Here is a 144,179-nt window from a genome sequence, read left to right as displayed (position 1 = left end):
CCAGAACCAGTGGAGAAAGGCATCCACTACCTCAGTCCTTGGCAGGATGAAGCACTCTGGGCACAAAGCCCCCTCCAGAACCAGTGGAGACTATTATCCACTTGAGAGACTGTGGCTTTGCACTCCCTAGGATAAAGCAGTGGGCAAACCACCCACTGAAAAGACTTGAGAGACTGTTGCTTTGCACTCCCCAGGATAAAGCAGTGGGCAAACCACCCACTGAAAAGACTTGAGAGACTGTGGCTTTGCACTACCCAGGATAAAGCATCGGGCAAACCACCCACTGTAAAGACTTGAGAGACTCTGGCTTTACACTCCCCAGGACCAATCAGTGGCCAAACCACCCACTGAAAAGACTTGAGAGACTGTGGCTTTGCACTCCCTAGGATAAAGCAGTGGGCAAACCACCCACTGGAGAGACTTGAGAGACTGTGGCTTTGCACTTCCCAGGATAAAACAGTGGGCAAAGCACCCACTGGAGAGACTTGAGAGACTGTGGCTTTGCACTTCCCAGGATAAAACAGTGGGCAAACCACCCACTGGAGAGACTTGAGAGACTGTGGCTTTGCACTCCCCAGGATACATCAATGGGCATGGAGCCCCCTCGTGGAGCAGTGGCGTTGTGCGTTCATCAGGCTGAGGTGCCCCTCCTCCCCCTGAGGTGCCTGTCTATTTTCTATGTAATGCCCCTCCAGTGTTCTCTCCGTTTGGAGTCAGGTATCTAGGCCTCGCCCATGCATTTTGGGCCCAGTGGTCCACGAACAATGATTGGTGCACTATCCGGACTTGTGTAGTTGGTGTACATAATTGTATATACTGCATTTTGAGTTTTGACTGATGGATTTTTTTTTATTACAATCGTTCAAATCATTTCCTTTTGTCCTTGCGTTATTGGAGGGGGGTGGGGGGTGTATGTGTAATGTTGCAGCATGTGTTTATGTGTATGTTGTTGTGGGTGAGGGTGGGGTGGGGGTGTTGCGTGTGTGTGTCACTCTCTTTTCCCTCCCCCCTCTCCTGTGTTGTAGGTGCAGTACTCACCATGGTCGTTGTCGCCGTCGTTGGAGCTCCTGATAGAGGAGCAGGAAAACCATCGCCGGCAGGATCTGCAGTTCGGGCTCCATGGCGTCCTGGTTCCTCGTGGGGTGTCGAGAGGTGAGTGTTTTCCCTTCTGTGTACTGTTTCTGCCGTGTTTTTATTTGCGTTGGTTCCACCCCGGAAAAGGTGGAGGATAGCCGTGTTGTGATAGGATGGGCAGTACATTTTATTCCGCCTGTCTGTTGGCGGTGTCTGGCGCGCTGTTTGTTTGTACCGCCGTAGCGGTCGGAGTGTTAAAGTGTTAAAGTGGCTGTCTATGTTGGCGGTTTCATAATCCCATTTTTTTTCGCTGGCCTGCTTGCGGTATTACCGCCGCTTTAACACCGACCGCCAGGGTTGTAATGAGGGCCAAAATGACCATCTCTACATCTGTACTGGCATAACTGTGGTAGTCCTAAAGCTAATACATGGCAATGGCACAGTCTTCATCAACGTAAGGAAAGATAGGTTTTGCTGCTCTTGATAAATTTCATAGAGCATTAATGATGCATACCAGTGGTACACATAGGACACCATGCAAAAGTGTAACATTTGAGAAATCATATTGTTCTAAAAACATGTACATGGCTGGTGGGAAAGAGAAACTACAAATGACTCATTGAATCAGGTTCTGCTACAATTCTGATTTCTCGCCTTTTCTAGCCATTTGATATCAATGGAAGTGGTGTCAAAAAGGATTACAGACACACTAGGTTCATTAGAATGTGAATGCTGGTGTGTTTGGCAGTCGTAAATCTCAATCACAAAGGTTGCAAGTAGATGCGGCTTGGGGGCGAGGTGTGGCTGGGGTCCCTGTACAGGTGGGCACACTGCTGATTGACGTATCTTGGGGACAGAGGTGTTGGTACGCTGGGTGGGTGCTGTGGTGTGGGATACTGAAGGGGTAGGCTTTGTGGTGGTCTGTGAGTGGGCTTGGGTGACCGGCTGTCCAGTAGTCCCTGATGGGCCAAGTAGGTCCTCCAGATCCAGAAGTCCAGAGTTAGTCATTACTGGGGGCATCTTCTGTCGTGGCACCTCCTCTCCACTGACATTGGCTGGGGAACCTGTGGGGATGTAAGTAATGTATTATGCTTCCTGTGTATGACATATTGTACATCCCTGGCTTCCCCTCTATCATTGCCCTTCCACCTTTTGCTTGTGTATGGTGATGCATTGTGGGATTGTTAGTTTCCCTATGCTGTGCATGCTTTTGTGATGGGTGTCGATGCAGGGCTAGGAGGGTTGTCCATGCATTGGTATTGCATGTAGGGCTTGGCATTGGGGTTAGTGAGATGTGTAGGTGCAGTGTGTGGGTTAGAGTGGAGTGATGAGGGTGAGGGTGTGGGTGTGAGATGGCATGCAGGTTTTGGGGGGGGGTGTGATGATTAATAAATGTTGACTTACCAGTGTCCAGTCCTCCGGCTACTCCAGCGAGTCCCTCAGGATGCAGTAATACCTTGACTTGCTCCTCCCTTGCTGTGAGCTGTTGGGGAGGAGGGGAGGGCCACCGCCAGTCCCTTGTATGGCGAGCTGGTGCCTTGCTGCTAAGAAACGTATCTTCCCCCGTAGGTAGTTCCACTTCTTCCTGATGTCGTCCCTTGTTCTTGGGTGCTGTCGTACGGCATTCACCCTGTCCACGATTCTCCGTCATAGCTGTATCTTTCTGGCAATGGATCTCTGCTGTACCTGTGCTCCAAAGAGCTGTGGCTCTACCCTGACAATTTCCTCCACCATGACCCTTAACTCCTCCTCACTGAAACGGGGGTGCCTTTGTGGTGCCAGGGGTAATGTGGGGTGTGTGATGTGGAGTGCGTGAGAGGTGTATGGGTGTAAGTGGTGTTTGTGTCTAGTTGTCTCTGTGTTCTTCTTCTCAGTCTCCTGGTGGCAATTGGTGCTGGCAAACGGTTGTGGGTAATGTGTGTGTTTTATAGTGGTATGGGTGTGTGGGTGTAGTGTGTGTATGGGTGTCAGGTGTGTGTATTTGGTATTGGCCAATGAAGTGTTGTTTTATATGTGGGTGTCCATTCTGTGCATGGCGGTATGTATCGCCAATGGTTTACCGCCGTTGAATGTCTGCTGTGGTGATTCGTGGCTCATAATGTGGTGGGTGTTGTTGTGTTGGCATAACGGAATGGGTTTTGGGACTTCCACTTTAATACTAGCCTTTGGTCTGGTGGATTTGTGCATGTGTCTGTGTGTTATCATATGTTGAACGGATATCCGCCACCACGGCGGTATGTTGGCGACCGTCAGCGTGGCTGTAAGCAGGATTTACCGCCAATGTCATAATGAGGGCCATAGTGTGATTGTGTATGGAGGTGAGTGACCCATTCCTAACAACACTTAAGGTGGTGAATAATTAGTCATGGGTCTAATATTTATATGGGTTGTGTAATTCTCCTCCGTTTATTCTTATTTTCCTATGCTTTTTCGAACAGCCCCGGCCTCAGATTGGGATCTTGAGGATATATGCACTTATCAATGCAGGCTTTCATACTGCTGCATTTTGGAATGTTTGGTTTATCCAATTCTGAGGCAGGTCTCTTTTCCACAATGCTAAACAGGATCTCTAAAATATCCTCACAACATCTGTAAAGACCTTGTCTTCCAGTTTGTTATGTGCGGTCACTGTTGGACTTGGTCCACTGGTCGCTCCAGAACAGTCAGGACTGTGCAGAAAATCTTTGACCAAAGCTGAACAAGTCCAGACAGTGTGCATGAAGTTCACTATTGCGGACTGACAACATAAGCCTTCTGCCATGACCCCTTCTGAAAAGGCCACAGTCTCTCAGGAGTTAGTTATATCTTATGAAGGTATTTAACTTGTATGTTTGAGGCTTCACGCAGGGCCATAAGTGTAAACATCTGTTCTTCATCTTCTAAAGGACATATATCTGATTCCCATGCCTTGCCTAATGTATTAAAATTCACATGTGATTTAATCACTGGGGTTTTGTATATATGAGAAACCTTCTCTGCCAAGGGAAGAGGGGACATCACCAGTTCGCCTCCATCTTACCAAACTTAGGTACCTCTTCAATATTGGATGTGTATGATGTCAATGAATGTCTGAATTGGAGGTATCTGTTGAACTAGGTTTTCAACAACCTGTGTTACTCCTCAATTCCTGAGAATGTCCAACCCTGGACACATAAAAGTATCATTTTTAATCAAGTGATTCTCCTCATCCTTGCAAGTGGCAACAACATCCATGTCTGTATCTCAACAGATTTCATCAAGTAGGGAGGGGGATTGTGTTTTCAGAACAGACTGTCTCCTCTCTTCCTGTGAGGTGAACCCCTAGGTATTTATTGCTATGCCTGTTACCCCCAAAGCCCTCTCTCCTCTACCCAAGCCCCACAGACATCAGGATAAGATAGTGGATGTTCAGTTGTTTTAGTACAGTTACCCCAATACCTGAATAGTGACAAAAGTTGACTAATGTTTGTATCACTGCCGGACCAGGTGTTTTTGGGTTGCCCATGTTTATTAGAAAATTGTCCGCATTCAGCAATATATGGTCTTCCAGGTTCTCTGACCATCTAATGCCAAGAACTTGGTCAGACTGACAAATTCTGTGGCCCACTGGTTCTAATGCCTTAGCAAAAAGTAAAAGGGACGGGGGCATACCTATGCCACCCTTCCTCCAACTGAATCAAGTCTGAAAAGGAGTTTCCTACCCTTACTGTGGCCTAGTCCTGTGTAAAGTGATTGAGTTTAAGCTATGAAATGAGGGCTGAGACCTACATGTTTCATTCATTCAAAACGGCATTCCCAAAATATGCTGTCAAATGCCTTTTCTAGATCTAGACAGAGCAAAGCAGCAAGTCCTTTGAGCTGATGGCTCATTGCCAGTATGATAAAGGCTTGTATGTTGTGTTTATTATTAATATACATAATTTATTAGGCACATAGCTACTAAGAGGTTTCCAAGCACTTAGCAACATTATGATGGATTGAAGTACTCCAGGCACCCCAGAAGAAGGGGCAATGATAGACCAGGTAGTTGAAACAGCCAATTTTTTAAAAGTTTCTGAAATGCAAGAAGACAATCACATTCTCTCAATGTTGCAGGCAAATCATTCCGGAGTTTTGGCCCCAGATAAGAAAATGCATGGCCTTCTTGGTGGGATTTCCTAATTCTAGGAATTACAGCCAGCTTCTTATGGGTAGACCGCAGCTGGCATTTAGGGGAATATCGAGAGACCAATGATCTCAAGTAAATAGGTCTGGTGTTATATAGGCATTTGTGCATATAGCACAATCCCTTAAATTGCACCCACTGTTCAAATGGGCAGCCAGTGAAGGGACCTTAACAAACTGTCAGTAGTAGAAAACAGAGGGAAGAAGCAAAAGGTGTGCAGCAGCATTTTTCACAATTTGAAGACCTTCAAGTAATGATTTTGCCACCCCCCGATATAGGATATTCCCATAGTCCAGCCTGGAAATAAATAAGGCTTGAACTACAGTATACTGCATATGAAAAAGGTGTGAGGCCACAGTTCTCCACAACATCTGCCAAAGGTCTCACATATAAATAAAAAATCAGGGGACTCCAAATGGAGCTCTGAGGAACAACTAATGTTAAAAAATTAAATTTTGACCTATGTTGGTTAGTATTCATCTGAAAGGTGCGATCATCCAGGAAGGATTTAATCCAGGCTAACGCAGTATCCTATTTTTCCATTCCCTTTAGTGTTTGTGGGGGAACATATTGTGGTTGACAGTATTGAATGCTACACTGAGATCTAATAAAAGCAGTGCAGCAGCACTGCCTTCATCCAGTTGATGCCTCAGATACTCCATAGCCCCCAGAAGTGCCAATTCACTGCTGTAACCTGCTCGGAATCCTGATTGTGATGGATGGAATAAGTCATTCAGTTCTATGGCCCTCATTACCAGTGTGGCTGTATTACGACCACCATACTTGAGGTGGTGGCATGGACTGCCGCGGATGTGGCGATTTGACCACCACATAACAACCCTATCGGTCCAACCGCCAGCTTGGCCAGGATCTTGGATCCCAGCAGTCTGGTGGTGGCAGAGATCCTCATACACTAGGGCTTCCCTGTGGATTATGACCTCATTCTCAGCCAGCCTTTTCATGGCGGTAACACCACCAGGAAAAGGCTGGCGGAGAATAGGTGCAGGGGACCACAGGGGCCTCCTGCACTGACCATGCACTTGGCATGGGCAGTGCAGGGGCCCCCCTGCCCAGCACATTCGCAGTGTTCACTGTCTGCCTTGCAGACAGTGAACATTGCGAGGGTGCTGGTGCTCCCTGCTGGCTACAGCATTGCCGTAGGCTCGATTACGAGCTGAAGACAATGCTGTAGCCTGTTTCCCTGTAGGCCAGTGGGTGGAAACTTAAGTTTCTGCCCACCAACCTAGCCGGAAACTCTTAATGATTGAGGCGGGGAGGATCAACCGCCATTAAAAAGGCTGGCGGAGAACAACTGCAGGTAAGCTGCAGGGGGGCCTCTGCACAGCCCTTACCTTGGTTTCCACCGGTCAGCCCAGTGGTAAAGTCGTAATGGGGCTGGTGGTGAGATTACCAACACGGCGGCGGCCACCGTGTCGGAGTTTGGCAAACAGGTGTTTCCGTCCGCCTAACTCCTATTCACCCCCCTAGTCATCAAATATTATTAGCAAGAATAAACATTATAGCAAAACCCTTCAACTAATTGCTGAGTCACCTGTTATAGAAAGGATAGGGATTGGCAACTATGGAAGATAGAGGGATGGAAAGTCAGAACAGCTAGACCACTAACCACCATGGGGTGGGCCTTCCTAGAGTTCAGGGTCTCTTTTGTAAGGCAATGGCAGAGAGCTTATTTAACACAATCAGAGAATCGTCTCTGTGCCTGGCAACATCTCATGGTTGCACTGGCTTTCCACTTCTGAGAGTGTGTAAAAACTTAGCCTCCTCACGCTTTTTTGTTCTCCTTTTTGCATTCCCCCTTGCCCGTGTGATTTGCCTATGATCTTCTGTTTGTTTCTTATGTTCATCTGTTCTGTTTGTGATCATTGTGCTGGACCCTGCTCTGTGGTGTCCCAGAGATTAGCACTGATATCCTGGTTGACTCTTGGCCGCACCAGTTGCAGAGCACATCTTCTGCATCTTCCCCTGAGGCGTCTAACTTACCCTTTGGAAGTGAACACCCATCCAGTCTGGGTTTTACATTTGCCATTCTACTACTGCAAGAGCTCCGGTGTGTCTTCCTCCTTCCCCCTTTTTATCCAGCTGTCTCTGTTCAGTTGCGTGAGCTGTCAGCACCTGGTCAGGATTGGCAACAAGTCCATGCTGCAAACTACAAGCCTGAAACAAATGAAAAAAACATGTTTTGGCTCTAAATGAACCCCTCGGCTTCTGAACGTCTGCCCAAGTTTCCTTTGCTTATTATCAAGCTTGTCCTTGTCTCCCTTACCTCTGAAGATTTCTTTCAAAATTAAGTTAATAGTGCTGTAGCATTTTTTTTATTTGATTCTACATTTAAAATAAATATAGAAAATAATTTACTTTAATATGTAACATACAAATATTTTGACTTTTTTTGTTTTACGTTACTTTACTTTACGCACGCCTTTATTTGGCTAAAAGCCATAAAAGGGAATACAATCAAGCAATACAAAAAGCACATTATTCCAGCAACAATTAATATTCACTTAAATACTAAAATCAGACTGTCTGGATAATGGCCAATGTTAGTCCTAAAAGCAATAAATAACAATCAATTACAATATCACATTTTTATAAAACCCTTAAAATTTGCCTCCCGTGCCATCAGGCACTTATTTGCTTAACTAGGGGAGGACTATTTAATCAATTAAGTAAAAATAAATAAATAACTGGATCTAAAAGCTAGTTCCATAAGTGTCAAATGACAATTCTAAAAAACTTTAAAAACCTCCCAATAACTACGGTCCTTGTGCTAGGGGGCAAAATAATTTTATAATTCATGTTCTTCCCAAGCATTATCAATATCCCCTGGGCTAAATATATCCTTAGCTAAATGTATAACCAGAGTCCATTGGATTACAGAAGACGGCTCCCATTTATCATTTTGGGGACCGTAAATTAACTGTGGGGGTTTTGTCTGAGTTAAAGCGCCTAGAGCCTCAGGCCCGCCTTGTCTCTGATAAATGAAATTGCTAGTAAAAACCGGCTTAAACCAAAAACAACATATGGTATAGTACTAGATCTCAAGAATCTAGCTGCTTCATTATAATTCCTGATTCCAACGTTCCTGCAAATAGGTCGAATCCATTTCCTCCTTGGTTTATCATAAGCTTTGCAGTTTAAAAGTACATGATCCGTCGTTTCAGAAGTCTCCATATTACACAGCCCACAAGTCGCCTCATGTCTTCTCCCACTCAAGGGGCCCCATTTAGAAGTAAAAGCCCTAACCTGGAGAGTCCCATATCGGAACTTCATAAATAAAACTTTTGCTCGCCTAGGTTGGATAGTATCTATCCATTCCTCAGCTCTCGGTAATGGTTTTATATCCAGGAAACTTAAGGTTAGTCTACCTAGATCCTTGCTGTAGAGAGGGCTGTTTAGGGTGAAGTCCCAAAATACTTGTTTTAGTCGAATCTTAGATTGTGTTGTGAGTGTATGCGGTTCTTCCCAATACAATTTCAGCCCTAGATTGTAAAAGCATTGCCTTATATAGTGGAGCCACGGAAGGGAGATGGCCTTGTCCAAGTCCATGATCTCGATTAGTGCTTGCCTATATTGGATCAATTCAGGGGTTGTCTAAAGTCTACACCAGTAAAGCAAGGGCCTCAGGGCTGCCAATTTACCTATTTGTTTCATGTTAATATCATAGGTTAGAGGAATCAGTGGAGTAGATGGAGGGAGACCCAGTACCCCCCTCATAAAATTATTTTCCTGGGTAACCAGTGGGGTTAGATTTGTAAATCCCCAGAGTTCGGCACCATATAAAGCAGCAGCCTGTGCTTTGCACCTATAGATCTCAAATACTGGTGAAACAATGCTAGATCTTGAACATTTGTAATTTTTACTAATCGCCATGGAACTATGAACTAAGGAGATAGCAGCTTTATTGACGTGCGGTGCCCATGACAACTTGGCATCAAGCAGTATCCCTAGATAGTTGAAGTTTTTTACTCGTTCCAATGCCTGCCCTCTAATCCGAATGTTTCTCTTGAGTGCTTTATGGGGGTTAACAGTCAGGTATTTGGTCTTGATTGTATTTATTTCTAATCCCTTCAAACTGCAATACTCACTAAATTTATCTAATAGGGTTTGCAAGCCCATGGGAGTTTGAGATAATAAGATAGTATCATCTGAAAAAAGGAGGGCAGGAACTGGATCACCGTTCAATCTTGGCGAGTCATGATTACTTTGTTTCAAATGTTTAACCAGGTCATTAATATATAATGAGAAAAGGGTTGGGGCAAGCACACAACCCTGTCTCACCCACCTCTTGATAGGTATTGGGTTTGTCAACTCTTCCTTTGGACCCCACCAAACCTTTGGAAATGTATTTTCATGTAACCTCTCTGCGGCATCTAACCGCATGCCCTGTTTCCCTAGTGCTGCCCATAAGGAGTCTCTTGGCACCAAATCAAAGGCAGCACGCAGATCCACAAACGCGATATAGAGGTGACCCTTCCTTATTCTAGTATATTTCCACATTATTGTCAATAGCCTAAAGGCCTGATCGACTGTACTCGTCTGCTGTCTAAAGCCTGCTTGATATATAGTCAATATGCTGTTTTCTTCTATCCAGCTACTAATTCTATTCAGCAACTGTCTAGCATAAATTTTGTGCATGACATCTATGAGGCTGATTGGTCTATAGTTCCCTGGGTCTTCCCTGGATCCTTTTTTGTAGACTGGGATTATTTCAGCCCCTTTCCATGTCTCAGGCACTAGACCTCCCCTTGCTATAACGTTACTTAAAAGATTTATATAAAGTGCCCAAATTGCTATACTATGTTTAAACATATCCCCCGGGATCTTATCCAAACCGGGGGCTTTTCCTGGCTTGATTGCTTTAATGGCATTCACCGTCTCCTCCAGACTAAATTGTAACTCGGGTAAGATGCCCCAAGTAGCTAGGGTTTTATGTTTTGAGGGATAGAAATCAAGGCTGGGGGGATCAGAGTAAAGGTGTGTAAAATAGTTAACCCATGTTTTGGGATCTATATGATGATCTGTATTAAATATCCCCACTTTGCTGCCATGGGTAACTATTTTCCAGAAGATCCTAGCGTCATTCTTTTTGCTAGTTGTTTTTTTTGCTTTAAAGCCTCTATCAGTACTCTTTTCCTCTCCCTGCATTTGATAGTGTACCATGGACTACTTGGGGTGGTTTGCACCTTCTCCTTTTTATGCTTATGCTGTAACTGTTTGGTCAGGAAGGGTCTTAGTGCAGTACTCATTGACTGATGTATGGCCGTAATAGGGATATCAATAGATTTATTTTTTGCATAAGGCTCCAAGAGATCAGAAAATGTATTGTAAATATTTGTCATAGTGTCCAAATTGCCTAGTATTGCTGGCCATTTTACAACCCTTCTATTGTTACTGATGGTGGGTTGTAACTCCACCTTATCATGTTCTATATATTCCAAATCCAAATTCAGAAGGTGGGCCCTGAGTTCAATTATTAGCGGGAAGTGATCGCTTTCCCTTCTTTTATCTATTTTAAAAGTCACTAATCTTCCCCATGTACTTATACTATGCAAAATGTAGTCTATTTTCGAGGTTGAGTTGCCTCTCTGGAAAGTATCCAAATTAAGGCCTCCTTCACCCACTCTGCCATTACACGCCCTCAGTCCGTGCTTTAATGTAAGGCCCATAAGTTGCAGGGCGGCCACTGTGCCCGGAACAGTTTTTTCTATTGTTAGATAAGGAATTGCTCTCATTCGATCTTCTTCTTCTGCTAAATGTTCTAATCCAATTATAGGTTCATAATTACAATTAAGGTCACCCCCTATCATAATTGTCTCTCCTACTGGAATCTTTTTAAGCAGGTCATCTAATAGAGTTATTTCAGGAGACTCCAAATTTGTCCTTCTAGGCCTTATATATACATTGAACAAGTGGGATGTTATCTTATTTTTTTCCCCAATACCAACCATAAAATATCCTCTGACTCTGTGACTTGCATACGTATCTCGACATTTAATGAAATTTTCACCCATGCAACCAACCCCCCAGACGGTCTCCCTCTGGCAGCTGAAGTTGCACTAATAAAAAAGGTTTTATATCCTAATTTATACGGCGGATCTTTAAGCCAAGTCTCTTGAAAGAGACAGACATAATATTGATCAATATAGTCCTGCCATTCAGGGTCTATAAGCTTATTTTTTAAGCCTGCTACATTCCAGGAGATCATAGTGATTGGTCCCCTTCCGTTTAGGGTCGTGACATTAGAAGTAGGGCTCAGATATGCTGTTGAATCTTTCCTACGGGGCGATGACTCCACTACACTCCCTGCCCCTGTAGCATGAAGATCATTCCCTTCATGGGGCTCACCTACTGTTGGGTCCCCATTTGGTCCCACTTGTACCTGATCTAGCTGGATTAGTCAATCTACTCTTTCAAGATTGGAATCTCCATTTCTCTTTTGCAGTCCCTCATTGTCATTATACTTAGGCCTCTGGACTAGGGGTTTGATAATGAATGGATCCGGGCTAAACCTCACAGCATTAATTTTGGGGGCGGGGGTTCTCTGTTCCATGTCAATCAGGCCTCTGATTAATCTTCCATCCTTAAATGTTAGTGCAATAACGTCCTGTTGCCCCATCTCTCCTGGCATTCTTTCTCCCCCCCTAATATCTGAACGAATTATGGATAGACAGTGTCTTTTGGCCCTGATCCAGTGTATAAGCTTATTCTTTAAGGAATCCTCGTCTTCTCTGCTATTTAGGGACAGTTTTGGAACATTTATCAGATAAACAACATTGGTCCTAATAGGATACCTATCCCCCTCAGAATGACGATTCCATGTGGTGCAACGGATACGATCATTAAATGCTTGGGGATAGGGGTTCAGAGTAGGTTCCACATTTCCTTTTTGTAGCCCTTTTACCAAGCGGGGTTCTCTTTGTGGATTCCCTGTTTCTTGGCATAGAACACTAGCATTACTTCTAGGGTAGTTGCGTGATCCAATATTTTCCCCATTTACCCCTCTCATACATCCCTGTGGTTGATGTAAAATCTTAGCTATAGCTGGGGTAGGGTTGGGGTCAATATTAAAATTTTGAGGACGTGTGGATCTACCTTATGGATGAAATGATGTAAGGGGGGTCTCCTTTCTGCTCTGAGCTCTATGGGTACCCCTACCCCCCTCCTTTTCCACAATATCTGATAAGGTTCTTACTTCAAGTTTCAATTCCCTAACTTCCTGTATTAATCCAGTGAGTAGGTCATAAAGATCTGCTATAGTTCTTGTTTTGTGTTTTAAATGATTCACTGGTTCTAGATTGGGTGGAGATGTCCTCTCTCTAGCTAACTGTACAATTGGGATAGTTGGGTATAGCTCATCCACAGATTCCCCCTCTTGTACATTCTGTACTTTATTACTATCGAGTTCTGCCAAGACTGCATATTTATTGTAGCACACAACTTCACACTCCTGCATATGACCCTTCTTCCTAATACTATCTATAGTGCATGGGTGTATGGTTCGAGTTGTAGCATCCTTAGGGCTGCCAGTCCTAATATCGGTCGGTACCTCCCCCTCTTGCTGGCTAACAATCTCTATCAGTTTATCTTCCTCTGATACGACTTTCTTCGTGTAATAGGAGGTAATCTTTTTATCAGGACCTTCCCGGATAGTGGCCCTATTACATAGTAGTGACTCTACCTCCTCGATAAGATCATCAATTTCAGCTATAGTGCAGTTCTCACCCGCATTCCTAAGTTTTTTTATAGATTTCTCCTTCCCCCTTGGGGGTTCTGATGCCTTACGTTTTCCCATATCTTCAGCCACCTATATAATGCTTCGGCTCTAATGGAACCAGTCCACAATATGTATTTATAAGAGAGATTAAAAGAAGGTCTAGTGGGGGTAAACCTAGATAATAAGTATTAACTTCTCGTATGGCAAACGTTAGATATAAATTTTGCACTCATAGATACAAGCAGACCTCTTGCAGACCCGGCCCAGCCCCACTCCAAAATCTAACAAGTAATGATGAAAGCGTTACACCAATAAAGGGAGACTTCCGTCCTAAGGCCCTCTATAAAAAGACCTTTTTTAGGAGTAATTGTCGGCACAGTACCTTCAGGCAGCCATATGCGTGTGAGTTGCCTAATCCGAACGTCTTTAAATGGATGTCAGGGGGGTGGCCCTGCCCTGCCTCTTCCTGGCAATGACGGGCAAGGACGGGCCCGCCCTTGGCCCGGGCTTTGCCCGGGCGCGTCCCGCGCGGCGGGAGCGCTGTTTTGAATTTAAAGGGCTCCTGCCCTGGACACGCCTCCCGGCACCTCCGATGCGCTTCCCGCGGCGGCGGGAGCGCTGTTTTGAATTTAAAGGGCTCCTGCCCTGGACACACCTCCCGGCACCTCCGATGCGCTTTTTTTTTTTAGTTTTCCTTATAAACTATTATACGGAGACCGCTCAGTCTGCGTGGTAAAGTATGGGGGAAAAAATACAACTAAAAAATAAATGAAAAAAATATTTTATGTTAAACATTAATATAAACGATTTTATATATTTACTTTAAAAGTATAAAAGAATTAAAAAAATAGCTCTATTAACTTAATTTTGAAATAAATCTTGAATTATTGGAAAATAATATTTACATTTATTTTTCTGAAGTTTAAAAATAAATTCTCACCCAAAGAAAAAACATTTTTATTATGTAGAAATAATTATTAAAAGTGATATGTAGAATTAATTAAAATAATTCAGTTATATATTAATAACAGTGTTATTGTTTGCAATTACAGTTGTTTGTTGATTGTTGCAATTATTTTTAAATTCAAAATAAAGTATTAAAGTAACTAAATAATGAATATTTACTATGTCTATATATGTATACTTTTTTTATAACCAAATTGTATTGATTTTTCTAGTTCTGAAAACTGTGTATACACATCGAGCTCCGACATTATCAATATCAAAAAGTGTATAGCATGCTTAATACACAGTCCACTATTGGTTCACCAACATTAAGGTGGTCATTCTGAGTTTTGCAGTAACTGAGCCGCCAATCCGGTGGCGGTCTTGTGACCGCCAACAGGGTGGCGGTGCAGACCGCCAATAACGAGTAAGGCGGTGAACCCAACGCAACACAGACAACCCACTGCCAGCACCGCCAGCGCCGACAAGCAGCATTCGGCGGCAGAAGCCAACTTCATGCAGGCAGAAGCCAATGTCCTGCCCTCCATATTCTGAGAAACCACTCCGCCAGGATATCCTGTGCGGCATTGCTGCCATGAAAAACCTGGCGGAAACAGAAAGTACAAAAGAAAATACCCACCTCCAGTCACAGAGACTCTTCTGCGGCCACCATGGCAAACAAACTGCTAGTTTTCCCAGCAATGTATCTCGCCATACACCTTCAGGACCACCGACAACGACAACCAACATACAAGGAAATCCACACATGCAGCCCTATACACATGGACGCACACAACACCCCATACAATCACACAAGCAAGCAGTCACACACATCAGAATATCCCCATGGCCCAAACCATCTACCCAGCGCATGCAACAACACAGACACAATCCACACACAGACCTCACACACCTATGCACACAGATGTCACACCACCATTTAGAAGGAAACCAGGACAAGCATCTCATCTTGCCAACCACAGCAATGTAGGCAGTTGTATTCAACAACAAAATAAATAAACTATATACAAAATGTGCCAATGGCAAGTCCAATGTCGACAACTGCAGGACACATTGTCCATCAAACATGGGCCCAACTTGACTCCTTACTGAAAATAGGCCTCCACGTCATAGGGGCAGCAATGGGACAGGCAGGCACCTCAGTGGTGTGTGGGTAATGGGGGAGGCTTGGATAAGGAAGGGGCACATTTCGGTTTGGGCTTGGGAGTGGTGACTTTGGCACTAGGAGGGCTGGAATCCTTGCTGGGTGAAGGAGCAGGGGAAACACCAGAGGGGGCACCCAAGGAATGGGAGGTGAATGGGCCTGAGAGGGGCATGGGGACACGCTGTTTACGGGGAAGACAGGGTGGGAGAGGAGTAGGGACGAGGTCAAGGGCAGCAAGGGAAACTTTCTTAGGTACACGGGGTGGTCACATGATTGAGGGTTGGAGTGGAGGTAGAGGGAGTGCTTGTCTGACTGTGTGCTGTACGTGGATGCTGGTGTGTGCAGTGTCTGAGTGTGTGTGGTGGCTGAATGTTGGGTGGGTGAGTGGGTACCTATGCATTTTTGGGGAGGACAGGGGCAGAGATGCAGGGAGAGGGAATGGGAGACATGAGTGAATGTTGTGGTGTGTGCAAGTGAGGTGGACGTGCTGCAGGGGACAGAGATGGTAGTCGTGGTGAGTGCGGATGTGGTGTGTGGGGTGTGTGTCTGTGAGTCTGCTGTTGTGGTGATTGAGGGTATGACAGGAGTGGTAGTACGACCAGTGTGATGATGCAGTGCTGGCAGGTGTGAGTGGAGCTGTGACTACAAGGGAGGAGGTGGTGGGGGAAGTGTTTGTTGTTGTGTCTGCAGATGTGTGTTGTACGTGTGCATGCCTGTGTGAACGTTTGTGATGCCTATGACTGTCTTTGCGCACCTTGTCTGTTGTAGTGGGTGTATGCTGGTCTGTAAGTGTGCTTTGGACGGGTGTAGTGAGAGGGGTTGTGGATTGGGAACAGGTAGCTGGAGGGGGGAAGGAAGAAGAGCCCTGGTCGTTGGCTGCTGTCAACGAGCAGAGCTGACCGGGGCAGGGGCAGAGGTGCCTTGCATGACTGGTCTCTTCGGCTTCGCTGGTGTCCGCCTCCTGGGTCCCGTGAGCTGCTGCATCCACACTCAACAGTGCCCTTCCTCCGTCGCCAGATGATGCTAATGCACACATAGACAGAGGAGGAGGGAGAAAAGGAGGGTGGGAGAAACAAAGGGAGGAAATGATGAGAACCCACACATCCACTTCACATACAAACAATGCAGATAACAGTCCCTGCCTGCGAAACAAGAGACCATTTAGCAATGGTTTCCAAATAAAGTCATGCAAGCGATGTCCAAACTCATCTCAACCCTGCAGCCTAAACACCTGAATGAAGACAACTAAATGCTTATCAACTGCCAAAATGACTAAACCAAAAATCCAGCCCTGGAACATACCCCAACACGTCATCCATTAAAGGATGATACAAATCTTAGCATAGAGGGACTGAAGACACTAACTGACAGGAATGTGTGAAGTACACGTGGTACAGAGGTCCATTGATGTAGGAAGTGAAGCAATTTAAATCTTCACATAACATGCCTGTCATTACCCATATACAGTGCCAATATTACCACTTTGTGCGACTACAGTACATGCAGAGATGGAGGATGCACCTAGTGGCATGATAGCATACTTGAGAGACCCATACCTACAGGTGAACGTGTGTCACAGTACCACCACTTCCTATCCTGCATGGCTCAACATAGCGACCGTCACACACTCCTACTTGATGGGTGTGACAACCAGGACTGTACATTCCCCAAATCACATCTGACTACGTTGTTGCCAAGTCCAAGGATGGTGACAGTGCACAACTATGCAGTAGTCACCTGACAGACAACACTTACCCCCTTATGGCTGCTATGCTGCTTTCAAGTGCCCATCCCACTGAGGGTACACCACCGCCAGTATGCGGGCCATTAGGGGGGTCAGGGTCCGACGTGCACCCCTCCCACGTTAGGAGGCCGTCCCCTGCTGGGCTTCTGCAGTCTTCCAGGCCCAGCATTGCAGGACCTCCCACCGCTTCCTGCAGTGGGTGCTCCACCGGCAATTGACCCCCACGGCCCGCACTTCCTTGGCGATGGCTCGCCATAATCCTTTCTTCTGGTGGGCGCTGACCTGCATGGGAAACATTGAGAAAAGGGGCGACATGATGTAAATAATACCAATACAACAGTAATCTTTGGCGACACACAACAAACATGGACCATGCACACTGCCAATATCCCACACGGATCATGTGCATGCTACACACCTGATCAATCATGACATGTCAATGTGCACATGCATACATCGTCATACATCACCCAACATGTCCGACAGAGGACGTTGTACTGACCTGTTGCCCTGGAGCACTGTGCAACCGCCCATACAGGGGTAGGACCCCTTCCACCAGTTTCTCTAGTTCCTCCATTGAGAAGGTTGGGGCCCTTTGCCCTGCAATTTGTGCCATCGTTGCTCCAAGAGACCGGACACAGCAACACACAAAGTGGAGGTCTTTCTTGCCCGAATGCCAGGAGTCAAGTGAGCTGGCCCACACAAAATGGCGGTTTCAATCGCAGCGGTCATGACAGTCACCACCAGCGGTGATCGTCATTTGTCCTAGTTTCCCATAAACATCAATGTTAACCAATGAGGAGTTGTACGGCAGTTCAGACCGCCCTCTGCCATGACGACTTCCGCTGGCGGAACAAAGTCACTTCCAGCTGTCCAATGCATGCCGGACATGCGGATGCCATATTAGTCTGTGACATTACTCTCCTGAATTCACACAGCATAACCACCTGCATGTCGGTCACAAATACATACTTTAGGTCACACATTGTGGATATTGACACATGGAGTGCGTGTCTGGTGGCATTACCACACCTGTCACAACATTTGTCAGCATATATGACCAGTATAGTGGAACACATGTACGTGTACATGTCCTATATATGTCCATTCCCACAGGAATTATGTGCCATCGTCTGGTTAGGAGTGGAGGGTGGAGTAATGTGTATTCCCACAACATGACAGGCAACTTGCATGAATAAAACCTCATGACTGTTGTGTGTCATACTTGGTAACCTACATTGTGGGAGGTTCACAGAGTGTTGTCTGTGTCCCCGCATAGATATCGCCACAATGGAGTGATGAGGAATGCACCAATTTACCGGCACCACATCATCATGATCTATCAACTAAACCGTTTGTGCATCCAGAAACTGGTTGCTCAGTTGAAGCCAGACCTCCTGTCGGGTTTGAGGAATCCCCATGCCATTCCTCCAACAGTCCAGGTGTTGTCAGTCCTGCATTTCCTGATGAGTGGCTCTTTTTAGGTCACAGTGGGACTGGCTGCAGGGTTTTCACAGCCCCAGTTCTATAAGGTGTTGCAGGATGCGCTGGATGCCCTACTCAAGCATGTGCACAGGTACATTAGGTTCCTACTACCTCCAGAATTTCCCACTGTAAAAGCAGCCTTCTACAATATATCAAATGTCCCACATGTAATTGGGACCATTGATGGGACTCACATTGCCTTGGTACCTCCGAGGATCAATGAACAGGTGTACAGAAACCGGAAGAGTACATATTCCCTCAATGTACAAGTTGTGTGTCTTGCAGACGAATACATTACACATGTGAACGTTAAATTCCCTGCATCAGTACATGATTCCTACATCCTCAGGAACAGCAGTGTCCCTGCAGTGATGTCACAGCTACGGGGAAAAAGGGCCTGGCTCATAGGTATGTGTACTGCTCTCCATGTCAGACGTTTTTACCCCTCATAACACAGTCAGCACTCCGCCTAGAATTGTTACCTATGGTCATGTTCCCTTTTCCACACAGGTGACTCCGTATACCCCAACCTGCTCTGGCTCCTGACACCTGTGAGACATCCAACTACATTAGGGGAGAACAGGTACAATGAGGCACATGGCCTGACGAGGCGCGCGATTGAGCGGACCTTCGGTCTCTTGAAAGCAAGATGTTGTTGTCTTCATGTGTCTGGTGGTGCCCTACAGTACAAACCAGGAAAAGTCTGCATCATTGTTGCATGCTGCATGCTCCATAATTTGGCCCTCAGAAGACACATTCCACTGTTGGAGGAGGGGGACATTAATGCTGGAGCAGTGTTTGTGACTGGTGACTCTGATGCTGAGAGGGAGACTGACGAGGATGTGGCACATGACAACAGGACTGACATGATTCGTCACTACTTTCATTGATGTACAGGTATGTCTGCATTGCATATCATCTGCACATGGGAGATGTTTGCTGAAACCAATCTGTAGCCAGTATTTGCATGCATCATGATGTGTGAGGGGACTAGAGCCTTACATGTTGGTTAACAACCTTGAAGGGTGGGTGACTTATCATGAGAGGTAGTGGAAATGCACAGCTGCTAAGTACATGTGTGAAATGCTGGTGCCATTGTGATACAACCTTATAGTTGTCCTAAAGGTTTAGGGTCCTCAGTCTGCCTGTGTGGGTATATGTTAGGGAGACTTATCAGTCTTGTCCTGCTGCATAGGCATGTCAAGCTGCATTGTCATCTGCTGTGTGGCAAGTACATGTTCCTGACTACTCAGGGAGCTGTACAATAGAAGATGTTACCTATGTTACATCTTTCCTGTCCCACACGTGTGTGAATGCCTAGCTGCTGGGACACTCATCCTGTGCTTGTATGCAACTGCTATTGATGTATGATTGTGGATTACAATCCTTACAACATTGTACCTCATTTCATTTATTTTCCCCTTTTCAGGTGACATCTCTGTTTGCAATCTGCTTGTTGAGTTGCCAGTTGGCATAGTTGACAGTGGGTGTTACAATAATATGGATGTACTTATACACCTGCTGGAGTATGCCACTAAATCTGTAACGTTGACGTTATTGTTGTGTAGACATGTGTATTGTTGTTCTGTAACAAAATTGCCAATACAAACAATGAAGAGACATGCACCATGACTTGTGATAGTTGGTGTTTATTAAGTGTTGACTATCACAGTTCTGAGGAGTGGGGTAATGCTCTAGGTGATGATAAGAGTGGGTGGTACAGCTGTTTGGTTCACAGGTCCTTTATGCATTTGCCTCGGAAAGATGAGACGTTGGTATTCAACAGCCAACAGGGTTTAACAGTAGCATACAAGGGTGACAGTTCAGAAGAGGGATCACTTCCTGGTGGGGGGATTGGTCTTGGCCTGAGGACCTGCAGGATGTCTGGATGGGTGATCTCTTTTGCAGGTGTTCCTCAGCTACAGGGGTAGGGGTGCTAATGGCCTGTGGGTACTCCTGCTGGGCCTCCATTCCAGTAGCAGGTGCTGATGTTGAGGGCAGTGGTGTTGACTGACAACTAGATGGGCCTGCTGGTGGGTGGAGAATGTCCGCAGGATGTTATTGAGTTCCTTGAACTCCCCTAATAGAGAGGCCATGGTGGCATTGTGTGACTGCCACTGCTGCCTGGCCTCCTGGTGGTATTCCCCCTGCAGCCTTTGGTGTCCTGCAAGGTTGTATCTGGCCCATCTTGTCCTTGGTTTTCTGGTAGGCTTACAGGACTCTGGAGACGGTCTCCTGGCCAGTTGTATGCTATACCTGCCTTGTCCCTGGGCCCACGATTGGCCTCCTACTGGCCCTTGCCCCCGGTGCCTGTGCCCCTGGTACAGTGTGCCCCCTCCGGCTGACACCAGGACCGTAATTGTCTTGGGTTTGCACTGTTGACCCCTGCCCATGTCCTGTGCGGCACACTGATGATTGATGTGACCTTGGGACACAGGTACGAGAAGATGGGCTCTGCTGTGCATGGGCTGCCACAGGGAGGTGGTTTGAGTTGTGGGCAGTGTGAGGCTGGTGGTGGTGAACTGACCACTCATGCCTGATGGTCCAGATTCGTAGTGTGCATCTCGAATTCCAGGGGAGTCCTCCCCTATTGGACCTGTTTCCAGGCCTGGGCTTTCTGTCACTGGGCTCCTCTGCTGTGTGTCAGTACTTTGGAGACCTTGGTAATGAGAGGTATTGTGTCAGATGATGGCATTGTAGCAGTGACACACATGGTTGTATGCCGTCATTAACTGTATTTGCAGGGCAGTAATGGCATTTACAGTTACCAGTCCACAGCTTGTGTTACCGTCAGTGGAAAGTTGCAATGGGCCTATTTTGGAGTACATTTAATATTTGTCTTGCTACTGTCATTGCCATGTACTGATGTGCATTCCTACTACATATTGGTGACGGGGAGTGACATGGTTTAACGTGCAATTGCAGAGATGTGATCTGGATGTAGCAGTCAGGCAGGGGTAGGGAGTGTTGCATTGAGGTAGTTGTGGTACTTGCTGCTGTGTGAGGCATACATGCACTGGGTTGAGTTGTGAGGGAATGGTGTCAGTGGGGAGCTGTGGCATGCAAGGGTGGGTACAGGGTCCATGGTGGGTTTGTGCACGTTAGGTTGATGTGAGGGGGTGAAAGGGTGGTGGGGGTACATTCTGTGCATGGGGACATGTTGGCCGGTGAGTACAGCAGACTTACCAGTGTCCAGTCCAGTAGCTATTTCCGTCAGCCCTTCCAGGTGTAGTATGGCCAGGACCATCTCCTCCCACTGTACCATTTCTGAGGGAGGTGGTGGGGATCCTCCACCAGTCCTCATGATGGCTACTTGATGACTGGAAGCCATGGCCTGTACCTTCCCCCTAAGGTCATTCCACCTCTTCCTTATGTCCTCCCTTGTGCGTGGATGGTTCCCCACTGCATTCACCCTGTTGACTATCCTCTTCCATAAGTCGTTCTTCCAGGCTATGGATGTCTGCTGGACCAGTGCTCCAAACAGTCGCAGCTCTACTTTAACAATTTCTTCTACCATTACGATGAGCTCCTCTTCTATGAATTTGTTTTTTTTGTGGTGCCATGGTGGTTGTGTTGTGGGTGGAGGTGTATGGCGTGCAGGGATTCTGGGTGTGCTGTTTGTAGTTGTGAATTTGTGTAGTGGTATGTGCATGTGCTCTGTGATGTTTGTGTGCAGTGGTGTGTTGTGTGATGCGTGCCCAGTATGATGGTGCCTGTGGTATCTAGGTGCAGTGCCTCCTTTCAGTGTGCTCTTCTCTTGCTCTGTCACAGTTTATAGTTGCAGTGGGTTCTGGGTATGTGTGGGGATGTGTTTTGTAGTGCTGTGGACAGGTGTGTATGTGTCTCAGGTGTTGGGTATTGGTGTTGTCCAATCTAGTGCAGTGTTAATGTGGTGGTGCCTTTTTTTTCACACTGCGTTTTTGGGATCCGCGATGCTGATTTGTCACTTGTTATTTGGCGGGAAGTATATTCTTGGTGTGGCGGTGGTTGTGGTGCAGCCGCATCCTTCACACCTCGTTTGGGCCGACTGTGTGTTTTTTTCATTCTATTTTTGGCTTTGTTGTGTGGGTTACTCGTAATGCAGCGGTCTCCACTCCGCCATCGCTGGCGGTGTTTCGGCGGCCGTTTGCACGGCGGTCTTTAGTAATGACCGCCAAACACTGAATGACCATCTAAGTGTTACATTACAATAGAACTCCATGGTAGGTCCACCACTTCCCCCACATTTTATCATGCTTTTCCGGGCAGCATCGGGCCGCATAAATTGTTTTTTTCTTGGTGTGCGCACCAGTCCACCCCCGCCCTCCATGCCGCCAACGATGGACTTCTGGGTTGCCGCCACATGCGGGCAGTGTCCTTTTTGGCTATGAGGCAAGCAACCCCTACAAATGTCCGGTTTGCACAGGGCCACCCAATTACTCCAGAAGAAATGCAACTTTGGGATTCAAGTCTATAGAACCACCCCAGGACCTCCGCTAGTTCACTGGTGATCCCCTCCCAGAAGGACCGTGGCTGAGGCCAGATCACATGAAAGAAGTCTCCTTCAGGGTGACCACACCTGACACATGTGGACAGCACCTCAGTGGATATTCTTGAGAGTCTTGCTGGGGTTAAATAGTTTGCATGTAGATAGTTAAACTGTATCATCCGCAGCCTGGCTGAGATGGCTAATTCCCTGGGGGCCAGTGCCACCTCTGGCCAGTCGGCATCATCCAGCTCACCAACCCAGTGTATCCACTTCTGTCACAGGTGGTCAAACCCATCAGGGGCGTTTATAAGTAGGGACTTGTAAATTTGGGAAACTGCTTTCTTCCCAGCCAATAATTTCGACTCAAGGGGGTTAGGTTCAGGAAGTTTGGTGTCTAAGGGAATGTGGGCCCCCAAAGTGTGGCGCAGCTGTAGGTAGCGAAAGAACTGTGTCTTGTGCAATCTGTATTGTTCCTGCAAAGCCTTAAATGACAGAATGCTACCCCTGTGTACACGTCCCCCAGGTAGGAGATCCCTATGGAGTTCCAACACTGAGACCCTTTAAGTGCGGTAAGATGGTGCAGCCATGTCCTATGCCTTAGAAGGGTCATTTGAGTAAAGTACCGGTCCTATTTTATTAATCTGAGGGCCGCCCTCCAGCTACTCAGGTGCATGAAGCTGTCAGGACTGGAATCCTACCTCCATAGAGCATACCCAACAGGCCGTCAAAGCCCTCCTCGTGGATCTCAAGCAGGTACGCTGGTTGTCCAAACCTCCCGCAAACCAGCCATTTATAAGTACCATCTGAGCTGCTAAGTAATAGATATATAGGTCCAGTATCCCCAGCCCTCCATCACATGGTGACTTCTGAGCAGTATTAAACGCCACTTTGTCTTGCCCTCCATTCCATATGATGTTAGTAAATTGGGACGCAAGTGCACAGAACCACGCTCTTGGTATCAGATAGGGGCAGTTTGCTAGGGCATACAAGTATTGGGGGAGCTACATCATTTTGAGGAAGCCAGTGGGGTTTAAGGGGAGGTCTGTCCGGTGTTGCAGGTCCCTCTCCCAAGTGTGTTGAGAGGCCCCTAAAGTTTAACACCCATTCTAATTCAGGCAGAAGAGAGATGTGGTTCCCTAGGTACTTATACGCATTCCTCCGCACTGAAAATTGGGGGCACCAATGTCGACCCTCTGCATCCCCCCTTGCCTCCACCAGTGAAGACTTTTTAGTGTTGACTAGCATCCCGGATACCTCCCCAAACCTCGTCAACAGTTCCACACAACTAGGGCTCGACGAAGGCAGATCTCCCAGAAACACGAGGACATCATCAGCGTACAATGGCACTCTATCCTCTACACCATCCCCTCATCTCCAGGCCCACGCCAGAGGGTCACTCCACAACAGGCATGACGGGGTTCAATAGCCAGCGCGAACAACAGCGGGGACAGGAGGCACCCTTGATGCGTTCCCAGACAGATAGGAAATGTGGGGAAGAGTTCCGTTCACCCAAACCTAGGCTGTAGGGTGCTGATATAGGATGCGGATCATACAGAGAATCACTTGCCCCAGCCCCATACATAGTAGGATTACCTCCATATACTCCTATGAGATCGTGTTGAATGCCTTGCAAAAATCGATAAGAAGCAGGGCCAGAGGAGCAGTGGACTGTGAGCCCTGGGATAAGGCCACCTGAACTCGATGGATGCAGTGCCGCGTACTCCTGCCTGGCATGAAGCCACACTGATCTGGATGAATAAGGTGGGCCAGAATACGGGTGAGACATGTTGCCAATATTTTGGCATATATTTTTATGTCAGCAGGGGAATTGGCCGATCTGTTGCGCATTGGTCAGGGGGAAGCCTCTCCTTTAACAGGACCACAATTGTAGTGCAATCTAATTCAGGGAGAAAAGCTCCCTTCAACAGAACTTCTGCATAAAAGTTCAAAAGATAAGGCACCAACAGTGATCAGAAGCTTTTGTAGTACTAATTGGGTACCTGTCCGGGCCCGCCCTCTGCCCCCCGTTGAGCTGAGATATTGCAGCATCTACTTCTTTTGCCGTCAATGGTTGGTCTAGGTAAGATGCAAAGGCCTGGGCAATTTCTCCATTGCCACTTGGGTGGTTCCCTCCCTATCGTCACTTAGTGCTCCAGTGAGGCACCCAGCGTCCGCCGAGCTGGCACCCTCCTCCGGCTACTCCGGTGCATCAAACGTTAAGCCCTGGCCGGTTCAGGTTTCACGTCATCTGCCGCCCATGGGTGGACCTCCCGTGCACCTCCGATGGCCGCAGCAGGTTCTCCCCATCACCAGGTTTCTCTCCCGCCGGTGTTGGTTGGTGGGGACGGTCCGCTGTCAGGCAGGATCGAATATCAGATCAGAGGAGCGGGAGCTCCTTCAAAATGCGGCCGCCATGATGGCTCACTTGGCCACGAACGATGTCTATATATTTTTAACATTATATGTATTTTATATTTTTAACTATTTTAAATAATTTAATGGGTCATTATTTCCTATGGATTTTATTTAAATTTCCTACCAGCATTATATTCTGTAGGAGGGTGTTGCAGCACCAGTGGTTGGCCATGTGTGATGCTGGTCTTACTACTGTACACTCAGATTTTGTGAATAACAAAAAGTAGTAATTTTAGTCAAAAGTGTAAAGTACTGAAAAGTGTAATTTTGTGAAGCAAGCCCTAGGATTACACGCAAGTAATATTTTCTTTTTTTTTCTATGCAGTAGAGTCAGACTCTTAAGGGCCAAATTATGAATTTTTTTGTTGGACGGCCAGAACTCCAATATGGCGTTGGGGAGGCGGCTGCCATGCCGGCAGCCTCCCCACTGCCATATTACAATGTTTCTGCTGGGCTGGCTGGCAGAAACAGCGCAACGGCATTGGCTTCGGCACTCAGAGAGAGCAGAGGCCAATGTCATCGCACACAGCACACTCAGAATGGGCACTGTCTGTCATTGCAGGCAGTGCACATTCTGAGTGTGCTGATGGGGGGCCCCTGCACTGCCCACAGCATGGTCATGGGCAGTGCAGGGGCCCCCTGGTGGCCCTAACTCTGCCATTCCGGCAGCCTTTTCATGACGGGAGCCTGGCATGTAAAGGCTGTTGGAAAGCAAAGTCGTAATCAGCACGGCAGTGCCGTACTCAGCACCGCCGTTGCTAACCACGACTTTCACCACCACAAACTCGTTGGGATCTCTGATACTGGCGGTGGTTGCGGTGTGCTGGCAGTCCTACTGCAACCACAGGTACAGCGGTCCATGGGCCGCCATAGTTATAATCAGGCCTTAAGTAACTAAATTTTTACTTATAACATGTTTCAAAGTTCTCTGACCTGTGAGATTTCAAGTATTCAGCTTCTCTCATCAACTTCAGTCTAAGTTCAGTTTACCCAGCATGTCTTTTTAGTCAGGTTTTAGATGACACCATGCCTTTGGAAACACTAGCTGAAGCAGATATCCAAGAGAATCTCTGGCACACCTCTCCCTCTCTGTCGCCTCAAACACTTTTTGTAGCTTTCCATTTGATTTTCAAATGCTTGTTGATCTCTAGAATCTTTGGAAGGCAATGACTTGTGTCCGCACCAATACCTTTCTACATTTCCATTTATCTCATGCTCTAACACTTTTTCAGTTGTATTTTGCTCTTTACATTTGACATCCAATATCCTTCTTTAACTTGATAGTACAATACCATGGTATAATTCAGCACCATATACAGTGGACATATATATATTAATTAATTATGGTAATATATTTCAAACCCTTCTGTCATCTACAGCCGTAGCAAGGAATTAGATGACACACTCCAGCACACCATTCCTGGGAAGAGAACCCCTTGGAAATCATCTTCACTGGCATCAGCAGTTCCACTTTCTCCCTTGACCTCACCATCCTGGAGAAATGTATTTCAGGTATCAAAGGAATTGCCGAAGGTGCAAAGGGATACCAATCTCACCTCACAACAGGAGTCAGGTAAGGGTAGAGTGCTATTACCTTTCTTTTCCAGTAGGAGAGCAAAATCTCAGCCTTTGCAAGCATTGAAGAGAACGTAATTGGAGTGAAGTATACAGAAACAACATTGTTTGCTTTCTATCTTGTGTGATGTTAAATCTCTTTCCCTGATGGTTGATGGTATGTCCTGGCTTTTTATATTTATAGATATTAAAATATCATTGATTGCTGTTATTTTTTGTAGCCTATGGGTTTGTTGTTTGTATGAATTGTTATGTTATGTTAACAATATTTGTAAAACGCATGGTTTCCCCAACAACAGGGCTTCCCAGCGCATCTCCATTTATTTAGGGTATCACACAACAGAAATTTAACAGAGGTTGAAATACATTGTAAGAACCAGGAAAAACAACTGGATTGCAAATAGCTGCGTTTTGAGCTGTTTCCTACAGCTGCATGTTCCTTAGGTCTGAGGGCAGACTATTCCAAAGGGCCAAGGCCAGGGCCCAAAAGGAGCAGCCTCCTAATCTCTTTTAAACTGTGGATTAACCACCAGGTCTAAGCCGGCTGAGTGAAGAGTTCCTGTGGGTAAATAAGGTTGCATAAGTCCAGAGAGAATAGGGCTCCTAATGAATTCATGATCTTATGCATTGTATTTAAGTCTAAACTGTATGAGGTTCTCAGTGGGCAGCCAATGGAGTTCCTTAAGGAGCCCAGGGATGGAACAAAATTTAGGGAGAGAAAACAATAATCTGGCAATAGCACTTTGGACCGACTGTAGCCTCATAATAACCGATTTCTTGGCATCTAGGTGAAAGATGTTAAACTAATCCAGGTTTGACAGGATTAGAGACTGAATAAGGAACTGCCAAATTTGAGGTTGAAAAAACACAATAAATAGTTTGAGTACTCTCATAATACTAAAGAAAGTGCCCACAAATGTTCTAACTTGGGTCAAATATTTTATGGATGATTTAGTTTTATCCAGTGACCAGTGGTCTCCCCAGTTCTGGGTATGCTTCTTAAACAAAAGACTTTATTTGAGATAAGCTTTAACCAGTTTTTTCCATCCAGCTGGCCACTGTGAACTTGCGTTCCTGGAAGTTGTCTATGTCTGTAGTTGCATACGCAAAGAGAGTAACAATAAGTTGCATATCATCCGCGTATGAAAACAGGGAGACTCCAAACAGCTTCACAACCTCTGCCATTGGTCTGACATAAATATTAACAAGAGTGTGACTCAGCATGAGCCCTGTGGAAGAGAAGGGCGGGGAAATTACTTGAAAATAACAGTCACTAAGGAAGGAGGGAAACCATGTCAAGGCCTTGCCTCGTATCCCTAAGTCATGGAGGCTTTGGAGAAGCACCTTATGCAATACAGTGTCTAAGGCAGCATTCAGGTCTAAGATTATTATAAAGAGACTGTGAATCATCAATATATTATGTGGTATAGCTCCAGTTCAGTTTACTTCACAATGCTGTTTGCACGAGGGAGAGTATGAAACACAGGTATGTCTGTGGTGTGGTGCATAGCTTAGGTTAGTCATGAAGTATTTCCTATATTGAAAAGAAAGGTAATTATTCCATAGTTGATAAAGCCCTTTTAATTGAGTTTTGAAAAAGCTTATGTGAAGAAATTAAAGGACCACATATTTGTAGGATGATGAAATCGAACCAATAAATGTAGATATTTGGATAACACTTCATCAATTTCCACAGGCTGTATGCTGACTGCCTATTCCTTCACACATTGGGCACAATTTTCAAAGGCATTTGCAAATGCAGTTACTGAAACTTACTAGTGCAGATCCAGTTTGCTTATTGCCACATAATGGTAAAATATTACACCTGTTTTAATCCTGTTGATGAAGGAAGTGTGCGCTCCACAGCGCTGATAGTCTCGATAGTTAAGGAACACATACAAACATGAAAAGTTATGGGAAACAGTCTGAAACGTTGTGGCTGATTTAAATCCTGGTGGATAGCCCATTATTCTTCTAGTAAGTGATACAATGAGGCAATTGCCCACTAACCCTCATGACCAGGGTGATACATGCAATAATAATAGAGGTCAGTGCAAGGGGAAAGTAGCCTAGACTTCCACGGTGTATGAACAACTTAATGAAATCTCTCTGTGTCATAAATGTAAAACAAACGAGATTTATTAACTACAACCTCTAGATCTCAGCCATTACTGGTCCTTTTCTCTTCACTGGAACATAGGTGCTTCCACTGCTATCATCCCTGTCCTGATGATGACCCCGTCCTGACTTACCTGCATCAGGGGTCGAAATGTCGACACATCTCAAAAGTGTGGATGAGAAAAGCATAAGAGATATTTTGTGACATACCAGGGCTTCCTGGATTGTAGGAGCCACTGGAAGTCGATAATTTTTATACAACCACGCGCTACTTGTACATATCACCGTCACTCACTTGCACCTTAGCACTTTCACTGTTTGTTTAGGAGCACCTACCTTTGCTTATGAATAATACGATAATTTATTATTAGAATGTATATGTTAGCACAAGATACAAATGGAGAAAACGTTTGAAATTATTAATAAATCTCGTTTGTTTTACATTTATGACACAGAGAGATTTCATTAAGCTGTTCATACACCGTAGAAGTCTAGGCTACTTTCCCCTTGCACTGACCATTATTCTTCTAGGACAACGGAGTAAATAACTCTATTGTTCTGGTGGAGGTACCACCTGCAGATTTCTAAATGACCGGCAAGTTGGCGGTCATTTACAAAACATTGCCAAGAACTGGCGTGACGGTAGTTTCTGTCAATGCCTTTCTCTGTTTGGTGCATGGGCTCAGTCATCATGACAGAGCTCTGCACCAGACTGTTTTCTTGTTTGGTTTTTTTTCAAACATTTTTTGGGGGAAAATAAGTATGATAATGCACCATCTCAATAAGAGTTCTTTCTATTCGATGGCAAGGAGCGCATGTAGCAGTTTTTACTGCCTCTTACCGCCAGTCAAAACTGACCTGTAATTCTGCTCATTTAAAATAGGTGGGTGGAATTAGAGATCTACCCTGACGGCCCTTACTCTTCAGGGCTGATGAGGGATTTATTCACAGCAGAGACAGAGTAGTCTCTGCCATGATTAAATATTTGGTCCGCCTGCATCTAAATCGGGTGGGTGGACCATTATCTTGGCAGTATAGATACTCCATGGCAACAGCGACAGAGCATCTATACCGCCAAGATATAAATCGGACCCCTTACTCTTGACAAGCCCAGAAAGAAATCCATTTCCATGTTGTTAATCGACTGGGAGCGATGTATGTCGGGTTTTAGGACCGTTCCACTTGGAGACCGACGATCCGATGACAGCTGCCGCCATTCGTGCTCTGCTGGCTTGGAATTGAGCTGGTCTGCAGTACAGAACACGAGCAGCATCCTTTGAGCTGTTTTGTGGCAGCAGGAACCCCACACGGCCACTTTTGCAACACCTGCCTGCCCATAAACGTGTGGCCTGCATTGTCACCTGGCAGACCCGGAGTGGGCCAGTGATTCCCAGCTGCCCCAAAAACACAGCCGGCAGCCTAGGAGATGAGCAGATGGATTGAATCGACTCCTTACAGACTTTCCTATTTGAGAGGTGCCTGAATGGGGAGGGCTGGCTGTCTTACACCTGCCTAGATCTGTGAGGCCTTGACTGGGAGTAGTCAGGAATGGGTGCGTAGCCCCTGAGGAGAGCGGAGGCCACCATACCCTGTGAGTACAACTTAGGGGGCCATGTAGAAACTTGAATTTCTCCCCATTTGTGCACAGCTGCGATCACTGTGCGGATGGTGCTGCTTCCCCCTACTGGCTGCCTGCCTGTTACTGGTGGCTCAGTGGGATCTGGTGCCAGGTGGTGAGCGGTGGTCACTTTGAAGGATGTGGCTAGAGTAGAGCCCCCTCTGATGCCTAGAAAGACTCGAGGCAGCGGCCAAAGCAGGCCAGAAGATCTAATCCCTCCCTAGAGTGATACCCTGACGCCTGAAGGGGGCCCTCCATATGTGCCTACCTTGTGAACCCACCACGGGGAGTACCCTAAATACTAAGCATCCTGACCACCATTGTAGTCCTAAAAGACAGCACAGAGGGCTGCACATCCCTTAAGTTCTGGTGTCTGGTAACTGTTTGGGGTGTGGTGGAAGATAAGAGCAACACAAAGTGAAGCAGAAGCGGACTCCGGCATGCAGCAGTTAAACTGGCCTCTGTAGGCCAAGACCCACCCCTACATGGGCCTTGCCCCCCTAAAACAGTTGTGTAGAACCCTAGTGAGATGGGGGCGATCATGTAGTGAAGACGGCAGCGGGCCTAAAGTGAGCCACACCCCATCTCCATACATGTGCACAGGGCCCCTGGGCGCAGAGCACCAGAGCAGCGAGTGGGAACCACTGCAGTGATCGCGCTTAAACCACTGGGCCCCTCACAATGCCACTAGTTTTCCTGACGATACCGGAACACTTCTCATGCCCACATAGGTAGCAGCAGTGGAGTCACTGGAGCGGTCTATTTGTATTGGACAGATTCTCTCCACCATGCAGTAGGGACCTGCTCACAATTCAAGTACACTGCACTGTGCACAGACACTCTCAGCTTAAAAATCTTATGCTCCGTCCATCCAGGAGAACCTGTGAATAGAAGAGGGGCCTCTCCAGGCAGTTTACTTGTTCCTCCCTGCCGACTGTGACAGTGGTGATCCTGCAAGTGGCCTGGAATGCTTGGGCCCCTTTTGAGTAGTGCTCAGCTGAGACCTGAAGGGTGAGACGGGTCTTGTCACACTGCTGTATTGTCGCTGAGGAATAGCCCTGACAAGAAGTCTGGTTGACGACTAGGTACAACGCAAACCTCATCACTCTAGGCCCCCTGCATCAGACTGCCCCGGACATACGAGACACCCACAGAAATTCACTCTGTCCTTTGGGCCTTTGTTTGCCGGGGCTGCACATGCTCTCCTGCCTAGTGCTGTCGCAGGAGGAGCCCGGGAGACTGGTGGGTCCGTAAAGGGCCGCAGACTAACATTATACGCTGTTCTCGTTTGTTGGGTCCCCTGCCTGGTGCTGCTGCAGCTTCCTGGACCCCAGCTGATTGAGCATGTCCAACTTTGGGATGAAGGGGAGGTGGGAGCCCTCAGCCAGTGGGGCACCAGACCGCCTAGACTAATGATCGGGCTGACCAGGAGCCTCTGTCAGATGCTCCGTCCACGGCCCTCACAGACACAAGGCTGGATTAAATTCTTGAGCCTATCACCGACACCAGACAGGGCCTATGAAATAGGGTTGATGCAGAGTCGGTTGAGGTGGGCCTACTGTAAGATGACCAGAGAAAACTGTTGGCCCGTGTTGCACACACAGAAAGTGCAATAAACAAACTTCTACCAACAATGTTCGATCTGGAAGAACAGGTCCGGTCCCTCACTGCCAAGGTGAAGGAGCTGGAAAGCAGGGTGGAAGACTCTGAAGGAAGTTCCCTCAACATCCTTCGCTGTGTGGGCTTCCCTGAGAGGGCAGAGGGTTCAAACCCAGTGCAACTCTTTGAAACATGGCTGGCGCAGGCAGTGGCCCCCTGAAGGAAAGTGCCCCTCTGGCATGGTTACCCCACCACAGTTTTTGCATGATATCTGATGCTAACTTGACTGAGTGTGTGCTAGAATCCTGCTAACCAGGCCCCAGCACCTGTTTTCTCTCCCTAAACTGTTACGTTGCTTCCACAATTGGCACATCCCTGGCACACAGCTAAGTCCCCTGTAAAAGGTACCAGTGGTACAAAGGGCACTGTGGCCAGGGAGGGTCTCTGCATGTAGGGATGCAGCATGTATTGTGTCACCCCAAGGGACCCCTCACCAAACACATTCACACTGTCATTGCAGATTGTGTGTTGGTGGGGAGAAAAAAGTAAAGTCGACTTGGCATCCCTCTCTGGTTGCCGTGCACACAACCCACTGCCTGTGGCATAGGTTATTCACCCATCTAGCAGGCCTTACAGCCCTAAGGCAGGGTTCAATGTACCACAGGTGAGGGCATTGCTGCCTGAGCAATATGCCCTTACAGTGTTGAAGTCCATTCTTAGACATTGTAAGTGCAGTGTGGCCGTATTGAGTACATGGGCTGGGAGTTTGTCATTACAACCTCCACAGCTCCATGATGGCTTCACTGAAGACTGGGATGTTTGGCATCAAACTGCTCAGCTCAAACAACCTGCATTAATGCTAGTGCTGGATTTATTGAATAATGCACCCAGAGGGCATCTTAGAGAAGCCCCCTTGTATTTTACCTAAACCCTCTAGTGTAAGGCTGACCAGTCTGTGCCAGCCTGCCACTAACTGACAAGTTTCTGACCCCATGAGGTGAGAGCCTTTGTGCTCTTTGGGGTCAGGGACCAAGCCTGCTCTGATTGGAGGTGCTTCACATCTCCCCCCTGCAGGAACTGCAACACTTGGCAGTGAGCCTCAAAGGCTCCTGCCTTTTGTCAGACTGCTCCTGGGCACTCTAGCTAGTGGAAATTCCCGCCCCCTGACCAAGACCCACTTTTGGCTGCAGGTCCGGTGGCAAAATTAGTAAACACCAGGAGGTGTGCCCACCCCAGTTAGGACCACCCCTAGGGTGCCCAGAGCTGAGGTGTACCCCTCCTGGCAGAATTCTCCATCTTGTTTTGGAGGATATTAGCCACTAAGGTTAGGGATGTGCCAACCTCCCCAAAGAGAGTGGGCACAGGAAGGGTGTAGCCACCCTCAGGGACAGTAGCCATTGGACTCCAGACGGCAAATGACTTGGCCCCAGCCCTACTGGCCTGCAGCTTCAAGACTCCTGCTACAAGAAGATAACTCTTCCTGCGGGACCAGTGACCTCTACAAACCCCCAGAGGACTACCTATCTACCCAAGGACAGCGGCCCTGTCCACAAAGAAACCTCCAATAAGTACTCGAGAACCTCCCCGGATCCGCACGTCCTGCCCACTCTACACCCAACGCCCATGGCCTGTGTCAGGTGGCCCACCGGTTCAGAGACAGTCCCCAGGCAATTCTGACCTCGAGTCTACCCTGGGTTGACCCGTCCTGACCAACACGACGATGCCTGCAGCCTAAATCCAGAGGACCCCCGCTGACCGCGACCGGATCCGGTGAAGATTTCCTGATGCCTGTACCCGCAGCTCTCTAACCTTGGGGAACTCAACCGATGGTCCAGCAATGTTCAGTGGGCTCCCTACTTACCTGTCCAGTCGTTGGTTTTCTTCAACCCACTTTCTGGACCAAGCCTGCAGCATCTTTGTGAACCCCAGGGTTCCCTCATTGAAAAGCATTGTGTTTGCCCCTGTGTCGCTGAGGGTGTGAGTCTGAGGCTGACCTGTGTGTCCCCCCACCCAACCGGTGCTGCTCTAAACCCAGCAGGTCTGTGCCCTGCAGTCGCTGGTACTTACCTGCAAGCTGTTTCTTTCTAAGTGCCTCTAGTCTCCATAGGATTCCAGTTGGGCACCCTACACCAACTTTGACCCCTGCACCCGTCCGGCCCGTGTTGCTGTTGCTGTTGGTGCCCCCTTGGTGTCTTCCTAAACTTTGCCCTTCCTAAACTCTGCCCTGCTGGCACCTTAGCCCCCGAAGACTGAGATCGTAATTCGAGTACTTACCTGCTAATTGTGTTGTTACTTTTCCTCCCCTAGGACTCCATTGCTTTTTATGAGAAATTGTGGTGTCCACTTTTGAAATTGAAAAGTATTACTTACCTGTAAAATGTTTTACCTGTAAATTCTAAACAAAGTGCATTTGATCCTTGAAAGCAATACATTCTTGAAACTGTACTTACCTGCAACAAAGATTCCTTTGGTTCTAGAAATAAATTAACAAAGAGTATTTTTGATAAATAAAACATTGGCCAGGAGTTAGTCATTGAGTGAAGATTCATTTCTTGACTGTGTGTGAACAACAAATGCGTAGCACTACCCTCTTAGAAGCCTAACTGCTCGACCACATTACCATTAGTGTTATCTGCTTTAGCCTCTGTAGCATCTGGGGATCCACTGGACTCTGTGCACACTATACCTTACTTTGGTATAGTATGTACAGAGCCAGTTTTCCACAACCCCCAGAAACAATTTCCTCACTTTTTGGTGGAACGCACCCAGTGAGTACCAGCGAGACGGCAACCAGCGGGTCACCCCCCAGGGTAGTAGTGGTTAGGATAATGAACTACAGAGACAATTAAGCCATACTGCAAGTGTCCCGGACTGCTAAGCCACTCCTGTACAAAAACATGCAAATATTCCTCTTCCCGGATTACACCCTATCCTTGCCATGCTGCAGAGCATCCTTCCTGGGGTGAAGAGAAGACTGTGACAAGCCAGTCTGAGCTACTTGCTGCTATTCCTGGGCAGAGTCATGGTTAATGACTCAAGTTTTTTCTTCACCGAACCAGCAGAGGCCTAGGACTGGGTAGAGCAATGCCCGTATGAATCCTCGACTCAGCCCTCACTGTCATCTCGACCCCAGGCAGACAGGAATAAGCACCGCTGCAAATGCTAGGGCCAGGACAATGGAGTCGTCAAAGTTCACGGGCCCTCACTTCAGCTCAGGCTAAAGAGGAACAGATTCAAACACTGTCGACCATGACCACATTATGGTCAGAACGGCGTTTCTCACAGCCTCAGGCCCTTGATGACATACCCTAAGAGAGGGTTCTGTTTCTTTTGTTTGGAAGGTTACGCAGTTTGTATTTGTCTAACCTTGTAAGATATATGGCACATACAGGTACATGCAGGGATCATTATAGGGCTCGCATTCCTCCCACCAGGCTCCCCCCACATGGAATTAGTTTCCCAGCGACACGGGTGCCCTAAATCTATGAAAATAAATACCGTAAGCCTTCAGCCTTCATTTATGTGCGGCTGAGTCTGTGTCTGAACTACACCTACATAATACGGCACAATCTCTATATTTTGTGAGCCCTCAGCCTCATTTTTGCACGGCTTTGTTTGTGACTGAACCACAGCTACAGAACACTGCACTACCTTGATTGACATCCTTAGACCAAGATTACTGATCATGAAGACGTCCTTGACCTAGAAGATCCTTATACCTAACCGGATTCCCTAGGTGCTACTGACCAGATATTATCCCCAGTCCTGATGATGACCCACCATTGATGTATGTCAACATATAGGGTCGAAACGTCGACATGATTTTGAATGTGGATTAAAACTATAAAGAAATTCTTTGTGACTTCAGGGCTTCCTGGATTGACGGAGCCATCTGAAGTCCATATTGTTCTTAAACCACCTTCAGTATATATTGTATATATCACCTTCACTTCTTTTCAAAATATTCATTTTCACTGTGCTTTTCGAATTAGGAGCACCTACCAACATAAGTATAATCTTCTTTTGTGATGAAAATGTAAAAAGAAACAAAAAGCAATAAAACTTTATTTATGCTACATTGATTGTAGATTGGATATTCAAAATCGTTTAATCGATAGATTACCGTGGAAGTCTAGGAGTACTTCCCCCTTGCTTTGACCATATTTTCACTTTCATGGCATGGGCACAGCGCATATGAGACATGCAGTGCAACAGTATATCAGGATGCAGCCCACTCAGATTGCATTCCTCCAAGAAACCCATGTTGCAGGGGGCTGTCTGGACTTTAGGGCCTATCAGACAAAGATGCATGCTGAAGGGGACAAATTGGGCCGCCTTTTAGCATGACCCCACAGTAGCGCAGTGTCAACCTCTACTATGATTAGAATGACTAGGACGCACCTGATTACGAAACAGAATAAGCATACATAATGCATTCACCATCCACTATGAAACTCTGTATGATCCCGCCCCTCACTAACCGTCAGACCCACATCTATGACTTCCTAAGTAAGATCACGTTGCCTACCCTCGAGCCCCTCGATAGAGAGTAGTTCAACACATCCATCCAAATACAAGTAATCAGGGGAGCCATAAGGGGTGCAGCCACAAATAAGACCTCAGGCCTGGATGGGTTCCCTTTTGGATTCTACAAAGCATATGAGAACCTACTAGCTCCTAAACTGCTCAAACTGTACCAGGTGGCGCTGACGGAAGGCCGGCTTCCGCCATCACTTTGGAAGTCACTCCTTATATCCCTTACCAAACCTGATAAGGACCCACAAGAAGTAACTGCAAAAGGACCATTGTCCAAGCATTGGACAGATTGTAAGATTCTAAGCAAGATTATTGCAGTCTGACTCCTTGAGCAGGTGCTAAAATTGGTTCATTCAGACCAGAATGGCTTAATCCCAAGTAGCCTTCACAGAGTAATATAGAATGGTCCCATCCAGTGGCTCCATGCAGCCTACATGGTGATGGGTCGGGAGAAAGAATTTGACACAGTATACCTATTCTCGAACTTGACCTCCTTGCACATCACAGGCAGACTCCAAAGGCTCATCCAAATTTTCTGCACAAAGTGAAGCTTGGGCAATGTATCTACCCCGTTCTTGGTTAGCAGAGGAATGCGGCAGTGATGCCTTCTGTCTCCACTCCTGTCTCCGCCTGGCAATGGAGCTTCCGGCACAGAGACTCCAACAACAGGGTCAGACATTGGCATTCCTCCGAATGGAGTGACACACATGTCACACGTATGCTGTATGTGTACAATGTCTTAATCTACATCTCTACATCACACATGTCACACGTACACTGTATGTGTACAATGTCTTAATCTACATCTCTACATCTACACCCTGATTGCCTTCTGCAACACCTGATGGTAGAGTCACATCTTTTTCGCTGAGTGTCATGCACTTTCCGCTACCTAGGCATACACATCTACCAGGAAACACAAGACCTCATAGACGGCAACCTCACCAGAGCCATCGCTTACCTGCACCCCCAGATGGCATTCTGGAGTACGCTTCCACTCACAGTCCAAGGGAGAGTGTCCCTGTCTAAAATGGTGATGCTTCCCTGTTTATTATATCACTTTCACAATCTTCACGTGAACGTTCCCCGCAGCACATTTCACACATTGCATGCTACACTAGGGAGCTTCATCTGGAATAAAGATAGACATTGAGTCGTGCTGCGGAAACTACAGCTACTAGTAGACAAACGGGGCATTGGAGCCCCTAACTTTGAGCATTACTATCTATCGGCGCAGCTTCAGTGGCCTTCCCACTGGTTAGCAGGAGGCCTGTTAGAGGAGCTGGGACTGCCCTCAACAAGCCACGCAGACTGTGTGACACAGAAGGCTTTCCTACCAAAAGTGAGACCCCCCTTTGAGTCTAATAACCTACTCTTCATAGCACATGATCGCTTCCGTAGAAGCTTGTCTCATGTCACCCACCTCACCATACTCCCTCGAAAATCGAATCAGTTCCATCACATTGTTTTGCAACATGATCAGGAGGTTGCCGGGGTGGGCACACTAGGCATTATGTTCCTGTCAAACGCAAGTGAGAAAGGGACATGATGACAATATCTGCGTATATCACTGATAATTACGCCTTCTCAGAATGGCACTGATAAGCAATAGCAAAACATTTCTTATAAAATGTAGAAAGCTGCAAAGTGCTGAAAGAAATAATGAAATAAGTGGTATGAAACAGAGCATGCTAAGTAGGTAAAGGGTTGTTAGGTAAAAAAGGGCAACATGCCTGCAAGCTGATGGCTAAACTGACTCCTGTGCCCCGTGGGAAACTAAAATAGATTCACTACAATAGCTCTTCTTTGAGGTGTTAAGAACATGCAGATAAATATGTTCTATAGTTCACTATCAAAAATCATCAACAAGGTGATAACTAGTTCATTGTTTGTATTAAAGGTTGGGTTTATATAAAACTGGAAAAGCAATAAAAGTTGGCTATATAAAATCATTAAGGAAGAATAAGAAGTAGTCTGGTTCTGGAGGAGGGCCTACAAAAATGGTAACTACATAGTCACTTCTTCACTATTACAGTGTAGAGGTTCAAGTGTGCCAACCCAAGTACAAGGAAGGCATATTTGAAGGGAAGGCTTCCTTCCTCTTCGAGTAGTTGATGATTTTCTTTGGCATTTACTTGGTGGCAATGCTTTCCCATAATACGATCCAATTTATTGGGTGAAAGATTCTTGTTTTCCCTAGCAAATTAGTGCTTGCCGTTTCAACAAACCTTCCTTCATTCCATGTGGTTTACATGATACTTTCTGATGAAATCTGTTTTTAGACAGATGCCAAATCAGTCTTTGTCTCCGGTGTTTGGTAGTAATCGGTATATGAATGGAAATATAGGCTTGTATGTAAGCCATGCTAGCCTTTTAAGAGATGTAATATTCTTTTCCTCTGAAACTTCAGGTGCTTCTAGGTACGGATTCAACATATTCTGCCATGACACTTTTACCATCTATCGCTGAACTAACCAAGTTGCTTTCAATTATTTGATTCTCTCAGTCTGTCAAACCTTTTTCTGGTAGGGGTCATCTGGCATCTAATAGAGCTGTATGAAAAGAACTCTTGTTCAATCCCTTTCTTTGTCGTGTGAAATTTGGAATTAAGAAAAAAAGACTAATTCACAGACAAAATGTAACCTTCCTTTGTGCATATCATCTTCTTGTAGTAAAGTTATACGTTGCTATTGTGAACGTGATGGGTCTTCCAGTTCAGACAAATATTTCATACATGTCAAATGTTCTGTTAGGTTTTATTCTAACATATACGCTCTGAAATGTTATAAACCTTTTACATCTAATAAAACAGGTGTTTCTCTGTCCTTTTCTTTCTTTTTTTGTTGTCTTCCTAGAGTTATGCCTAATTTTTATCCTTCATTCTGCTGTTTTTTCCCCAACTGCTCCCAGTGCTTAATTTGTAAAAAAAGTGCCTGTGTCCAAATCTCTCATTTGAAACATGCAATGAAATGTGCTAGCACAGAATACTGAGGCAGTGCAATCCTAAAGTGATCCTGGGCCTCGCTGATCCATTTACAGCATCTCCATGCTCATTCAGTTCACTCTTGCAGCTTTCTGCTTTCTCCCTTTGTGACGCTTTTCCATCTTTCTCATACTCCAGCTTTTCCATATGTGTCTTTTGTTCACAGTAAATGCCTGATGCAGAAAAATAAGTGCTGGTGCCCACCACTGGCAACCACTGGCTCAAACTAAGCCCTGACTGCTCCTCTGTGGCAGGCATGCTTTTCTCTAATTCGCAGTAGGAAAGCAATCTTGAATGCTGATTAAACATAAAAGGAATTGATATATGCAAAAGAGGTGTTATATTACATATATTACCCAGTCTGACTGTAACCAATTTGAACAGGCCATCCAGAATTTCTCTGCCTGGATCACCAGTTGTGAGGACAGAGTTGCCTTCATTAAGCCAGTCAAGACAAGGAGATCCACCAACTAGTCAGTTGGTGTACACCAAATCTCTGAACAATTAAATGCAACTGCAAACAACAAGAAAGAAAATGGAGCACAAACAAAGCTTTCACCGACCGACCCACCTTCAAGTCAGCCCTCAACAAATACCACCAACACCTAAAACAAATGAAAAAAGACACCCTGGCAGACTGCAGCAAAGTAAGCTCCAGCCACAGCAAGGAACTCTTCAGCACTGTCAGAGAGTTCTCATCCCTGTCAGCCACCGAGAACATGATCTTCTCCTCCCAGGAACTTCCTGGCGTACTACTTCCACAACAAGATCCACCATCTACGGTAACTTCGAACCCCAACCCACCAGCCGCTACAACTTCTTCACCCTGACTGATGCCACCCACAACCACCCACTCACCGCATGGGAACAGCTCAACACTCAGAGCACCACAGCCACCATGATCTACGTCCACTTTTGAGCACCCACGGACCCCTGCCCCTACCACTTCTTGAACCTTGGGAAAAAGGAAATCAGCGACAAGTGAAGTCAAGAACTACCGCCTCATCTCTCTGCTCTCCTTCCCATCCAAAGTCCTCGAGAAGGCCACCAACCGCCAACTCACTGAACACCCGGAGAGAAACAACCTGCTGGACACCTCCCAATCTGGTTTCCAATCCAACCACAACACCGAGACCGCCCTGATCACTACCTTCAATTACATCAAACCCTCCTTGACTGGGAGAGAATAGTGGCCCTGATCCTCCTCGACCTCTCAGCAGAATGCAAAACCGTATCCCACCACACACTCATGAAAAGACTCCTCCACATCTGGATCCAGGGAAACGCTCTCAAATGGATCGGATGAACCCAGAAAATATGCCTACCACCCTGCACTTCGGAACAAAGGAGCATCATCTGCAGCAACCCTCAAGGTTCATCCCTCAGCTCACCCTGTTCAACACTTACATGTTGCCCCTGGCCAACATCATCAGAACCCATTGCCTCAATGTCACATCTTAAGCAGATGACACCCAGCTCATACTTTTGCTCTCAGAAGACCCCTCCACTACTAGAACTAACTTCCACAACTGCATGACGAGTATGGCTGACTGGATGAAGACTAGCTGCCTAAAACTCATCATGGACAAGTCGGAAGTGCTGACTTTTGGTAACGCCACCTGGTGGCCTTCCGACCTCGGACCCACACCAACAGACTAAGCCTGCAACCTTCACATCATCCTGGACAGCAAATTCACCTTGGGATGCCAGATCAATGCAGTCTCCTCTGCCTGCTTCCACACCCTACACATGCTTCGAAAGATTTTCAAATGGCTCCTAATCAGCACCAGAAAAACCGTCACTCAAGCCCTAGTCACCAGCTGGCTGGATTACGCCAAAGCGCTCCACCCAACTTCTGAAGGGACTCTAGACAATCCAGACCTCAACTGTCAGACTCCTCTTCGATCTCCCCAATTGGATCCACATCACCCCCTACCTCAGGAACCCCCATTGTCTCCCCATCCAGAAAAGATGCCAATTCAAGGTGATGATTTGCGCCTACAAGGCTTTTTCTGACCAAGGACCAGCATACACTAACCACCACCTGAACTTCCATCAATGCACCAGCCTCCCTTGCCCAAGCATGCACTCCCTGCATCGACAAAGCTACCGTAGAGGACGATCCTTCCCATACCTTGCTGCAAAAAAAGTGCTGGAATAACCTTCCCCTTCACATCCGATCAGCATCCTCTCTCCTGGAATCCAGAAAGGAACACAAGACTTGGCTTTTAGACTGATCCCAGCAAGATCCTGGCACCTGGATACCTTTTTGGCTGATTAGCCACGCTATATAAATCTGAGTTGAAAGTGTCAACAACCGCTTGTTTGGGCCAGGACGTTACAACATTTTCTTTCTTCAGGTGCAGTTTGGAAGACAAGCACAATAGAGTAGAGTTTGAATGATAGATTAACTCTAGCTTTAGAACTTTATATCCCGGTTGACTCACATTTACTTCAGCTTTGTTTTAAAATACATATTTTCCATGTTCATTCCAACTTGATATTTTTCTCTTGCTTCCATTCTGTACTGCTATCTCACCTCTATTGGGAATATGTGAGTTTGCTGTTGCTCGAGGCATTTAAAAATAATGCCTCAGTGAGAACTTCAACTTTTGTTATTCAGCTATTAAACCATAAGCTTCAAACATCGGTCTGTAATGTAGATTCTGGACATACTGAAAAATGAACATACTTCTGTTTCGATAAGAAAGTGATTTTTTTGGAAATGCTTAAGCAGATAGTCAAAGAACGTGGACAAAAAAATCAAGGTGTCTTACCTCAGTACAGCACAAGAGCTCTTTAGCTGCCCTGCAGTCATTGTAGTAATAGAAAATGCCACCATTCTGATAAAGGAAATTTAGGACCTCATTATGACCCTGGCGGCTGGCGGTAAGCTGGCGGTAACACCGGCAACAGGCTGGCGGTGTACCGCCAGCGTATTATGACCGTGGCGCATTAGCCACAGCGGTACCGCCAGCCCCTCCAACATACCGCCAGGCGGTCATAATCCCCAACCGCCAGCCTGTCCATGGCGGTAAACACTGCCATGGAAAGGCTGGCGGTAGGGGGGACTCAGGGTGCCCCTGTACTGCCCATGCACTTGGCATGGGCAGTGCAGGGGCCCCCAGGCACAGCCCCATCGCGCATTTCACTGCCCGAATTTCGAGCAGCGAAATGCGCGACGGGTGCTGCTGCACATCAACATTGCTTCTGGCTCTGTTATGAGCCGGCTGCAATGTTAATGTGACTTTTCCACTGGGCCAGCGGACGGAAACACTGTTTCCGTCCTCTGGCCCCGCGGAAAAGTCATAATAGAGACCCACATATAAGGCCAGCACTGGCGGTATAGTGGCGCTCGCGGCTTCGGCGGTCTTCTAGTAAGACCACCAAAGTCGTAATGAGGGCCTTAATGTTTTAGAATGTATGCAGTGCACTTTGGTACTTCATAATTTTTTCGATGTCATTCACATACCCACCTTGTTTAAGAAATATGCTTTTCAAGAACTCTGATCACTGCGATGTTTCTGCAGCAGAATCCGGAGACAATTATCATACCACTGATTTGCTCTCATCTACTTTTTCAAAAAGGTCATCTGTATCATCCATGACCTTTCTGTCACTGAATAAAGGCAAAAAACCTTCTGCAAGTCAAATAAACTGACAGTGATCATGGCTTTTCAGTGACACTGGCAGCAAGGATATCTTTGTTTACTGTACTGTTGAGAACAATGAATTACCTGTCAGTGAAGTCAGGCCCATGATCAGTGCCTACCAAATCATTGGCGAATAGCATGTTATTGACAAATGCACAGTCATAAAGAAAAACACAGCTACTTTCTCCTGCAACCTCAGTATCAATGAGTGCTTTAGTACCATCCATGTCAATGATGAATCTGTGTACGACATTGACGACAATGACCCCAGCAGTGTCTCAGATATGGATGTTATTGTTGTTACCAGTCATTTGTATTTCTAAAAAGGATCAAGCCAGAACCACCAGCACAATTGGTTTATTTATCTTCTTTATCATCAAAGTTGACAGTGACCACTTCAATGATGGAGGGGACAGTCAATATAAATATTCAGACCATGACATGCTATAAGATGCAGCTTCATAGAAAGAGGGACCTCATGATCCCAATATTCATGATGTACCTTGAGACTGTGATGAGGAAATGTGTGGTTATCAAGGGCCATCATATTGTAGAGGGCCACAGATGGAGGCACCATTCTACCCAAGAACAAAAATGGTTCAGGTACCTATGGAGTTTTTAAACTTTGTTAAACAATTGATGGAGGATTTATAGACTCAACTACTTCTGGTACATCTGGATCCTCTTCCACAGGCTCCTCCAGAAAAATGTAACCCCTCTTCCACTTCAGACAGTAGAGATTTCAGTGAAGGCCTACCAACCGACTGATTTCTTCCATAAAAAGAGCCTAAGAAACAATCATATTAATTGCCCAGACTAGACTGAGGGCATGGCATACTCTCTGATGATGATTAAAATGACTTGGAACAGCTAGAAGGTGATGCTTTTTGGCAAATGCCAATATCAGCTGTCTTGAGGAGAGTTCTGGCCCAGTAGTGCTACTTTTTGACCAGAGGTCTAATGAAGAATATTGGACAGGCTGATCAAAGGTCACCATTTACTGTGCAAACACATTGATGATGCCTTTCATATGATTAAAATGGAAATGAACTCATCAGCATCCTAAAGGCTGTTACAGTGCTCGGCGCTTAGCCCAACGCTTTTTAATATCTATGTGGCTCCCCTAGCGAGACTAATCTGATCATATGGTTTCATCCCATCCTCCTATGCTGATGACACACAACTTATCATCCTGGTGTCTAGGAGCAACTGGGAGTAACTATATGCAGGATACTAATAAGTGGATGAGACAGAATTGGCTGAAGGTAAATACAAACAAGACTGAGATTGTTTTGTATGGCTGTAGTAAGGAGCTGTGGAGCTCGCGCTGGTGGCCTGGTGAATTCGGAAAGCCACCTGTCCCCTGCGTGGCTACCAGAAATTTGGGAGTGATCTTTGATGACTCATTAAGTTTTAATCCACAGGTTAGTGCTGTTGTCAAATCTAGTTACTGGACACTGAAACTCCTGAGAAAAATTCTACCCTTTTTGAAGCAGGAGGAAAGAGTCACTGTTATTCTAGCGCTGATTATGTCCAGATTGGATTATTGTAACTCTGTTGTTGGCTATTGATGTGGGGTCCTTGAGGAAACTGCAGTTAAATCAGAACAATGCAGCTCACATGATTTTGGACCTTCCACGTTTAGCCTCGGCTTTTCTTAGCCTGAAATATCTTCATAAGCTTCCGGTTGGCAAGAGGATTATTTTTAAAGCTCTTTGCCTAACCTTTAAAGTGCTCTATGGGGGCGGTGCTGAACACCTGGCTGAGAGACTCAGGTGGTATCGCCCAGGGTGCGTCCTAAGATCGAACAATTCCTACTTGATTCAGGTCTGTCGAACTCGCAGAGTCAGGTGGGGAGACAAAGCCTTTACAGTGGCGGCTGCCAGACATTGGAATGCTCTACTGTTGGGCATTAGGAAAGAACATAATTTCCTGACATTCAGGAAGCGAGTGAAAATGTGGCTGTTTCCACAGTAATGTTGCTTGGCCTTGGCCGTTCCCTCTCTATTTATGTCCTTGAGCGCTTCAATGCTAAGGCCGGAACGTGCTATATAAATATCCATATACATACATACATACATACAGTGGAGGCAAGGTGTCTCATATTACAGGAGACAGCCTTATGGTAAGCAAAATACATACCAGCCGGGAACATAGAGTGATCTTTTTATCCTTAAAAGCAGACATATTATCTATGACATCAACCTGCCACTCAGTACGGAAGATGACAGTCTAGAGGACAACAACATCATAAACTGAAAGCCCAATCAACCCTCAGGGCTTCAAGATAGAAACCGCAGTAATTGACTTACAGGGCAGTCCACCTTCTCACTTTGACATCTATCAGCCTAGCAGAAAATTAAATTAGATTGGTGGGTATTAAACATTGTGAAGCATAGACGTGCAATAGAATTAATACCAAATCACTCACAATGCCTCCAAGAAGAGAACATCAGCTGTGCCTGAAGGTTACACAATTAGAAATTGCAACTATAGAACTAGAGCTGTAATGAAAAAACTGCAGGGATTGTATTCAATATTGTTTCTAATTTTTTTAAAAACTGCGGAATAACATCTTAATTTATACTTCAATTCATTAAACAAGTTAATATAAAAGCTGACTTTCAGGATGGTCTCACTGTCAGAAGCCCTCCAATCCATCAACCAGGTGGATCTTTTAACCTCAATAGTGTTAGAAGATTCATACTTCCACCTACCAATAAATCCGTGGTATCAGGAATACCTATACATTATGGTGCATGGCCATCAGATACAGTTAAGAGCTCTTCCTTTTGGTCTGAAGTCAGCCATCGGGTTATTTACAAAAAAGTATCTCCAGTGACTGAGCGTTTGCAGCATCAAGGGCTGAGTGTTTTCCCATTTGCTGACGATTTGCTCATCAAAGCACCTTCACTGCATCAAACATCAGAAACACCGAATTTTACAATGAATCTATTTATTTAAGAAATTAGTTGTTACCCTCAACATTACCAATCTGTGCTTACACCGGCCCAGCAGATGTTTTCAAGGAACAGTCATCTATATCGATATCCTGAAGTCTTAGCCATTACAGGAAAGGGGATAAAGACTGATAAACCTGGTCCCAGACATCAGTGAAAAGAAAATGTGATCTTTACGATGTGTTGCTCCAACTTCTTTTAACAACGAATGCATCAGTAAATGACTAGAGGCACAGATATAGATATCTGTCTGCCATCAGTCTCTGGGTTCCTCATATATGAACATCCTGGAACTCAGACATTCAGGCTGATCATGAATGATTTCTTGGGTCTAATCTTGTATCAAAAAGCCACGATAAGACCTGGCAATTTATTAAATACCAAAATTAGGGGGAAAGAAATCAAAGAATCTGCCACAAGAAGCTTTACTGCTTTCGGCACTATAGCAGACGCTTCAAGCATTAAATATGTAGACTGTCACGAATGCAAAATGGACTCAAGACCCCTGGAATTGGCATTTTATTGGTGGGTCACACCTCATGATGATTTTTTCGTTAAACAGGAGATCTTCATGTGCCAAAATTACACAAGCAGATGGTGGTATCCCGGAGCCCAAGGGGGAGTGTTTTAGATACCTAGCTAGGGATATTTTCTAGTATGTATGCATATGGTATTTCTGTAGTGCGAACCTTTTCAAATGGCTTGTCCCATAATGTCTCCGGTCCCTAGGGTTCTACGGTAGTTGAAAGAGGAGCCAGGTATACTGACAATGATCGAAACAGCATGGGCCTTGCTGGTCTGGTACACAGGGCTGTGAGATCTATCAATAAAAACGCCGATCCTGTTCAAGTCAGAGCTGCATCTTCTCTTTAAGAATCAAGGGCAAGTGTTTCATCACTAGCCAGCCTCTACGTACCTGGCTGCAGGTTGTAGAACGATTCTTCAGGCAGCTAGAGCAGCATCCACACATAAGACCTAGGGACTGATTTAGAGTTTGGTCGATGTGTACTCTGTCACAAAAGTAACAGATATCCAACCCTCCATATTACAAGTGCATAATTTCCTAACGCATAATGTGACGAAGTACCTGCCCCTCACACTCTAAATGAGACCCTTATTATTTAAAATGGAAATAATTCTGCTTTTTTAGTGTTCACATGAGATACTGTCCTGCTTCCTACACCACACACTTTTGAGCAAGTTTACACTTTTGAATAAGTTCGCTACTTGTCAGTATTCACATACTGCACTTTTGGAGTAACTTACCGTTTTTTTTATTAACTTACATTTTTGTTGTAAGTCTAATACTACACATGGCCAACCACTGGTACTCTCACAGAAAATAATGGAGGTAGGGACTTAAAATAAAACCCATATGAAATAATGTTAAATTAAGGCAAATTATTTAAAATAGTCAAACATATAAATACATGTAAAATGAAATGTGAAATATGAATTATACGATTTATTGTAACAATATTTCATACATTCATATAAGGGTATTACGTATTTTTCAAGTAAATAATAAATATGTACGGGGCGCCAGAGAGCCGGTTTGCAAGATGACTCGCAGCCTGGTTAGGTGAGTGAAGTGACGCCTGAGAGTAGAATTGGGGTGGGCCTTGGTGATGCTCTGACAGGCCTGATACTGCACAGGGGCAGACATTGCAGTGCCATGCTGCGGCCCCCTGTTTTGGCAGATGCTGGCAGTCCGAGTACAGTGAGGAGCACTCTGAGCTCCCTTTTGAGATGTAAGGACGTGGTGACGTTACAGCACCTATTTGATACTTCCTGTTTGAGAGAAACAACGCTTCCTGCAGTTTTCCTCATATATACACAAGAGTCCTTAGAATTCACCAAAAGATAAATTGGTGTGGTAGCCTGATGGCGGCATCGTGAGGAGACCCACAGAATTTATTCGGGGTCGAAACGTGGACAAATACTCCTCAATGGTTGAATTCTGAAATAGAAACAGAAGGGCAGCCAGATCTGTGTAGGCCCCTGGATAAGAATAAATAGTTTACATAACCATGGGGCTTTACAGTGTCTGTTTACTTTACTGACTCTTGTTTGTTAACCATTCTTTATACACTTTGTCGTCTGCACTATTGATTCACACTGACACACCTTTTGAATTTATGTATGAACTTAATATATATATACAATTAAAACATTTTGCTGTCCAGCTCTTTATTGATATTTTTAGTTATGCAAATGATATTTTAAATTCCAACAAACAGGCTTGAAATTAATTGTGTTTGGATATAAATTAAGTTTACAGATTCAGTAAATCACATTGATGTATAGAAACCTTGAATTCACATATGAGGTGCCTCGCTCTAAATGGGTTCCACATGATGTTTTGTATTATTTGATGATATAGTTACCTAGATCCAGTGGCATATTGAGTGGTCCTTGTTTTCAGTAGACAGGTGCTTCAGGAAGCACTGAGGACGCCGGAGGCCAGGACCGCCTGGGTCGTCCCCAGAAGGGCTGGTGGGGCGCAGTAGGCCCAAGATTCGTGGCGAATGGTGCTGCACTGCCCAGGAAAGGTGAGCATGCCAGCCTTGCAGTGTTGGCTCAAAGCTGCGAGCTGGAGCCATGAATGGTGAGCCCTGAATGGGGGTTGCTGCATGCAGGTACTAGTGGGAAACTCAACCCGCCAATGCTATGTAGGCACTGTCGGCCCCCACCTCCTCCCCATATCCAGAGTAGTGGCCCCACCTGGGTGAACAGAGGCACCTGGCCCAAATGGCACTGCACCACAGGGTCCCTGAATTTCAGTTTGCCCTAATTCTTTTGACTTGTGCTGCTATCTCTTGACTAGCTTGCTTCACTTTTCTGCTTCCTCCACACCTCTGCGTGCTGATTTGTGGTGCCTTCCTACTAAGGCATTCCAGGCGACCGCCGCACTGGATGTGTGAGTGACTGTATGCATACAATCAACTGAATAAGCAGGGGTGTAGATTCAGTGGGTATGTTTAGGATCTTACACCTCCCCCCCCCCAATACATTTATTCTCTAGTAAATAGTTGGGTACAGATGAATTTAAGTCGGTATGGTGAAGTGTTTGTTGGATTTCACTTTAGATTTTCACCATGCACACAAAGACAAACACACACACACACACACCATTGTCTCTTTTTAGAGGTCTTAACAAGTTTTAGGTACCTCTAATAATCAGCACCTCTCTTTCTTTCCACTGCTCCTTAAGCCCCCCTCATGCCCTGCATCTCATATAGTGTATCTTAACCATGGTGATAGTTAGAAAATCTGAAGATCACCCCACCCCCCAATGTTTCTGACCAAGCTACGCTCCTGTAAATTAGAGATTAGACACTCCCAGAACATTACCTGGATTGTCAACTGCGTATGCGATTGCTGGTCTGCTCCTTCCCCTCACATTGTGAAACAACTACTTCTGAGGTGTGGTGGGGCTCCTGTCTCATTGAAGCAATTTGTGCACTCGCGTGATCTCGGCAGGGCTGTACCTCTGAAGGCCGTAACTTGACTATCTTCTGCGTTCCTGAGAAAACACCTCCCTGAGGTGAAACTTTATTAAGATTGGCAAGGAAGACCACAAAAAACAAACTGCCATTTGAGAGTAAAAAGCCTATGTTGCCATCCAAGTCAGCTTGTGACTCTCTGCTGGAGAAGGAGATCAGAAATCTCCTTACCGAAATGAAGCACAACTTTTGTGCAGTGGATGCTAAAATTGACTCCCTCATAAACAAATTGGAGTATATGAAGGAACAAATAGATATACACGGTGATTGTCTGGACCAGCGGGAGCATCTGGTATCCAACTCTTGAGGACAATACTATGTCTCAGAATGAACAACTACTGCTCCTGGAAAAAGTCATGGTGGTCATAAAAGCAAACAACGATATTTGGAGTAGTGCTCTATACGAAACTGAAAGGAAATGCATTTTTCTGTCTTTGTTGTCTAATCACCCCCACGTTTTGGACTGATATTGCTGGCTTTTCGACTCTGAAAGTGCACTGAGTACTGCAAGTTAGGCCTCAGTGTCACTGCTCTGACAATTAAAAAGGTATATTTCTAATTGACTCAACCACAATTGGCATAAATTAACTTAATTATAAGCCCCTAATATACTGTGCTAGAGGTATCCAGGGCCTGAAAGGTGAAGTGTCCTTCCTGGACTGTAGCACTTATTATGCCACTATGCGTGAGACAAGGCAAAGCATGACTCCCAGCCCGTCATTGCTGGCTGGCAGAGCAGTTTAGACTGCTAACTCGACTTTGAAATTTAGCCAAGATCTTTCTTTTTAATATTTTTAAGACACTTCTGAGGCAGCCTACCGAGCCCTAAAGGCAGGGTGCATTATATTAAAAAAATGGACACTTGTTTTATGAACTTTACATGTCATGACAGTAAAAAAACTGCCTTGTCGTTTTTACTGTGGAAAGGCTTGTACTGCCATTGGCGAGTATGGAATTACACACTGATAACTCAGCAGTGCTAACCTTTGAACTGGACTACTAAATATGGTACTTCAAGGTATCAAAAGAATTGTTGCATTAAACCTGACTTGTTGCTCAAGTTGAATTTAATGTAACTTTTGCAAAAAAAATAGCACTTAAAAAATTACTACTCTGTTCCCCGAAGTTTCTAGTGACCGTTTATGGTTGCACACAGTATGCTGTCTTTGAGACACCCATCTGCCCTCCTGGAGAGAGGTGTGACCGACTCTCCGGGAGGAACACAAAGGTTCCCAAAGGACTCAACTGGGACTGCTTTTCTGTCAAGGACTGCTGCCTTGCTGTTGCCCTGCTGCCATGCTGCTCTCTGGCTGTGCTGAGAAGTGCTCTCCATGGGCTTGGAGAGAGCTTGCCTCCTGTTCCCTGAAGTCTCAGGACCAAAAAGACTTCACTCCTGCAACTGGACTCCTTGTGCAGCGAAAATTCAACGCACATCCTGCTAAAAACGACGCACAGCCTACCCCGCGGTGAGAAATTCACCGCACACCGAACCGGAATGACGCAGCGCGACTTCGCAAGGAGAAGATCGACGGGGCGCCTGCGTTGCGACCAACACTTCGGCGCACGGCCCACCGGATCGACGCACAGCTGACCAAGGACGACGCAGCCCAACTTCCAGAGAGGAATCGACGCAGCGCCTGCTGTGTGGGAGAAATTTCCACGCAACACCCACTGGATCGACGAAGCGCTTGTGACTTTGCTTCGCAAGCCCAGGATTCCACGCACAGTCCCCAGGGCACCAGAAAACCCCGCAACCTGAAGAGAAACCAAGTCCCCATGCCAGAAATCGATGCAAAGCCTTCCCATGCGTGAAAAATAATGGCGCAAGCCAGTGTGCGAAGGGGCGAAACCGACACACACCTCCCTGTTTTCCACACATCGCCTCCTCTGCGGTCCCTTGCGGAGATTTTGAACGCAAACCAGGTACTTTGTGCTTGCAAGAGACCTTTATTGTTTTTAAGATAATTTTACTTGTTTTTAAAAGACTTAAGACACTTTGGTGGTCATTACAACCCTGGCGGACGGTGTTAAAGCGGCGGTAAGACCGCCAATAGGCCGGCGGTAAAAAAATTGGAATTACGACCGTGGCGGAAACTACCAACAAAGACAGCCACTTTAACACTCCGACCGCCACGGCGGTACAGAAAAACAGCTTGGCGGTCACCGCCAACAGATAGGCGGAAGACAAAGTACCGCCCACAGTATCACAACCTACCAATCCGCCACCTTTTCCGGGGCGGTTTCACCACGGACAAAAACACGGCGGAAACAGGACTTTGAAGGGAAAACACTCACCTCTACACACCCCACGAGGAATCCGGACGCCATGGAACCCGAGCTGCACATCCTGCCAGCCCTCATCTTCTTGCTCCTCTACCAGGAGCACGAACGCCGGCGGCGAAGACAACGGTGAGTACTGCACCTACGACACAGGGGAGGGGGGAGGGAAAAAACAGGGACACCCACACGCAACACCCCCACCCTCACCCACAACAACACACACACTAATACATATTTATACATTATAGTTACACCCCCCAACCACCCCCAGAAGAATGCAAATACAAAAGGAAATGAGTGTAACCATTGTAATATATTAAAATCAAGTACGCAAAAATATATATATACACCATAAACAAAATATACACCAAGCTTAGTAGTCCAGGTAGTGCTCCTCTGGTTCTGAAGGGGGCATGGTGCCTAGAGTGCTTCATTCTGCTAAGGACAGAGGTAGTGGATGACAGCCTCCACTGGTTCTGGAGGGGGCATGGTGCCTAGAGTGCTTCATCCTGCTAAGGACAGAGGTAGTGGATGGGAATATGCACTGGTTCTGGAGGGGGCTCTGTGCCCAGAGTACTTCATCCTGCTCGTGACGGACTCAGTAGCGTCAGTGCCTTTGACGCTCATGGGCCAGCTGTGCTTGTGGCGGCGGTGCCCTGTTCAGAGGTGCTTGTAGCGGCGGAGCCCTGTTCAGCAGTGCTTGTAGCGGCGGTGCCCTGTTCAGCGGTGCTTGTGGCGGCGGTGCCCTGTTCAGCGGTGTTTGTGGTGGCGGTGCCCTGTTGAGCGGTGCTTGAGGCGGCGGTGCCCTGTTCAACGGTGCTTGAGGTGCAGTGCCCTGTTCAGCGGTGCTTGTGGCGGCGGTGCCCTGTTCAGCAGTGCTTGTAGCGGCGGTGCCCTGTTCAGCGGTGCTTGTGGCGGCGGTGCCCTGTTCAGCGGTGTTTGTGGTGGCGGTGCCCTGTTCAGCGGTGCTTGAGGCGGCGGTGCCCTGTTCAGCGGTGCTTGTGGCGGCGGTGCCCTGTTCAGCGGTGCTTGAGGCGGCGGTGCCCTGTTCAGCGGTGCTTGAGGCGGCAGTGCCCTGTTCAGCGGTGCTGTTAGCGGCGGTGCCCTATTCAGCGGCGCTTGAGGCAGCGGGCTCCTTTGCAGTGACTCAGCTGCTGGCGGTCCTCTGTGTCCCAGCGGGGCTTGTGCTGGCGGTCCTCTCTAGCCCAGCAGGGCTTGTGCTGGCGGTCCTCTCTAGCCCAGCGGGGCTTGTGCTGGCGGTCCTCTCTAGCCCAGCGGGGCTTGTGCTGGCGGTGGCCTCCTGGGCAGCAGGGCAGGTGCTGGCCCTGGCCTCCTGGGCAGCGGGGATGATGGCGGTGGCCTCCTGGGCAGCGGGGATGATGGCGGTGGCCTCCTGGGCAGCGGGGATCATGGTGGTGGCCTCCTGGGCAGCAGGGCAGGTGCAGGCGGTGGCCTCCTGGGCAGCGGGTATGACGGCGGTGGCCTCCTGGGCAGCGGGGATGATAGCGGTGGCCTCCTGGGCAGCGGGGATGATGGCGGTGGCCTCGTGGGCAGCAGGGATGATGGCGGTCTCCTCCGCCGTGCTGCTCTTCCCAGACTTTCCGGGTTTCTTGTGGCTCTTCCCCACCTTGGAAGGTGTTGCAGCTGACTCCACACTCCCACCGGGACCCATTGGATCGGCTTTGGTGGCTGGAGTCTTCCCCCTCTCCCGCCGGGCACTGGCCAACTTTTGATGCTTGACAGGTAGGGGACTGTCCGTGCTGTGGCTCTGTGCCACACTGGCTGCCCTGGTGGCCGGTGCAATCCAGATTCCAGTGACTACAGGCACCAGTGGTCCCGGAGATGTTGTGGCTGAGGTGCTAGGTTGGGACGTGGAGAGACGGGCCCTAGGAATCGGATGGGGTGGTGGAGGTGTGGGAAAGAGGTCAAGGATGGACAGGAAACGTTTTTTGGAGACACTGGGACGGGTAGCTGGAGGGGGTTTGGGAGTGGAGGAAGAGGTTGTGGTTGTAGGAGGTGTTCGTTTGGTGACTTTGGGTGAATGTGCATGCGCTGGAGGCTGTCGTGAGGTGGATGGCTGTTGGGTGGGTGTGTGCCTGCATTTGTGTATCTTGGGAGGTGGCGTCACAGACACACTGGGAGAGGACACAGGGGACGTGTGAATGGTAGTGGGGGTGGTGACTGCACGTGAGCGGGGTGTGGTGGTGGGTGTGCTGGTGATGGCAGTAGTGGCTGTAGATGTAGTGCATGCAGGTGTGAGTGTAGACAAGACTGGGAGGGAGGAGGGAGACGAGGAGGAGGGGGACACAGGGGAGGCAGTGGATGTTGGTATGTCTGCATGTGTGTGATGCTTGCGTGAGGGCCTGTGGGATGTGTGGTGCTTATGTTTGCCTGAGCTTCCCTTGTGTGTTGACGTGTGTGCATGCTGGTCTGAAGGTGTGCTTGGTATAGGCTGGGGTACAGGGGATTGGGTCTGGGTGGAGGAAGTTGGAGGGGGGGAGGCTAGAGACAGGGACAATGGCTGCCATCAGTGCTGAGGCCAGAGTCTGAAAAGCTTGCTGAAGGGCCGCCTGACTAGAATGAATGCCCTCCAGGAATGCATTGGTTTGTTGCAACTGCCTTTTGACACCCTGGATGGCATTTAAAATGGTAGACTGCCGAACAGTGAGGGACCTGAGGAGGTCAATGGCCTCCTCACTGAAGGCAGCAAGGGTGACTGGGGCAGGGGCTGAGGTGCCTGGGGCGAAGGTGATGCCCACCCTCCTGGGTGAGCAGGCACGGGGCAAACGCTGAGGGGCTGCTGGGAGGGCGGTGCTGGTAGATGGGGTGGCGGCTGTACCTGTAGATGCGGGGGGCACAGATGTTGCCGCCACCATAAGGGAGCTCCCATCAGAGGACGAGTCCGTGTCGCTGGTGTCAGCTCCTGTCCCCGCCGTGGAGCTCCCCTCGCCCTCCGTCCCACTGGTGAACTCCGAGTCCATAGTGTTGCCCTCCAGGGCCATGTGGGATGCAGCACCCTCGTGCTCCGGTGCCACTGCTCCTCTGCCTGATGATGCTAATGCACACAAGAACAGGGAGACCACAAAAAGGGGGGGACGACAGAAGAAAGACATGTTCAGTGCATGCATTACCGCTACTGTTGGCGGACACAACAGACACAGAAGCCCCCTGCACTACGCCGCACTCTTGGGCTCCACTGTTCAATCCCTGGGAAATGGCCTGCTAGGCTATGGACGACATCTGCACACATGGATGACACAGGGGCATGACTAGGTGTACTTGGCACTCTACAGAGGTGGGGTGGGGTGCCACATGGCCTGCCTTACGGAGGGACCTTGCCTACAAAACTCGCCCTGGCCTAGGGAAACCCACAGCACACCTCCCCCACCCAGACACCTCCACTGTGTGCAAAATCAGCAGGATGAGAGTGTTCTCACCCCCTTGTGGCTGCTGTGATGCCCTCAAGCGCCCATCCAACTCCGGGTACGCCACCGCCAGGATCCTGAACATTACGGGGGTCATGGTGCGACGGGCACCTCTCCCACGTTGGGAGGCCATCCCCTGCTGTCTTCTTGCTCCAGCAGCGAATGTCCTCCCATCTTTTCCGGCAGTGGGTGCTCCGTCTGTGGTAGACCCCCAGGGTCCGGACGTCCTTGGCGATGACACGCCAAATATCTTTTTTCTGGTGGGCGCTGACCTACATGAATTGTACAGGGGGAAGAGAAACTTATTACCAACTGCACTGTCACAGTCATTGGCCCCCATCCCTACCCTTGCCATGTGGCACATGCACTCACTGTCGTTTCATGCACGCCGCAATCTCCCCCCCCCCCTTACATCCACCCCACTCCACACAGGCATAGCCCATACAGCATGCTCCCAGTGTACTTACCTGTTTGTCTGGAGGACCGTAGAGTAGTGTGTACTGGGGGAGGACCCCGTCCACGAGTTTCTCCAACTCCTCCGATGTGAAGGCAGGGGCCCTTTCCCCAGACACTCGAGCCATTGTCTCTTCCAGACCGAGGTCACAGCAGCACTTGCAGAGTAGGTCCTCTCTTATTGAAAGATCAGGTATCGAGTGATTGAACAGATAGAAAATGGCGGTCACGTCCACGGCTGTGCGTACCGTCACCGCCGGCGTACATCGTCATTGGTTTCTGGGACCCATAGGGTCCAATGTTAACCAATGCAGCATTGCACCGCGGTCTTCAACCACCTACCGCAACGCCAGCGCAGTTACCTCACATCCCATTGTCCCACTTTAGAGGTCAGGCAGCCGCCATTTCAGGGGCCCACATGGCTTCATTTTTAACTGCGTCACACATACCTAGGCCTAGACTCAACACACATAGAGGCTTAGCATTCGTGTTCTGTGTAAGCTGTGGGTACGTACCTCTGAGTTGTTTGAATATGTGCACGCTGTGGTCCTTCATAGGCACCGTCCGCTGGGACATGTGAGGAGATGGCGGCATCCTCCGGTGTACAGACCACTGGTGGACCTGTCGACAATGGAGGAAAGACATGTGATCATCACATACAGGCATGACCGTGCCACAATCCAGGAACTGTGTACACAGCTGGAGCCAGACCTGATGTCAGCTATCCGCCATCCCACAGGAATCCCCCCTCAAGTGCAGGTGCTGTCAGTGCTCCATTTCCTTGCAATTGGGTCATTTCAAACAACAGTGGCCATAGCATCAGGGATGTCCCAGCCTATGTTTTCCAACGTGTTGTCCAGAGTGTTGTCTGCCCTGCTGAAACACATGCAGAGCTACATCGTTTTCCCTCAGGTGGAGGATTTGCCTACAGTGAAAGGCGATTGCTATACCCTGGGACATCATAGGTGCCATTGATGGGACCCATGTGGCTTTGGTCCCCCCGCAGAAGTGAACAGGTGTACAAAAACCGGAAGAGTTATCATTCGATGAATGTGCAGATGGTATGTTTGGCAGACCAGTACATCTCCCATGTGAATGCCAAGTTCCCTGGCTCAGTGCATGACGCCTACATCCTGCGGAATAGCAGCATCCCTTATGTGATGGGTCAACTCCAGAGGCACCGTGTGTGGTTATTAGGTGAGCACCTGGAAGCAAGACAGTGGGAATGGTTGTCTGGGTCTGGGGTTATCCCTACAGGTTAGTGAGTGTCTAACAGTTGTCCCTCACCATTTGCAGGTGACTCTGGTTACCCCAACCTGTCATGGCTACTGACCCCAGTGAGGAATCCCAGGACAAGGGCAGAGGAACGCTACAATGAGGCCCATGGGCGAACACAGCAGATAATCGAGCGGACCTTCGGCCTCCTTAAGGCCAGGTTCAGGTGCCTCCATATGACAGGTGGATCCCTATTCTACTTACCAAAGAAGGTGTGCCAGATCATCATGGCCTGCTGTATGCTTCACAACTTAGCTTTGCGACGACAGGTTCCTTTTCTGCAGGAGGATGGTCCAGATGGCGGTGTTATTGCAGCTGTGGAGCCTGTGGACAGTGAAGACGAGGACGCAGAAGAGGACATGGACAACAGGGACTCGGTGATCCTGCAATATTTCCAGTGAGACACAGGTAAGAATACAAACCTGCCTACTACTGTCTGTCGTTTTCACCCAGTGTATGGTCACTGAGTTGTCACTTTCCCTTAAGATTTCACAGATGTGGGTCCCACTGTGTGACATCTGCTTTGATTCCTCATGGACTAGAGCTGTGTGACATAGGTTTGTTGACATTACAATTGAAAGAGCTTTTTGCCACAGTAATTGCTAATACACTATTCCAAAATCACAGACTGACTCCAGATTGTTTTGTGCTTCAAGGGTGTTTATTTAAGTGCTCAATATTGGAGGGGGTTGCAAAATCGTGAGGAGTGATGGTGGAGGAATGTCCATGGCAGAGTCCAGTCTATTAGTCTCACAGGTGCATTGCCCAAATGGGCATAGGAAGTGGAGCTGGGGCAGTTTAAGGAAGGACAGGGTGACAAAGTGGGACAGAAGGATGACATTCAGGGTGGTCTCATTTCTTGGCGGGGGTCTTGGCATCGTTCTCTGTCTTTGTCCTGGATCTCAGGGACCTTGGCCTGTTCTCCCCCTGTCGCACAGCAGCCCTCCCAGTTCCCCTGTGTTCCTGGACCTCCGTCCCCTGGACCGTGTGCCCACTGCCACTGCCCCCAGGTCCCTGTTGTTGTTGGGGTGGTGGGTTAGCCTGGGTTCCCTGTAGTGGTGGACACACTGCTGATTGACGTGTCCTGGGAACAGAGGTATGGGCCCGCTGTGTGGGTGCTGTGCTGGTGTTTCCAGAGGGGGGAAGCTCTGTAGTGGCCTGTGACTGTGTGATGGGAACCGACTGTCTCGAGGTCCCAGATGGGCCGGGCTGGTCATCTAGACCCAGTTGGACAGAGCTGCTGTCATCACTATGGGCCTCTTTTGTTGGTGGTGTGGACATGTGTGGACCCTCCTGTCCGGTGATGTTGGGTAGGGGTCCTGCAGGGGTATAAAAGGATGTTTATTACTTCTGTGTGTGGCATGGTGTGCAATGGGTGGGTGACCGTGTACCCTAGTGCTTGCATTCCTGTGTGGGACCTTGTGTGATGATGGTTTAGGGGGGTGTATGGGTATGTGCAGTGGGCATGCTTTAGTGATGGATGTCCATGCTTTGTTGTTGCATGCAGCGCTTGGTGTTAGGATGTGTGGTTGGGACATTTGTGAGGAGGTGGAGTGATCGGGGTGAGGGTGAGGGTGGGGTTATGTGGTTGCATGCAGGTAGGGTGGGGGATGTAATAGTTAAGATTTGACTTACCAGAGTCCATTCCGCCATCTACTCCTGCGAGGTCCTCAGGATACAGAATCTCCAAGACCTGCTCCTCCCATGTTGTTAGTTGTGGAGGAGGAGGTGGGGTCCGCCTCCAGTCCGCTGAACCCCAAGGTAGTGTCTTGAGACCACAGAACGCACCTTCCCCCGTAGGTCGTTCCACCTCTTCCTGATGTCATCCCGATTTCTTGGGTGCTGTTCCACTGCATTGACCCTGTCCACTATTCTTCGCCATAGCTCCATCTTCCTTGCAATGGTGTGCTGCACCTGTGATGCGAATAGCTGTGGCTCTACCCGGACGATTTCCTCCACCATGACCCTGAGCTCCTCCTACGAAAACCTGGGGTGTCTTTGCCGTGCCATGGGGTGGTGTGGGTGGTGTGTGTGGTGATAAGTGTGCTGATATGTAGTGGGGTGTTGTGTGAGGCGCGTGGAAGTTATGTGGGTGATGGTCTGGCGTGCCTGTGGATGCTAGTATTGTTGATGGTGGTGTCTCTCTCTGTGCTTCTTTCTCAATTGTTGTCGTAAGGGTTTGTGGGTGATGTGGGTGTGTGTTTTATATTGTATTGGGTGTGTGGGAGTGGTGTGTGTATGTGTATCAGGTGTGTGTATTTTTAATTGTCCAATGTGGCTGTGTTTTGTATGTGTGTGTGTATTTTGAGCGCAGCGGTGTGTACCGCCAATGGAATACCGCGGTGGAAAGACCACTGTGTGGATTCGTGTGTCGTCATAGTGTGGGCGTATTTCTGTTGGCGTGACGGTGGAGGTTTTGTTTTCGCCAGTTTATCACTGACCTTTGGTGTGGCAGACTTGTGTGGGTGTCTGAATTTTGGCGGATTCCGTGCTGTGGGTCATAATAGCTGTGGCGGATTTCCGCGGCCGTGGTGGTGTGTTGGCGGTCTTCTGCACGGTGGTAAGCGGCTTTTACCGCCAATGTTGTAATGAGGGCCTTTATATCACTTTTCAGTGATATCTCAACATCTATTTATTGCATTTTAATCGTTTTGACCTGTATCTTATCAGATAAATATTATATATTTTTCTAAGCACTGTGTGGTGTATTTTTGTGGTGCTATATTGTGTTATTGCATGATTTATTGCACAAACACATTACACATTGCCTTCTAAGTTAAGCCTGACTGCTCAGTGCCAAGCTACCAGAGGGTGGGCACAGGATACTTTGGATTGTGTGTGACTTACCCTGACTAGAGTGAGGGTCCTTGCTTGAACAGGGGGTAACCTGACTGCCAACCAAAGACCCCATTTCTAACACATAGCATATGTAATAAATCAGCATCTTGACTCTTACAGCATGGACCTAGCAGTGTATTAATGTCAAATATTGTGTTGAGCCTGCACGGTGTCAAGTATGCTCTGTGTAATATATGTAACCGAATAAGTTTAAATTGTGTGTTCTGCAAGACATCTTTGGGGTATTGTAGTATTCAAGTGCAGTCTTAGTCCAAGAGCTGAAGATTTTAATATTGTTTCCATCTAACTTTTAGTGATTGAAAGGATGTCCCCGAATGTGGCTTAATCCTCCGGTACATCCAGCAGACTAGGGCCCTCGTTATGAACATGGCGGTCTGTTCCGCACCGCCGGCGGTGGCGGCAGAAACCGCCAACAGAGGAGCGGACCGGACCGCCAAATAATGAGCCAAACAAAACTCTCGCATCCCGTGCACCACCCACCGCCAGTAAACTAGCCCCCCTGACGATGGCAGAGTCCACCCACAGGCCGTCGGAAAGGCCCAACCCGCCCATCAAATTATGAACACCATTCCGCCGCCAGTTCCGGGGCGGGAACCACCGTCACACAAAGCCAGGCGGAAATTAAACAAATAGAAGGAAACACTCACCGGAGTACCACAAAACGTGCAGCGGCAGTCATGGACAGAGAGCTGCAGATCATGCCAGCCTTGCTCCTTGCCATATATCTACACGACCGAGACCGCCGACGAAGACGACGACGGTAAGTACCGCAACCTATGACACAAGGGAGGAAAGGGCAAACTGACATACCCACTCACTACACCCACCCCGCAAAGCCCCCCCAACCATTCCCAGCAGCACTAGTCAGACACCCCACACCAAGAGGGACATACCCGACCGGAGGCCACTGCAACGTGGCCATAGGACATACAATAGCCCCAGACACATAAATAATTTAAACAAACATCAGGGTGGAACTGCGTGCAGCCCAAACACAGGCCACACAGAAACTTTATTAACTCGCTCAGTGAGCTAGATGAAGCAAACAGGGCCAATGGCCAGTCCAACAAGATTCAATTGTCCCTGGCCACAACTGGCCACACCTGACTTCCACAAGTGCTGGGTACTCTACAAAACAGGGCACCATAGGGGGATCCAGGCACCTCACGGAATGGGGGTGGGGGGCGATTTACGACAGGGTTGTGACTTAGAGTTGCGGGAGGAGGTTGGAGGGGGGTGGGCTTCTCCTTTGAAGGGGGTGGGGGCTTTTTGGCTCGGGTGGAGCTGGATGCCTCAGGCTTCGAGCGGGCCTTCTTCCTCACTGGAGAAGGGGCACAGGAATAGGAAGGCTGGACCGGGGTGGGCTGCGATGTGGAAGGTGCGGAAAGGGCAAGGAGGTGGGCACGTTTCGGGACAAGACGGGGTGGGCCAGTGGGTTCGAACAGGTCTACACAGGAGAGGAAAAGTTTCTTGGGAGTAAGTGGGGTGGGCGTGGATGCGGGTGTGGGAGTGGAGGCAGAGGGAGTTGATGTATGGGGTGTAGGTGTGCGTGTAGTGGGTGCCAGTGACTGCTCAGTATGCTGTGGAGTGGTGGATGTCTGATGGGTGGGTGTCTTGCTGCGTTTTAGTGTTTTGGGAGGTGGGGGGTGGAAACAGTGGGAGTAGACAGACAGCTAGTGTGGATGTATGTTGGGTGTGTGTCTAAGTCGGGTGAGTGTGCTGCATGTATCAACTACAGTGGAGGTGGTGAGTGCAGGTGTGGTGTATGGGGTGCATGTATGGCTGTCTGCTATTGTGGTGAGTGCAGGAAGAGGAGCAGTAACAGTGAGTGATGGTGCAATGCATGAGGGTGTGCATTTAGAGGGGACAAGACAGGGAGGCGGAAGAGGCGGGCACACTGGGGAAGTGGACGTTGTTGTGTGTGCAGGTATATGTTGGCTGTGTGAATGCTTGTGGTGGGAGGTGTGGTGCTTGTGTTTGGAAGTGTGTTTTTTGTGTGTTGAAGTGCCAGAGCCTTAAAATATCTCTCTAGGGGAGACACGGTACCGTGAATGCCATCCAGATAGGCATTAGTCTGCTGCACCTCTGATGCTAGCCCCTGGATGGCATTGACGATGGTTGTCTGCCCTACAGAGATGTTCTCAGGAGGTCAATAGCCTCCTCTGTGAGGGCAGCAGGGCTGACTGGGGCAGGGGAGGAGGAGCCTGGGGCGAAGGAGACGCCCACCTTTCTGGGTAGGCGGGCACGGCCAACTCGGTGGGGAGCAGAAGAGAGGGCATTGATGGAATGGGTAGTGGCGGAAGATGTCACGGTCGTGATTTGTCCACTAGTGTCTGCCACCGCCGGAGGACCCCCATCGGAGGAGGTTTCAGAGTCACTACCACCGGTGGTAGTAGCCTCCCCCGTGGAAGTCCCCTCACCCTCCCACCCACTGGTCGCCTGGGTGTCCGTTGTCTCTGCCTCTGAGGATTCGTGGGCCGCTGTCTCCCCACTGGCCGGTGCCTCAGCTCCCTCGCCTGATGTTGATGCTGTACCAGACACACAAAAGAGAACAGGGATGGGGAGACAAAACAGGAGAGTCACTTGTAAGTAGCTGAATGCTGATACACAATGGCCAGACATACACCTACCCAGCAGACACACCCAACAGGCTGCACCGTGCACTAGGCCCATGACCATGGCACTGACTAATGAGCAGTATAGTGACCTACACCCATATCCTGTCATTACATTGAAGCTGAGGTAGGTGAAACCTGACAGGGACACCCCTACACCCTTTGGGGAGCAGACAGTAGCTGGACACCAGTCAAAACCCTGCTCTAAGCCCCATGACCCTATCGCACACACACTCATCCTTCCAGGCTGAAGTATGGGCTGTGAGTACTCACCCCCTTGTGACTGCTGTGCAGCATTCTAGTGCCCATCCAGGTCTGGGTACGCCACCACCAGGATTCTTCGCATTAAGGGGGTCGGTGCCCGACGGGCACCCCTACCAAGTTGGGAGGACTTCCCCAGCTGGGCCTCACTGATCTTCCGCACCCAGTGCCGCAGGTCCTCCCACCTCTTCCGACAGATGGTGCTCCGCCGGTTGTAGACCCCCAGGGTCCGTACCTCCTTGGCGATGGCATGCCAATGTGCCCTCTTCTGGTGGGCGCTGACCTAGTAGGGAGACACAGAGAATAAACGCAGAGGTCAGGCACCTGCACGTTGGCAATAGCTGGCTGATTGTTAGATATAGGACAGACAGTACTCCCAGACATGCAGGACAGTAGCACGCAGCATTCCATGCACCAAGCCCCATCCTGGCTCACAGGAAGGCACATCAGAGCAATCCACTCCATCCATTACACACACAGTGCCCCCCAAACCCGGACTCACCTGTACCTCTGGCCCTCCGTAGAGTCTGCCATACAGGTGTGGTAAATAATTTAAAATACCTCTGAATTTGCCTTGTAAGTTAAATAATAAAAAATAAAGGAAAGAGACGGGGTCCGAGACGTAGAGAATAATCGGGATTTATTCAGTAACTCGAGTTAAGGGAGAGCTCCTTCACCAAGCGGGTTAGGGAGTAGTCTGTCTTACTTCGCGCAGCATAGAGCTTTTATATATTTTCTACTACATACAAACAAATGGCAGAGGTTCAATCATTTTCCACTAGTTAGGTATAAAAACATTTGTATGCCTCAGGGGAGAGGAGTGGGAGATTGCTTACAAACAAAAAATGTGCAAACAGCTGAAGCGTATAATAGTGTGTAGTAAATGGCAGGTATGACCTTGTTCCAATTGCAGGTTATTCCGTGGAAATTCGTTTTTCTCAAAATTGGCTTAACCACAGGTATGTGGCCAGTCTGGTATTCGGCCTTAGGCATATTACACGATGCAGCTGCTTTCAAGCTACATCTTTTTCTGCCTATTTCCTCTGCGACGGGGTGTTTAAAACACTCACAAAATGGATGCCATATTCAATATGGTTGTCCTGATATCAAATAAACAGTGGTTGCACAAAGGGTGAGAAATTATTTTTCCACATTCCCTCCTTGCACCAGAGTGCAACCATTGTCCTCTATCTCGATGGCCATAAGATCATCAATATGGTCTTGGAGCATAATCTTAACATTTTCTTTTTTCTGGATGTGTGGTTTGGGAATACACATGGTAGCACACAATCCACAGAGTGGCGGGCCACACTGGATGCACAGGCAGCATCCCATTAATGTAAACAATGCTATGCCAATAGCAGAAATCAATTTCCAGCCCCATGTGGAGACTAGTCCCCAAAACCATCCTGACCAGGTCCAGTTGCCAGGATCCTGGTGTAAGCTGGACGCAATTTTGTGCAATCTAGAAATAGCCTCATAGACAGAGGGGGCATTATCAGGTATGAAAACACAGCAGCTCGACCCAATAATTTTACACGCTCCGCCCTTCTCTGCTGGTATGACATCAAGAACAAGACGATTTTGAAGCGCTACCATTCTGATAGCGGATTGTTCCTGTGTCAAATTTCCCAGAGCGGCTATAGTCTGATTTACAACTGCTTCTACTGTTCGAGTAAGCCTACGGATAAGCTTACTATTCTGAATCGGTCCAATAAAGAAGAAGAAACCTCTATTGAAGTCTGTATACTGTTCCAGGGTAGTCTCTGTTTGGTCTATCCCCGAAGTATCTATAGATCTCTTATGCCTCTCATTAGGGAGTAGGCGATCCTTATGATACATCGGCGGGGCAATGAAAACGGGAGGCAATAAGAAAGATATATAGCATCTTCCTCCCCATCCGAGGGGAAGACGTATATAGGCTATCTCTCCACAGACAAAATATGTATGTCTAGACGCTGGAAACGTTGATTGGCCTTTGTCCTCGAAACTCACAGTAATATTACATTCACTGTGTCCTACCTGGATTATACCAGTCTTCTGGACACACAGTTGTCCTTTCATTTTGGAAACAGATATGAAGGTTGGTCCGCCTTTCTTTTTAGGCTTGGTATTTACCAATTTGGAAGACCAATACTCCTCAGATATGAAGGTTGGTCCGCCTTTCTTTTTAGGCTTGGTATTTACCAATTTGGAAGACCAATACTCCTGTTTATACTCTTCACTTTCAAATATAGTCCCCTTAGCTTGTGGCATTCCATTATAGTCGGGATAACAGACTTGATTAAGGACGGTATTCAGATCTCTCCATGGCCACCCATTCTTACATATCCCGGCATCTCCTTCAGGGCATGCGGAATTGGAGGTATTGTATGCTGTTATTAAGGCAAACCAAGCCTCACAGGTACCATTATATGAAAATGGAAAAGGTACTGTCACGGTTTCGGGAGGGGCTGATCAGGACTTTGGTTGGGACACCCCTTGAGGTCACCGAATATCCTAAAGAGGTAGTACACTGGGGCAGAGGAGCAGCTAAAGGCATACACGGAATGGACAGCTACGGATAGGCACAGGAAACAGGAAAGTAAAAGCAGAGCAACCCTTGTGTGAACAAACAGGAAACGGATTACCAGTGGACAAACACGCTGGGGTTGTACACAGAGTAAGGCGCAGAACCTCCCACAGTGACAGGGAATCTCAATGCCTCTGTGCAGTTTGCTCTTACAGATAGTCACCCTGCCAGCCCCATAGAAAGGAGGCAGCAGAAGTGATTCTGTCTCTGGACCCTAGAGCACAAACAAGGATAGTACTTACATACACAGGACACGCTCTTGTGGGTCCAGCTGGAAACACAGTGGCGATTCCTGAGAAAACAGCAATAGCACACTGTCACTGTTAGGCACGAAATACAACGTATAACACTGGACAAGGATGGGGGCTGGAATTGCCTCCTGGAAACCAGGAGCCAACCCCAGTACACAGGAGGACACGTATACACTGGTGAAGACTGATAGAACACTTACCAGACACAAAGAACCAAGAAGAAACAGAAACAGAAGGGAACAAACAAAGAGGCAGAGGCAAGAACTAGGAACAGGCTCAGGCTGAAGCAAAGGCGGGACTAGGACTTGAAAACAGGGCGCAAACTTCTGTCTGGGACAGACAGAGACAGGACTGGGAAACTGAGAACAGGCTCTGGCTGGAACAGGCAAGGACAGGACTGGAATACAGGGAGTAGGAAATGAGCAGTAAACAGGACTGGGAAACAGAGAGAAGGTTCAGGCTGAAACAAGGCAGGAGCAGGGCAGAGAAACAGGGAGCAGGCTTTGGAAGAAACAAACAGGTACAAGGCTAAGAAATAGGGAGCAGACTCTGGCTGGAACAATCAGGAGCAGGGCAGAGAAACAGGAAACAGGATCAGGCTGGAACAGAACAGGAACAAAACTGGAACACCATCCGACAAGGGGTCTGTAACACAAAGGAATTGAAGTCCGATGCACGACGGGGAGCTTGAGGAAATGGCTGCTTATAAGCAGTTCCAAGCTGGGCTGCACAGGAGAGGTTTCAGGTGTGTGTGGTTTCGGACACTTGCAAGTCCTGGAGGAGAGGATCCAGTGAAAAGGAGCAACTGGACTTCTCCCATTGAAAACAATGGGAAACAGAATCCGGGTTTTCCTGACTACCAAGCTGTGCATTATGGGATTTGAAGTCCCAAGAAGCAAATGTAGTCCTACACCAGTGTACCATGGAGAAAAGAGAAACAAACAGGAGTCAGCAAGGGACTCTAGATAGGTGTTCAAGGTGATTCCCAGGCTTCTGACAGTCCCCTTACTGCGCCCCCTGGAAATGGGACGACCAAGTCGTAACAGTATACCCCCTCCCACCAGTCTGCTCAAGAAGAGAAGGCGATCCGTTGGCTGAAAAAAGTTCAAGAGGAAAAGCCACAGCAAGAAAATCCAACACCAACCTTGGTTGATAAGTTTACAGTCCTGCCATAGGTGAATATTCCAATGAGCAAAGCATGTATTAATACCCATATGGGCTCTGATGTCTTTCCTCTTTATTGTTCGATTGATACGGGAGGAGTGCATGGAGTTGGTTTCTGGTGAAGTGGATTCAGGAGCAAGGAGATCTGGAATGGCATTATGGGCAGTATTCTTTAGGACATTAGTTCCCTGTTCAGTACTGTCTTCTTTGGAGGAGATAATTGGCGTATTAGTAACTGTAAGGTCTATACCTCCTTCCGACAAGCAGGATATGTCTGTTTCTGCAGCAGTATTTGCATTGATTGTGGTCTGAGGTTTGCAAAGCATAGAGACTGGGGAGACATGGGTAACTGGTGGTCTCAAGGTAAACATGTAAAAGTCAGAATTTTCTTTAGTTTTGGATGACTTCGGAGTATCAATCACAGGATCAACAAGAGTTTTTAAGTCTTTAGAAACTGGTTTAACATCTGAAAATGTAGAAGTTCCACAAGCTAATTCTTTAGGGTGATCTTCAGACAAGACTGGGATTTCTTCATTGCAAGTGCTCTGTGGTGTGTTTGTGGTATCAGAAATGGTTTCTTTGCAAGGCGTTTCTACTACAAGTAGTTTATCTTCAACTCTGTTAACACTGAAAGGTTGTTCTTTGGAGGGAAATGGAACTGGAGTCTCTTCAGAAATCACCTTTACATTGTTTTCTACAATTTCAGCTCTTGCCTTTGAAGTGATGATGGTTTCTTGCAATAAAACACTAAGTACAGTACTTATCATCAGATCTTCGAATACAAGATTCAAATTCAAGTCTTTAGTTTTAGTGGGAAATATGACATCTTTCAGCACTTGAGCTTCGGTTTCAGATTGCTGGTTTTCAGGAGTCTTTAGTTTCAGGGACACAGCAGGTGACACTGGTGTGGCTGGTTTTACATCAAGATCAGATACCGGTAGCTCAGAGATCTTGTCTTCACTAATCGTGGAGCTGGAAACAGGATACAAATTGGCAGGGATCAGCAGGTCAGGATCAGTGGTTAAGGCTGCAACTGTGTCCAGTTCTAGGAGAAGGCTCTCATTTCTTATGACAGGCTGTTTAGTTTCAGATTGCTGGCTTTCTTCCTTTTCTGAAATCTCCACGGTTTGCTTTGACACAGAAGAGATTTTTAAACTTTCTGAGAAGTCCATTACATTCTTAGTAATTGTGGGTATTTCTTCACGGTCAGAAACATCCATTAGTTCACTTGAAACAGGAACTGTCTCTTCATTATCTGAAAATTCTATGATATTGTTTGAAAGGGCAGGAGTATCCCCACAATCTGAAAATTCTGGTGTGTGCATCATTTGAACAGCACTATCTGCAGGTTTGTTCACTGTAAGGCAGGAACCACTGTCAACACTAGATTCAGATTCTTCAACACTGTTGCACAACTTGCCATTAATCTCCAGTAAAGTCATATCTTGGTTTCTTAAGGTGCAGCTATTGGAGTCTGCATCAGAACTCTCTTCTTCCTTTGGCTTTATTTGTTCTGATAGAGGGGCTGAGACACTTCCTTCTGAAGACTCTGATCTATCCTTTGAATCAAGAGGTGTCAAATCTCTCAGAGATGTCAGAGATTCAGTCAACTGCACAGGGATATTCTCTGGAAAACTACAGGCTGAGAGAGAGTCTGAAGAAGAGGCTGATATATTTATAACTGGAGCAGTCTCTTGACATTCATTCATAGCAGGGAAAATCTGCTCTATAGAAGTCTTTGGAGAGGCACATGAGGTAGCATACTGTTCTTTAAGCGAAAGCTGGTGATCATTTTCTTTTTTCAGGTTTTCAAATTGCCTTGCAGTAGTTTCCATCAGCTGCTCTGTTACTTCTTCTACCTTACAGATAAACAGAATGTCTGGTTCTGCCAACAGTGAAATATGCATTGATGAAAAGAGCCCATGTGCAAGATTTCTTGTGTATGTTACAACATATTCATCATAGAAGTCTGATATCTGCCTTTTAATCTGCCAAAACTGCTCTTTTAGTGTGTGTATGTCCATATTGTTATCAAACCCACTCAGAATAGAAAAGGGTTTAGCAGAGCTTTTAGGGATTGAGACTGGTATATTATCATCCAGTTTGGGAAGAGCACAAGCTTTTTGAATTGAACTAAGGAATCCCACAGTCTTTACTGATCCCTTTGATACAGGTTCTATCCTGCTCACTTGAAAGCACTGAGGGACTGGTAGATCTTTACACGAGTCAGCACAACACTTAGGAATTGAGACTGATGTACTGTCATCCAATTTGGGAGGAGCACAAGCCATTTGAGTTGAACTAAGGAATCCCACAGTTTTTACTGATCCCTTAGATACAGGGTCTAGCCTGCTGACTTGAAAGCTCTGAGGGACTGAAAGGTCTTTATAAGAGTCAGCACTGCACTTTGAATTCTGAGAAACTGGCCTAGATGGGTTAAAGCACTCAACAGAAAACAAGGGAATCCCTAGTGTGGCTTCTTGGTTCTTTGTTTTGACAGAGTCCTGGAAGTGAATTTGGGATGCACTAGCATGAGGTGAGGATTTAACCATCTTTTCTTGAGAGTAAATGTCTTGTACAGAGGTAGCAAAAGCACTTCCACGGTTACGAACATTCTTACTGGCTTCAGCTAATAGATACTGCAAAAACTCATTACGTCCTTGTAATTCTTCTACACACAGGGACTGGGGGTCATAGCCACAAATAACATAATAGTCTATCATTGAAAGATTAGCAAGCCACTCAGTGTAGTACTGAACTTGCAAGTTATGGTTTTCTTTAACAAGTCTATCCTTTAAACTGAGGCCTCTTTTAGAGGTCTTCAGAGAATGTCTAGGTTTAGAAAGGGGTGTCTTAACATGACAGGAAACCATTTTAGGTCTGTGTGTGCCTTTGCTGCCTGGGGAGCTTGAAATGTTTGGGTCGTGCATTCTGTCACGGTTTCGGGCAGGGCTGATCAGGACTTTGGTTGGGACACCCCTTGAGGTCACCGAATATCCTAAAGAGGTAGTACACTGGGGCAGAGGAGCAGCTAAAGGCATACACGGAATGGACAGCTACGGATAGGCACAGGAAACAGGAAAGTAAAAGCAGAGCAACCCTTGTGTGAACAAACAGGAAACGGATTACCAGTGGACAAACACGCTGGGGTTGTACACAGAGTAAGGCGCAGAACCTCCCACAGTGACAGGGAATCTCAATGCCTCTGTGCAGTTTGCTCTTACAGATAGTCACCCTGCCAGCCCCATAGAAAGGAGGCAGCAGAAGTGATTCTGTCTCTGGACCCTAGAGCACAAACAAGGATAGTACTTACATACACAGGACACGCTCTTGTGGGTCCAGCTGGAAACACAGTGGCGATTCCTGAGAAAACAGCAATAGCACACTGTCACTGTTAGGCACGAAATACAACGTATAACACTGGACAAGGATGGGGGCTGGAATTGCCTCCTGGAAACCAGGAGCCAACCCCAGTACACAGGAGGACACGTATACACTGGTGAAGACTGATAGAACACTTACCAGACACAAAGAACCAAGAAGAAACAGAAACAGAAGGGAACAAACAAAGAGGCAGAGGCAAGAACTAGGAACAGGCTCAGGCTGAAGCAAAGGCGGGACTAGGACTTGAAAACAGGGCGCAAACTTCTGTCTGGGACAGACAGAGACAGGACTGGGAAACTGAGAACAGGCTCTGGCTGGAACAGGCAAGGACAGGACTGGAATACAGGGAGTAGGAAATGAGCAGTAAACAGGACTGGGAAACAGAGAGAAGGTTCAGGCTGAAACAAGGCAGGAGCAGGGCAGAGAAACAGGGAGCAGGCTTTGGAAGAAACAAACAGGTACAAGGCTAAGAAATAGGGAGCAGACTCTGGCTGGAACAATCAGGAGCAGGGCAGAGAAACAGGAAACAGGATCAGGCTGGAACAGAACAGGAACAAAACTGGAACACCATCCGACAAGGGGTCTGTAACACAAAGGAATTGAAGTCCGATGCACGACGGGGAGCTTGAGGAAATGGCTGCTTATAAGCAGTTCCAAGCTGGGCTGCACAGGAGAGGTTTCAGGTGTGTGTGGTTTCGGACACTTGCAAGTCCTGGAGGAGAGGATCCAGTGAAAAGGAGCAACTGGACTTCTCCCGTTGAAAACAATGGGAAACAGAATCCGGGTTTTCCTGACTACCAAGCTGTGCATTATGGGATTTGAAGTCCCAAGAAGCAAATGTAGTCCTACACCAGTGTACCATGGAGAAAAGAGAAACAAACAGGAGTCAGCAAGGGACTCTAGATAGGTGTTCAAGGTGATTCCCAGGCTTCTGACAGTCCCCTTACAGCGCCCCCTGGAAATGGGACGACCAAGTCGTAACAGGTACCAGTGGCATCCCTCTGTCATTCTGATGAGGGGAAATCTGTCCGCATATCCAGCAATCGGTAGTATTGGCAACCTGATGAGTATAGTGCAACATCCGTACAAAGGAGTTATTTTGCATAGCTAATCTGTGGGCTCGTTCATGAGGTGTAAGATCATAATAGGTATGTTCTTGTGTACTGTTGGGTAGGAACATAGGGAGTTGACTAGATGGAACAATTAAATGTAAAACCCAACCTAAACACATTGCTGCTGCCAGAGACAACATTAACACCATAATACAAAAATTTCTTTCCGCACACATTTTCTTTCTGTATTTGTCTCTCAACATTTTCTGTTTCACTGTCTCCATCGTCATTTTTTGTCAGGTACACTTCTCAGAGCCCCTGTTGTTGTTGTTTCACCAACAAGTAGAGCTTGTTTGGACTTAATTGACCTGGGCTCGAGTAGAGGACCTGAGTTTAGATCTGTAAGTCTGCTGGAGACTTTCTTCTGCGGGTAATGTCAATTGTTCTGCGTTCTGTTGTGTCTGGAGTGGCGGTGTCTGTCCGCTTTTTTCCTTTGGAAAATGTTTCTTATAGTGACTGGCATGGAGCCATCCCTTACGACCTTAGACTTTTACAGCTGTCCTGGTAACCAGTAGAACGAGCTTCGGTTCCTTCCATCGAGGCTCAAGAGGTGTTGTTCGATCAAAATTGCGAATATAAACCCAATCGCCTGGTTTGATCTGGTGCTCTTTGGGCTCAGTATTATCAGGAAATGTGGCTGCAGCCTGTGAACGACAAGATTGAAGTGCAGACATCAAGGAAGCCAGATAATCAGTCAATACAGGTATTTCAATATCTGTTATAGACTTAGCTCGAGGTATCCCCCATATGTTAGGTGGTCTTCCAAAAACTATCTTGTAGGGTGCTAATCCTATCCTGGAATGGGGAACCATTCTCATATAGAACAGTGCGACAGGTAAAGCAGTTATCCAATCCAATCAATTTTCTTATCCGCACATATTTTTGACAATTTATTTTTTTAAGTCTGGTTATGTCGCTCAACCAGGCCTGCTGCCTGTGGATGACGCACACAGTGAAATTTCCACTGGTATCCCAACAGGAGCGATATCTTTTTCATTAATTCACACGAGAATGGTTGACCATTATCAGAATATATAACTCGGGGCAGACCGAACCTAGGGAAATACTCCTTAATCAATTGTTTGGCTGTAGTGCTAGCAGTATAGTCAGGTACAGGATAAGCTTCGGTCCATCGTGTTAATGTACATACTACTACGAGTACATACTTCTGTCCTCTGCACCTTTCCATTTGTATATAGTCCATCTGTATAACTTCAAAAGGGTGTTCAGGAGGATGAAATCCTCCTGCCCCTACTGTTGTGCCTTTTCCAATATTATACTGACAACATATCATACATGTTTGGACTCTTTGTTTGGCTGCTGCCCTAAGATGTTTATTGTCCCATATATGTTGTATTGCGTCTAGCATAGCTTTTTCCCCCAAGTGGGCTGGTCCATGTATTGTATCTATAATAATCTGCACCATGGCATTGGGGAGATACCAGACTGCTTTATGTGGTGTCATCCATCCTTGATCAGTTAGTATCCCTCCTTCCTCTTTCCATTTTTCTTTTTCCTCATTTGTGGCGTGACTCTGTATGTCTTGGATGTCCATAGTTATATCTCGTGCGACCTGCATATGCATAAATTCGGGACCGTGATGCAGCGTACTCTCTACGTCTTTCTGTGTCATGTCTTGAGCTGTTTGATCTGCTAATGCATTTCCTAATATAACATGATCTGTTCCCTTTGTGTGTGCTTTGCATTTTATTATAGCTATTTGTTCTGGTAGATGTATATCATCTAACAATTGTGTTATCAAGTCTGCATGTTGTATTTTTGATCCATGCGATGTCATGAATCCTCTTTCTCTCCATAATGTTCCAAAATTGTGTACTACTCCAAAGGCGTACTGTGAATCAGTATAAATATTTATTTGTTTTCCTTTACCCAATCGACAGGCCCTGCTCAATGCTATCAACTCGGCCGCTTGTGCTGAGAGAATGGGTATCTGTTTGCTTTCTAAAATTTGAGTATTTGTGGTAACAGCGTAGGCGGCCCTTATCTCCCCCTTTTCTGTTCTTTTACAGGAGCCATCCACATAAATATTTTCTTCTGCATCTGGTAACGGAGTGTCTTTTAAATCTGTTCGTGGTTTCGTCACTTGTTCAATCACTTCCATACAATCATGTTCCTCTTCTATGTTCTCGTGAATGGGTAAGAGTGTAGCGGGGTTCAGGGTATTGCATCTTAAAATCTGTATGTGAGGTTGAAAAAGTGTCAGTTCATACCCTGACAGTCTTGCTATTGTTAGATGTTGCGTCTGTGTTCTGTTAAGTAATAGTTCTACTGCATGGGGAACTCGTACTATCAAAGGGTGTCCCAATACTATAGCATCGCTTTGTCTAATAGCTTGAGCTGTTGCTGCTACAGCCTTCAGGCATGCGGGAAGAGCTTGTGCTACAGGATCTAAAGTGGATGAAAAATATCCACATGGTCTTTGTTTTCCAGCTTGCTCTTGTGTCAGGACCGATAGAGCGGTCCCATTCTTTTCAGTGACGAATAGTGTAAAATCTTTATGATAATCAGGGGTGGCCAACACCGGGGCCTGACACATTGCCTCTTTCAATGTTTTGAAAGCGAACGTGTGTTCCTCTGTCCAGGGCAGCTGGTGTGACGTGCTGGCTTCTAATGTCGTCAATTTTACAAGTGGTTTTGATATTAGTGCAAATTGGGGTATCCATTGTCTGCAGTAGGATGTTAGTCCTATGAATTCGCGTACCTGTCTCTGTGTTTTTGGCTGTGGTATATTTTGTATCAATTGTATTCTCTCCTTTGTTAGCTGTCTTCCCTCCTTTGACAGCAAGTGCCCTAAGTAGGTCACTTGCTGTTGGCAAAATTGCAATTTCTTTGGTGACACTTTGTGGCCATTTTCAGCCAAGAATGTTAATACCAATAATGAAGCTTCGACACATGACTGTTCAGATCTGGCCGTAATGAGTATATCATCAACATACTGCAGAAGAGCTGTTTGATCAGGCATTTGTATGGTGTCTAGCTGTCTTTTTAGTGCTTGGCTATAGATGCTCGGGCTGTCAGTAAATCCTTGAGGAGCTCGGGTAAACCGGAAACTCCTTCCGGATAATGAGAACCCAAACAAATATTGACTGTCTTCATGTATTGGTACACTGAAAAACGCGTTTTTGAGATCGATAACGGTAAATTGTGTGGCTTCACAATCAATTGTTGTTAAAAGGGTAGATATGTCTGGTACGACAGGATGTTGTGCCACAACACATTTATTTAATTCCCGTAAGTCTACCACAAGTCTATAGTTGGTATTTTCTCCTTGTTGTACTTTCTTTGCCACTGGCAATACGGGTGAATTCACGGTATTTGATGGTACTTCGATCACCACCCCACTAGTGATGAGGTCCTCTATAATGGAGGTAAGGTCTTTCTCAGCTTGTGGAGGCATTTTATATTGACGGAGTCGTGGTAGTATGGCTCCCTCCTTTAAAATGATCTTGTGGGGCGTAATGACCATCCGCCCGACCGATGTGGGACTGGTGGCCCACAACTCGGCTAGGAGGTGGGCCAATCGAGGATCTAAATCTCTGACTGTATAATGGCCCTTGAAGTCTCGAAGGAACAGACGCGCATCCTGGGGGGAGCACACTATTATGGCTCCTAATTCTTTCAATTGTTTTATTCCTAATAGATTCTCGGGGCAAGCATCAGTCAAGAGAAGATCTGTTGTAGTGGTAAGGGGGCCAATTCGTAAGGGTAATGGCTCTGATGTATTACTTGTAATGGGTTGACCAGAGAAACCCAGCGAAATATTTTTATTCCCAGAGAGTGGAGCTTGCGGGAGCTCGTTATGATCTATTGTTGTCTTACTTGCCCCTGTATCCAATAGGAATTTCTTGTCTTGTCCCAGGAGGTGAACGTCTACATATGGACCAGTTTGGTCCACAGGTATAGGGATAAGGGGCAATTTATCCTCAACCCCCCCTGGGCAACCTCATAAAAAACTGGGAAAATCGGCATATCCAGTATTTTCATCCGATATGTACATTTGCGTTGTGTTTGGTATTCCTTGATTCTGTTCTTGGGGCGTTCCATCTTGAGGTCTGTAATGATCTAAAGGAACATGTATTCTGGGTGTAGTTTTCCCAGTGGCCACATTATGTTTTAGAACTGGGCACGTAACGTTCCCTTGTATATCTTTAACATAATGTCCTGTTTTTTTACAATAGTTACAAACACCTTTAGAATTATTAACCTTTCTTTGTACCTGAGGTTGTGGCCCTGATTTGGGCATCACTGTTTGTGCCACCAGTGCTCTCAACTTAGTCTCCTTTACCCTAACCTTTTCGCTTTCTTCTTCCCCCCTTATCCTGTTTTGGTGGTATTGTAATATTCGTAGGACTTGGGAGGGACTTTGTGCTTGCCAGGAGCTCTCTGCCTTCTGAACTCTTTCCCTTAACTTCGGGAGGCTGTTTTCCACCAATTTGGATACAAAAAGATGTGCATATGAATCACTTTCTAATTTAAGACCGCTATTGGCAGTGAAACATTTCTCTAATCTCGTATAATAATCCCCTATATCTTCACCTGGCTTTTGTTTACAGGCGGAGATAGCATCCCAATCCTCTTTCCTTGTGGTAAGAAGTTGGGGCAACACTTTAAGAATGAGGGTCGGTGCTAATTTCACGTCATTTGGTATGTCGGCTCCAGCTGCCCTGGCGTTGTCATTTGTCTCTAGGGCGGCCCAATTCAAATTAGCGTTATCCACTAGCCAGTCTTGTCCCCTTAATTTCTCATAAATACCTGGGGGCAGCAAATTTTTTAGTATAATTGTTAGATCTGCTAAGGTATATATTCCCATAGTAAGGACGTCTGTGAGTTCCTTAAAAAACCCAACAGGATCCTTAGAGTGAGGTGGTACCATTTCTTTCATTTTCATTATTTCTAATTTAGTAAGAGGTGTATACACAAAAACTTTCTGCAATTCATTTGCGGCGTTTACTCTAGGATGGACTTCTCTGAGAGGGTATTGTCGATACATTTCTTTCTCCCCATAATCAGTATGGCGGGCCCGAAGGAGTGTCCTAGCCACTTCATCATGATATTCCTGTCGTGCATCTAAAAATATGTTAAGGAAGTGTGCAGGATCTTGCAAGAAGGCCAAGGAGGTACATTTGGATAACAAGTCTTCAAGGACAGATTGATGGGGTCTGAAAACTCTATTCAGTGTCATCAGGTGTTGTATCATGTACAGACTTGCTAACCTACGCTGGGTGAGGGGTAAACTAGAGTATAACTAGGCTATAATGTCCGAATTATAAATCTTCGGTTGTGAAGTCCATAGGGTAGCAGTACGGACCAGTTCTTGTTCCTCGGTTGTTAATGGCGGTTCTTGTTCAAAGAACCAGTCGAGAGCTTCCTCAGTTTCCTCATATAATTCTTCGCTACTGGGAGGTTCTGGGAACGCGGGTAGGGGAGCAAACCTATCCCCTAGGGGTGGTACGCATCGTACAGGGTGCTGTTTACTGATTTTCCTCTCAGGAGTTACTGCTCCTTCTTTAAATTTGTGTCTATGTTCCCTCATAAGATCTAATAATTTGTTTAATTTGGAATCCACCCCTTCTCCCTTACCCCCCCCTTCCTCTTCCTCCGCCACTTCTTCCATTAAATCTTCTAATTTTGCGGGATTTCTAAATTTCTTAAATTGGAAGTATCGGGCAAATAGATATAACATGAAGGTATATATATACATTTGTTGTTTTCTGTTTCTTCCTTTCAGGACATCTTGGTAGGGAGTAGAGTCGCCCCCTCTTAACATGAATTCTAGCATACCATTAATATTATTTTGTACAGCTGGGATTTTTTCTATTTTTTTCCAAATGGCAACTAGTCTTTTTCCCTCGTCTCCTAAGGCGGGGTATATCGTGGATAAGAGATCGTGTGGGCACTGTCCTTCTGGTTCTCCCCCTCCCGCTTCGTCCTTCTTATCCTTTTCTGCTATAGTGAGAAATCTCGCGGCTTCGGAGAGATCTTCGACAGTTTCAGGAGAAACCAATGGTGGTAGATTATGTACGGGTAAGAGTGGTCGTGTATTGGTAGAATATGGGGGTGGCACATCTAATAAGTCTATAAGCGCCGAATCATCAGGGGGCATGGGTGCACTGGGAAGGAGAGGATTCTTTTTTGATTTATCTGGGCAGGAATTTTCACAACTTGGCAGTACGGGGTATAAACCTGTAACATTTCCTTGACTTTCCCTTATCATCTGCTCGAGAACTACCTCCTTTCCTTTCTCTTGTAGTTCCTCCTGTCTATTTTTTCCTTACATTCTCTGTGCTTTCTCAACTTTTCCTTGAGCTTTCTCTTGCCTCCGATGGGCTTCTTTCCTCCACCATTCTATGGCCTCTAACTGGCCCTGTCTTGCTTTTCTCCTGAACAACTGTTCCTCTACTTTGAGGACATTTTCTATATCAAAAGTCCCCGTACTTGGCCATTTGAATCGTTCCCCTAATTGACTAGTATATTCTACCCATAAGTCCAAGAATACAATGGCGGGCATACCATGTTTGTTATACATGAACCTGGCTGGAGTGTCCTTGGGTGGGAGTGCAATCGCCTTCTCTAACAATTTTTTTTCTTTTGCCCGATACTTGAATTTAGTAAATAATGACATTCTTAATGTATATCTATACCGTTTCTGTTTAAACAGAAAACGTCTTGATACTTTTCAGCAGTACTCACCGAAAAGCAAACTCGTTATTCTTCGATCGAATCCAGACGCTGCGCGTTTTGAGGGGTCTCGGACGTCTCGGACTCCTCTTCTCCTCGTTGTCGGACTCGGGTATGGACTTTCCGCGTCTCTCACCGTCTCATGTGTATGCCGGGCGCTGGTCCGCCCCTCGGTCTCCGAGGGAGTTCGGCGGGAAATCCCCACCGGGTGCACCTAAAGTCCATCGCGAGAGAGAGTAGGGGAAAAACCCGCGACCGGCAAAACCGGCGCGTGTAGAGAAGGGAAAGTCCCTGTTCGGGCGCCAAAATGTGGTAAATAATTTAAAATACCTCTGAATTTGCCTTGTAAGTTAAATAATAAAAAATAAAGGAAAGAGACGGGGTCCGAGACGTAGAGAATAATCGGGATTTATTCAGTAACTCGAGTTAAGGGAGAGCTCCTTCACCAAGCGGGTTAGGGAGTAGTCTGTCTTACTTCGCGCAGCATAGAGCTTTTATATATTTTCTACTACATACAAACAAATGGCAGAGGTTCAATCATTTTCCACTAGTTAGGTATAAAAACATTTGTATGCCTCAGGGGAGAGGAGTGGGAGATTGCTTACAAACAAAAAATGTGCAAACAGCTGAAGCGTATAATAGTGTGTAGTAAATGGCAGGTATGACCTTGTTCCAATTGCAGGTTATTCCGTGGAAATTAGTTTTTCTCAAAATTGGCTAAACCACAGGTATGTGGCCAGTCTGGTATTCGGCCTTAGGCATATTACACGATGCAGCTGCTTTCAAGCTACATCTTTTTCTGCCTATTTCCTCTGTGACGGGGTGTTTAAAACACTCACAAAATGGATGCCATATTCAATATGGTTGTCCTGATATCAAATAAACAGTGGTTGCATGAAGGGTGAGAAATTATTTTTCCACACAGGGGCAGGACCCCTTCCACCAGTTTCTCCAGTTTTTCCTGGGTGAAGGCCGGGGCCCTTTCCCCTGCACCACGTGGAATATCGATAGCCAGAGGCAGGCCACAGCAGTACACGGAGTGGAGTACTTCTCCACACAAGATCAGGCAGTCAAGTGAACACACGATGACGAACGCGCGTACGTTCCACGGCGGAATGCACCGTCACCGCCGGCGGCGATCATGATAAGCCAGGATTCCCCATTGGCATCCATGTTATCCAATGAGGGTGCGAACAGCGGTAAACACCGCCGAACGCTGTGACGTCAACCGCTAGTGGTCTTAGGTCACTTCCACAACTAAGGGGCAGAACTACAGTGGGCAGACATTTTGCCATCACCTACGCATCTTGAAATTCAATTCAGTCACAATGCTGGGCATACTAGCCATATGATTCACATATGTCTCTATCCATAGAGTATATTATCACACATGATGTACTCTGTTCCCTCTCAGTGGTGACAATGTACATCTGTCAGGTTACAGTTATTGTACAGACACTACTATGAAGAATGCAGTGGATGTGTTTAGCAAATATGCCAGTGTATGTGTGCACATGACTCCTTGTTCTTACCCCTCACAGGTACAGACCCTTGTGGCGAGTAAGGGCACCATCTATGTACAGACCACTTGTGGATATGGGGACCATGGTGGAGTGTCAGATAATTATCACTTACAGACTCACACGTGCAACTATTCAGGACCTATGTGCATTACTGGATCCTGCACTGACTCCTGGAAATTGGAATCAGCATGCCATTCCAACTGAGGTGCAGGTGCTCTCCACATTCCATTTCCTGGCCACAGGCTCCTTTCAAGTGACAGTGGGCATGGGTGCTGGTTTCTCACAGCCAATGTTCAGCCAGGTACTTACAAGATTTCTAAATGCATTTGTACAACATCTGCCATCCTATGTGCGATTCCCCCAAAGTGCTGAGCTCCCTGCCATCAAGTCAGACTTCTATGCCTTTGCAAACATTCCCCATGTTATTGGTGCCATCGATGGAACCCACATACCCATCATCCCCCCAAGAGTGAGTGAACAGATGTACAGAAACAGGAAGAACTTTCACTCCATGAACATCCAATTGGTATGTACAGCAGACCAGTACATATCCCATGTGAATGCCATGTTTCCTGGTTCAGTCCATGATTCATTTGTTTTGAGGAACAGTAGTGTGCCACAAAAGATGGAACAACTCCAAGAGGACAGAGGGTGCCTCATAAGTAAGTGTGCCTGTCACTAACTGACACATTGCTGAAAAACAGCTTGTCAGACAAAGGACATTCCAATGACGACTCTGTATTGACCATTTCTCTAGGTGATTCTGGCTATCCAAATTGCGTTGGCTCCTGACACCAGTGAGGAATCCCAGGACGGATGCAGAGAGGAAATACAATGAGGCCCATGGACATACTAGGAGGGTCATAGAGCGTACTATAGGTCTCCTGAAGGCTAGATTTCGGGTCCTACATATCTCTGGGGGTTCCCTGGCCTATGGGCCTGATAAGGTGTGTTGGATAGTGGTGGCCTGCTGCATGCTGCACAACGTGGCAGTGAGACATTCAATCCCCCTTTTGTAGGTGGAGGGTGCTATAGGTCCCGATCAGTTACCTCAGAGAGGTGAGGAGAGTGATGGTGAGGATGAGGAAGGGGAAGGTGTCAAGTCCAGAAACCAACTGATGCAACTCTACTTCCAATAACTGTCTGGGACTTCAGCCTGTATATGTGGTTAGTGACTGATACTGTAAGTGTGCCATGTCAACTAGGGGGAATTGTTCATGATATGCGAGTCATGGACCTCTTTAGCATGGTACAGACAGACAACATAAGCATTCCCTTCTTGACTTTTTAGAAACACACTGTACCATCAGCATGCACAATTTGACAATAAAGTTTATCCCTGCCTGTTGCATCATTACTCCACTTTGTTCAACATTGAAGACAGGGGACAGTGTTACAGGTGATATTTGTTGTTTATTGGTGGAATACAGTGAAATGTGCTACGTACAGTGACGGAAGTCATTATGGTTGGTTGTCCTCAAAACCGACTTGGTGGCAGGCCTGTTTGATTTTATAGGTGGGTCCTATTTGTAGTTCTGTTCATCATTTAGCCCTCAGCCAAGTGCAGTTTGTGAATGGGTTGTGTTGGTTGCTTGGCAGTAGCAGCAGTGTCAATTGTTGGTAGGGGGCTTGTTCTTTGCTGGGTTTCCAGTGCCATATCTTGGCCTGAGGCTACGTTTGGGCGCCTGCTGTGGAGCTACTTGGGGTGACATGGTCGGCACTTGTGATTCCTGGGAGGGTTTTTCCTGTGCTGTTTCAGCTGCTTGGGACAGCTGTTGCTGGTTGTCCAGTGCTGTTGTGGGGGCCTCTTGTCCGGTGTTGGTGTCTGAGGGCTTGTTGACCAACTGCAGCAGTGCTCCAGCAATGGTGGCCATTGTGGCATTGTGTTCTTTCCGATGCTCCATGGCCTGTTGGTGGTGTTCCAGCTGCATCCTCTGACTTTGCTCCAGGGTGGTTACAATCTGTGCCAACCTGTCTTGGGTATGTTGGTATGCCCCCAATACTTCTGCAATGACTTCCTGGGCTGCTGCATCTATCCGGTGCCATACCCCATGACCCACTGGGGCATTTGACCTTGCCCTGGCCCCCTGTGCCTGTGTCCCCTGCGCAGGTCTGGATGTGCCACTAGTACTGGGGCCCTCGTCTTCCTGCATGTTGGGGGTGGGAGACTGTGGCCTCTGTTGCTGTGTTCCACCTGTTTGTGCCGTGGATCCACTAGTGTGGGCACGCCTCCCCTGGCCTGCTGGTCTTGACTGGGTGTTAGGGGTGTCAGTGTTTTCCTGGGTGGGGATGCTGCATGGTGAGCATCCAGGGCTGTGTGAAGGGCCTGCCTGCTCATCAGTGTCCAGGGATCCTTCACCAGTGTCCTGTGATGTGCCTCTGTCTCCCTGGAATGCTGTGGCACTCCTTGTCCCCTCCATTAGGGTTGCATGGGTGGTGGTGCCTGTTGGGGGACATAGAAGTGTTTGTTACATATGCATGACGGTTTGAGGTGGTCAGTACTGTACAATTTAGTGCTGGTGTGCCATTCAGTGACCTTCAGGAGTGCCTTTGTGAGGTGGACATAGCATCTAGTGGCAGTGGTGGCGTTACATTGTGGTGGGGGTTATTATTCCATTATGGGAACGTGCAAGGGTGGATGGCTGTGCACAGTGGGAGTGATGTGGGCCTGGTAGTGAGTTGTGGGTGATGCAGGGTGGTGGATGTAGTGGGTAATGGCTGGGAGGGGTGTGGGTCTAGGTGGGTGTGGGTGAGGTGGGGTGGTGCATGCATTACAGGTATGGTGTACATCGGGTAAATGTAGATGACTTAACCGAGTCCATTCCTCCAGTGAGTCCCTCTGGGTGCAGGATGGCGAGTACCTTCTCCTCCCAGTCGGTGTAGTCGGGTGGTGTTGGTGGCGGCCCTCCCCCAGTCTTCTGCACTGCGATGTGGTGCCTGGATGCCATGGCCAGGACCTTCCCCCGCAGGTCGTTCCATCTCTTGTGGATGTCGTCCCTGGTGCATGGATGGTGTCCCACTGCATTCACCCTGTTGACGATGGTCTGCCACAGCTCCATTTTCCGGCCGATGGGTGTGTGCTGCACCTCGGAGCCGAATATTTGTGGCTCCACTTTTAGGATCTCGTCCACCATGGTCCTTAGCTCCCATTCGGTGAAGCGTGGATTTTTTTGGGGGGGGGACATGGTGAGGGAGGTGGATGGCGTCAGGACTGGGGACGGTGTTTGGGTACTCCTGTGTGGGTCGATGTGCGCGTCCTGTCTGCTGGTGTTCTCTGTCTGGCTCTGGTGCTTTCCGTCTTCTGGTCCTGGTTTCGTTGCAAGGGATTGTAGGGTGTGTCTGGGGGTGTTTTATGGTGTTCTGGATGTGTGCCAGGTGTGTGGGTGCTAAGCCTAGCCAATGGGTGCAGTGGGTGCTGTTGGGCCCACTTGTTGCCTGTGGCGGTCGCAGCCGCCAATGGTCATCCAGCCTCCACTTTCCGCCGAGGTGATTTGTGAATCTTTATTTGGAGGCGGGATGTGGGTGTGCTTGGCGGTGGCGGCGTGATTCCCGCCAACAGGGTCATGGCGGGGAGTGGTGGTGTGGGAATGTTTCGCGGTGTTGTTTTTTTGTTGTTCATTATATGGCGGGTTTCCATTCGCCGCCGGGATTCTGTTCACCGCCACCACGGCAGTCAGCGGTCTTTACCTCCATGTTCATAATGACCGCCCTAGGTGTCTGCCGCTCCCCATAATATGCAGTGCCTGCAATAGTTTGTGTGAATGAGATTCACTTCCATCCAGGGCAAAAAAACACAACGTACATAGCGAACTATACTCGCTTGCAAGAAGAAGAGGGAGGAAGGAATGTCATGCATGTGCATAAAATCTGCATATGGCATTAGGTTCTCATCATGAAACAAGGAACCCAGTGTCATTTCATCGTCCCCTCCCGATGGAACAAGTGGTCGCAATGTCACAATTCCAGACGCCATAGGTAATAGGGGCAGTGTATCTCTGGGCCCTTCTCCAAATACTTTAAGGCTAGTCCTAATAGCATGGTCATTTTACGGGGCCGCTCTCCTCCTGGATAGAACAGACCATGCAGCTGTCCTGCTGCGCCATTGTAGATTCAGTTTCAGAGAGGTTGTGTCTGGCTAACCAATATGATAGCCACTGCAGTTGTCCCGCCATACAATATGCTTTAAAATCGGGAGCGCCCATTCCTCCATCATCCAACGGTAGTTGCAGCCTGGGGAGGCTAATTCTGCGGCACCTGACCCCCAGATCAATTCCACCAGCATGCTGTTTAACAATTGAAACACCGCTGCAGGTATTATCACTGGGAGATTTGTAAAAAAATGCAGGAGTCATTGTAGCATAACCATTTAAGCAATGGACAGACAACTTGCCCTTGACAGCGGCAAGTTGGTCCAAAAGTCTATTTGCTCTTTACAAGAATTGATAGAGTGCATGAGATTCCCATCTAGCAGATCTGCAGACTCTCGATATATCTTTACCCCCAAATATTTTAACATAGTTGGCGCGACCTGGATATTCACCTGGCTGAGCCGTAGTGTGATTTGATCCATTACTGGGGAAAAATATTATCCACATTAATATGTAGACAGACAATTTACCAAAGGTACTCAAGGTCTGAGTGATCCCATCTAGCCCCATACGGAGGTCCTTAATATACAGTATTATATCATCCACATACATGGATATACCATGCGTCCGACGACCTGTGGATATGCTCCATTCAGGTGAGCTCTGTCACAGCCGATGTGCTAAGGTTTCAATGGCTAGTCCACCAATAAGGGAGATAGCGGGCAGCCCTGACTGATTCCATTGTGTATATATTATAAGATTATGAAATAATGGCATCAGTTTTGGCCCTCGCCATAGGTTGCGCATAGAGAAGCCGTATCCATTGTAGGTAAGTCTGGGGTGTACCATATTTGGCCAAAGCTGCTAACACAAAGTCCCACCCGAAAGTTCAAAGGCTTGACGCACATCCAGTGAGATGCAGCATGCATGTGGGTAGATTTTACGTGCTGTGTCCATCACACTAAAATGCTGGTGTATATTCAGTGAAGTACTGTGTTGGAGGATGAAGCCACATTGATCTTCATGCAAAAGATGTGGGAGCAGGGGGAGCAATTCACAGGCTAGGATCTTGCTTAGGATTTTATATTTAGTATTAAGAATAGATAGAGGTCTTTAAGAAGAAAGTGCTGCAGGAGGTTTGCGAGGTTTCAATAAAGAAGTATATCTACTGCTTCTCTGGTAGTATGGGGTAAAACGCCAGTGTCTAACGAGGTGCCATAGAGTTTCTCCAATTTAGGGGCCAGCTTTGACATAAATGTGGAGTAAAATTTGATTGGTAGCACATCTGATCCGGGCACTTTATTCGTGGCTCGGTCTTTGAACCCCTTACTTCGTTAGATGTGATAAGAGCCTCCAGAGCCAATCTGTTCGCTGCTGTTATCCTTGGCAGTGGGATCTGATCTAGAAAATGTTTAATTTCTTCAGGGTCCAGAGGATGCAGGGTATACAAGGTAGTATAGTAGTCTTGAAAGGCTCTGTTAATTTCATTTTGTGAAATGAGCACCTCCTGTGATGGGCTGATAGGATTGGGGTAAGAGTGGTAGGTGGACGGATAATGCATGCTTAAAACGCCCCGGACCTCGATGCCTCTGAATGCGTTTTTTGTGTGTAGGCGTGAAAATTTATGACACAGAGGCGTTCCAGAAGATCAGCGTGTGTGATGCGGGCCTCCTGTAGTGTGTTTAATGTCTCAGCGGACTGACAGGCCTCTGCTGCCTGCAGGGTAGCCAGTTCCCGATTGATCTCACACCTTGCTCCCACCATCGACGCAATTGAGCCACCACAAATTACTACCTTGAAAGCTTCCCATCCCATTAGAGGGGAGGAGGCAGTGCCTTCATTAAAGTTGAAGTATGAGTCAATTGTTGTAGCTAGTTGTTTTCTAATGACTGCATCTTCCAGTTAAGACGGTTGTAGATGCCAGGATGGGATCGGGGTTGGAATATGTCCCCAGGAAAGTGTTAGTTCTAGGGGACTGTGATCAGAGATTGTTTTTCCCAAATATGTGGTGTTGCCTATAAAGGATAAGAAATGTGTGTTGCATAGACACCCATCTAGCCTGGAATGCAGAGCATGGGAGGAATAGAAAGAGTATTCTCTGTTCCTATATGCCTTTTGCGGCACACATCCTGTAATTCCTATCCATTCATCCAACTCTTTAGTGCCGTAGCCTGGTTCACTGTCGGAGCACCCAGCAAGGGGGCATGGGAGTGGTATAGATAAGTATCAATGACTGAGTTAAAATCTCCGCCCATCAGTCAGGGATAAGCCACCCAGTCCTTCAGTACTTAAGAGAGTTGAGCCAAATAGACATCCTGCTCTGTATTTGGTGCGTAGATATCAAGGCAACACCTTATCTATCTATCCAGACTTCATCCTAGTGTTGTAGGCTGACAGATGTGTTTCTGCCATCCAAACACCTACTCATGAAAGCCAAATATGCAACACTACTTTCAGAGACAAGATTATACCTGGCAGTAAAATGGGCAGCCAAATGGGCAGCCAACTCAGAGACAACAATTAGCTGGCCTGACAACACCAGACGCCCAGTTGCCTTGTGATCCTGTTGAAAATGAGGCAAAACTTTACTTGCTTCTACTCCTGTGAGATTGAGGTAACTCCCACAGGGCTGTGCTGGCAAGAGATGTCTGTGGGGCCTCCCACACCCCCACGTTCTGGTTGCGCGCAAAGAGTGCGTTTCTGGCCTTTGCTACCCCAAAGCCTCATTGTGATGTAGCTGGGTGCACAGATATGACCACTTCAGCCACCTATTACTTAATGCGATGGAGTGTTCGCGTGGCCATCTGGCTACCCCGGGGATGTATCCCGAAGAATGTTTGAGGGATTATTTTGTTAGTTGCTTTAATTGGGTTAGGAGGGGGTACCTGATTCTCCAACAGGGTTGGGATGTTGGAATAAGTGGAGGATGGTAAGGTTGGTCACACTCTGCTATGGTCCACCATGGTTGTTAATGAATGCATTGACTGCAAAAGGCAGAGTCGGTAATCAAATGCTATAATAATGTTCTGTGACTGGGAGCTCCTGTGACACTTAGCAGCATTGTGTAGGCGCACACAGGAAATTTAATGTCCTGAAATGTTCAAGGGCTCAACCACTCGTGACTTAAAAAAATCCAGACAGGTGCATATTTAAACCACAACTAGATGTAGAATTACTCCAGGAGCTACCTCTCACAAATCACGCAGTTCAAAGTATGGGAAGACTAGATAGCTGAGGCTCATGTTATTTTATATTCGGCGTACGCTTGAGGATTCCCTGGTGAATCAGCAAAGTTATCCACAACAGTGACGGCAGACATGTGGTCTTGTGTGGGTTGCTGTGCAGACAGACTGTCATTGTTGCCTCCGTGTATGGGTCCAACACTGATGACATGGAATACTTTCTGGAGCTAGGGGGACAAATACTTAGGCTTGGCATCCAACTATACTGGGGGTCAGACTTGAGTGTTATTCTAGATGCAGCTGTAGATGGGTCCATTACCACTAGACAACCACACCGACAGGCTGCACTTCAGCTAAACAACATTATATTTGACAATGACCCAGTTGACTTGTGGAGATTCAGACACAGTGGTGCCAAACAAAGCATATGTATCACTCACATGCAGAATGCATGTTCCCACATAGACTACTGGCAGGTTACCAGAGACATCAGCTTTGGAATCAAATATGTGGATCACCTCCCTAGAACGCTCTTCGACCATGCACCAAGATTGCTGGAATTTGCACTTGAGAGTGCACGAGCGTTCCCTTGGAGGCTCCTGGCAGAGGCGCTCCAAGATCATCTGTTCAGAGATGAAATACAGAACGAAATCCTAAAGTACTTTTCTCTAAACTTTCAATCAGTGGCCCGAAAGCTACGCTTTGGGAGGCTTTTCAAGTAGCAATATATTGTGCTTGCTTGAATAAACAACTGGGAATCTTGAAGGTGCTTCTGACACAACTGGCCACACTAGGGAGAAATATTCAAACACAAGAATTTTGGTACTCAGCATCTGGAGACACAACAATATTAACTGGCATCAAGTGCAGGCTGAGTATGATGAGACAGCCAATAGAGAAACCAATGACCAATGCAACGAAGCAACGTCTAGGGAATATGAGGAGGGTGACAGAGCTGGGAAACCATTAGCCAGGCTGCCTTGTAAGCCTTGGTCCAGTGGCTATGTCACTCAGCCTGTGAGGAAAGGGAAAAACTCATTCAAATACTGACAGCATTGCTCAAACATTTCTGTGCTTTTATAGCAATCTACAGCCAGGCCTACTCCGCACATACACAACTACTTTGACTCCATACTGCTACTGTAGTTACCCAGTGCATACAGACAACACATGGATGACTCTTGCAGAATAGATAATTCAGAGCTTGCTTGGAGACAAAGCGCCTGTCTGGATTGGAAGATTTACCACCCATATTTTATAAAGAGAACGCACACATACTTATTGCCTGTATTTATTTTATTTATTTAAAAAAATGCCTGGGTATTTAAAACCGTTGCAAGTGTAACCGTAAAGACAATGTTAAAATGCAGAAATTTACAATATAAATTAGTCTGGCACACAATTATTTAAACACTTAGGGGGTCATTCTGACAGACCGGTGGTTCGGCCGCGGTCAGACAAGGAAAACCGGTGGTCTCCCGCCGGTTTTCCGCTGCCCTTGGAATCCCCCATGGCGGCGCAGCTTGCTGCGCCGCCATGGGGGATTCTGACACCCCCTACCGCCATCCTGTTCCTGGCGGTTCGCCTGCCAGGAACAGGATGGCGGTAGGGGGTGCCGCGGGGCTCCCGTAAGAGGGCCCCACTGTGTATTTCAGTGTCTGCAATGCAGACACTGAAATACGCGACGGGTGCAAACTGCACCCGTCGCACCCCTGCAACTACGCCGGCTCAATTCTGAGCCGGCGTCCTCGTTGCAGGGGCATTTCCTCTGGGCCGGCGGGCGCTCTTTTGGAGAGCGCCCGCCGGCCCAGAGGAAATGTCTGAATGGCCGCCGCGGTCTTTTGACCGCGGTGCGGTCATTTGGCGGCTCCCTCCAGGCGGGCGGCTCCTGCCGCCCGCCGGGCTCAGAATGAGCCCCTTAGTTAAAAATCATAAAGTGCATTCAAAGTTCAGAAATAACAGTGAAGGATCAGTGCCTTAACTGCATTGTGCAAGGTTGTAATTAAAATATATTACTTGTTTAAGTTCCTGAGGGAGCATTTCAGGAAACAGCACTAAGGGCCATATGTACGAACACTTTTTCCCATAGACACAGAATGGGGAAAGACCTTTGCTACATCTGGCCCTAAGTCCGGTGGCAGGAGCGTACTGGGAAATTAGTCTGTACCTTAAAGATTTGAAAGCTTACTTTTAACCCTGTCTAAGTATTTCACCAATCTGCAGCTAAGTTGTATGTCCTCCCTGTTAAACCGGCCATAATAGCGGGGCTGCACCTACGCAGACCTCTCTGAACCTGGATTGGTTGAAGCATAGTTCTCCGGTCGTCCATGCTACCTTTACAAACACATATCTGGTGGACCAGCTTCTCTAGAGCTAGTTCCTTAAGCTGGCATAGTCAATATCATATTTCTCCCTCTGTCGGACGATGAACGGAATCCTTTTAGAAGAGCCGTCCCATGTATTGGGTCATAACAGATCTCCAGCAGATGTTAAGCACCCATTCAGATACTCAGCCCTGATGAAGGTAGCGCAAGGAATCACGTTTGCATCTTAATGTAGTAGGTGGCAGTTATTTCAACTGGAAAACTAAAATGTAAATTTATGGAGTCGATCCACCGGCAACGACTTTAGCTAGCAGTATTTATAGCTAAGGCTATTGCCTAGCCTGGACTTGGCAACTATTTAGGCTGGCAAAATTAAGAGACAAGGGGATTGCCTAGCTTGGACACAAATATATCAAGTCGATACACCGTAAACTTTGAAGAATTTTTTACGATTATGTAGTGGCTCACAAAATAACTTGCTACGCCCAATATGGACATCTACTTTGGAGGTTTATTGATTCGTACTTTTGAAGATATTTTGGCAACATTCTGAGCCTTTAGACTAGAGGGCCAATAACTGTTTCTTTGAATATATGCAATGCATACTTGTGATTATTTGCAATTTTTTTGGAATAATTATTTGTGAAAATTTGTGATATTGAATGAGCTATATCATTCTCTGTCTTCATATAAGTATGTTGTCCTGTGATATCTGTCTTTGTAGGAGATTTGTTTGTTTTTGTGATTTTGTCTTTGCATTCTAGTGTGGTGGTTGCTTATTGTCATTTTGTTTTCACAGTTTTATAAATTGAATATATATGTTTTTTGTTTGTTTGCATCATTGAGGGAATTGTTGTTGTTGGTCTTTTGTATTTGTAAATTGTGTAGCCTATAGACTTTGCCGTTCTGATTAAAATAACAATTGCCTTTAAAATATGTAGAGCAACAAGTAATGAGTGATGTTTCAACCATAACAGGAGAGACATAACTATTTCTTTTGGTTTGCCTGTTGATTTCCACCAGGACTTGCTGCTTTGAGTTTATAACACAGCTTGGCGTATGCTCCATTCCTTGCTAATGACTGCCTCACCAGGGCAAACTCAAGGCACGGCTGTGCGAGTGCTGTATGACTCAGTAGATAGAATGTAGATTTAAAAAGTCTGGTGACTATTTTTTCCAGAAAAGCCCTGTCTCTTCCTCTCAAGGCTTCACTGACATATGCTATAGTGGGAACTAGTTTAGCCTGGATCACTTTTAGCAGAGGTAAGTAAGTCGAGCTACCTTTGGCGATTTTGATGCGCTTGAACGCGGACTTGAGGGAAAGAAATTGACCGGCTTAATACTTCCATGTGGGGCTTAAAAGATCTGTTATTATCTAGGAGAATTCACAAGTATATGTATTCCTGCACCACTTCTATTCTGCTATCACCCAAGCACCACTGGTGCAAGTGCTGCGTAGTTGCCCTTAAGGATATCTTTTTAGATTTTTTCAAGTTACTAATCAGGGCATTCTCATTAGAGTACTCAGCTGTGAAATTCCAAAGCCTCTGTAACCTGATTCTGGGATGACTAAGAAGAATCAAGTCGTCGGCATACATTAGGCACAGCAATGCGGTTTTCCCCAGTTTCGGGGGATGAGCGTTGACTTGCTCAAGCTGGTTGGTACATCGGCCAAGAAAAGATTTAAAAGAAGAGGAGCTAGCATACATCCCTGTCGCAAACCCTGGGAAGCTGGTATTTCTCTAGAAAGATGATTTCCATCACCCCAGTTTAATTCTCACCCAAGCATTTGTATGAAGAAGAATTATCTCTCTTAGCAGATGGTTCGGGATTTTCCACTTTGCAAGTGTAGTCTATAGTTTGCCTCTGTCTACCCAGTCGAAGGTGGCCTTGTTGTCGATAAACAGTAGAAAAAGAGGTAGTTCGGCACGCCTGCTTTGATCATACAGTAACGATACTGCCATAAGGTTGGCTGTCATGCCTACCTCTTTAGAAAAGCCTGTTTGATTAAACAGAATTAGATCTTTATCCGATGTCCAGGCTTCTAGTTCTTCCAAGAGGCAACGCGCAAAGAACTTCGATTCAATGTCCAAAAATGCTATTGTCTGTATACAAAGAAGCCCTATGCCTTGGTAAATTACTGTCCTGCTTTTGTAGGCTATGATTGTCCCTATCTTGAAACCTGATAAACCCATGGAGAAATGTAATTCCTACTGACCGCTATCCATGAAAAATTTGATGATAGGATTGTAGCTAGATGAATTACCAATAGGCTGGTCCCACTGCTACCTGTTCTGGTACATTCCACTGCTCATAATCTGTGCACCATGTTTGCACTCCTACATTCCCTAGAATTACCCCAGTTACAGGCAGTCGCTATTTTCCATGATGCCACTAAAGTGTTTGATTTGCTTGAATGGAAGTATTTGCTTGAATGGAAGTATCCCTTCATGCTCTTGGATCAGTATTAGCTGCAAATTTATAAAATTAATTAGCCGCTTTATAGGGAGCCTGCTGCACATCTTCATATTAATGAAGCCGTGACTCCCTTGTTCACCACAATCAGGGGCACCAGACAAGGCTACCCCACCATTGCCTTTATTGTTTGCAATAGTTATGGAGCCTATGGCAGGCCGACTGCACCAACATCATTCAAGCAGGGGTCTTGACTACACTTCTAGATGCCTAGTAATATTTATGCAGATAATATCATGCTTTATGTTAGAAACCACACAACCAGTGTCTTGCCGATAATATGGGAATTATTACATTTGACTATCTGATAGAGACTTTTAGCTGCAGATTTTGTCTGCCTGCCTGTGCTGTCTGGAGCATGACTACGACTCAAAGTCATACTTCGATTACCACGCCATGCACCCAAAGGTTTTAAGGGGGCGGTCCCTAAACCTCATGGCAGCCCGGCATGTGACTATGCACAAATCAAGGTCCTGTCGAGAGGAAGGTCGTAGAGGTCTTCAACTGCGCCTCGTTCATCAGCTGACGAGACAAGAGAGTCTTGACATTCAAGGCCTGGTTCCTCGGTGCCTGTGCCTGAGCTGACTCCACACCTCCCCAACATTCTGGGAGCTGGAGCAACCCGCTCCCCAATTGAAGGAGTTTTTTGAGGCCATGGCCCTCTTTTTGGGGTGGACCGACTCCTCCGACACGCCTTTGGGCCCTGTGGAGTCAGAGGGGCCCCCACCTGGTTCTACACCGGTGGCTTCAGCCTTGGCTCCAGTGGGCCTCCAGGGATCTATTCTTGGATCCGGACCGGTGCCGGTTGTGCCATCTTCAACTTTCCAGGCGCCGACCCTGATGTCGACGCTCCGGGCACCCACTGGGGGCACCATCCCCATTGTGATCCCCAACATGTAGCTGGAGGGGCGTCACAATGCATCGTATCTGACACCAGCAGGAACCTGGCTTCCTAGATCAAAGCCCGAGCCCTACTCCCCGGAGGGATCGCTGGAGCCTGCTGATTACCAGCCCTATGAAGAAGGCCCAACTATGGACCGGTGTGAAGACCTGAGTGAAGCCAGTGGACTGGATCTGCTTTCTCCTCATGCTGTGACTATGGAGGAGGGAGCTGCATATGTGATGGTGGTGCAGAGGGCGGCTGAGGACCTTGACCTTTAGTTGCCCTCAGTGGCAGTCAAGACTAACATCCTTTCAGAGTTGTTGCAATCAGGAGTTGCCTTGTCAGAACCTCTACTCCTGTTCAATAATGCCCTTACTGACATTCTGTTGAAGACTTATGCAGAGTCGGGCATATCCTACCGAACAGCGAGTCCAGATATTTAAGTTACGACCCTTATGTTTCAGCCTCTATTCTGGATTTTGGTGAAACTGACTCTGAGGCTGCTGGTCTTCATGGCCTCCTGCATCCTGCTAGTTACACATGCCAGATGGCATATGCATGCTTTGCAGTGGGACCTGAAGTTCCAGTGGGCGCAGCATCAGGGGAATCTCTCTGACATGGTCCAGATCTCGGATGGAACTGGGAAAGATCTGCTGTGGTAGCTTACAAACCCCAGTTGGGTCAGAGGCAGATCCCTCTCCCTTCCCCAACCAGATCTCACAGGAGTGACAGATGCCTCACTCCTGGGATGGGGCGGTCATCTGGGAGAGGTGGAGATCAGAGGACTCTGGTTTCTGATGGAAAAGGCACTTCACTTCAACATGCTTGCGCTCTGAGCAATCCCACTGGCATTTAAAGCCTTTCTACCTTCCATTAGAGGAAGGGTGGTGCACATGTTCACGGACTTCACTACCGCCATGTGGTACTGCAACAAACAGGGCGGGGTGAGGTCGTGGACCCTTTGTTAAGAGGCTCTCCGTCTCTGGACTTGGCTGGAACAACAGGGCATTTCCCTGGTAGCTCCACACCTGGTGGGCTCTCTGAACACAAGGGCAGACAAACTCAGCTCTAGATGGCTAGCCGATCAAGAATGGTGTCTCCACCCAGAGGTGGCAGAAGGTCTCTTTCAGCAGTGGGGAGAGACTTTATTTGATCTCTTCGCCACCATCGAAAATGTGCTAAGTCTGTACTTATGCGCGCTGGAGTTTCCAAGGCGACTCTTGCTCAGAGACGCTTTTCATCTTGAGTGGAATTTAGGCCTCCAGTACACCCTTCTGCCCATACAACTCAAGAAGATCAGGAACGACTGGGCACAAGTCATTCTTGTGGCTTCAGACTAGGCACAGAAAGTCTGGTACCCAGGGCTGCTGAGCATGGCTGTCGATCCTCCGATCAGGCTGCCCCTGTGGGAGAATCTTCTGTCTCAGCAACAGGGGAGGGTTCTTCACCTGAACCTGTCCACTCTACCCCTTCTTGCATGGAGATTGAGCGGTGGCCGCTGAGAGCTTTCGACCTTCCAAATGAAGTTTGTTAAGTTATCCTAGCAGCCAGGCGTCCCACCACTAAGATGGTATATGCCTGCCGCTGGAAGAAATTTGTGGTGTGGTGTGCTGAGAAGCATATTTCTGCCCCTCTTTCTGAAGTCTTGCTCTTTATTCTTTCCCTTGCCCAGCAGGTCTCTGCTCTGGGCACTCTTACGGGATATCTTTCTGCTCTTTCTGCCTTCTTACTGCTGCCTGACCAACCCTCCTTGTTCAAGACCCCTGCTGTACATAGTTTCCTAAAGGGTCTTTTTCATTTTTCCCTCCTTCACCATTTATAATGCTTCAGTGGGATCTCAATCTGATCCTAACATTCTTAATGGATGCTCTATCGAGCCTCTCCACAAATGCCCCCTCAGAGGCTTCTGACATTGAAAACAGCCTTCCCTGTGGCAATTACATCTACTTCCAGAGTAAGTGAGCTGTAGGCCTTATCATCTAAGCTGCCTTACCTCTCTGTCTATCCTGACAAATCGATGCTTCGAACAAGAGCCTCCTTTGTTCTGAAAATTATCACCCCATTTCATGTAGGCCAATCAGTCACACTGCCTACCTTTTTGCTCCTCCCCATCCCTCTAAAGAAGAGAAACAACTCCACAGTCTGGACCAAAAAAGAGCGTTGCCGTTCTACCTTGATCGAGCAAAGAAGTCCTGGGTGGATGACCAAGTTTTTGTGGGGTATTTTGGTGCAAAGAAAGGTCGAGCGGTGCAGAAGTGGACCATCTCTAGGTGGGGTATGTGCTGCATTAAAATCTGTTATGCATTGGCCAAGAAGAAATCTCCTGAAGGTTTGCAAGCCCATTCCACTAGAGCTGAAGCTGCGAACTCTGCATTAGCAGAGTTCCAGTCCAGGATATTTGCCAGAAAACAATGTGGGTATCTCTGCAAACTTTTACCAAACTCTACTGCCTGGACAGTTAGACCATGTGGGTGGGCACTTTGCCCGTTCAGTCCTTCAGGACTTTTTGGCCTGAAATTTGTCTTGTGGACCCACCTCCGGGGAGGTATTGCTTGGATATCTATTCTAAGGTAAGGAATCTGTGGCTAGAAGTCCCTATCAGATGAACAACTCACTTACCTTTGGTAATGCCTTATCTGGTAGAGACTATGGCCCACATAATGACATTGGCGGTGGTGGTAGTTCCGTTGCCAGGCTGGCGGTGAAGACCGCCTAATTATGACCATGGCGGTGATCCCTCCCATAGACAGCCAATGTACCACCCGAACCGCCAGTGCAGTCCGTCTACTGACCACGGCGGTAGGCACCTTCAGGCAGGTGGAAGACAACGACCCGCCCACCATATTATGACATAGCAGACCGCCAGGATTTCTGGGGTGGGACCACTACTACCAAAAACCTGGCAGAAACAATTCATATAAAATAAGACACTCACCTCCAGGGACACAGAGGAGTCCGTGGCTGCCATGGAACCCGAACTGGAAGTCCTGCTGAAGCTGTACCAGCGCAATGGCAGTCCAGGAGCACCATCGAAGATGACGACAGTGAGTACAGCCACCTAGCACACAGGGGAGGGAGCGGAGAGTGACACACACACACACACACGCACAATACACAACAAACACACCTACCACACACCCTGAACTATCTGCAGAGTAAATCAACAGCAATTTAATCCAGGAGCAAAGAAAGCTAGGCCACATCTCTCTGGTACAACCACTGTAATAATGTTAGAAAACGAGCTCAATTTCAAACAACTAAATATATACATATGTACATACGTACAGCAAGGGTAATTGGCCAGTCCATAGTAAACAAATGGCCACAGGGCAACGCCCAAGGCCCAACTTGACTCCTGACAGCCCAGTCACTCCACTGGGCGGGGGCATCATGTTGTTAATAGGCAGGCACCTCAGGGGGCATGGGGTGGTGGGGGGGTTCTTTTTGGGAGGGAACCCTTGGGCTTGGGTTTGGGAGGGGGGTCTTTACCCTTCCGTTTAGGGGGTGGAGAAGTGGGCTTGGGGCAGGGGCTGGAATGCCACTCTTGTGCCCCTTAGTAGCAGGTGAAGTCTTAGGGGGGTGAACAGGAGTCGAATGGGAGGTGGAGGTACTGGGCTGAGGGTGAGGGATCTTCCTCTTACGGGCAGGACGGGTGGGGGGAAAGCTTCTTAGTACCAAGGGGCTAGGTTGAGGAGGATTGGGAGTGGAGGTAGAGGGAGTAGTTGTAGGAGGAGTAGGTGTGCTGGACTTGGGTGCAGGTGCATGGACAGTGTGCGTGTGTAAGGTGGATGGCTGTTGGGTGTCTGAGTGGGAGCATTTATGTGTAATTGGAGGGGGGCGGACAAGGTGGGAGAAGACAAAAAGGACGTGTGTATGTATGTTGTGGTGGTGTCTGCAAGTGAGATGGGTGTGCTGCATCAGGTTGTGATGGTGGTTGTGGTGACTGCGCATGTGGTGTGCATGTCTGCATGTCTACTGTTGTGGTGACTGTGGGCAAGGCTGTACAGATGGCAGGATCTGGGACTGATGATGCAGTGCATGCAGGTGTGAGTGTTGATATGACTGTGAGGGAGGAGGGGGAGACAGTGGAGGCAGTGGCTGTTGTAGTATGTGCATCTGGGTGTTGGCTGTGTGTCTGCTTGTGGAATGAAGTGTGGTGCCTGTGTTTGTCTGTGCGAGTCCTGTCTGTTGTTTGGGTGCATGCTTGTCAAATTGTGTGTGTGGGATGGGTTGGGGGAGAGGGTTTTGGGACTGGGAACAGGTAGTTGGAGGGGTGACGGTAGAACCAGGGACACTGGCTGCCGTCAGAGAGGAGGCCAGAGCCTGAAATGATCTCTGTAGGGTAGCCAAGCCACTATGCATGCCCTCTGGGTAGGCATTGCATTGGTGCATCTGGGATGCCAGCCCCTGGATGGCATTCACTATGGTTGACTGCCCTACTGAGATGTATCCTCACTGAGGGCAGCAGGGCTGACGGGGCAGAGGCTGAGGTGCCTGGGGCGAAGGAGATGCCCACCCAGTGAGCGGATACTGGTAACTGGGTGGGTGGCTACTGGGAGGGCAGTGCTAGTATGGGGTGGCAGAAAATCTAGTAGCTGGGGTGGTCCCAGAGGGGTCGCCACCACTAAGGAGCTTCCATCGTAGGAGGAATCTGAGTCTGTAGTCGCAGCTCCTGTCTCCCCCATAGTGCTCCCCTTGCCCTCCAACCAACTGGTCCCCTCAGCGTCTGTGCTCTCTGCCTCGCGGTCCAGTGGGCTGCAGCTCCCCCACTCGCTGGTGCCCCTGCTCCTTCACCAGATGATGCTAATGCACACAAGGACAGGATGAGCAAAGGAGAGAGGGTGGTGGAAGAAAGAAAGGGAGCACAGGGTCATTCACAGCACCAACAGCACATATGGCATACACATCACAATCACTTACTGGTACTAACATAGTGCTGTATGGACCAGAATGACAAACCATTACCTGGGTACAACAGCAGTAAATAACCCAGTCAATACCATCTGCACACCTACTGGGACTCACTAAGCCCTGTCTGCCATGGTATGCTAGCTACTTACCAATACCGAATATACATACCACCCTACATAGCTAAGCAGGACCACACTGGAAAAGCTAATGCGGAATATTGGAGCACCCACTGACTAGAACTTTGCACCCAAACCCCATGCCAGGCAACAAAAAAATAATACCACACAGTCTACTCACCCCCTTGTGGCTGCTGTGCTGCCCTCAATTGCCCATCCAACTCAGGGTTGGCCACTGCCAGTATGCAGGCCATTAAGGGGGTCAGGCTCCAACGGGCACCCCAACTGGGCCTCTGTGGTCTTCTGGGCCCAGCGTCTCGGGTCCTCCCACCGTTTCCTGCAGTGGGTGCCCTGCTGGCTATGGACCCCCAGGGTCCGCACGTCCTTGGCGATGGCGCGCCACAACCCTTTCTTTTGATGGGCGCTGACCTGCAGAGGAGACACCGACAGAAGGACACCATGAACTCAACAATCCACTCTGTAACACAGATGGCTTACATTTTGCATATAACCCACATTAAGCACACACATGACCCCTACCTCTGCATATACATTGAATGCTACCAAAACCACTCCTCCACAAATGACACACTGCCAGCACACACAAACATCTACAATTCAGCCATGTCGCATCCAACGTACCCATGTTGTACTCACCTGTTGGTCTGGAGGCCCATACAACTGCCTATATAGGGGTAGGACCCCATCCACAAGCTTCTCCAGCTCCTCCAATGTGAAGTCTGGGGCCGTTTCCCCTGTAGCACGGGCCATCGCAGGTTCCAGACACAGGTCACAGCAGCGCACGCTGTGGAGATGTTCAACCGTAGAGAGTCAGGAATCAGGTGAGGTGGCACAGAGGAAATAGTTGTCATGTCCGCAACGGTGCACACTGTCACCGCCGGTGTTGATCATCATTGGTTCCTGTACTCCATAGAGCTCCATGTTAGCCAATGAGGAGTTGCACATTGGTGCAGACCACCTTCCTCCATGACACCAAAAGCCGGCGGAGTGAGGTCACTTCTACCTGTCCCTGCATACAGGGCAGATGGTTGCCATTTCCTAATGCTAGTACTCATGTTGGACAAATTTCTGTGTGTCATTGGTATAGATTGTACACACCTATACAATTCCAGTCTTCTACATACATACATGCTCTGTGTACTGTGATATTGTGTGTCCATACTTCCTGTGGTCACACACATTTTACTTTTGGTTCACTTAGATACCAACCACTGCAGAGGAGGAGGAGACAATTACCTGTGTACAGACCCCTTGTGGACTTGGCTACATTGGAGGACCAGCACATCATACTCACCCATCATCTGGACAGGGCCACAGTCACTGAGCTGTGTGCACAATTGGAGATTGATCTAATTCCTGCTATCTGTAGCACTACAGCAATTCCCCCTGTAGTACAGGTACTCTCAGTGCTACACTTCCTGGTGGTTCATTCCAGGTGACACTGGGTTTGGCTGCAGGAATGTCACAGCCAATGTTTTTGATCGTGCTTGGAAGGGTTTTGGCTGCCTTGCTCAAACACAGGAGCAGCTACATAGCTTTCCCCCAAGTGTAAGATTTGCCCACTGTGAAGGCAGGATTCTACACCATGGGACACATACCATATGTGATTGGGGCCATTGACCGGGCCCATATTGCCTTGGTCCCTCCCAGGGCAAATGAGCAGGTCTACAGGAATAGGAAGAGTACCACTCTGTAAATGTCCAGATGGTGTGCCTTGCTGATCAATACATCTCCCACGTCACTGCCAGGTTTCCTGGATCTGTGCATGATGCCTATGTATTGAGGAATAGAAGCGTCCTACAGGTGATGGCACGACTGCAGAGGCACAGAGTGTGGCTCATAGGTGAGCTTGAGTCTTCACACAATGTATGTCAGTGTATGCCAACTGGAGTTGTACTCCCTGCCATTGTACATGGGTAATGTGTGTCCCTCTCTTCTTCCAGATGACTCCTCTCCCCAAACCTGTCCTGGCTGTTGACCCCCGTTAGGAATCCAAGAACTGGGGCTGAAAATCAGTATAACGAGGGACCTGGCCGTACCAGGAGAGTTGCAGAACGCACATTTAGTTTGCTGAAAGCCAGGTTCAGGTGTGTCCATTCAACAGGTGGGTCCCTATGCTATGCCCCTAAGAAGGTCTGCTAGATTGTGGTGGTCTGCTGCATGCTGCACAATTTGGCCCTCAGACGCCATCTGCCCTGCCTGGAGGAGGAGGGAGGAGACAATGCACTTGTGGCAGCATTGGACACTGAAGACAGTGAGGAGGAGGAAAAGGAGGAGGATGTGGACAACAGGATTCATATCATACAGCAGTACTCCCAATTACACTCAGGTAAGACTGCTGATCTGTTCATATCGCTATCTTAGCTACGTGCTGTATGCCAGCTGTGTTGTGCCAATCACTGCCTTTACATTTCAATTGACTGTCACTTATACCTTCCCTTTTTACAGATGTTGGTGTGGTCACAACTGTGTACTGATGTGGTGACTAAAGACTGCTTAAACATTTGTTGGATGGATTCACAAATTACAGGACATTTGCACAGGATAATACAGTTCAATACATTGCAAGTTTCTGTATGATAAAGCACTAATACTCCAGTTGTGTTCAAGGGTGTTTATTGAAATGATAATGATGAAGGGATAGTACATTAGAGTGGGGTGATGGTTGAGGAAAGGTTCAGTGTAGTGGCCCAGTTGGTTTGTGGCACAGGTAAAGTATCCATGGGGCCATAGGAAGAGGAGCACTGGCAGTCCAAAGTGAACAAGGTGACTCAGTGGCACACAAGGGGGACATTCTGGAGGGGCTTGATTTCCTGGCAGTGGTCTTGGTCTTGGCAACAGTCTCTGTTGTCTGTCTGGGTCGCAGGGAACGTTTGCGGGGTGGTTCTTCTGCAGCAGAGGGAGGGGTGCTGGTGGCCTGTGGGTTTTGTGGCAGGTTCTCCTGTCCACTAGCTGCAGCAGGTGCTAATGGCTGGTGAATGGACTGGCTAGTGCCCGCTGGTGTGTTGTGTACTCACGCGTGATGTTCGCCATGTCACCCAGCACCCCTGCAATGGAGGCCATGTTTGTATTTAAGCCCTGCAACTGCTGCATGACCTCCTGGTGGTGGTCGCCCTGCAACCGCTGGTTCTCCTGCAAGATGGTAATTACCTGGCCCATCATCCAGTTCATCCAGCTCGGGACATCCAGAGTTGCTGTCATCACTGAGTGCATCTTCTGGTGCAGGACCGGATTGCCGTAACACCTGCTCGCCGCTGACATTAGCAGGGGCACCTGTGGGGATGTAAGTGTTTTGTCAGGATCATTGTCTTTCACATATTCCACATTTCTACCTTTCCCTATGGGTTGGGTGTTGTTCTCCCACCTTTGGTAGTGTATGGTGATGGATTGTGGGATTGGTAGTTTTACATGCTGTCCATGCATTGCTGGTGGGTGTGCATGCAGCACTGGGAGGGATGTGCTTGCAGTGGGTAGGGCATGCAGGGGTACACATTTAGGTGTTGTCATTGGGGTGGTGCACTGTGTGGGATGGAGTAGGGTGTAGGGAGTCGGGTGAGGGGGTGACATGCCATGCAGGTATCGCTGGAAGTAGGTTAGTAATGGTGACTTACCGGTGTTCAGCCCTCCAGTGACTCCAGTGAGGCCGTCAGTATGCAGGATTACCAAGACTTGTTGCTCCCATGCTGTCAACTGTGGGGGAGGAGGTGAGGGTCCGCCGCCAGTCCTCATGATGGTGACCTGGTGCCTTGATGCAATGGAACGCACCTTCCCCGTAGGTCGTTCCAGCTCTTTTGGATGTTGCCCCTTGTGCGTTGATATTATCCCACAGAGTTCACCTTGTCCATGACCCTTCGCCATAGCTCCATCTTCCTAGCAATGGAGATCTGCTGGACCTGTGCTCCAAACAGCTGTGGCTCTACCCTGACGATTTCCTCCACCATCACCCACAACTCCTCATCAGTTAAATGGGGGTGCTTTATTGGGGACATGCCTATTGTGTTTTGTGCAGTGGGAGTTCAGTGTTGTAGTAGGGTGTGTGTATATGTGTCAGGTGTGGGTTTTTTGTTGTTGCCTATGTTGGCTTGAAGTGGTGTTCAGTGCCCAATTCCGCCACATCGGTGTGCACCGCCAGTGGCTGACTGCCATTGAATGTCCGCTGTGGTGATTTGTGGATCATAATTGGAGGGCATTGTTTTGCTGGCATAGCGGTGAGGGTGGTGGATCTGACAGTTTTTCGCTTTCATTGGGGTCGGCGGACTTGTGGTTGTGGTTTGTTTCTGTCGGTTTTGTGTTTGTGTGTCATAATCTGGCGGGCGGATTACTGCCTTCGTAGCTGTCTGTTGTCGGCCGTCAACACAGCAGTCTTCGGAATAGACTGCCAATGTCATAATGACCACCTATGTCTAGCCGCAGATTCCCTACCTACCCACCCATCCTCCCCACTCTGTGAACACATTTTTAGGGATAGGGCTCTCCCTTTTTAGGGCTCCAGTGGTTCACACCAGTGGTCAGTGGACTTCATGGCCCAGCGTCTCAGGTCCTACCACCTTTTCCCGCAGTGGGTGCTCCACCTGCTGTAGACCCCCAGGGTCCGCACCTCCTTGGCGATGGCATGCCATAATCGCTTCTTCAGATGGGCGCTGACCTGCAGAGGTAATACAGACAGGAGGACACCATTAACCATACAATCCAACCAGTCACGCATATGTCCAACAAATTACATTTCCATCTCCATTGGCACACACATCACCCGGAGCCCTGCATGTACACTACCACCAGACATACCCCCACTGCCAGCACACACATCTCCATGCAACCTTGTTGCATGCATCGCCCCCATGGTGTACTCACCTGTTGGTCTGGAGGCCCATACAGCTGTCTATACAGGGGTAGGATCTCATCCGCCAGGCGCTCTAACTCCTCCAAAGTGAAGGCAGCGGCCCTTTCCCCGGTCACACGGGCCATGGCAGGATCCAGACACATTTAACAGCAGCACACGCAGTGTAGGTGTTGTCCTGTGAAAAGTCAGGAATCAAGTGAGGTTATAGATAGAAAATGGTGGTCACGTCCTGACTGTGTAAACTCTCATCGTCGCCGGTGATCCCAATTGGACACTGTACTCTATAGAGCCCCATTTTAGCCAATGAGGAATAGCACGGCGGTGCAAGACCGCCTTCCGCCATGACGTTCAACGCCGGCAGAGTTACATCACTTCGACCTGTCCATTCTCACAGAACAGGCGGTCACCATTTTATGGTGGTGGACAACAATCAGAAATTGGAAACTGCGTCATAGCTGTGAATTGTACATACATTGCCATTCACATTGTCTGATTACATACATGCGCAGTTACATTGGGGTGGTGATTCCATTGTTCAGTTTGTGCCACCCTTCTCACTCTTGTGTCCCTTAGATACCTACCACTGTGGAGGAATAGGAGGAGGAGGCAAGACCCCGTGTACATACCCCTTGTGGACTTGGCTACACTGGAGAACAGGCATAGAATACTGACCTATAGACTGGATAGGGCCACAATCACAGAGCTGTGCACTCAATTGGAGCCTGATCTGATAGCTATCCTTCATCCCACTGGGATCCCCCTTCTTGTGCACATTCTATCAGTACTCCATTACCTGGCAACTGCTTCTTTCCAAGTGACAGTGGGCTTGGCAGCAGGAATGTCACAGCCAATGTTCTCAATAGTGCAGGCAAGGGTTTTGTCGGCCTTGCTCAAACACATGTGGAGCTACATAGCTTTCCCCCACGTGGAAGATTTGGCCACTGTGAAGGCTGGATTCTATGCAGTGGGACCTATTCCTAATATTATTGGGGCGATTGACGGAACATATATTGCATTTGTCCCCCCCCCCCCTCCGCCACAATGAACAGGTGTTCAGAAATCTGAAGAGTTTCCACTCACTCAATGTGCAAATAGTGTGCCTGTGGGACCAGTACATCTCCCACATTACTGCCACGTATCTTGAGTCGGTGCATGACGCCTTCATCCTGAGGAATAGCAGCATCCCAAATGTGATGGAACAATTACAGAGGGACAGGGTGTGGCTAATAGGTCCCCACCCACTATATGTCAGTGTATGCCTTCTGGAGTCATCCCCCATACTATTGTGTAAGGCTAATGTTTATACCTCAATTCTTGCAGGTGACTCTGGCTACCCAGACCTGTCATGACTCCTGACCCCTGTGAGGGATGACAGGACAGGGGCTGAGAATCGGTATAATGATGCACATGGGTGAACCAGGCGGATTATAGCACGTACCTTCGGGTTCCTGAAGGCCAGGTTCAGAAGCCTCCATCCAACAGGTGGATCCTTGTGATACTCCCCTGAGAAGGTCTGGCAGATACTTGTAGTATACTGCGACATGTGCCTTATCTGCAGGAGGAGGATATTGGAAATGCCCCTGTGGCAGCAGTGAACACTAAGGACAGTGAGGATGAGGAGGCAGAGGATGAGGATGTGGACAACAGAACATCAGTAATATGGCAGTACTTCCAATAACACACAGGTAAGACAGTGGAACTGACCATTCCTCTAATTATTTATGTTTTCAGTGTGGCTGTAGCAGGATGCCAGTCACTTCCTTTGCATCTCTCCTGACTGCCACCTATGCCTTCTCAATTTGCAGATGTTGGTGTTATTACAACTGTGTACTGATGTGATGACTATAGACAGCTACAGCTCATTATTTGTATACTACACCAAAGTTCATGTTAATTGCACAAGATGTAACTGTTAACATAATTACACACTTTCATCACATAAAGCACTATTGCTCAAGTTGTGTTCAAGGGTGTTTATTGTAGTAAAAGTTATAGAAGGAATAGTGCAGTGCAATGGGGTGATGGTAGAGGTAAGTCCAGGGTATTGGTCCAGTCTGTTTGTAGCACAGGTCCAGTGTCCAAGGGGCCATAGGAATGGGAGCAGTGGTAGTTCAAAGTGGACAAGGTGAGACAGTGGAACACAAGGGGGACATTCAAGAGGGTCTCATTTCCTGGCAGTGGTCTTGGTCTTGGCAAGTATCTCTGGCATCTGTCTGAGTCGCAGGGAACATTTGCAGGGTGGTTCATCTTCTGCAGGGAGAGGCGTGTTGGTGGCCTGTGGGTCCTGTGGCAGGGCCTCCGGTCCACTAGTTGCAGCAGATGTGATGGGCTGTTCAATTGACTGGCTAGTGGAAGGGGCCCGCTGGTGTGCTGTATATTCCCTCATGATGTTGGCCATATCAGCCAGCACCCCTGCTATGGAGACCATGGTGGTGTTGAGGGCCTGCAAATCTTTCCTGATCTCCTGATGGTGTATCTCCCACGGCAGTTGGTTCTCCTGCATGTTGTTAAGCATCTGGCCCATCTTGTCCTGGGATTGTTGGTAAGCCCCCAGGACATTAGTGAGTGCCTCTTAAACTGTCGGTTCCCTGGGCCTGTCCTCTCCCTGGCGCACAGCTCTCCTCCGAGTGTCCCTGTCCCCCTATGCCTCTGTCCCCTGAACGGTGTGCCCACTGCCACTGACCCCAGAACCCTGATTGTCTTGGCTGTGAGGTGTGGACTGGGGTCCCTGTACAGGTGGGCATGCTGCTGATTGACGTGTCCTAGAGAGAGAGGTGTGGGAACGTTGGGTGGGTGCTGTGGTGTTGGATTCTGAGGGGGAAGGCTCTGGGAGTGGGCTGGGGTGGCCAACTGACCAGTGGTCCCTGATGGGCCAGGTAGTTCATCCAGATCCAGAAGTCCAGAGTTACTGTCATGACTGGGGGCATCTTCTGTTGGGGGACTGGATAGTCGTGGCACCTCCTCGCCGCTGGGATTGGCTGGGGCACCTGTGGGGATGTAAGTAATGTGACATATTCTACATCCCTAGCTTCCCCTACATCATTGCTGTTGCCCTGCCACCTCTGTTTCTGTATGGTGATATATTGTGGGATTGTTTGTTCTCCATGCTGTGCATGCGTTGGTGGTGGGTCTACATGAAGGGCTGGGAGGCCTGTATATGCATTGGTATGGCATACAGGGCTTGGCACTGGGGTTAGTCAAATGTGTAGGTGCACTGTGTGGGATTGAGTGGCGTGATGGGAGTCAGGGTGAGGGGATGAGATGGCATGCAGGTATGGGGGATGACAGGTTGTAAATATTGACTCACCAGTGTCCAGTCCTCTGGCTAATCCAGTGAGTCCCTCAGGATGCAATATTGCCAAGACTTGCGCCTCTCATGCTGTCAGCTGTGAGGGAGGAGGTGGGGGGTTCCACCGCCAATCCTCTGTATGTCAAGCTGGTGCCTTGCTGCCAAAGAACGTACCTTCTCCCGTAGGTCGTTCCACCTCTTCCTAATGTCGTCCCCTGTTCTTGGATGCTGTCCCACGGCGCTCACCCTGTCCACTATTCTGTGCCATAGCTCCATCTTTTGCAGTGGAGATTTGCTGTACCTGTGCTCCAAACAGCTGTGGCTCTACCCTGACTATTTCCTTCATCACGACCCGCAACTCCTCATCTGTGAAACAGGGGTGCCTTTGTGTGGACATGGGTGGTGTGTGGTGTGTGTTGTGCAGTGGGTGTTGAATAATGTGGTGGGGTGTGGGGTGCGTGATGGATGGATGGCTATTTGTGGTGTGTGGCTATCTCTTGGCTATTTTCCGTGTTTGTAAAGGGTTGTGGGTAATGTGTTTTTGTGTTTTATAAGGCTGTGGGTGGGTGGGTGTGGTGTGTGTATCAATGTCAGGTGTGAGATTTTACTTTTTGCCAATGTTGCGTTGTGTACTATTTGGGTGGCCATTCTGACTGCGCCAGTGTTTACCGCCAATGGTTTACCGCCGTTGAATGTCCGCTGTGGTGATTCGTGGGTCATAATGTGGTGGTTATTGTTTTGTAGGCGTAACGGTATCGGTGGTCGTACCAACAGTTTAACACTAACCTTTGGACTGGCGGATATGTGTTTGTGGCAGTATTCTGCCGGTTTAGTAATGTGTGTGTCATAATGTGGTGAACGAATGTTCGCCTCCGCGACGGTACGTTGGCGGCCGTCACCGCGGTGGTAAGTGGCATTTACCCCCATTTCATAATGAGGGCCATAGTCTCTACAAGATAAGACGTAACCGAAGGAAAGTAACGAGGATCAGTATGAACTGGGCTAAGTGAGTCATGTTTCCTCTTACGCAGGCTACCAGCAGGTTCTCTCTGCACTGTTCGGTCACCACTGTTCAGTGTTTGAGAATCTAGATAAGTGGAGACCTAGATGATTTATAACGTGAGAATTTTGCAAGGACTCTAATGTGGTTGGAGGAGAGGATGTCGATTTGGACTAAATTGCCTCTGATTCAAGACAGATAATGCAGCCCCATATCCATTAAAGTCAGCTATATATATACCTATGAAACTCCACAGCACTAAAGTAGGTGCGGTGACATGCACAGTGTCAGCCTGGAATTGCCTTTGGCAGCAGGCAAAATTCGACCACTTTTATGTGGTTCCTTTGTTCTTTGAATTGGGGCATCTTCTACAGCCTTAACTTGTTTACGTTTAATTGAATTTTTGGACATACAGGCCCTCATTATGAACACAGCGGTTTTCACCACCATGTTCAGGCCGGCGGTCATTCTGCTGACTGCCAGCCCCCCTGGGGCCCGCCAGCCGCATTATGAACATTTTGCTGGGCCGGGGGGCAGAAACATTGTTTCCATCCGCCGGCCCAGCAGAATGCCTGGCCGGGACATTGCCAGCGGCTCCACATGGAGCCGCCATCAATGCCTCTGTGCGGCGGGTGCAGATGCACCCGTCGCGCAGATCACTGCCCGTAAAACGGGCACTGACCTGCGCGATGGGGCACTGCACAGGGGCCCCTTCACTGCCCATGCCAAGTGCAGGGGGGCCCCGGAGCACCCAGGCTGGGGGCAGTAGGGATCATTATCCGCAGGGCAGCAGCGCTGCCCTGTCGGATGATTCCTTCCACCGTCAGGCTGCCTGTCGGTGGAGGAGGGCCACCTATGGCGGCCCTCCATGTGTTCATTATATGGCGGTTCAGCCCGCAATGCCGGTGGCGGGCTTTTCACCCGCCGCCAGCATGGCAAGCTGAACCGCCGGGGTTCATAATGACCCCCACAGTGACCAAGACATTCCACCTCATCACATTTCAGTTTACACTTGTCTGACCGTTCTGACATAGACTCTAAAGAACCCCACCTAGATTAAATAAATGTTCTTCTTTATCCTTACCATACACTAAAATGTCATCTTGAAATGCGGTGGCTCCAGGAATGCCTTCGAATATTTCCTTCATTAATCACTGGAATACAGAAGCTGCACCAGTGAAACTGAAAGGCATACTACAAAATTGAACCATTCCTTCCAGTGTTACAAATGCAGTCAGGTGGCGCATCTTTTCATGTAATTTAATTTGATGATAAGCACTGACATCACAGAATATAACTCATCTGAAATGAGCCTGGTGGATGACACTTTGGAAATTGCAACATGGTAGACGTCTTACATTTATCATGGGAATGCCCTGGCATGGCTTGTTTCTAAGAATCGGTGTTCGATATATTAGATCGGATTACGGATTTCCAGATACACAGGACTCCGCTGATGGCACTGTTGCAGTATGTTAAGGGTGTACCGTAAGGAACTCGACTTCGAACGGGCCTCTTACTTACCTTAGCCAAATTACAAGTAGCCATGCGTTGGGGCCGATGACCTGCACATATTGTGTACTGTCATGAGCAGCTTGATAACTACTGGGAACTTGTGCCTCTACGACTAGGCCGATATCTTCATTCGTAACCTACTTGTCTCTGCAAGAGCAACAGGAGTCCCCTGATACTTTAAGGGATGTTTGAACTTTGAGGTGGAACCAGGGGAAACCAGGAGGAAACTGTGAGGCCCAGTGATTGGGATCAAACATATTGTTGACACCCTACTACTAGAGTGTCATTAATATGTTAACTTATTAGATACTTGCATGTGTCTTTTCGGGGAAGTGGCGCTGAAGGGATCGGGGTTGAGGGACAGGGAGCTTTCTAAACTATCATAACCGAGAGGAGGGCTGAGGAGCTTGATTGAGTGTGATGCATTATAAATGTGATTACATTGCATATTGATGCACTGCAGCAAGATAACTTGATTTGAGTTTGTAACACGCATATATGTCATCTTTGTATTAGGATGTCCTTGGGGAAGTTTATTTAACTGAATAAGAATAATGAAATTAATAAATGTGTACTATTTTATATATTTCTTTACTTTCATTTGTTTTTAAGCACACGTTACCTATGTGAATCAGGCCCACTGTGCCTGGATTACAATATCAGTGATTAAGAGTACATCTAGTGGCCATATGTAAATACCTCAGGATGCCTACCACTCCATCTCTATTCTCAGATAGGATGCTTAAGGAATTTACGGGAGGCCTTTTAATACCTTTCATCTAGCAAAAAATCTGCCACCTTGGGCACTCAGTGTGGTGCTAGGAGCTCTTATTAAATAACCTATCTGATAGAGACTTCTAGTTGCAGATTCCTTACCTTAGAATTTCCCCCAGGAGTCAGTCTGGATCTGGAGATTTTCCTTGAACAGTACCTCTGTGCAGCATCAGGTGGCATAGGTCTCTCGTCCTTCGTCTGCGTTGTGTGCAGGTAGGGTCATTGTGGGTCCTGTATAAGTGCCACCCCGGCACGCTGACGTCATTTCTTTTCTTTCCACCTCAGCCAGTGCTGATCCGAAGAAGAACTACCCCTCAGTCGCTATTTGACTGGTCTTTTTTTACTTTCTTTCAAAGGTTTTTGAGTGTATACACTCCTGGTGCATCGAGGATGTTGTCACATAAGACTTGGTTCAAACCCTGCAGATTCCATTTTTGAGCGATGTCCCTTTTGCACCTCAATGATGCCCTCACAGATACCCTGCTGGGTACCTGGTCCAAACCCAGCACAGGGGCTCCTGCGAATAGGACAATTGCCCGCTGTACAGATGGCAGGATCTGGGACTGATGATGCAGTGCATGCAGGTGTGAGTGTTGATGTGACTGTGAGTGAGGAGGGGGAGACAGTGGAGGCAGTGGCTGTTGTAGTATGTGCATCTGGGTGTTGGCTGTGTGTCTGCTTGTGGAATGAAGTGTGGTGCCTGTGTTTGTCTGTGCGAGTCCTGTCTGTTGTTTGGGTGCATGCTTGTCAAATTGTGTGTGTGGGATGGGTTTGGGGAGAGGGTTTTGGGACTGGGAACAGGTAGTTGGAGGGGTGACGGTAGAACCAGGGACACTGGCTGCCGTCAGAGAGGAGGCCAGAGCCTGAAATGATCTCTGTAGGGTAGCCAAGCCACTATGCATGCCCTCCGGGTAGGCATTGCATAGGTGCATCTGGGATGCCAGCCCCTGGATGGCATTCACTGTGGTTGACTGCCCTACTGAGATGGATCCTCACTGAGGGCAGCAGGGCTGACGGGGCAGAGGCTGAGGTGCCTGGGGCGAAGGAGATGCCCACCCAGTGAGCGGACACTGGTAACTGGGTGGGTGGCTACTGGGAGGGCAGTGCTAGTATGGGGTGGCAGAAAATCTAGTAGCTGGGGTGGTCCCAGAGGGGTCCGCCACCACTAAGGAGCTTCCATCGTAGGAGGAATCTGAGTCTGTAGTCGTAGCTCCTGTCTCCCCCATGGTGCTCCCCTTGCCCTCCAACCAACTGGTCCCCTCAGCGTCTGTGCTCTCTGCCTCGCGGTCCAGTGGGCTGCAGCTCCCCCACTCGCTGGTGCCCCTGCTCCTTCACCAGATGATGCTAATGCACACAAGGACAGGATGAGAAAAGGAGAGAGGGTAGTGGAAGAAAGAAAGGGAGCACAGGGTAATTCACAGCACCAACAGCACATATGGCATACACATCACAATCACTTACTGGTACTAACACAGTGCTGTATGGACCAGAATGACAAACCATTACCTGGGTACAACAGCAGTAAATAACCCAGTCACTACCATCTGCACACCTACTGGGACTCTCTAAGCCCTGTCTGCCATGGTATGCTAGCTACTTACCAATACCGAATATACATACTACCCTACATAGCTAAGCAGGACCACACTGGAAAAGCTAATGCGGCATATTGGAGCACCCACTGACTAGAACTTTGCACCCAAACCCTATGCCAGGCAACAAAAAAATAATACCACACAGTCTACTCACCCCCTTGTGGCTGCTGTGCTGCCCTCAATTGCCCATCCAACTCAGGGTTGGCCACTGCCAGTATGCAGGCCATTAAGGGGGTCAGGCTCCGACGGGCACCCCAACTGGGCCTCTGTGGTCTTCTGGGCCCAGCATCTCGGGTCCTCCCACCGTTTCCTGCAGTGGGTGCCCTGCTGGCTATGGACCCCCAGGGTCCGCACGTCCTTGGCGATGGCGCGCCACAACCCTTTCTTTTGATGGGCGCTGACCTGCAGAGGAGACACCGACAGAAGGACACCATGAACTCAACAATCCACTCTGTAACACAGATGGCTTACATTTTGCATATAACCCACATTAAGCACACACATGACCCCTACCTCTGCATATACATTGAATGCTACCAAAACCACTCCTCCACAAATGACACACTGCCAGCACACACATACATCTACAATGCAGCCATTTCGCATCCAACGTACCCATGTTGTACTCACCTGTTGGTCTGGAGGCCCATACAACTGCCTATATAGGGGTAGGACCCCATCCACAAGCTTCTCCAGCTCCTCCAATGTGAAGGCTGGGGCCCTTTCCCCTGTAGCACGGGCCATCGCAGGTTCCAGACACAGGTCACAGCAGCGCATGCTGTGGAGATGTTCAACCGTAGAGAGTCAGGAATCGGGTGAGGTGGCACAGAGGAAATAGCTGTCATGTCCGCAACGGTGCACACTGTCACCACCGGTGTTGATCATCATTGGTTCCTGTACTCCATAGAGCTCCATGTTAGCCAATGAGGAGTTGCACATTGGTGCAGACCACCTTCCTCCATGACACCAAAAGCCGGCGGAGTGAGGTCACTTCTACCTGTCCCTGCATACAGTGCAGATGGTTGCCATTTCCTAATGCTAGTACTCATGTTGGACAAATTTCTGTGTGTCATTGGTATAGATTGTACACACCTATACAATTCCAGTCTTCTACATACATACATGCTCTGTGTACTGTGATATTGTGTGTCCATACTTCCTGTGGTCACACACATTTTACTTTTGGTTCGCTTAGATACCAACCACTGCAGAGGAGGAGGAGGCAATTACCTGTGTACAGACCCCTTGTGGACTTGGCTACATTGGAGGACCGGCACATCATACTCACCCATCATCTGGACAAGGCCACAGTCACTGAGCTGTGTGCACATTTGGAGCCTGATCTAATTCCTGCTATCTGTAGCACTACAGCAATTCCCCCTGTAGTACAGGTACTCTCAGTGCTACACTTCCTGGTGGTTCATTCCAGGTGACACTGGGTTTGGCTACAGGAATATCACAGCTAATGTTTTTGATTGTGCTTGGAAGGGTTTTGGCTGCCTTGCTCAAACACAGGAGCAGCTACATAGCTTTCCCCCAAGTGTAAGATTTGCCCACTGTGAAGGCAGGATTCTTCACCATGGGACACATACCACTTGTGATTGGGGCCATTGACCGGGCCCATATTGCCTTGGTCCCTCCCAGGGCAAATGAGCAGGTCTACAGGAATAGGAAGAGTACCACTCTGTAAATGTCCAGATGGTGTGCCTTGCTGATCAATACATCTCCCACGTCACTGCCAGGTTTCCTTGATCTGTGCATGATGCCTATATATTGAGGAATAGAAGCGTCCTACAGGTGATGGCTCGACTGCAGAGGCACAGAGTGTGGCTTATAGGTGAGCTTGAGTCTTCACACAATGTATGTCAGTGTATTCCAACTGGAGTTGTACTCCCTGCCAGTGTACATGGGTAATGTGTGTCCCTCTCTTCTTCCAGATGACTCCTCTCCCCAAACCTGTCCTGGCGGTTGACCCCTGTTAGGAATCCAAGAACTGGGGCTGAAAATCAGTATAACGTGCGACCTGGCCGTACCAGGAGAGTTGCAGAACGCACATTTAGTTTGCTGAAAGGTGCCTCCATTTAACAGGTGGGTCCCTATGCTATGCCCCTAAGAAGCTCTGCTAGATTGTGGTGGTCTGCTGCATGCTGCACAATTAGGCCCTCAGACGCCTTCTGCCCTGCCTGGAGGAGGAGGGGGGAGACAATGCACTTGTGGCAGCATTGGACACTGAAGACAGTGAGGAGGAGGAAAAGGAGGAGGATGTGGACAACAGGACACATATCATACAGCAGTACTCCCAATTACACTCAGGTAAGACTGCTGATCTGTTCATATCGCTATCTTAGCTACGTGCTGTATGCCAGCTGTGTTGTGCCAATCACTGCCTTTACATTTCAATTGACTGTCACTTATATCTTCCCTTTTTACAGATGTTGGTGTGGTCACAACTGTGTACTGATGTGGTGACTAAAGACTGCTTAAACATTTGTTGGATGGATTCACAAATTACAGGACATTTGCACAGGATAATACAGTTCAATACATTGCACGTTTCTGTATGATAAAGTACTAATACTCCAGTTGTGTTCAAGGGTGTTTATTGAAATGATAATGATGAAGGGATAGTACATTAGAGTGGGGTGATGGTTGAGGAAAGGTTCAGTGTAATGGCCCAGTTGGTTTGTGGCACAGGTAAAGTATCCATGGGGCCATAGGAAGAGGAGCAATGGCAGTCCAAAGTGAACAAGGTGACTCAGTGGCACACAAGGGGGACATTCTGGAGGGGCTTGATTTCCTGGCAGTGGTCTTGGTCTTGGCAACAGTCTCTGTTGTCTGTCTGGGTCGCAGGGAACGTTTGCGGGGTGGTTCTTCTGCTGCAGAGGGAGGGGAACTGGTGGCCTGTGGGTTTTGTGGCAGGTTCTCCTGTCCACTAGCTGCAGCAGGTGCTAATGGCTGGTAAATGGACTGGCTAGTGCCCGCTGGTGTGTTGTGTACTCACAAGTGATGTTCGCCATGTCACCCAGCGCCCCTGTACCCCTGCAATGGAGGCCATGTTTGTATTTAAGCCCTGCAACTGCTGCATGACCTCCTGGTGGTGGTCCCCCTGCAACCGCTGGTTCTCCTGCAAGATGGTAATTACCTGGCCCATCATCCAGTTCATCCAGCTCGGGACATCCAGAGTTGCTGTCATCACTGAGGGCATCTTCTGGTGCAGGACCGGATTGCCGTAGCACCTGCTTGCCGCTGACATTAGCAGTGGCACCTGTGGGGATGTAAGTGTTTTGTCAGGATCATTGTCTTTCACATATTCCGCATTTCTACCTTTCCCTATGGGTTGGGTGTTGTTCTCCCACCTTTGGTAGTGTGTGGTGATGGATTGTGGGATTGGTAGTTTTACATGCTGTCCATGCATTGCTGGTGGGTGTGCATGCAGCACTGGGAGGGATGTGCTTGCAGTGGGTAGGGCATGCAGGGGTACACATTTAGGTGTTGTCATTGGGGTGGTGCACTGTGTGGGATGGAGTAGGGTGTAGGGAGTCGGGTGAGGGGGTGACATGCCATGCAAGTATCGGTGGAGGTAGGTTAGTAATGGTGACTTACCGGTGTTCAGCCCTCCAGTGACTTCAGTGAGGCCATCAGTATGCAGGATTACCAAGACTTGTTGCTCCCATGCTGTCAACTGTGGGGGAGGAGGTGAGGGTCCGCCGCCAGTCCTCATGATGGTGACCTGGTGCCTTGATGCAATGGAACGCACCTTCCCCGTAGGTCGTTCCAGCTCTTTTGGATGTTGCCCCTTGTGCGTTGATATTATCCCACAGAGTTCACCTTGTCCATGATCCTTCGCCATAGCTCCATCTTCCTAGCAATGGAGATCTGCTGGATCTGTGCTCCAAACAGCTGTGGCTCTACCCTGCTGATTTCCTCCACCATCACCCACAACTCCTCATCAGTGAAATGGGGGTGCTTTATTGGGGACATGCCTATTGTGTTTTGTGCAGTGGGAGTTCAGTGTTGTAGTAGGGTGTGTGGTGTGTGATGAGTGATGGATGTATAGGTAGATGTGGTGTGTGTGAGCAGTTCTCTAAGGGATTGACCTAGCAAGCTGTAGCAGACTTTTTGTGTTTACAAAGGATTGTGGATTATGTGGGGGGGGTGTTTTATAGTGCTGTTGGTGTGTGTGTAGGGTGTGTGTATATGTGTCAGGTGTGGGTTTTTTGTTCTGGCCTATGTTGGCTTGAAGTGGTGTTCAGTGCCCGATTCCGCCACGTCAGTGTGCACCGCCAGTGGCTGACTGCCATTGAATGTCTGCTGTGGAGATTTGTGGATCATAATTGGAGGGCATTGTTTTGCTGGCATAGCGGTGAGGGTGGTGGATCTGACAGTTTTTTGCTTTCATTGGGGTCGGCGGACTTGTGGTTGTGGCTTGTTTCTGTCGGTTTTGTGTTTGTGTGTCATAATCTGGCGGGTGGATTACTGCCTTCGTAGCTGTCTGTTGTCGGCCGTCAACACAGCAGTCTTCGGAATAGACTGCCAATGTCATAATGACCACCTATGTCTAGCGGCAGATTCCCTACCGACCCACCCATCCTCCCCTCTCTGTGAACACATTTTTAGGGATAGGGCTCTCCCTTTTTAGGGCCCCAGTGGTTCACACCAGTGGTCAGTGGACTTCATGGCCCAGCGTCTCAGGTCCTACCACCTTTTCCCGCAGTGGGTGCTCCACCTGCTATAGACCCCCAGGGTCCGCACCTCCTTGGCGATGGCACGCCATAATCGCTTCTTTAGATGGGCGCTGACCTGCAGAGGTAATACAGACAGGAGGACACCATTAACCATACAATCCAGCCAGTCACGCATATGTCCAACAAATTACATTTCCATCTCCATTGGCAAACACATCACCCGGAGCCCTGCATGTACACTACCACCAGACATACCCCCACCCAAATGACACACTGCCAGCACACACATCTCCAAGCAACCTTGTTGCATGCATCGCCCCCATGGTGTACTCACCTGTTGGTCTGGAGGCCCATACATCTGTCTATACAGGGGTAGGACCTCATCCGCCAGGCGCTCTAACTCCTCCAAAGTGAAGGCAGGGGCCCTTTCCCCGGTCACACGGGCCATGGCAGGATCCAGACACATTTAACAGCAGCACACGCAGTGTAGGTGTTGTCCTGTGAAAAGTCAGGAATCAAGTGAGGTTATAGATAGAAAATGGTGGTCACGTCCTGACTGTAAACTGTCACCGTCGCCGGTGATCCCAATTGGACACTGTACTCTATAGAGCCCCATTTTAGCCAATGAGGAATAGCACGGCGGTGCAAGACCGCCTTCCGCCATGACGTCCAATGCCGGCAGAGTTACATCACTTCGACCTGTCCATTCTCACAGGACAGGCGGTCACCATTTTAGGGTGGTGGACAACAATCAGAAATTGGAAACTGAGTCATTGCTGTGAATTGTACATACATTGCCATTCACATCGTCTGATTACATACATGCTCAATTACATTGGGGTGGTGATTCCATTGTTCAGTTTGTGCCACCCTTCTCACTCTTGTGTCCCTTAGATACCTACCACTGTGGAGGAATAGGAGGAGCAGGCAAGACCCCGTGTACATACCCCTTGTGGACTTGGCTACACTGGAGGACAGGCATAGAATACTGACCTATAGACTGGACAGGGCGACAATCACAGAGCTGTGTACTCAATTGGAGCCTGATCTAATAGCTATCCCTCATCCCACTGGGATCCCCCTTCTTGTTCACGTTCTATCAGTGCTCCATTTCCTGGCAACTGCTTCTTTCCAAGTGACAGTGGGCTTGGCAGCAGGAATGTCACAGCCAATGTTCTCAATAGTGCAGGCAAGGGTTTTTCGGCCTTGCTCAAACACATGTGGAGCTACATAGCTTTCCCCCACGTGGAAGATTTGGCCACTGTGAAGGCTGGATTCTATGCAGTGGGACATATTCCTAATATTATTGGGGCGATTGACGGAACACATATTACATTCCCCCCCCACCACAATGAACAGGTGTTCAGGAATCGGAAGAGTTTCCACTCACTCAATGTGCACATGGTGTGCCTGGGGGACCAGTACATCGCCCACATCACTTGCAAGTATCTTGAGTCGGTGCATGACGCCTTCATCCTGAGGAATAGCAGCATCCCAAATGTGATGGAACAATTACAGAGGGACAGGGTGTGGCTAATAGGTGATCCTGAGTCCCCACCCACTATATGTCAGTGTATGCCTTCTGGAGTCATCCCCCATACTATTGTGTAAGGCTAATGTTTATCCCTCAATTCTTGCAGGTGACTCTGGCTACCCAGACCTGTCATGGCTCCTGACCCCTGTGAGGAATGACAGGACAGGGGCTGAGAATCGGTATAATGATGCACATGGGTGAGCCAGGCGGATTATAGCACGTACCTTCGGCCTCCTGAAGGCCAGGTTCAGAAGCCTCCATCCAACAGGTGGATCCTTGTGATACTCCCCTGAGAAGGTCTGGCAGATAGTTGTAGTATACTGCGACATGTGGAACTGACCATTCCTCTAATTATTTATGTTTTCAGTGTGGCTGTAGCAGGATGCCAGTCACTTCCTTTGCATCTCTACTGACTGCCACCTATGCCTTCTCAATTTGCAGATGTTGGTGTTATTACAACTGTGTACTGATGTGATGACTATAGACAGCTACAGCTCATTATTTGTATACTACACCAAAGTTCATGTTAATTGCACAAGATGTAAATGTTAACATAATTGCACACTTTCATCACATAAAGCACTATTGCTCAAGTTGTGTTCAAGGGTGTTTATTGTAGTAAAAGTTATAGAAGGAATAGTGCAATGCAATAGGGTGATGGTAGAGGTAAGTCCAGGGTATTGGTCCAGTCTGTTTGTAGCACAGGTCCAGTGTCCAAGGGGCCATAGGAATGGGAGCAGTGGTAGTTCAAAGTGGACAAGGTGAGACAGTGGAACACAAGGGGGACATTCAAGAGGGTCTCATTTCCTGGCAGTGGTCTTGGTCTTGACAAGTATCTCTGGCATCTGTCTGGGTCGCAGGGAACATTTGCGGGGTGGTTCACCTTCTGCAGGGAGAGGCGTGTTGGTGGCCTGTGGGTCCTGTGGCAGGGCCTCCGGTCCACTAGTTGCAGCAGATGTGGTGGGCTGTTCAATTGACTGGCTAGTGGAAGGGGCCTGCTGGTGTGCTGTATATTCCCTCATGATGTTGGCCATATCAGCCAGCACCCCTGCTATGGAGACCATGGTGGTGTTGAGGGCCTGCAAATCTTTCCTGATCTCCTGATGGTGTACCTCCCACAGCAGTTGGTTCTCCTGCATGTTGTTAAGCATCTGGCCCATCTTGTCCTGGGATTGTTGGTAAGCCCCCAGGACATTAGTGAGTGCCTCTTGAGCTGTTGGTTCCCTGGGCCTGTCCTCTCCCTGGCGCACAGCTCTCCTCCGAGTGTCCCTGTCCCCCTATGCCTCTGTCCCCTGAACGGTGTGCCCACTGCCACTGACCCCAGAACCCTGATTGTCTTGGCTGTGAGATGTGGACTGGGGTCCCTGTACAGGTGGGCACGCTGCTGATTGACGTGTCCTAGAGAGAGAGGTGTGGGAACGTTGGGTGGGTGCTGTGGTGTTGGATTCTGAGGGGGAAGGCTCTGGGAGTGGGCTGGGGTGGCCAACTGACCAGTGGTCCCTGATGGGCCAGGTAGTTCATCCAGATCCAGAAGTCCAGAGTTACTGTCATGACTGGGGGCATCTTCTGTTGGGGGAATGGAAAGTCGTGGCACCTCCTCGCCGCTGTGATTGGCTGGGGCACCTGTGGGGATGTAAGTAATGTGACATATTCTACATTCCTAGCTTCCCCTACATCATTGCTGTTGCCCTGCCACCTCTGTTTGTGTATGGTGATATATTGTGGGATTGTTTGTTCTCCATGCTGTGCATACGTTGGTGGTGGGTCTACATGAAGGGCTGGGAGGCCTGTATATGCATTGGTATGGCATACAGGGCTTGGCATTGGGGTTAATCAAATGTGTAGGTGCACTGTGTGGGATTGAGTGGAGTGATGGGAGTCAGGGTGAGGGGATGAGATGGCATGCAGGTATGGGGGATGACAGGTTGTAAATATTGACTCACCAGTGTCCAGTCCTCTGGCTAATCCAGTGAGTCCCTCAGGATGCAATATTGCCAAGACTTGCGCCTCTCATGCTGTCAGCTGTGGGGGAGTAGGTGGGGGGTTCCACCGCCAATCCTCTATGTCAAGCTGGTGCCTTGCTGCCATGGAACGTACCTTCTCCCGTAGGTCGTTCCACCTCTTCCTAATGTCGTCCCTTGTTCTTGGATGCTGTCCCACGGCGCTCACCCTGTCCACGATTCTGTGCCATAGCTCCATCTTTTGCAGTGGAAATTTGCTGTACCTGTGCTCCAAACAGCTGTGGCTCTACCCTGACTATTTCCTTCATCACGACCCGCAACTCCTCATCTGTGAAACAGGGGTGCCTTTGTGTGGACATGGGTGGTGTGTGGTGTGTGTTGTGCAGTGGGTGTTGAATAATGTGGTGGGGTGTGGGGTGCGTGATGGATGGATGGCTATTTGTGGTGTGTGGCTATCTCTTGGCTATTTTTCGTGTTCGTAAAGGGTTGTGGGTAATGTGGTTTTGTGTTTTATAGTGCTGTGGGTGGGTGGGTGTGGTGTGTGTATCAATGTCAGGTGTGAGATTTTATTTTTTGCCAATGTTGTGTTGTTTACTATTTGGGTGGCCAGTCTGACCGCGCCAGTGTTTACCGCCAATGGTTTACCGCCGTTGAATGTCCGCTGTGGTGATTCGTGGGTCATAATGTGGTGGTTAATGTTTTGTAGGCGTAACGGTATCAGTGTTCGTACCAACAGTTTAACACTAACCTTTGGACTGGCGGATATGTGTTTGTGGCAGTATTCTGCCGGTTTAGTAATGTGTGTGTCAGAATATGGTGAACGAATGTTCGCCTCCGCGACGGTACGTTGGCGGCTGTCACCGCAGTGGTAAGTGGCATTTACCCCATTTCATAATGAGGGCCATAGTCTCTACAAGATAAGACGTTACCGAAGGAAAGTAACGAGGATCAGTATGAACTGGGCTAAGTGAGTCATGTTTCCTCTTACGCAGGCTACCAGCATGTTCTCTCTGCACTGTTCGGTCACCACTGTTCACTCACCACTGTTCAGTATTTGAGAATCTAGATAAGTGGAGACCTAGATGATATATAACGTGAGAATTGTGCAAGGACTCTAATGTGGTTGGAGGAGAGGATGTCGATTTGGACTAGATTGCCTCTGATTCAAGACAGATAATGCAGCCCCATATCCATTAAAGTCAGCTATATATTTACCTATGAAACTCCCCAGCACTAAAGTAGGTGCGGTGAGATGCACAGTGTCAGCCTGGAATTCCCTTTGGCAGCAGGCAAAATCCGACCACTTTTATGTGGTTCCTTTGTTCTTTGAATTGGGGCATCTTCTACAGCCTTAACATGATCTTGTTTACGTTTAATTCAATTTTTGGACATACAGGCCCTCATTATGAACACAGCGGTTTTCACCACCTTGTTCAGGCCGGCGGTCATTCTGCTGACTGCCAGCCCCCCTGGGGCCCGCCAGCCGCATTATGACCATTTTGCTGGGCCGGGGGGCAGAAACATTGTTTCCGTCCGCCGGCCCAGCAGAATGCCTGGCCGGGACATTGCCAGCGGCTCCACATGGAGCCACCATCAATGCCTCTGTGCGGCAGGTGCAGCTGCACCCGTCGCGCAGATCACTGCCCGGAAAACGGGCACTGACCTGCGCTATGGGGCACTGCACAGGGGCCACTTCACTGCCCATGCCAAGTGCATGGGCAGTGAAGGGGCCCCCAGGGGGGCCCCGGAGCACCCAGGCTGGGGGCAGTAGGGATCATTATCCACAGGGCAGCAGCGCTTCCCTCTCGGATGATTCCTTCGTTATATGGCGGTTCAGTCCACCATGCCGGTGGCGGGCTTTTCACCCGCCGCCAGCATGGCAAGCTGAACCGACGGGGTTCATAATGACCCCCACAGTGACCAAGACATTCCACCTCATCACATTTCAGTTTACACTTGTCTGACCGTTCTGACATAGCCTCTAAAGAACCCCACCTAGATTAAATAAATGTTCTTCTTTATCCTTACCATACACTAAAATGTAATCTTGAAATGCGGTGGCTCCAGGAATGCCTTCGAATATTTCCTTCATTAATCACTGGAATACAGAAGCTGCACCAGTGAAACTGAAAGGCATACTACAAAATTGAACCATTCCTTCCAGTGTTACAAATGCAGTCAGATGGCGCATCTTTTCATGTAATTTAATTTGATGATAAGCACTGACATCACAGAATGTAACTCATCTGAAATGAGCCTGGTGGATGACACTTTGGAAATTGCAACGTGGTAGACGTCTTACATTTATCATGGGAATGCCCTGGCATGGCTTGTTTCTAGGAATCGGTGTTCGATATATTAGATCGGATTACGGATTTCCAGGTACACAGGACTCCGCTGATGGCACTGTTGCAGTATGTTAAGGGTGTACCGTAAGGAACTCGACTTCGAACGGGCCTCTTACTTACCTTAGACAAATTACAGGTAGCCATGCGTTGGGGCCGATGACCTGCACATATTGTGTACTGTCATGAGCAGCTTGATAACTACTGGGAACTTGAGCCTCTACGACTAGGCCGATATCTTCATTCGTAACCTACTTGTCTCTGCAAGAGCAACAGGAGTCCCCTGATACTTTAAGGGATGTTTGAACTTTGAGGTGGAACCAGGGGAAACCAGGAGGAAACTGTGAGGCCCAGTGATTGGGATCAAACATATTGTTGACACCCTACTACTAAAGTGTCATTAATATGCTAACTTATTAGATACTTGCATGTGCCTTTTCGGGGAAGTGGCGCTGAAGGGATCGGGGTTGAGGGACAGGGAGCTTTCTAAACTATCATAACCGAGAGGAGGGCTGAGGAGCTTGAGTGAGTGTGATGCATTATAAATGTGATTACATTGCATTTTGATGCACTTCAGCAAGATAACTTGATTTGAATTTGTAACACACTTATATGTGATCTTTGTATTAGGATGTCCTTGGGGAAGTTTATTTAACTGAATAAGAATAATGAAATTAATAAATGTGTACTATTTTATATATTTCTTTACTTTCATTTGTTTTTAAGCACACGTTACCTATGTGAATCAGGCCCACTGTGCCTGGATTACAATATCAGTGATTAAGAGTACATCTAGTGGCCATATGTAAATACCTCAGGATGCCTGCCACTCCATCTCTATTCTCAGATAGGATGCTTAAGGAATTTACGGGAGGCCTTTTAATACCTTTCATCTAGCAAAAAATCTGCCACCTTGGGCACTCAGTGTGGTGCTAGGAGCACTTATTAAATAACCTATCTGATAGAGACTTCTAGTTGCAGATTCCTTACCTTAGAATTTCCCCCAGGAGTCAGTCTGGATCTGGAGATTTTTCTTGAACAGTACCTCTGCGCAGCATCAGGTGGCATAGGTCTCTCGTCCTTCGTCTGTGTCGTGTGCAGGTAGGGTCATTGTGGGTCCTGTATAGGTGCCACCCCGGCACGCTGATGTCATTATTTTCTTTCCACATCAGCCAGTGCTGATCCGAAGAAGAACTACCCCTCAGTCGCTATTTGACTGGTCTTTTTTTACTTTCTTTCAAAGGTTTTTGAGTGTATACACTCCTGGTGCATCGAGGATGTTGTCACATAAGACTTGGTTCAAACCCTGCAGATTCCATTTTTGAGCGATGTCCCTTTTGCACCTCAATGATGCCCTCACAGATACCCTGCTGGGTACCTGGTCCAAACCCAGCACAGGGGCTCCTGCGAATAGGACAATTGCACGCTGCCATAGTGCTGCTCTGAATGACCCAGTGTTCCTGTCGCAACACCCACTTCTGAGAGCATGGTTATCCAAATCTCTATGTCCCAGGGCGCATTCCTTCCATACCCCAGGATAAGGAATCCAAGAGTCTGGACCAGTTTGGGAAGGAAATTCCCAGCCTGGCATTGTGGTCTGTGAGCACTGCATGCCTTTTCGGCCGTTATACCCATATTCTATGGGACCTGGGTGCGCAAGTACTGCCACAGGTTCCGGAGAAGGCCAAGGTCATTCTCTCCCAAGCTGTTGCTGATGGGAGAGATGCAACAAAGTTCACGATCAGATGTGGGCTGGAAAGGGCGACTCACTGGGTAGAGCGGTTGCCTTGAAGTGCCATGCCTGGTTGAGGACGTCTGGCTTTTTTGGGGATGTCCGTCTCCCCTTTTGGACATGTCCTTTGTTGGTACTCATCTCTTCGGAGAGAAAGCAGACTCAGGGCTCATGTGCTTCAAGGACTCTCGTGCTACAGCAAGGTCCTTGGGCCTTGCAGCTGCCCCTCTTTTCCTTCATTCTACTTTTCACCCCTTTCATGGCCACGAAAGGGTTGTTCCGTCCATTCTCCTCCAACCACTGTGCTACGCATGCTATCCATCCTCTGTGTGGGCGAGGACGTGAGATTCACCGTACCCGTGGATTAAGGAGTCAGTAGTCCGGGCAGCCCACCGCATCCTCCCTTTTTTTGCAGCTGCCTCCAAATCTTTCTAATCTGACGCTTACCCACCAGGGACCAGTCGGAGACAGGATTTGCCATCACTTGCATAGCTGGCACCGTCAGACAAGTGGGTTTTGCAAATAGTCTGAATGGGCTATTCCTTCCCCTTCAAGACTACCCTTCCTCCGGAACATGACTTGGCACTTCTCTGCGAGGAGCTTATGGCTCTCATGGCCAAGGGAGCCATAGAGAGGGTCCCTGTGCTAGAAGTAGGTCATGGTTGTTATTCCTGCTACTTTATGGTACCCAAAAAGGACAAAGATCTGCGTCCTGTCCTAGACCTTTGGTCTCTCAATATCTTCCTTAGAAAGGAGAAGTTCAAAATGCTCACTCTGACTCAGGTTCTATCTGCTCTGGACCCAGAAGACTGGATGGTAGCGCTGGACTTCCCCATCCTGCCTGCCCACAGACATTACTTGGGGCTCACAATGGCCCACAAGCACTCTCAGTTCACCGTGCTCCCTTTTTGCCTTACCAGAGCCCCTCGGATGTTCACCAAGATGATGGTGGTAGTCGCAGCTCATCTGCATAGGCCAGGGGTTTCCCTACCGCAATGACTGACTTGAATACGAGCTCGCCCAGGCTGTTGTCTCCCATCTTCAGACTATGGCGAACCTCCCACATTCGCCAGGGTTCACTATAAACATGCCGAAGCCACACTTGACTCTCTTATCAGATGCTCCCTTTCATCAGAGCTGTTCTGGACACAGTGAAGTTTCAGACTTATCCTCCCGAGCGGCGAGCCTGGGATATTCAGGCTATAATACTGATGTTTCAGCCTCTATACTGGATTACTGTGAGAATGACTCTGAGGCTGCTCGGCCTCATGGCCTCCTGCATCCTGTTGGTGAAACATGCCAGATGGCATATGCACGCTCTGCAGTGGATCCTGAAGTTCCAGTGGGTGCAGCCTCAGGGAAATCTATCAGACATGGTCCAGATCTCTCAGAGCGAACTGCACAAGATCTGCAGTGGTAGCTTATAAATCATGATTCGGTCAGAGGCTGATCCTTCTCCCTTCCCCAACCAGATCTGACAGTAGTGACAGATGCGTCACTCCTGGGCTGGGGGGCCACCTGGGAGAGGCGGAGATCAGAGGCGTCTTGAATCGGGTGGAGTCTGAATTCCACATCAACCTTTTGGAGCTCTGGGCGATCAGATTGGTATTGAAAGCATTTCATCCATCTCTCAAAGGGAAAGTAGTGCTGGTGTTCACCGACAACACCATCACCACGTGGTACTGCAACAAGCAGGGTGGGTTGGGATAGTGGACCCTTTGTCAGGAGGCTCTGCACCTCGTGGTGGGTTTTCTGAATGCCAGAGCGGACAAACTCAGCCGACAATGCCTGGTTGATCACGAATGACATCTCCATCTGGAGGTGGTGCAAGGTCTCTTTACCAGAAGTGGGGAGAGCATGGGTTGGATGTGTTTGCCTCTGCAGAGAATGCACAATGGCAGCAGTTTTGCACGTTGGAGTTTCCCAGGCGACACTTGCTCAGGGATGCTTTTCATCATGAGTCGAACACACGCCTCCTGTATGCCTTTCCCACAATACCACTTCTGCCCAGAGTTCTCAAGAAGATCAGGAATGACTGGGCCCAAGTAATCCTTGTGGCTCTGGACTGGGCATGAAGGGTTGGGTATCCCCAACTGATGAGCATGGCCATCGATCATCCGATCAGACTGCCTCTTCAGGGGATCTGTTGCAGCAGCAAGTAAGGATTATCCACCCAAACCTTTGTAGTCTCTGCCTTCTTGCGTGGAGATTTAGCGACGGCAGTTGATAGCTTTTGATCTTCTGCCCGAAGTCTGTAATGTTATCTTGGCAGCCAGACATCACTCCACCAAAAATGGTATACACCTGTCATTGGAACAAATTTGTGGCAGGTGTTCAGACAAGGCTATTGGCTCCTTCTCTGCCCCTCTTTTTGTGGTCCTCTTGTTCATTCTTTCTTTGTCCCAACAGAGCTCTCCTTTGGGCACCCTCAAAGGTTATCTATCTGCAATCTTGCTTTTTTGAGATTACAAGATCAACCCTCTTTGTTTAAGCCTCATATTGTTAGCAGGTTCCTTAAAGGTCTTGACCGCATGTTTCCATCCCCTTTCATCATGCCCCAATGGGATTTAAATTTGGTTCTGATCATCCTAATGTGTGCTCCTTTTGAGATGCTACATAATTGTTCTCCTGCTTCTGACGTTAAAAACAGCCTTCCTTGTGGCAATTACCTCTGCCCGCAGGGTGAGTGAGCTGCAGGCATTATCATCTAAGCCAACCCTCTCTGTCCATCTATCCTGACAAAGTGGTGCCTCACACTAGGGCTTCTTTCTTCCTTAAGGTGGTTATGCCCTTTCATGTAAGCCAATCCATCACCTTGCCTACTTCTTAAGCAGCCCCACACCCTTCTGAGGAAGAGGAGAGACTTCACTGCCTGGACCCAAAAAGGGAATTGACGTTCTACCTTGATCTACGAAAAAGTTCTGGGTAGATGATCAAATCTTTATTGGTTATGTGGGTGCGAAGAAAGGTCGGGCAGTGCAGAAGGGAACCATCTCAAGATTAGTTGTTCTGTGCATTAAAATGTGTTGTGCATTGTTTAAAAAGCAACCCCCGGAGGGTTTGCGCGCTAACTCTACCAGAGCGACAGCTGCAACCACTGTGTTAGCACACGGAGTTCCAGTCGTGGACATCTGTGAGGCAGCACCGTGCACATCCTTGCACACGTTCACCAAACACTACTGCCTGGACAGGCAGGTCTGAAGGGAGAGGTAGATTGAACGTTCAGTCTAGGACTTCCTAGTATGATCTTGGTTCGCACACCCACCTCCGGGTACATAAGTCTGGTTCAGATGAACAAGATGCTTAAATTCGGTAACTCCTTATCTGGTAGAGACATGTTCCTTTCAGACCCACCCATCCTCCCGGCTCTGCGAACTGATTTCTAGGGATAGGGACTTCTCTTTCAGGGCCATAGTTTTGTGGCACCAGTGGTCAGTATTCATCATGGCTCCGCACCTCTGTCGTGGAAATTTGTGAAAAGAAACTGACATCAGCACACAGGGTGGCACCTATATAGGACCGTCAACGTCATGTCTGGCGCACAGGGGTACTGCTGGAGAAAAATCTCCAGATTCAGACTGATGCCTGGGGGAAATTCTAAGGTAAGGAATCTGAAACTAGAATATGGCCCTCATTATGACCCTGGCGGACGGGGGAGAAGTGGCAGTAAAACCGGCAACAGGCCGGCGGAAAAAAAATGGAATTATGACCATGGCGGTTACCACCATAGTCATCCGCCACTTCTCCACTCCGACTGCCAGGGGGGTGACGACCGCTGGGCTGGAGACTTCGGTCTCCACCCCAGCGGCCGTCACCACACCGCCGGCGGTACCAGGACCCTGCATACTGCAATGGATTTTGGGTGGTTTGGAACCTCCACAAAATCCATGGTGATAGGCACTATCAGTGCCAGGGAGTTCCTTCCCTGGCACTGATAGGAGTCTCCACCACCCCTGAGTCCTCCCCCCACACCCCCACCTCCCTGCCACCCCTCAAAGGTGGCAGGACCCCCCTCTCCCCACACCTACCCGCAACATGCACAGACACACACACCATCCCCACCCCTACCCCCAACATGCACAGACACACACCCCCCTACACGCACACATACACTACAACAACACATACCCGCACACATACAAACAGACATGCACACAGGCCGACCCGCACATGGCTCGACCATAGTCGGTCTATTTTTTTTTTACCCATGAATGTTTTAAACAGGAAGACCAAAGGTTTTTAGACGAAGCTTTATGACATTACTGCTGAATGTGTACAGTTGATTTACTGGGATTTACATTTTGTGTTTTACAAAATTATTACATCCTACAGCTTTTCCTTTTACACTCCCGATACCCCACCACTAAAGATGGGCTGTATTTATTTTTTAAACACTAACCATTTTCTCACTTAACGAAAGTGTGATACAGAAAAATGTAGCTATTTTTTTAAGATGACACCATTTCTAAAGGGGATTTATTGTGTTGTAACATAGGGCCTGATATAGAGTTTGGTGGAGGGTTACTCCGTCACAAACGTGACGGATACCCCGTCTGCCGTATTACAATTTCCATAGTATATTATGGAACCGTAATATGGCAGATGGGATGTCCTTCACGATTGAGATGAAGTAACCCCATCCGCCAAACTCTTAATCAGGCCCATAGTCATTGCAAATGCGAATGCTGTGGGTTCAATTTTTGGGGACTGCAAAATTATCTCCCCTTAGCAGTTGTGTAGCGGTCTGATAATATTGTGTGTTTTCTCCTCGTCTGAGCTGCAAAACGTGCAATATTATGGTTCGCCTTACACCTACAAACTTCACAAAGGTTTTTACAAGCAATGTTTTGTTCTGGAAAATTGCTGGGTTTGTGCAAAATTGGTGCAAAAAGTTATTATGTTCAGGTGCAAACAAACTCCTGTTTATGCATGAAGAGGCATTAACTGCAGTTGGAATGATGCCTTTGTTGCAAAACCAAACTTCTTTTAAGGAGTAAGGACAGTGACTAGTTGTCACTGCTTGTTAATACCAAATAAACGGGAAACAGCCTTTACAACTCTGCCTTTAACATTCACTGCATATACAGTGTGTGCTTTACCATGCAGGCAAGTTTTTGTGCCTTTACCATGCAAACCTTTATCACACTTGGTAGGTTTAGGATTAGGGTTGGGTAATGGTAAAGGAATGTAAGGATATTTTTTAGAAAAAATAGAGATAGTTAGAGGTAGAGGGGGGTAAGGGTACCTTTAGTGTTTATGGTTAGGTAATAGCAAAGTGTAGTAATGGTAATTTAGGGGTGGGTAACCTTAAAGGATGGTAATGGTAATTTTAGAGTTTTGGGGTAGTAAGGATAATTTTAGGGTTTAGGGGTGGGTAGTGATGAATGGTGATAAGGGAATCTTTAGGGTTTAGGGGTGGTAAGGGTCATTTTAGGGTTTAGGAATGGGGAGTGGTAACAGATGGTAAGGGTATTGTGAGGGTTTGGGGGTAGTGGTAAAGGGTGGTAAGGGTAATTTTTGCATTTAGGGGTGTTAAGACTAATTTTAGGGTTTGGGGTGAGAAGTGATAAAGGCTGGCAAGGTTAACTTTAGGGTTTATGGTGATAAGGGTAGTTTTAGGGTTTAGGGGTGTTTAGTGGTAAAGGATAGTAAGCGTTAATTTACGGTTTAGGGGTGGGATGTGTAAAGGGTGGTAAGGATAATTTTAGGGTATAGGGGTTGGTAGTGGTAAAGAGTAGTAAGGGCAATTTTAGTATTTAGGGGTGGGAAATGATAAAGGTTAGGAGCAAATAAAATTAATTTTACACACACACATATATATATATATATATATATATATATATATATATATATGTATATATATATATATATATAACATGTATACACACACACACACATACATTCATTTACCTTATTATGCTTACGCTTCATCTGTGTGTTAACGGTATGCTTCGTATGGTCATACATCCCCGGATACACTGCTCCTTTATGGTTCTCCGCCCGACTGTGGAGTCTCCTCAGTCATAAACTTACTATTAACCCGTAGTTTGTGAATACCAACAAAAAAACTTAAACATACATAACAGTGTAAGTTTACTTTTGTGAATCAGTCCCATTACCTTAAGCCATAAGATCAGGAGAACACAGCTGTGGAGGTACAGAACATACAGAAAACATGGTAGGAAATAAATAATATCAGCTTGGTTCTAACCACAGATTTCTCCCTTAGTATGTATCCGCAGGCACCAGACGGAATCTGGAATCACTAAAAACAGTGCTTCTGCATGCAGGTAGGAAGTGTTGCACAACTACTCTTCAACTCTATTCCACATAGAAGCTCCACCCATTAGCACAGACATCATTTCCTTTCTTTCCACCCACCTTCAAACGCAGATCCGAAGTCCACTCTTTTTCTCACCGGGAAGAGATTTGTTCCTACAATTTTCACTTCTACATTCTTCCAGTGTGCAAGGGAACATGTCATCCCAGAAGTCTGCAGGGTTTAAACCTTCTTGGGACTGTTGAAAACAGATGTCATTGACAGATCCCCATGGGGTGTGCCTGTGGTGGTTAGGTTCGGTGTACAATTTTAAGGCCTGCAATGACTGCAACCAGATTAATTTGAAAGCTATCCGAGAACGCGCAGTGAAATTCGACATACCAAAACGTCACAAAACACTATACAGGTTTCTCTCCAGGTCCAAGTTGAGAGTGTGGATCCACTTGCACTTACGTTTCCAAAATAGTTCCTGCTGCAGATGTTCTTTGCACTCAGAGTCTTCAAGTAAGTCCTAGAAGAAACTCAAGAAGTTAAATCAGAATTTGGCCCCTTCCTGCCACTCCCATTCTCCATAAAAGGTATCACAATACCTCCAGGTCTCGCTCCCGTTCCAACAAGGAGCCGATTCCAGCCTTGGTCCCGATGCACCTCGAGTTTCCAGGTCCATCGCCGATATTGGAGACGGGTGAATCCTCATATGAGGACATTATACGCTTCTTTGCATGCTTCTGGCTGCGTCTGGTGTGTCATGAGGCCCCCAGCTATCGGCATGGGCCTCTAATCAGGTTACTGCTGCTGGATCCATTGATTCATTCTTGGAGCTGACCATGCACCATGAACCTGCTTTGGGTTACACACTGGCTTCTGCACTACCTTTAGGTCTAACACTGAAATCTGCATCAGCCCTTCAGACATCAACGCTGCTGGAAAAGGAGCTACAACCTATTTTGGTATCTGATTCCAAGCCGAGTCTTTCTCAACATCGCCCAAGGTTGCACCCAGATCCTGATGTGACTCAGCCAGTATTCAATCTGGCATACTCAGATACTATTCCATTACTGCAAGACACTACCCCAGCTTTTTGACTCGGACTCTGACTGTAGCAAGCCCAATGGAGATGACAATGGAAAGGGAAGAGTTTGCCCCACTTTATTGTGAAGAAAATGTGTGTGTGGATCTACAAGATGCCAGTGGGTTAGACACTGCTTCCCATACTGGATTCTGCGTGAATAAGAGCACCAGTCTTCTCTGGAGACATCCAAGTGACCCTCAACAATTTCCACAGTTCACGCTTTTCAACAATTCCCGTCTGTTAGGCGAGAAGGCAGACTCAGCCCTAGAACATTTTGATGAGAACTGAGCCATAGCATGCTCTTTGGGCCTTTCAACACATATATGGCCCACACTTTACTTATCAGTGGAACAGAATTGACACGAAGTTGTGCAGCGTCACCCACTGCCACACAAGGGCACTGCTTTTTGAGTATCCGGATCCAGTCTCGCCCCTCCAGATCTTGATCTTTTTTTTGCAAGCATGCAAAACTGAATAGATTACAAACACATTACCTATTCTACCATATGTTATAATGTACTTGCATTAAGGTGCTATTCGTCATGTTTGTGACAGAGTAACCCGTCCACCAAACTGTAGATCAGGCTCTTTTGCCTCTGATTGTGTGTTTGTTTATCAAGTTAGTGATCTAACCTGTAGGAAAGTAGCCTCTTTCTAGCTTGTTTAGCCCATTTTGTGGCCTGTTTGTCAGTGTGTTTGACTGTGTTCACTGGGATCCTGCTAACCAGGACCCCAGTGGCTGTGGTCTCTCCTCTAAATTGGGTTGCTGGTAACTTTTTATCCCCACAATTGGTATATTGGTGCCCCCATGTAAGCCCCTAGTATATGGCACCTAGGTACCCAGGGCAGTTGGGGTTCCAGGGGATCCCTATGGGCCACCTGCCACCTATAGGGAGCCCATGCAAAGGGTTCTGCAGGCCTGCCATCGCACTACAGGTCACTACACCAGGTCTCTATAAGACACCCCTATGGTAGGCCCTCTCAGCCCAGAGGGCAGGGTGCAGGTACCTGTGTGTGAGGACACCCTTGGACTAGCAGCAGTGCCCCCACAAACTCCAGATCCATTCTTCTGGACTTTGCGAGTGCAGGGATGCTATTTTACCAGTATACTGGACATAAGTCATTACCTTTGTCCAGCTACATAATGGTAACTCTGAACCTGGCATGTTTGGTATCAAACATGTTGGAATCAGACCCTAATACTGTTGGAAGTAGGATTCCATGCACTCTGGGAGCTCCTTAGAGGACCCCCAGTATTGCAACCACCAATCTTACAGGGTTTTCCGGGCAGCCCAGCTGCTGCCACCCCTCAGACACGTTTCTGCGCTCCTGCTGCTTGATCTGATCAAGCCCAGGAAGGCAGAACAAAGGATTTCTTTTGGGAGAGGGAGGTAACACACTCTCCCTCTGGAAATAGGTGTGACTGGCTTGGGAGGGGTAGCCTCCCCAAGCCACTGGTTTGATTTGAAAGGCACATTTAGTGCCCTCTGTGCATAAACCAGTCCCCACCGGTTCAGGGACCCCCAGACCCTGCTCTGGCGCGAAACTGGACAATGGAAAGGAGAGTGACTACTCCCCTGTCCATCACCACTGCAGGAGTGGTGCCCAGAGCTCCTCCAGAGGGTCCCTGGGTTCTGCCATCTTGTTTCCAAGGTTGGAAGGGAACTCTGGGAGCATCTGAGTGGCCAGACAGGTGACGTCAGAGCCCCCTCCTGATCGGTGTTTACCTGGTTAGGTCACAATCCCCCTTTGATGGCTATTTAGGGTCTCTCTCTTGGGCGGTTCCTCAGATTCGGCTTGCAAGATTCAAGCAGGACTCCTCTGCAACCTCTGCTTCGACTTCTGGGCACTAGAATCGCGACTGGACTCTCCAGGAACTGACAAATGCTGCTACAACGAAGACAACTCTTCTACAACTTTGTTTCCACGTCTCCTGCCAGCTTTGCAACATTTCTCCAGCCGTGCATCCTCAGAAGACTGCAGCCTGCACAAGAAGAAGAAGGACTCTCCCTTGGAGTGAAGGAATCTCTCCCTTGCAGCCCCAGGCACCTACAACAAGCGACGGCTGGCTGCGTGGATCCCCTCTCCTGCTGAGCTGCATGGATCCTGCATCTCAGGTTGTGGTTCAGAGTAGTCCTCTTGGTCCTCTCTGTCAGCTGTCCAAGTTTGGTGGAGGTAAGCCTTTGCCTCCCCACGCAGGACAGTACCCCCGTGCTGTCTTTGGCAGCTGCCAAGGCTTGTTTGCATCTCCTCCAGGGAATCTTCAGGCGACCTGTAGCTCCAGCCCCCAGCACTCCTTCCTGCAAAACACAGCCTCCTGTGTGGTTCTCCTGTGGCGTGGGATCCTCTTTTGTAGTGCTGCATGGGTTTCTTCTGTGACTCCCGTGTCCCCGTCCTGTGGGACTCCTGTGGGTGTTGCCTCTGCTCCTGTGGACTCTCTGCGACGCTGAGGGTCCCCGGTGACTCTCCCTCCTTGGTTGAGTCCTCCTGGGCCTTGCTGGTCCCCGGCAGGACTTCTTTTCCACTAACCGTGAGTTTGCCTTTGCCAAGGTTTGTTGGTGGAATTCCTGCACAGACACCCGTCTGCAATCGTCCTCCGGCTCCAGGGCTGCAGTGCTGACCTGTTCTTCATCACCATCTACCAACTCCTGCAACTACAGATGGGTAGGTAGTAGCTCCTACTCCTCCTGGACTCCACTGTGACTCTTGGACTTGGTCCCCTCTCTCCACATGTCTTCTTTCTTCAGGAATCCACCGCTGGCTTTCTTGCAGTCCTGCATCCATCAGGACCTCTTCTCCGGCTCCAGGGCTGTAGTGCTGACCTGTTCTTCATCCATCAGGAACTCTTCTCCGGCTCCAGGGCTGTAGTGCTGACCTGTTCTTCATCCCCGTTGCCCAACTCCTGCAACTACATGTGGGTGGGTAGTAGCTCCTACTCCTCCTGGACTCCACTGTGACTCTTAGACTTGGTCCCCTCTCTCCACAGATCTTCTTTCTTCAGGAATCCACTGCTGGTTTTCTTGCCGTCGTGTCTGGTGTCTTCATTTCCTCCTTTTGAGTGGTTTGGGGAAAATCCAGTGTTTTACTCCTGCATTCCTGGTCGCTGGGGGGTACTGTGTTACTTACCTCTGTGGTTTTCTAGTACTCCCAGCTCCACTCTACACATTTTACTTACCAAGGTGGGGGTACCTTATTCGCATTCCATTTTTTTAGTATATGGTTTGTGCTCCTTCTAAGGTCACTATTGGTTATTGCTATTTGCACTGTTTTCTAACCTTTTCTATGCCTGTTTCGGATTACTAGTGTATATATTTAGTGTATTACTTACCTCCCAAGGGTGTGTTACCTGTCTAGTATTTTGTGGTGATTTGTTCAAAAAATAAATTATCTTTATTTTTGCACAACTAAGGGGGTCATTACGACCCTGGCAGCCGGCGGTATGTTGGCGGTAATACCGCCAACAGGCTGGCGGTGTTCCGCCAGCAATTATGACCGTGGCGGAATTGCCACGGCCAAACCGCCAGCCCCTCCATTTTCCCGCCAGGATTCCGCCTGGCGGTCATAATCCCCAGGGCAGCGGTGCAAGCACCGCTGCCCTGGGGATTATGAGTCCCCGACCGCTGGCCTGTCCATGGCAGTACACACCGCCATGGAAAGGCCGGCGGTAAGGGGACTTGGGGTGCCCCTGGGGGCCCCTGCAATGCCCATGCACTTGGCATGGGCAGTGCAGGGGCCCCCATGCATAGCCCGTCGCGCATTTCACTGCCCGAATTTCGGGCAGTGAAATGCGCGACGGGTGCTACTGCACCCGCTGCACATCAGCATTGCCGCCGGCTCTATTACGAGCCGGCTGCAATGTTGATGTGACATTTCCACTGGGCCAGCGGACGGTAACACTGTTACCGTCCGCTGGCCCAGCGGAAATGTCATAATAGGGAGACAGAAATACCGCCGGCAATAGCGGTATTCTGTCTCCCGCGGCCTCGGCGGTCTTTTGAAAAGACCGCCGAGGTCGTAATGACCCCCAATGTGTTTTCTTTCATCTGTTTAAGTGCTGTGTGACTACAGTGGTATTGCATGAGCTCTGCATGTCTCCTAGATAAGCCTTGGTTGCTCATCCGCAGCTGCCTCTTGAGAGCCAGTCTTCTAGACACTGCCTACACTTCACTGAGAGGGGATACCTGGACCTGGTATAAGGTGTAAGTACCTTAGGTACACATCACACACCAGGCCAGGTTCCTACATAAACTTTAAAAGACTTCAAACTGAGAGCCTAATTTAGATCTAGGCAGTCGCACCACCAAGCCGTGTCGACGACGGACCCGGAAAAAAGCCATCAAGCCCACGGTGTACTACCTGCCGTATTTAGATGTTACAGTTGTGGAAGTGGATTGATGACAGCGGGACTCAATGGACTTCGTACAATGTCAGGGGTCTATGGAAGAGAGGTAAGTGAGGCGCACACTGCCCCTTAGCCATATATGTCCCCCTGCACTACACACTACAAAACACATCACACACACACAATAAGACCTTGCCATTCCAACACAGCACAATCTGTACATGCCAAAAACATGCAGGCCCTCATTATGACCCTGGTGGTGCGTGATAAAGTGGTGGTAATACTGCCAACAGACTGGTGGTAAGTGCTGCCAAATTATTATTATGGAGGTGATAACTCCCATAGACAGCCAATGTACCACACCAACCGCCAGGGCGGAAACAACACTCACCACGGTGGTAGCCAACAACAGTCAGGCGGGAGACAAAGTACCGCCCACCATATTTTGACTCTGCAATCCACCACCTTTTCTAGGGCAGTACCAACGCCATCAAAAGCCTTGCGGAAACACATCACAGAAGAGAAGGGGCTCACCCTCAGAGACACAGGGATGAACAATGCCGCCATGGAACCTGAACTGCAAGTTTTCCTGATGATCTTCTACGTTATGCTCCACCTGGAACACCAGTGCCAACGAGGACGATGACGGTGAGTACAGCCACCTAGCACACAAGGGAGGAGGGAGGAAAAAGAAAGTGACACACACGCACGACACACACCCAACACACACCACACACACAACCAGCTGCACACGAAAAACAATTTGTCCCCGAAAAATGGCAGAAGAATGCAAGGACAACAGGAATGGACGAAAGTGATTAGAACCAGATCAAATTCAAAATCAATAATTCAATTTCTCAATGAAACAGATATGTACACGTGTACACAAAGGGACACTGCCCAGTCCAATGTTGAAAGGATCCACATAGCCACAGGGCACAGTCTAAATACCAACTCAAATCCTGACCACATCCGAATAGTACACTGCAGGGGCATCAGTTTGCAAATAGGCAGGCACTTCTGGGGGGTGGTGGGAACACCTCAGCTGTATGCTGGAACAAGCCCACTTGTTCTGGAGGGGGCAACATGCCTATTGCACTGTCCTGGGGAGTGCAAGGCCACAGTCTCTCAGATGGGTGACTTTCCCACTGGTTCTAGAGGGGGCAACATGCCCATTTCTCTGTCCTGGGGAGTGCAAGGCCACAGTCTCTCAGGTGGGTGACTTGCCCACCGGTTCTGGAGGGGGCAACATGCCCTTTGCTCTGTCCTGGGGAGTGCAAAGCCACAGTCTCTGAAGTGGGTGACTTGCCCACTGGTTCTGGATGGGACAACATGCCCATTGCTCTGTCCTGGGGAGTGCAAGGCCACAGTATCTCAGGTGGATGACTTGCCCACTGGTTCTGGAGGGGGCAACTCGCACAGCAGCCCCTGGAGGGTGGCCTACATGGCGTCTGCTGGTGGTGACAGCTGCAGTGTGGTGGTGGATGGAGGAGCTTCCTGGGCAGCCTCTGTACTGTCTGATGGCTGCAATGTGGTGGTGGATGGAGGAGCCTCCTGGGCAGCCTCTGCACTGTCTGATGGCTGCAGTGTGTGTTGGATGGAGGAGCCTCTGCACTGTCTGATGGCTGCAATTCATAAGCTGGCGGTGGGGGCCCGTGACAGCTGGTGGTGGTGGAGGTGTTACCCTGACAGCCTCTTCTGGAGTAGAGGGTTTTGTCTCCTCCAGCGGAGGTGTTACCCTGACAGCCTCTGCTGGAGTAGAGGGCTTCGTCTCCTCCAGTACATGGGGTATGGATCCCTTACCCTTCCTGGCAGTGGTGGTGCAGGCTCCTTCCCCTTCTTGCCTGGTGGTGCTGGCTCTTCCCCTTTTTCGATGGAGAAGTGGTATCCTTACCACCACGAGTAGGTGGTGCTACCACTGTCCCCGTGACTGTGTGGCTGAGGTGCTGGACTGTGTCCGTGGTACCCTGCTCATACAGGCAGGACAGGGGGAGGGGGAGGAAAGAGGTCAATTTGATAAAGGAAAAGCTTTGGAGGAACATTGGGGTGGGAGGAGGGAGGAGTAATGGGACTGGAGTGTGTGGTTGGAGGTGTATGTCTGCTGGAGTTGGTTGAAGGTGCATGGGCAGTATGTTAATGTGAGGTGAATGGCTGTTGGGTGTGTGAGTGCTTGCGTTTGTGTCCTTTAGGAGGGGAAACAGACAGGGTGGAAGAGGACATAGGGGACTCATGCATGGCTGTTGTGGAGGTGTCTGCCAGTGAGGTATGTGTCCTGTTTGGTGTAGTGATGCTGGTAGTGGATGTTGATGTGGTGCATACAGGTGTGAGTGTGGACATGACTGAGAGGGAGGTGGAGGAGGAGGAGGGGAAGACAGTGGAGGCAGTGGATGTTGTCGTGTCTGCAACTGTATGGTGATTGGGTGAGTGCTTGTGGGATAAAGTGTGGTGCTTGTGTTTGCCTGTGACACTCTTGGGTGTTGTCTTGTGTGCATGCTCCTCTGGATGTGTGCTTAGGATGGGTTGGGGTTGAGGAGAATGGGACTGGGAAGTGGGAGTTGGTGGGGGACGGTAGAGACAGGGGCAATGGCTGCCATCGGTGAGGAGGCCAGAGCCTGAGTCGATCTCTGTTGGTCCACCAATCCACTGTGGATGCCCTCCAGGAATGCATTGCATTGCTGCATCTGGGATGCCAGCCCTGGATGGCATTCACAATTGTTGATTGCCCTACAGAGATGGATCTCAGGAGGTCAATAACCTCCTCACTCAGGGCAGCAGGGCTCACTGGGGCAGGGCCTGAAGTGCCTGGGGCGAATGAGATCCCCCCCCCTCCTGGGTGAGCGGGCACGGGCTAACTCGGTGAGGGGCTGCTGGGAGGATGGTGCTGGTACAGGGGTGGCTGATGTACCTGCAGCTGGGATGGTTACAGAGGTGTCCACCACCACCAGGGAGCTTCCATTGGAGGAGGTATCTGAGTCTGTGTTGTCTCCTCCAGCCTCCGCCGTGATGCTCCCCTCACCCTCCGTCCCACTGGTTCCCTTAGCATCCGTGGATTCTGCCACCTGGGTCATGTGAGGTGCAGCTCCCGCTGTCAACGGTGCCCCTGTTCCTCTGCCAGATGATGCTAATGCACACAAGGACAGGATGACAAAACAAAAAAGGAGGGGGCGAGAGACAAAGGATACACTGGGTCAATGACTGCACCAACACCACAGTTGGAATACACATCACCGTCACACACAGGGAACAGGCTTCAGCACTATGCATTGCACTACCAGGGATATGGCTAGTCACTAAGGCAAGATGAGAACAACACACTGCCAACTGCAGCACTCCTGGGACCCACGATGCCCTGCCTGAAATGGACTGCTAACTGCTAGGTTACCTGTATTTGCCATACACCCATTACCCTTCAGATGACACAAGCTGCAATGTCTGACCTGGCCTTAGGGGCATCCACTGACACAAACCACCACCCGGATACTATCCCACCAGCCAAAATATGTATTGATACCCACTGTACTCACCCCCTTGTGGCTTCTTTGATTCCCTCAAGCGCCCATCCAGCTCAGGGTAGGCCACCATCAGTATGCGGGCCATCAGGGGGGTCAGGGTCCGAAGGGGACACATTTCTCGTTGGGAGGCCATCCCCAGCTGGGCCTCTGCTGTGTTCCATGCCCAGCGTCTCAGGTCCTCCCACCGTTTCCGACAGTGGGTGCTCCGCCTGCCATAGACCCCCAGGGTCCGCACATCCTTGGAAATGGCACACCATAATCCCTTCTTTTGAAGGCCAGCCCGTCACACAAATTGCCCACCATACCCGTTTCCATCACCATTGGCACACACATAGCCCAGCGGACAACGTGTACACTGCCAACAGACAATCCCTCCACCCCCCACCCACCCTTACACGATGTTTGCACACATATCTTCATGCATCCTTGCCACAAGCATCATAGCCAAAGTGTACTCACCTGTTGGTCTGGAGGCCCATAGCTGTCAGTACTGGGGTAGGACCCCATCCACTAGTCTCTCCAACTCCTCCAAAGTGAAGGCAGGGGCCCTTTCCTCGGTCACACAGGCCATAGTAGGTTCCAGACACAGGTCACAGCAGCACACACAGTGTAGGTGTTCTCCTGTTGAAGGACAGGAAACAACTGCGAATTGTGTTAGAAAATGGCGGTCACGTCCGCGGCGGTGTACTCCATAGAGCCCCACATTATCCAATGAGGAATTGCACAGCGGTGCAAGACCACCTTCCGCCACAACGCCCAAACATCAGCAGTTACCTCACTTCCACCTGTCCCTCCATCCAGGACAGGCGGTCGCCATTTCAAGGGGGGGGGACAGGCAGATCGACATTAACTGCATCACAGCCTAGATTAGCACATACCTCGCCATTAGCACTGTCCCATACATAAATGCACCATGTGGACTGATGTTGTGGTTTAGTTGTTGAAATTGTGACAGCCTACACACTCTTGTGTCCCTTAGATACCTACCGTTGCCAATGAATAGGAGGTGGAGACATCCCCCGTGTACAGACCCATGGTGGACTTAGCTACACTGGAGGACAGGCACATTATAGTCACCGATGGACTGGACAGTGCCACAATCACAGAGCTGTGTGCCCAGTTGGAGCCTGACCTGATCTCATCTATCTGTCATCTGACTGGGATCTCCCCTCTTGTGCAAGTGCTATCAGTGCTTCATTTCCTGGTGACATGTTCCTTCCAAGTGACAGTGGGATTGGCAGCAGGAATGTCACAGCCAGTGTTCTCAATCGCGCTGGCAAGAGTGTTGTCTGCTCTGGTGAAACACATGTGCAGCTACTTAGCTTTCCCCCTGGTGGAAGATTTGGCCACTGTGAAGGCTGGATTCTATGCAATGGGACATATCCCCAATATCATTGGGGCAATTGACGGGACACATGTTGCGTTTGTCTGCCCTCCTCCCCCGCCAGAATGAACAGGTGTACAGGGATCGTAAGAGTTTCCACTCCATTAATATGTAGATGGTGTGCCTGGCGGACCAATACATCTCCCACGTCAATGCTACGTATCCTGAGTCAGTGCATGATGCCTGTGTCCTGAGGAATAGCAGCATCCCAAATGTGATGGCCCAACTAAAGAGGCACACGGTGTGGCTAATAGGTGAGCCTTGGTTCCCATCCATTGTATGTTAGTGTATGCCTCTGGTGTTAACCACATAGGATAGTGTGTGGCTAAATGTTGTCCCTCAATACCTTCAGGTAACTCTGGCTACCCAAACCTATTGTGGCTGCTGACCCCTGTGAGGAATGCCAGGACAAGGGCTGAAGAACGTTATAATGAGGCACATGAGCGAACCAGACAGATCATCGAGAGAACCTTCGACCCCCTGAAGGCCAAGTTCAGGTGCATCCATCTGACAGGTGGATCCCTGTGCTACTCACTGGATAAGGTCTGCCAGATAGTAGTGGCATGATGCATGTTGCACAACCTGGCCCTCAGACGCCATGTACCTTTGCTGCAGGAGGAAGAGACTGGAGATGCCCCAGTGACTGCAGTAGACCCTGATGACAGTGAGGATGAAGAGGCTAAAGATGAAGATGAGGACAACAGAACCACGTTTATCCATCAGTACTTCCATTGACACACAGGTGAGACAGTGCAACTTCACATTTCTATGAATATTGTTGTATTCTGTGTGGTTGTGGCACTAGGGCATTAACCACTTTTTACCTCTACTTACTGTCACCTGTGGATTATCATTTTACAGATGCTGGTGCAATGACAACTGTGTACTGATGTGCTGACTACAGCCAGCTACAGGTCATTATTTTTATTCTCTCACACTGTACAATTAATTTGCAACTGATGTAACTGTTTCCATTAATGCACTGTTTCAACACATGACATACAAGTATTTGAATTGTGTTCAAGAGTGTTTATTGTAGTGGTATGAAATTGAGGGGAAAGTTAAATGGAATGGGGTGGTGATGGAGGAAAGTCCAGGGTATTGTTCCAGTCTGTTTGTAGCACAGGTGCAGTGTCCAAGTGTCCATAGGAAGGGGAGCAAAGGCATTTCAAGGTGGACAAGGTGACAGGGTGGGACACAAGGGGGACAATCAGGAGAGTCTCATTTCCTGGCGGTGGTCTTGGCAAGTGCCTCTGGCTTCTGTCTGGGTTGAAGGGAACATTTGCGGGGTGGTTCACCATCTGCAGGGGGAGGGATGCTGGTGGCCTGTGGGTCCTGTGGCAGGCCTCCTGGCCACTAGAGGCAGCAGAAGTGTAGGGCTGTTCAGTTGACTGGCTAGTGGTAGGGCCCCGCTGGTGTGCTGTTGCCTCCCTCATGATGTTGACCATGTCTGCCAGCACCCCTGCTATAGAGATCAGGGTGTTGTTGATGGCCTGCAAGTCCTCCCTGATCCCCTGATACTGTCCCTCCTGCAGCCGCCTGTTCTCCTGCGCGTTGTCAAGGATCTGTCCCATTGTGTCCTGGGAATGTTGGTGGGCTCCCAGGATCTCTGAGAGCGCCTCCTGGAGAGTCGGTTCCCTGGTCCTGTCCTCCCCTGGTGCACAGCAGTCCTCCCAGTGTCCCTGTTATCCTGTGCCTCTATCCCCTGAAGAGTGTACCCACTGCCACAACCCCCAGGTCCCTGATTGTCTTGGGGGCTTGGTGTGGTGTGGGGTCCCTGTACAGGTGGGCACACTGCTGATTAACGTGTCTTGGGGACAGAGGTGTGGGTACGCTAGGTGGGTGCTGTGGTGTTGGATCCTGATGGGGAGGCTCTGTGGTGGTCTGTGAGTTGGCTTGGGTAACCGGCTGTGTAGGAAAGTACCATCTTGCCTGGCATGTTACCCCCATTTTTACTTGTGTGTCAGTTTGTTTTTGCCTGTCTCACTGGGATCCTGCTAGCCAGGACCCCAGTGCTCATAGTTTGTGGCCTGAATGTGTTCCCTGTGTGGTGCCTAACTGTGTCACTGAAGCTCTGCTAACAAGAACCTCAGTGCTTATGCTCTCTCTGTCTTTAAAACTGCAGGCTAGTGGTCATTTTTACCAATTCTGATTGTCACACTGGAAATCCCTTATAATTCCCTAGTATATGGTACCTAGGACTTTGTGAGTGCAGGGACACCATTACAAAAGCCCTTGCTATTCCAAGAAGTTCATAGTCCAGACTGATGCTTCTGAACTAGGGGTTGGGGCAGTGCTATCACAGCTTAACACTGAGGGCCAGGATCAACCTGTTGCTTTTATCAGTAGGAGGTTGACCCCTATAGAAAAGCGTTGGTCTGCCACAGAGCGGGATACCTTTGATGTGGTCTGAGCACTGAAAAAGTTGAGACCATACCCGTTTTGGACTCACTTTATTGTTCAGACAGACCACAAACCTCTATTATGGCTTAAACAAATGAAAGGTGAAAACCCTAAATTTTTGAGGTGGTCCATCTCCCTGCAGGGAATGGACTATACAGTGGAAAATAGACCTGGGAGTACCCACTCCAATGCAGATGGACTCTCCAGATATTTCCACTTAGACAATGAAGACTCATCTGGGCAAGGTTAGCCTTATTGTCCCTCGTTTGGGGGGGGTTGTGTAGGAAAGTACTATTTTGCCTGGCATGTTACCCCCATTTTTACTTGTGTGTCAGTTTGTTTTTGCCTGTCCCACTGGGACCCTGCTAGCAAGGACCCCAGTGCTCATAGTTTGTGGCCTGAATGTGTTCCCTGTGTGGTGCCTAACTGTGTCACTGAAGCTCTGCTAACCAGAACCTCAGTGCTTATGCTCTCTCTGTCTTTAAAATTGTCTCTGCAGGCTAGTGACAATTTTTACCAATTCTGATTGGCACACTGCAACACCCTTATAATACCCTAGTATATGGTACCAAGGTACCCAGGGTATTGGGGTTCCAGGAGATCCCTATGGGCTGCAGCATTTATTTTGCCACCCATAGGGAGCTCAGACAATTCTTACACAGGACTGCCACTGCAACCTGAGTGAAATAACGTCCACGTTATTTCACAGCCATTTTACACTGCACTTAAGTAACTTATAAGTCACCTATATGTCTAACCCTCACTTAGTGAAGGTTAGGTGCAAAGTTACTAAGTGTGAGGGCACCCTGGCACTAGCCAAGGTACCCCCACATTGTTCAGGGCAATTTCCACGGACTTTGTGAGTGCGGGGACACCATTACATGCGTGCACTACATATAGGTCAATACCTATATGTAGCTTCACAATGGTAACTCAGAATATGGCCATGTAACATGTCTAAGATCATGGAATTGTCCCCCCATGCCAAAAATGGTATTGGGGTGCCAATCCCATGCATCCCTGGGGCTCCAGCATGGACCCCGGGTACTGCCAAACTAGCTCTCTGGGGTTTTCACTGTAGCTACCGCTGCTGCCAACCCACAGACAGGCTTCTGCCCTCCTGGAGTCTGGGCAGCCCAGTCCCAGGAAGGCAGAACAAAGGATTTCCTCTGAGAGAGGGTGTTACACCCTCTCCCTTTGGAAATAGGTGTTAAGGGCTGGGGAGGAGTAGCCTCCCCCAGCCTCTGGAAATGGTTTGAAGGGCACAGATGGTGCCCTTCGTGCATAAGGCAGTCTACACCGGTTCAGGGATCCCCCAGCCCCTGTTCTGGCGCAAAACTGGACAAAGGAAAGGGGAGTGACCACTTCCCTGTCCATCATCACCCCAGGGGTGGTGCCCAGAGCTCCTCCAGTGTGTCCCAGACCTCTGCCATCTTAAATGCAGAGGTGTGAGGGCACAGTGGAGGCCTCTGAGTGGCCAGTGCCAGCAGTTGACGTCAGAGACCCCTCCTGATAGGTGCTTACCTGGTTAGGTGGCCAATCCTCCTCTGAGGGCTATTTAGGGTCTCTCCTGTGGGTTTCTCTTCAGATAACGAATGCAAGAGCTCACCAGAGTTCCTCTGCATCTCCCTCTTCGACTTCTGCCAAGGATCGACCGCTGACTGCTCCAGGACGCCTGCAAAACCACAACAAAGTAGCAAGACGACTACCAGCAACATTGAAGCGCCTAATCCTGCCGGCTTTCTTGACTGTTTCCTGATGGTGCATGCTGTGAGGGCTGTCTGCCTTCACCCTGCACTGGAAGCCAAGAAGAAATCTCCTGTGGGTTGACGGAATCTTCCCCCTGCTAACGCAGGCACCAAACTTCTGCATCACTGGTCCTCTGGGTCCCCTCTCATCTTGATAAGCCTGGTCACTGGAAAACAGGAGGTGGATCCAAGTGACCCCGACATTCCAGTGGTCCTTCTGTCCAAATTTGGTGGTGGTAAGTCCTTGCCTCCCCACGCCAGACAGTAATCCTGTTTACTGCGTGAACTGCAGCTGCTATGGCTTCTGTGCAGTTTTGCAAGGAATCCCTCGTGCATAGCATAGCCCACATCCCCAGCACTCCGTCCTGCATTGCTCAACTCGCTGAGTTGACCACCGGCTTCGTGGGACCCTCCTTTGTAGTGTTGAGACAACAGCTGTGCTCAGATTTCTTGGACCCCTGTTCAAGTGCTTCTGCGGGTGCTGCCTGCTTCTGCGTGGGCTTTCTGTGCTACTGAGCGCCCCCTCTGTCTCCTCCTCCAAGGGGCGACCTCCTGATCCTTCCTGGGCCCGG

The sequence above is a fragment of the Pleurodeles waltl genome, chromosome 6 (genome assembly GCF_031143425.1).
Source record: "Pleurodeles waltl isolate 20211129_DDA chromosome 6, aPleWal1.hap1.20221129, whole genome shotgun sequence".
Lineage (NCBI taxonomy): Eukaryota > Metazoa > Chordata > Amphibia > Caudata > Salamandridae > Pleurodeles > Pleurodeles waltl.
This window is presented reverse-complemented; position numbering follows the sequence as displayed.